At 38.3% G+C, this 132257-nt stretch overlaps 10 protein-coding genes across 31 annotated transcripts in view; all 10 read right to left on the bottom strand.

The window, feature by feature from the left end:
* LOC145659727 (CD48 antigen-like) overlaps positions 1–6548 on the bottom strand; it is an 8272-nt gene extending 1724 nt beyond the window's left edge. Inside the window, exons 1-5 of one of the 2 annotated variants that reach the window (XM_081722786.1) lie at positions 5963–6548; positions 2225–2521; positions 1682–1948; positions 1462–1569; positions 452–498 (exon numbers count right to left, since the gene is read on the bottom strand). In XM_081722786.1, coding sequence (XP_081578912.1) covers positions 452–498; positions 1462–1569; positions 1682–1948; positions 2225–2521; positions 5963–6017 — 774 coding nt within the window. In that variant the 5' untranslated portion in view covers positions 6018–6548. Of the gene's footprint in view, positions 1–51; positions 499–1461; positions 1570–1681; positions 1949–2224; positions 2522–5962 lie in introns of those variants that run through there. The other variant, XM_081722785.1, reaches the window with a different exon arrangement.
* Positions 6549–10593: 4045 nt separating this feature from the next.
* LOC145659948 (SLAM family member 7-like) lies at positions 10594–56328 on the bottom strand. Of its 4 annotated transcripts, XR_014126137.1 has the most exons (9): positions 56219–56328; positions 51617–51907; positions 50917–51165; positions 50701–50816; positions 47505–50110; positions 46936–46996; positions 41672–41959; positions 41012–41260; positions 40818–40918 (listed from the first exon to the last, which is right to left on the bottom strand). XR_014126137.1 is itself a non-coding variant. In XM_081723753.1 (5 exons), exons 1-4 carry the CDS (start codon positions 56268–56270, stop codon positions 50719–50721), a joined length of 690 nt encoding a protein of 229 aa, XP_081579879.1. In that variant the 5' UTR covers positions 56271–56328; the 3' UTR covers positions 10594–10969; positions 50701–50718. The 4 variants fall into 4 exon arrangements, 2 of the variants coding, with proteins under 2 accessions (XP_081579879.1, XP_081579878.1); XR_014126138.1 differs by lacking the exon at positions 46936–46996 and having other exon boundaries at positions 40819–40918; XM_081723753.1 differs by lacking the exons at positions 40818–40918; positions 41012–41260; positions 41672–41959; positions 46936–46996; positions 47505–50110 and adding an exon at positions 10594–10969.
* On the bottom strand, positions 16615–35656 carry LOC118241676 (natural killer cell receptor 2B4-like). 4 transcript variants are annotated; one of them, XM_035527977.2, is made up of 12 exons: positions 35049–35656; positions 33947–34510; positions 33376–33436; positions 26676–26972; positions 26192–26458; positions 25972–26079; positions 25207–25253; positions 24890–25030; positions 24003–24062; positions 23707–23787; positions 22643–22905; positions 16615–16787 (listed from the first exon to the last, which is right to left on the bottom strand). In XM_035527977.2, exons 3-11 carry the CDS (start codon positions 33386–33388, stop codon positions 22780–22782), a joined length of 1140 nt encoding a protein of 379 aa, XP_035383870.1. In that variant the 5' UTR covers positions 33389–33436; positions 33947–34510; positions 35049–35656; the 3' UTR covers positions 16615–16787; positions 22643–22779. The 4 variants fall into 4 exon arrangements, with proteins under 4 accessions (XP_035383870.1, XP_081579926.1, XP_081579927.1 ...); XM_081723800.1 differs by lacking the exon at positions 33376–33436; XM_081723801.1 differs by lacking the exons at positions 33376–33436; positions 33947–34510.
* Positions 56329–59495: 3167 nt separating the features above from the next.
* Positions 59496–69369, bottom strand: LOC118241677 (SLAM family member 5-like). 10 transcript variants are annotated; one of them, XM_035527994.2, is made up of 10 exons: positions 65972–69369; positions 64891–64987; positions 64648–64694; positions 63811–63895; positions 61470–61757; positions 60884–61138; positions 60630–60749; positions 60461–60498; positions 60114–60263; positions 59496–59849 (listed from the first exon to the last, which is right to left on the bottom strand). In XM_035527994.2, the coding sequence occupies exons 4-10, from the start codon at positions 63866–63868 to the stop codon at positions 59727–59729; spliced, it is 1032 nt and encodes a 343-aa protein (XP_035383887.2). In that variant the 5' UTR covers positions 63869–63895; positions 64648–64694; positions 64891–64987; positions 65972–69369; the 3' UTR covers positions 59496–59726. The 10 variants fall into 10 exon arrangements, with proteins under 10 accessions (XP_035383887.2, XP_035383888.2, XP_081579623.1 ...); XM_035527995.2 differs by having other exon boundaries at positions 63811–63892; XM_081723497.1 differs by adding an exon at positions 62595–63543 and having other exon boundaries at positions 63811–64987.
* Positions 69360–74723, bottom strand: LOC113568109 (SLAM family member 7-like). The gene is made up of 7 exons (XM_081723499.1): positions 74416–74723; positions 73657–73953; positions 70498–70755; positions 70275–70297; positions 70105–70142; positions 69755–69904; positions 69360–69496 (listed from the first exon to the last, which is right to left on the bottom strand). The coding sequence occupies exons 1-6, from the start codon at positions 74486–74488 to the stop codon at positions 69766–69768; spliced, it is 828 nt and encodes a 275-aa protein (XP_081579625.1). The 5' UTR covers positions 74489–74723; the 3' UTR covers positions 69360–69496; positions 69755–69765.
* A 1839-nt stretch (positions 74724–76562) lies between these two features.
* On the bottom strand, positions 76563–81760 carry LOC113568108 (CD48 antigen). Its single transcript, XM_026996282.3, has 5 exons — positions 81669–81760; positions 79617–79751; positions 78742–79035; positions 77443–77715; positions 76563–77354 (listed from the first exon to the last, which is right to left on the bottom strand). Exons 2-5 carry the CDS (start codon positions 79726–79728, stop codon positions 77254–77256), a joined length of 780 nt encoding a protein of 259 aa, XP_026852083.2. The 5' UTR covers positions 79729–79751; positions 81669–81760; the 3' UTR covers positions 76563–77253.
* A 2250-nt stretch (positions 81761–84010) lies between these two features.
* Positions 84011–89448, bottom strand: LOC113568111 (uncharacterized). 2 transcript variants are annotated; one of them, XM_026996285.3, is made up of 5 exons: positions 89329–89448; positions 86484–86789; positions 85239–85502; positions 85055–85150; positions 84011–84687 (listed from the first exon to the last, which is right to left on the bottom strand). In XM_026996285.3, exons 1-5 carry the CDS (start codon positions 89384–89386, stop codon positions 84632–84634), a joined length of 780 nt encoding a protein of 259 aa, XP_026852086.2. In that variant the 5' UTR covers positions 89387–89448; the 3' UTR covers positions 84011–84631. The 2 variants fall into 2 exon arrangements, with proteins under 2 accessions (XP_026852086.2, XP_035383894.1); XM_035528001.2 differs by having other exon boundaries at positions 84013–84684.
* A 10497-nt stretch (positions 89449–99945) lies between these two features.
* LOC113569028 (SLAM family member 9) lies at positions 99946–104919 on the bottom strand. Of its 3 annotated transcripts, none has more exons than XM_081723849.1 (6): positions 104799–104919; positions 104461–104702; positions 103790–103962; positions 102334–102630; positions 101716–101988; positions 99946–100937 (listed from the first exon to the last, which is right to left on the bottom strand). In XM_081723849.1, the coding sequence occupies exons 3-6, from the start codon at positions 103836–103838 to the stop codon at positions 100813–100815; spliced, it is 744 nt and encodes a 247-aa protein (XP_081579975.1). In that variant the 5' UTR covers positions 103839–103962; positions 104461–104702; positions 104799–104919; the 3' UTR covers positions 99946–100812. The 3 variants fall into 3 exon arrangements, with proteins under 3 accessions (XP_081579975.1, XP_081579974.1, XP_081579976.1); XM_081723848.1 differs by having other exon boundaries at positions 104795–104915; XM_081723850.1 differs by lacking the exon at positions 103790–103962 and having other exon boundaries at positions 104795–104916.
* A 3295-nt stretch (positions 104920–108214) lies between these two features.
* Positions 108215–112506, bottom strand: LOC113569240 (SLAM family member 9). Of its 2 annotated transcripts, XM_081722394.1 has the most exons (5): positions 112343–112506; positions 111638–111810; positions 110182–110478; positions 109564–109836; positions 108215–108747 (listed from the first exon to the last, which is right to left on the bottom strand). In XM_081722394.1, the coding sequence occupies exons 2-5, from the start codon at positions 111684–111686 to the stop codon at positions 108623–108625; spliced, it is 744 nt and encodes a 247-aa protein (XP_081578520.1). In that variant the 5' UTR covers positions 111687–111810; positions 112343–112506; the 3' UTR covers positions 108215–108622. The 2 variants fall into 2 exon arrangements, with proteins under 2 accessions (XP_081578520.1, XP_035384000.2); XM_035528107.2 differs by lacking the exon at positions 111638–111810.
* Positions 112507–115588: 3082 nt separating this feature from the next.
* On the bottom strand, positions 115589–120283 carry LOC145660021 (SLAM family member 9-like). Of its 2 annotated transcripts, XM_081724046.1 has the most exons (5): positions 120131–120283; positions 119444–119616; positions 117987–118283; positions 117369–117641; positions 115589–116580 (listed from the first exon to the last, which is right to left on the bottom strand). In XM_081724046.1, exons 2-5 carry the CDS (start codon positions 119490–119492, stop codon positions 116456–116458), a joined length of 744 nt encoding a protein of 247 aa, XP_081580172.1. In that variant the 5' UTR covers positions 119493–119616; positions 120131–120283; the 3' UTR covers positions 115589–116455. The 2 variants fall into 2 exon arrangements, with proteins under 2 accessions (XP_081580172.1, XP_081580173.1); XM_081724047.1 differs by lacking the exon at positions 119444–119616 and having other exon boundaries at positions 120131–120281.
* Positions 120284–132257: the final 11974 nt, after the last annotated feature.

Genomic DNA, 132257 nt, shown 5'->3' with positions numbered 1-132257 from the left:
GTTGTAACTTTTTAAGGTTTGTGCTAAAAGACTTGACTAATTAGCCTGCAAACATGATTCAAAATGGCCCAGTAATCATTTCAGAATATAAAATGTGCTTGTCTGTGTACTATTTTGCACTAATAAAAAGCCATATGCTCACATTTCTCGCATGATACAGAGGATTTGGCATAGCGTGAGTAGATCCTTCACTGTGTGAAAGCTGCACTCCTACAACACTGTAAAAACTTGAAGATATCTCCAACCACATGCTATTCCTTGGTCTTTCATTTTCATACTGCAGACATGATTTAGTCAGACTATCATAGACCATGTTGTGGGTTTCATGAAGCCTTCCACAAAAGTGATAAATGCTTTCTTTAAAAAATGATGTAAAGTTTACATTGCAGTAGTAGACAGTATTTATTGGCTTTAAGTACTTCAGGAATAATACTGCAAGTTTAAATATTACCTCAACCTCTGCATACACAGTGTCACACAGTGGGGAACCTATGCCATCTAGAATATCAAATGGAAAATGAACACGTCATTCAACCAGGCAAGATGAGCTGTAGAACACAATCCTTGATTTTAAATGCTATTCTGTTCAAATAATTTACAGCCACACTAAGCATCAGATACCATTACTATAATAACATCAACAGACATTTTAAAGGGAAGGGCAATTTGTTGAGATGCTGGCCATAAAGACAAGTTAACATGTACATTATTGGTATCACCCTATGGGTCCTGTGAAAGCTCTGCTTGAAAAGATATTTTTTAAGCCAAGCTGTGTTTGATGCTATTTGCACTTAGTGTACTTAGTGCAAATAGACAACTTGCAGGTTTATACATTGCTGAATGCAAGTTTGGATTGAGCTTTATGATCATTATTACAAAGTGCTTGCTTACTCCACAGACTCAAGAAATGTGGGAAACAGCCTTTTACTTGGATGGTACAAATGTTTAGAACTCATTACTCTGTAATATTTATTATATAGCTTCTATTACCAGTTTTAAAACCAGCTCAAAATCATCTTTCAACCCTTAACAGAACACTTAATACAATTATGCATATCAATTACAAGTTGCATGATTACTTTTTTTTTTACATCATAATTGTAGTTTATTTGTACTATTTCATAAATACAATTGTTAAAATTCTATTCTATTACAATTCTAATCAACCAAATATTCTGAAATTCTTTTTGTAGAGAAACAAATTTCACTATTTTAAGAGACTTATAATACTAAATGTGATTTCTCAATATAATAAACATTATTTATTAGTAAATTAGTCAGTATTTGAAATTTACTCTTGTAAATACACTCCTGTAAATACAGAAATGGTGTTTAAAAGTCTGTGTCTAATATTATTTAACCAAATCATCTCTTCAAGCAATCAATCTTGCATTATTTGCTTCATTATACAGAATGTGTTTCTCCATGAGATTGTGTATTGGAAAAAACTGAAGGTGATACCTGTTTTCTTCCTTCTAAGTTGTATGACACAACCAATAACAGTCAGAAGGAGGATAAGTGCCACACAGCTCAGTGCTATTACAATATAGAGCAGTTGGTTGGTAGGTCCTAATAGAGAACAAAATGTGTATGTTGGAGTGGAAAAATGTATGAGTACAATAAGATTAAAGAATTGGATGCATGTCTGTGTGTGTTTGGGTTTGTAGACATTTATCTGTACCTATAGAAAAACAGATTTCTTTAATCTCTTTAATTGTACTTTTTTTCCAGCTGACTGGGTTGCTGTGGTTACAGATTATAGTGCTTCCACTGACATACATGGATAGGATGATGCCTCCTGGTGATTCTATTTTGTTCTCCTCACAGACATCATTAGAGCAGTTAGAGTGGATTGTGAGGTTGTGACCACTACAAGTGAGAGTCACATTGCAGGGGTCACTGCTTAACTGGTGAGGGACAGGAGTAAGGATTGGACTCTCCACTGGATCTGGGGAAGACACACACAACCATGATTGCACTGCTGGATCACATACACTGAAAGCTCATCACCAACAAAACACACAGTTACAGAGATCATATAACTGCTGTCCTGTCATTTTAAGGTTTGAATTTTGTTCATTATTGCAACATCCTCTTGTAAATATGATTTTAAATGTAAGCACATTAAAACACGTATGCAGAAAAATATACATTATTAATTGACAAAAATACTGTTGATTCAGGAATGCATTTTTTCCACTGATTACTATACTGAAAGACTTACCTAATACAGAGAGTTTGTACTGAACAATAGGGTTTTCCCCTTCTTCATCAATTGATCTTGCTATATAGACTCCACTGTCATTCTTCTGTAGGCTTTTCAGCGTCAGACTGTAGGTGTCCTTATCAAGCTTCACCCTACCGTTATAAGCACGGCCTGGTTCTACCTTATTCAATTTTTGATCATATGTCAATACAAAATATCTTCCATGCATCCATTTCAGGGTTTTGAATGGTTTTATACTGCCTTTTATGTGCAGCTGAACAGAACTGCCAACCTCCTTAAACTCATGATTGGACACTGTAGAGAAAGAGGAAATATAATCCATTTATGTTCTGAAGACTTGTAAAAAAAAAATTACATTTTTTTTTAATTTACGTAAGTGAATTGTTATATACATTTTGTAAAAAATGCTTTTAAAAATTTTTTCCATCTTCGGTAACCCTCATAAAATTTCAAAATGTTATTTTGCCTTCTGTTTTTAACAACAGAAACCTTTTAATTACATAGCTCTTTTCCCAAGCTCAAGGTTGCTTTACGGATCAAATCAAGAATCATATATAGATGAAAAAAAAAAAAAATCAGAAAAGACATCATAAAAATAGCGAAATACTAAACACAGAAGATAAAACAACAACTGTAAAAGGTACACTAGACAGCAACAGAATTAGATGGACATAACAAAGAGCAGAAGATGATTGAGGGAGGGAGTTTAAATTTGAGGTGCTGCAACATCTGCAAGACTCTGAACTCTTGCACTGCTGCCTACAATGCGGCAATCATCAGCGGGAACATGGACGAGTCCAATCTGCTGCATACGGAGTGCGCAGGGTGATGAGAGAGGCAAAGCATGGATATTGTTTTTAGTGAATAATTTGATTGCTAATAATTTTGGATATCATGGAAAGAAAGAGGCTTATTTTAGCTGAAGTTTATGTGGAGTTGTTTGGGTGTAGTTATGAGCTGGAAGCTGAGAGACAATTCAGCGGCTTCCAGCATGGACTAGCTATGATTTTTTTGCATCGCAAATCACTGGATATTTCCATACACTGCTGGAAAAATTCATAATCCTGCTACAAATTGCAAGTATAAATGAGAAAGCATACTATTTCTTTACAGTATTACAGCATTTACAGAATAACAGTATTTTCCCCAGCATAACCTTTTAGCCTAATATCAATGAAGCTAATATTTTTATCCCTTAACCATGAAGCTATAATGAAGCGAATATTGTATTTAGTAAGTTGTTAAACATGGTTGTAATGTTTAGCAAAAAAGTATTGCACACTGATGACTTTGTGTGCATTTGGAGAGGTTTTTGAGCACCTTGGAGATGTCTGACACCTAGTGGAAAATATTGTGTACCTCCTGATTAATTTCATGTATATACTCAAAATTGTTCATTTTACTGGACAAGACCATGGTGAATCAGGAAATGAAGCACATGACTGAAAATGAATCTCCATCATCCAAATACATATTATAAACCCCCCAAATAAAATACAAGTACACATCATTCACATACAAGAACAAATCATTCAAAAATGTGTTTAAAACTGGAGGTGCACTTAGCAGTTAATTGAGGTAGAACAAATTTTCTTGCAATTAGGTTTTTGTGGATGTGAGATACAATACTGTGGAAGGAAGATGTGGATTTTTGGCGCTGTGCTTTGGCTGTTTGTGGTTGCAGTCAGTATGGAACATGCACAGGCATTTTTAGTTGCACTTTCACATGAATCATCTTTTCAAGCAGTGTTTTTTTTTTTTTTTTTTTTTTTTGTTTTTTTTTTGCAGACTGCTAGGTTCCGGTAGAGTAAAAATAAATGTAGACCCACATCACCTCAAAGCAAAAGGTTTCCATTCTCTGTCACTGCAATAGATGTCAATACTGTCCATGAGTTTTATTTAAAAAAACAAACAAACTAAAAAAACAAAAAAATTGCTAAAATCATACTAAGCATTTTAGGAACTATATCAATTTATACAGTTTGAAAATAATTTATATTTATTTATATTTATTAGTATATGTATATGAAACACTGTTATGCTTTTCCTTATAGTATAGTTTAAAATCTGAGCTCATAGGTCTCCCAGGTAGTGCAGTTTTTGCTATACCATTGAGAGCTTGCTAGTTTAAATATAGAGTATGCTATTGCCTTAGCTCTCGAAGGAAATATTTGTTAACCTTCACTCTACTATATTGATAGCTATCATGTAATAGTACAAGGTATTCCTCAGTTAATGAGTCCTGGTGAAAAAATGTGTCAGATGAATTTTCATTTATTTTCCAGCAGAATCATATTTTATAATGCAAAAATTTAAGAAAAGTATCAAAATAAGACCATTTTATGGCACTACTGAGTAATTTCATCATGTGATTAGATTATAATTCCATTTTAGCAAACATCCCCATAATGACAAAATGCCAGTCAAATGTTTATGGTATAACTTGAAAACAGGTTTGCCATTTATCTATGGTTTAAACCTGTCTCTTATTCTATATTTAATTAGCTATATATTGTGTGTTTAGTGCAAGCATTCTAGCACCAGAGACAAACATCAATAAATACTGAATAATTTTACCAAAATGGCACTTATGAGTACTGGACAAATGATTTCAGATCACAAGTCTGTGAAACAAGCAATTACCCTAAATTGCAAGAACAGCTACTGCTATAAAAGTACCTAGGTGACCGCATAACCTATAATCTGTTATTGATCAAGGTAAAGGCTAAAAGCCAAACTTTTGACTTGGCCTTACCAGGAACCATGTTCATTCCAGCACTGCCATTCCTACCTCTTCCCACCGGCATCTCCGATCTGGTTCGCCAGAGTACTAGTTACACACCTGATGATTATTTTCTCTCTTACTACCTTCCTGTTTAAGCCCTCCTCCCTCACACACTCTTTGCGAAGTATTGCCATTCTCATGTTGCATACCGAGGCTCCCATGTATGTGTTTGTCTGCCTGGTTTCTGAATCCTGCCTGTGCTACAGACCTCATCTACTGCCTGACCTATGAGTCCTACCTGCCCCCGAATACTAGATAAAACCTCTTGCATTGGATACTCTCCCTTGTGTGTGTGTGTGCCTTCATTACACCAGTCTCTTGATCTCAGTATTAGAAAACATATTTGGGACAGAAGTAAAAACAAACAACCCTTACTCACATTTGTCCTGCATACTTTGGAATTCTGGAATACACTTTAGATTATTTTCTGCAAGAAATAACTGACAAAATGCCCTTTGTTTATGAAGACGCTTTAAAGGAACAGATTGACAATCCAATTTACACAAAATTTCAGTCACCCCAAACTTTATTTGTTTTACTAAGTCATTCCTTAAGGCAAAAGATGACTCATTTAGGAATACAACTATTCTGTTAAAATATAAAACATGAAAAGCATATCAAATCATATGTACACATAATATATAGATATGTGACAGGCATGTTCCTGATGTACATACATGGTTGTACTACAGTCATAGTATGGTAGGACGCATTGAACCATTTTGATACAAAGTCAAGTTCAGTAATCATTTCATATCAAACAGTTTATCAATTATGTGGAAAGATCTATTCAGCAGGATGGCATTGCATACTCTTAACATGACCTGTAATTCTGTATGACACAGTGGTTTATCCTATTCTTAATATAAGGACAGAAGCTCAGCTAGTCACACATCACTATTTATATCATAAGACGTATACATAGACAGATGTCGTTTAAAGGACTCTACCTGTTATTGAGGCCAAACTGCAGAGAATGAAAATCAGCTTTGCTACAATCGCCATTGCACTGTGTGTGAGCAAATTTCCTTTCTTGAGGTTTATAAACTTCTGTCAGTTTGGCTCTGAATAACAATGGGGTGCCTCCCCAAAGTGCCTCATTTCCATATTTAAAATGTTTACATTTCAAGATTCATGTAATGTAATGCACAGTAAAAATAATGAAATACCAAATTTAATGTCATGTTTAAGTCTTTACAAGCATGATGAAAATATCATGAATGTACAGTACAGATGAAATTTGAGAGTACAATGACATTTTATGTTAGATGGTGGTGATGATCTTTAATACTTTGTTTTCCAGAAACACTATTTCAGCTATGGATCTGCCTGCATATATGAGTCCAATTTTGATACAAACTGACCTTGTTCATGTAACAAGTCAGAAACAGGCAGGCGTTTGCAGATGCGATAAGACTTTGGCTTTCCAATCCAAAATGTAGTCAGAACACAGGCAGGTATCAAAACCAGCAAAGCAAGAACACCAGGAGAAGTACAATGTACAGATCCAAAAACTGTAGTGAAGAGAGGACAGGGCCAAAACACTATAAGTAACAGGCATCAGAACAAATGCTCAATTTGCAAGGCAATGAACCATGGCAGTACTTTGAATAGACTGCATCATTTAGAAGGCACATAAATACACTGAGTAGAATTGAAAATAGGTGGTAATAATCCAAATCTGGGGATGATGATCGAGGCATTGTAGCCTTTTTTTTGTTTGCTATGTATTTCTGGATTCTCTGTTTTGGCTCATTGACTAACGACTCTGACTGTGGATTTGCCCTTAATAATCTCACATATCTCAGCATATGCGTCCGCATCGTGATCGCTCCACATTACACACAGGTTAATACACCATGGCAAGACTGAGCACAGCAACAAGACACAATGTAGTTATGTTACATCAGCAAGGTCTCTCCCAGGCAAAGATTTCAAAGCAAATTGGGGTTTCAAGATGTGCTGTACGAGCTCTTTGAAGAAGCATAAAGAAATGAGCAACATTGAGGACCGTAGACGCAGTGGTTGACCAAGGAAACTTATATCACTTACCTTTGAAATCAGAAGATCTCCAGCAGTGCCATTAGCTCAGAACTGGCAGAAATCAATGGGAACCAAGGTACACCCATCTATTGTTTGAAGAAGTCTGGCCAGAAGTGGTCTTCATAGAAGAATTGCAGCTAAAAATCCACACCTTTGACATGGAAAGAAGGTCAAGCTGAGGGCAGTGGTAGCTCAGTGGTTAAGATGATTGACTTGTAATTGAATAGTTGCCAGTTTGGCCAAACTGGCCAAATTGCCACTGTTGGGGCTCCTGAGCAAGACCCTTAATCCTCAAGTTGTATTCTAACATAATTGTAAGCTGCTTTGGATAGAAGTGTCAGCTAAATGCTATAACAGATGTCAGCTTTTTTGCTGATGGGCTGGAGAGCAGTACAATAATGAGCATCTGCAGGCAACAGTGAAGCATGGTGGAGGTTCCTTGCAAATTTGGGGTTGCCTTTCAGCAAATGGAATTGGGGATTTGGTCAATATTAATGGTGTCTTCAATGCTGAGAAACACAGACAGATGATTATCCCTTATGCAATACCATCAGGGAGGTGTCAAACTTGGCTGCAGCAGCGCAATGTTCCCAAACATACAGCCAATGTCATTAAGAACTATCTTTAGTGTAAAGAACAACAAGGAGTCCTGGAAGTGATGATCTACCCTAGTTCTGTTTGGAACAACCTCCCTGCCAAGTTCCTTCAAAAACTGTGTGCAAGTGTACCTAGAAGAACTAATGTTGTTTTGAAGGCAAAGTTGGGACACACCAAATATTGATTTGGATTTATCTTCTTTTCATTCAACTTTGAATTTTGTTAACTTACAAAAATAAGCTATGAACACTTCTATTTTTGAATGCATGGGCAGCGAATAAGGGGGCAGGGAGTTTTCTTTTAGAGTTCAATTATTTCATCACTCTATTAAATACAAAATTAAACATTAAGGTTCAGCAATGTACTTCATTTATGGGAATGTATGGACTACTGTTGATTTAGTGAACACAAAATAGTTCACAGTGAATTGAGCATTAAAGAGCAATAATATGTAAACTAAAATTGCATATGAAAACCCACATTCCTCCACTTTGCATTTTCAAATGAATACTCTACTTTCTGTAGAGTATTAGGAATACATTTACAAAAAAACCCATCACTTCTGCAATACTGCAGACTTGGTAGAAGTGTTGCTGAATCTATGAAAACCACAATTTCACAAGTCTTGTTTGGTTCTCAACTGTTGACAGCACTTCCTTTGGAGCACAGCCTTCATTTTGAACAAGACCAAAAACAGGGGTTAATGCAATTACATTAGTCATTTACACAAAAAAAACCCCACAGATAGCAAGACCATACGACGCTGCTCAATACATAAAGGCATTAAAACGGGAGTCTCTTAGAGCACAAACTGGTGACATTTGCTTTGAATTAGCTCAGAACTGGCAGAAACCAATGGGAACCAAGGTACACCCATCTACTGTTTGAAGAAGTCTGGCCAGAAGTGGTCTTCATAGAAGAATTGCAGCTAAAAATCCATACCTTTGACATGGAAAGAAGGTCAAGCTGAGGGCAGTGGTAGCTCAGTGGTTAAGGTGATTGACTTGTAATTGAATAATTGCCAGTTCATGGCCAAATTGCCACTGTTGGGGCCCCTGAGCATTACTCCTTTTAGATCAAGTATTGAGTATAAAGCCGTTAAGCGTAGATCCACGCTTTCTCTTTAGAAATGAGCTTCTAAATGAGTTTAGGCTTCCCATCCTAAGGCTTTTTCCTTTAGGTGCTTCCTGTTAACATTTGGTTTGTGTTGAAGTTCTTGGTTCAATTGTTTTATTTATTTCTTTGGCATTTATCTGTATGCTAATGATTAGTTAGTTTATTTCATATGCCTGAGACATGTCTGTATACATCACATTTTCCCTGCCATATAAAGCTAAAAGCATCAGTCTGCACTACCTGCCCCTGACCATGATGATGGACCATCAAACATTTCACCACAAGTGGAGACACAGAATACAGGTGGTACAGAGCAAGTATCACAACTACTAGAGAATACAACTCAAGCAGAGTTTCTGACACTTGCTGAGAGTTATAATGAACATCCATACTGTTGCTACATAAATAGCTGTAAATTACACACAATGTTTAGTGTTATATAGAGTTAAATATATAAATATAAAACTTTGCTGGACATTAAAATGTTTATATTTGGTATCATACAAACATTGTTGTGGGACTACTTAATGCACTTATCATATTACTAGTGGAAAACACATTTAGAGAACTTAGCTGACACTTTTATTCAAAGCAACTTACAACTATGACTGAGGACAACTTAAGGGCCTTGCTCAGGGACCCAACTTTGAAGTCATGGGGCTTGAACCAGGAACCTTCTAATTACAAGTCAAGTACCTTAACCACCAAGCTACCACTGTCACTTTATTTGACAAGACCCTGGTGACTCATAAACCCCTCAAAATAAAAAAAAAAATTTTGTTGTTGTTGTTTTGACTTTTTTTTCCCTTGTATTAAATGAGCTCAAATGGAACCTTTACAATTAATTGCAATTCATCTGATCACTCTTCACAATCTAGAGTTAATGAAAATTGCAGACAGTGAAAACAAAATATGTGCCAGTGTCAACTTTTGGCCACAACTCTATACGAAAGCGAGAGCACTTTACTTGCACAGCTGATGAAGGACCTCTGTCTAAAACGTTTCTCTGGAAACCGTACTTTACTACAATTTTGAATATCTCTACATCTCTTACCACAGTACACTGCAGTTACTCACCTAGTGTAACGGTGAGCAGTAAGGAGGTGGACGCATGTGCAGAGAAGAGCGAGATTTATCAGGGGCAAATCTAGAGTCGTAGTCGTTGGAGTAGTCCAGGGTCATTGAACCAATACAGAGAGTACGGGGATACATGATAAGAACAATGGCTAGGGTACACTAACAACTAAAACACAAACAGCAACTAGAATGAAACACAAAGGCACAGAGTACAAACTTACATACAGATACGGGCTTCCAAAAACATCCAAAGAACCTACATACATACATACATGCATACAGATGGATATTGGCTTTTAAAAACATCCAAACATACATGTAATGAACAGCCAAGATACAGGGCACAAGACAGGATTTTACATACACTACGTTAACAAGACTAGAAATGAGGAACAGGTGTGGAAAACCAAATGAGGGGTGGAGAAAATCAAAGTACAGAATGGAAGCAAAACAAAATAAGACAGGGAAACCATGGAACATGAAAGCTAGGAGGGACAAACCGTGACACCTAGAAACGTCTTCAGATTTTTACAGGGGTGAGGTCGCAACAGTGATGTACTGAGTAAAGATGTACTGAGTACTGAGTCTTTTAGACAGGGTTGTAATGTTGCACAAGTATTACACAACCAACAGGACAATTCATGTCCGTTGGTGCTGCAGTTTTTTTCTTATGACCTTTAAGTGCTGCTAATGTACATAATTGCACAAACGCTCAAATAACCTGCTTCAAGACATGTCTTGACAACAATTAAGATAATATAAATATTTTTAGTTTATTTATAACAGCTGCCTCTGACAAACATTTACTATATTAGGCCATATTGACTATTAACACAGTTGTCGTAACACAAACATCTTATAAATATATCACCAGACATGATAAGCTGCTGAATTAACTGGTTGCAGGGGAATAACAAAAAACAAAAAGGTAGTAACATCAATTACAGGGAAGTAAAATCCAGTGCAGCATTGGCCACAGATAAAATGGTTTATTGACACATTTGGTTCTTCCTAACTGGCCAAGCACTTTCAGCCTTTTGAGTATTTTGACATCAGTGTCCCTACCACCAGATGGCGATACTTGCAATGGCTTTTTAACTGCAAACGTCACTTGTCACCTGCACCTGAAACAGGAAGAGCAAAAGGAAATTTGGAAGAAGAATATAACATAGGACCTGCTGAACATGAGTTTAGGCCATGGGTCTGCTAAATATTAAATGACTAATTTATACACTACTTTTTATAAAGTTTTATAAACTTTTACAACACCTGTGCCATAGATTTTGTACTTTTAATGATAATGCCACCTTACTTTTTTTTCTATATTCATAATCTACATACTTAGATATAAATATCTGAAATTCCATGTTGAGTCATGTTATCAGTGCTATATTAATGTAAACCTATGACATGTCCAAGCTGGTTTATTCAGATTTCAAGGTTTAGGGTTATGATAACATTTTAGGGTTTATGAAACCTAGAAAATCACAAAGGTATGCTGTGGTACAGTAGCACTTTGTGTCAATGATGCTGTGTGAAAATAGGATTATGTGGACTATGGAGATAGAAGGGAGTGTAGTGACATCAGTCTGCAGTCGAACTTGGAGACCGACTATGTGGAGGATCCGCCAATGGAGGTGGAGGAGGTCCTCTATGGGGACCCTCCCACTGACAATGACGTTCAGTCTGCTGTCTCAAAGAACGACAAGCCTCCGGCACCTAAGATACCGCCCAGGAGGTATCGATTAGGTGCAAAAAAGTCATCTCACAACACATCTTGAGGTGACCTCGTCCGAGGAAGAAACTCCCTTCACTAGGGAACACAGCCCTGGAACTCTTGTGCCTGTACCGAAGCCTAGTAGAGGCAAGAAGGGAACGAGACCGGCGCCAACCCCAGAGACAAGCATAGCAGCTGGTGCGCCTCCTGAATAGAAATCCATTATTTATTTGAAAATATATATTGCTCTCATATGTAAATGCAAATTTGTCTCAGCTAAAACAAACACAAGCAAGAAATATAAATACACACAAACACACAGTACATGAGACTGAAAACAGGTGACTCCTTTAATCTACCATTGTGATATTTCCCCAGAGCAAGGCTCTGCTCCATTAACCTAATCACATTACAATCCCAACAGGAGGAAGACATTTCAATTAAACCCTCTTTACATTAAACACTGGGAAATATATGTAAACTCAAACAACATGCACAATCTCTTTGACTGCCACTAAAGGCATACCAATAAATTCCCAATGCCAATCAATAAAGCTGCACTAACCTACATTACTTTTTCCATTCTTGCACTTCTTCTTGGAATAGAGGTGTGGAGTCAAACTTGTTTATGGGGTATTCTACTGTATGGTCAACTGTATTCAGGGGGTTGAAAAGTTAAGATAAAAATGTGTGTCTTATGCATCTTCCAGTGTTTGCTATGTATGGTACTGTATGTGTTTTAGTAATGTTGACCAGAGCCAGTGGCAGGTGTAATTTGGGTGTTTTGTGGCAGTTAATTGGCTGCTCTCATGCATGGAAATTCCAGGGATAAAATGAAAGTGATAAAACTTCTGATCTTTGTTGGTGATTTAAGTTTTTCTTTGATTCTTTGAAAGGCATTATGAAACCTGAGAGATTTCAGTCAAATCAAACGAATGCTGTACAGCAAGTCTGCACTGGTTGCTCAGGTTGTTTTCTAGGTTACTTTAATACATTGGCCTACATGGAGGAATCCATTATTAAATGATAAAAGTTAAGACAATTTTGTATCTCATGACATTAACAGCTATTTTTGTCCTTAACAAATTAAATGGGATGGATTTTATATGAATTGGAAAGATTTTTGTAACAGATAATGGGCATGAAATTTATATTCAAAAATGATTCCATTGTTTATGTCCAAATGAGCAGTAGTATAACTATTTATTGACTTTATTCACTGTAGCATAAATAATTTCAGAAATGTCTTTCCTGTGTGTCTTGCTTGTACATGATCACAAGGAGGCAGCATAAAAGAATCACCAATAATTACCACTTTCCTAATTATCACATTGTCCCGCCCAGAGTTTAAACAGTAAAAAAGTGACAGCATTAATTGTATTTTTGAAAAGTTTGTAATTTGCAGGTTTTCTCAGGCAGATTGAAGCATCTTGGAAATTAAACATTCTTCCCATACACCAGTGTCAGACGTTTTGTTTCTTCTTATTGTTTGTAAAACCACACTGGTGTCATCAGTGCTGGTCACATGCACTTGAATTTCTAGCTTCTAGAATGATGTAGCAAAGTATACTTTGCATGAAAAATAGAAGCTACAAGAAACTGAAATTCATGGCTGCTACATACATACACTGAAATACAGTAAAAGGCAAATCTGGTTATTTAAAATATAATCATTACAACAAGAGACTAGGGTGGAGACAGAAACGCAACCAAAATAAAAACAAAACCATATAGCACTTATAGTCAGGAGATAATAGTTTGACATATTTAACCTGTTATTGGTATAACAGCACTAACAAAAATACAAACATTACCAATTTGGGGGAAATCAGTGACCTTTAGTGCAAATGTTAATATGTTTAAAAAAACATTAATATGTTTAAAAAAAATATGTTTAGTGCCTGTCCCATTGCATTACGCCTAGAAAAGCAACAGTCCATTCAAATGGCTAATAATGAAAAAAAAAGAATGTCTAATTGCAGTCGATGAAAATACTTGCAGTAGATGGATACTTGCAATAGTGTTTTTAATATGTCTAATTTTTAACGTTTTCCCTTACTACTCTGGTCATTCCACAATACATACAAATGTCATTAAAAAAATAATAAATCAGTATTATATATTTATATATTAAGGTCAGACAACTACAAATGACATCTAATTGCCAATTTCAAATGCCATCTACTGTTCTTATGGAATGTAAAATTAACATGACTGTTAAATTTCTAAATAAATCCAGTTTGTAATTTGTCATCAACATATTCTGTTTAACTCTATAACTGCCAGTTTCAATCAAACCAAACAGCATGTCAACCATACTTCAAGATAATATCTACACTGAAATGAGTTTATAGCTGTTACTGGATTTCTTTAATTTGTGTAACTCAAATGGCAACAGAAACATTCACAAAAGACTCTGGAAATCAAAATCAATTTAAAACAAAATTTTGTTTTTGTATTATTCAACATATTTAACAAATCGCAATGTCGGAATATTCACGTGGTGTAAAGGTATTTGGTGTGGTCCCACTAGATTCTTCACTTCCTGAAGGCTGTGCTGGCTTCACAACCACACTGTACACGGTAGAAGGTGGTCCACGTTTATCCAACCTTGCAGCAGGTTTTCCATTTCCATTCTGTACAAATGAAGCAGACAAACTTTCATATACACCATATGCTGTGTGTTTCACATTACCTTCCACAGAATCGCTTAGAATTTCCACAAACGAACAATAAAATACCTTGGACCAAAGAGTGATAGGTAGTATTTAATTATGTTAATTTCTGCAGGAGTTATATTATTGATTTAAATGATACCTCAACTTCAGCATAGACAGCGTCACCCTGTGAGGAACCTATGAAAATGTGAATAGAAAATTTAACATTATTCCTTCAAATGCCAAATAAATTACTTAAATAACAGAAGATAAAACAAAAGACAAAACCTGTGGAAATATAACAACATAGCCATGAAGAGTGCTGGCATCTCACCCTGCAATCCTCTCACCCTACATGTCACGTCTTCCAAGCCCTACCCTCAGGCAGAAAACTCTGGGCTATGTGTGCCAGCACTACCAAACACAAAACCACTTGCTAATACTTTTAAACAAAAATTAAAGTAGATGTCCATTACTTTTATCCCTAGGCAGAAAAAAAGTGGCAGCCACTCAAAACAGCTGAATTCTCAGACATATCTGATAATTGTTGTAAGGGTTGGCACCAGGCCGAGGCCCCCTCCGGCCACCAGAGGGAGGCCTTGAGTCAGGCACACTACTAATCACACTTGATGCCCAGCAGCTGCGCTAGATCTATAAAAGGCCCAGTGACCCAGTCACTTAGTGCTGGGTCTTTAGCCAAGTGCCTAGCTGGTAACTCTGGGTATTGAGGTCTGTGAGCTTTTGTGCTACACTTCTGTTCTGTGAGGGTGTCTGTGTTTTTACATGTCCCCTCCCTTCTCCAGTTTTCCCTCTCATGTCTGTCTCTCTCACGAGGCTCCCGTTAGCCACTAAAGTTCCTTCCCGTTTTCTACTTTCGTTTGCGAAGTTTCAGGTCGGTTTTCCCCAGTGCATCGGGCCTGCCATTTTTCCCGTGGTGTGCTTCGTTTTCCCTTTTTCCAGGCTTGGCATGGTGTTTAGTTTTTCCTCCTGTTATGTCATCCTCCATTCCTTTGAAAAGCGATATATGCGCAGGTCATTTCATGGTTACTGTAGTCTAGCAGGGGCTCGTTCCCCTTGCAATAAAGCGGCTGGGGTTCGATTACCCCCCTGTTGTTTTTTTACTTCTCTTGTTTTACCTGTTCTAAGATCTAACTGTTTTGCACATGGACCCACCTTCATTAAAGTGTGGTAACTCACCCAGCAGAGTGTCAGGGTCATTGCCTATCTGTCCTGGGTTTGAGCCCCATTACAATTGTACAGCTATGGTCCTGAAAGTGCAGTGAGCATGCATGGCTGATATGACTTTGTCCAAGACTCCCAGTATGCTACAGCAAGTGGGGAGAATCATGACTGTTTAAGCCTACATATAAGAACCTAAAATGATCACAGCTCAGGATTTCTAGATTAGCTGTCTTTCTCCATTTTGGCTTTTTTCACTAGGTTGCTCGCTCTTGAAGAAACAGTTTTTCTAAATCTTTGTAGCTTTAGTTATTCTAGTGTTAAATGTCCAGAAAAGCTTTGTTTTTGTCCAAGCAAGATATCTGGGTTGATAAAGCATTTTTGAAGCTTTAACACTAGTAATACAGACATATTGAAAAACTATTTCAAAATAATTTAAAAACATTCACTACAATAAATAGCAAACACGTGATGAAATTTCAAAGAGGCTGGGTAGATGAAATTTTCATGTTACAGATGAACCTCTACAGAATGCTACCAAATAACCCCTGTATTTATTCATTTCCTAAGTAACCCAGGTGGATATTTTACACTGAGCATTATGTTTGATGCAGGGTTTTACTAGGGTGATTCACACCTGGCCCTTTTCTGTAAAGACTGTAAACGTGTCTGAAATAGTCAATAAGAATTTGAGGGCTGAGAATATTATATTAGACTCTTCTAAAAGACATCACAATTAAGAAATTATTTCCTTTATGCTTTAGATATTGATGAGATAACATCATTAACATCAGTTATTAATTATACTTCTTTTACCTACTTAAGTATAACTGAAAGATTGTGGTGTGACACTGGACCATTAGGAGGCGCTGTGCCTCATTTGACTGGCTACAGCAGCACAGGCAACATCTTCTGGCTGGTCACGAGGCAGACAGGGCACTTAAATTAAGTGACATGAATTAGACATTTGTATGTGTACATTTGGTAATCTCTTTCTCACAACTTGTTATTGTCTTACTGTATGTACACAGCAGGGAACACTTTGATCTTTCACTACATTGTCAACAATCCATACAGCTTTGATTATCACTTTAAATTATTTGTCCTCCAAATTCCCAAGTCACTTTAGATTTCAGTGGATTAACTGTATGTACAAGGGTAAACAAAGAAAATATAGCATCTGTGGAGGAAAAATCAATTGGACTCAAGTCAGATGTGCAGATGAGTGGGTTTTATTAGTTCTGTCCCTTATACACAGAGAGAGAGAAGCCCCAAACTTCTCCCTCACATGAGTTCATATACCCCCACCATTCCCCGCTGTTTTCTCATGTGCCAATCTTGTGACTCCAGGTGCCAGGCCTCTCAACCATCCTTGAACATTCTTTCCTGCTAAAAACAAGAGAGAAAAACAAAAAAGACAAAAAGACAGGAGGAGGTGAGAGGCACTGTCATTAAAGAACAGTTACAGGACCCCAGAAGTGCTGATACCGATCCAATACCAGGCAGTATATCAGGGTTGCAGAAGCAGGGTGATATGCTAAAAGCCCTGTCTAACAAAGTCATTAACGATGCAGAAATAAGTGGTAAGTTTTTGTTTGTTTTTTTGTCAGGGAGAATAGACTTTACACAAACAGGTGACCAATTGGTAGTTCCTTAACTTAAGAGACAAGGTTTTAGAGATGGGACACACTAATCCATGCAGGTCAGCAGAGGACAGTGGCAAGGATTGCTAATAGGTTCTACACTGGAACATTCAAGCTACTAGATGCAAAACATCTGTTAAATGTGAATTGAATGATAATATCATAGATTCACATTAATTGAACAGCCAGTGAATTGCTGTTATCTAGTATATGAATAAATTCTTTAATGTTGTTAAAATTCCTCTCTCTTGCTGCAGAAACCCATGTGTGCACAGGACTTCCTCTTTTCTGTATGTTTCCATGTTTGCTTTTAACTATATACAGTCTACTATTACTGTCCAGTTTTTGATCATTCTTTTTTTTGTTCCTTTTAAAGGTTCTGTTGCTGGAAAGGAGAACTGTATTAATTAGATTCCAAGAATATGCTAGATTCTGAGAATATGTTAATAAGGATTCTGGTGATATGTTGTTTTTATAGTTGCTGCCTGTTCTTATCACATACACCGCATTACTTCTTTTTCACACACACACACACTGGCTATAAATAACTGATGACACTCCACAATAGCACATCTGACTGCATAAAGATTCTGTATCTCCTGTTCTGCTCAGAATTTCTCTCCACATGCCTGAGGGTAACAAAGTGTTGTCAATAATGGCCACCCTCCTAGCATTCCTGTCTGTTGTCTTTGTTTTGCTTTACCTCCTTGTTGTGGTTCCGTTTCTTAGTAAAATTTTCCCCACCCCTCATGAGTTGCAACTGTGTCTTGTTTAGTGCTCATCAGACCATGTATTTAATCCCTGTGTTTGTGCAGTCTTGTGGCTGGTTATTGTAATCCATGCCTTGTTTGTGATTCCTATCCTGTGTGTTAATCCTAGCTGCTGTTCGTGTTTTCTCTGCATGTTTTGTTATTTACTAGTGTTAGTTTAGTGTAATTATTGTTTGCTTGTGTTTTTGTTATAGCTTGCTTCCTTTTTTGTTATCGTGTGTTTCGTTCCTTTTAGTTAATCATGTATTCCCAGACTCTACACATTGGCTCTATGACCCTGGACTGTTTATCATGGATTTGTCCATAATAAAACTCGCTTTTCTCAGCATATGCATCCACTTCCTAACCACACACCGAGCAATTGATAGATTATAGTATATAATACAGTACTTTATTAAATACTTCAATAAAGTGACAGTTTAAAGACCCAAAGAGACAGAATTATTTGTATTACCATCATTGTAATACTGAGTATAAACTATTTCCCCTATAAAGCCAAGACTATAAAAAACTAGAAACTATAAGAAAACTGTTTCATTCTGTAGACCACTAGATAACACCATTGTATTTAACCTATAAAAGTCTGAAATTATTCACTATATATATTTAAGTTTAGAGGACTCTACCTGCAAATGAGACAAAATCAGAGAGAACAAGAATCCATTGCACTACCATTGTTGTTAAACTGTTACTTCCTCTTTCAAACTGTTGAAAGAATATGGTGATTATGGGACAGTAACAGGCTCCACTGAAGAGTTGTTCACTGGAGACAATTAGGTACATTTAATACAGTATTTCTGAGAAAGACTTTTGCTGATGCATACCTCTTGTGTCAGGAATGTATTCGTTTTCCATTTATGGACAATCGACATATGAAATACCAGTTTTGAACTATGATTGTCAGGCTGTCTGTTGTAATGAACTGAGACTCTGGAAGCAGGATTGTTTGAGTTCAGTTTCATTAGCACCTGTCACTTCCATTTCCAGTAAATCCAGCTTCTCTGTGCTGTATGATTATACATTAAAACCCTTTGAGGTTTAATGTCATTGCTGATTTGAAAAAGCATGCTGTAATGCTACAGTAATTAAAACAGGACATACAGTAATATATACAAGTAACTATATATTTCTTACACCAACAAATAAAAATGTCTGAAATATTTAAAGCCAACATTCTGTTTCTTACAGAACCTCTACCACTCCAGCATGAATATGAAGGCACTTCTATAAACACTGATAGAACTACCAGATATAATAAGACCCTTTATAGACTATTCAGTATGTTAGGGTTCTAAAGCAAGGAGACCAAATTTATACCTTTTCAGAGGACAGTCTCTGGTATAAAGACCCTTTTACTAACTGAAGATTACATATATTATGAGTTGGAAGAGGTTAGAGGCACCAATGTTCTGGACATGTGGCAGGGCCAAACCCCCTGAGGGGCCACACAGACACTCTTCTAGAATTAACCCAGAACATTAGAATACTCATAAATATCTCATGTATAGGTAGAACCTCAATAGTAATTCACCTAATATACTATAGTAGTCAATTCTCCACACATTTCTAACACAAATCAAGCAGAACAAGTGAAAAATATTTCAGAAAATAAGAGCAAATATTGTGTGACTATGAGGCCATTTTTCCAGAAACTGCAACACAGGGAGGATGCCATATCAGCAGTAAAATCGCTTTTCTGTCACACACACACGTACGCACATGAAAAGTGCTATACAAAAAAATCTTTACTTGCCTTGAAATACATCAATGGCTATACTTAGAAGTGCATACTTCAGATTTCTGCCAGGAATCCTGGGATAACGACCCAAAACACAACTAAAACTTATAACCTGACTTGTCCAGTGTTATTCAGTTAATCTTTAAGGTTTGGTGCCAGGCCATAGTCAGTCATAGCACTAATCAGGCTTAACACCCAACTAATCAGGCTTAACACCAAACAGCTGGGCTAGACCTTATATAAGCCCTGTGACCCAGCCATTCAGTGCTGGGTCTTTGCCAAAGTTCTGAGCCAAGCTCCTAGCTGGTAACGTCAAGTCTGTGAGCCCTCGTGCTACACCTCACTTCTTGTCTGCGAGGGTGTTCATGTTTTAACTCCTCCCCTTCCTTCTCCAGTTTTCCCTCTCAAGTCTGTCTCTCTCCTGAGGCTTCCCTTAGCCATTCAAGTTCCTCCCTGTTTTCTGATTTTGTTTGAAAAGTTTTAGTTTGGTTTTCCCCAATGCATCAGGGTTGCTATTTAATCTGGCATCCTTTGTTCTCCCTTTTTCCACACTCGGCGTGGTGTTTAGTTTTTTCCTTTTGTTTTACCTGATCCAAGATCTAACTGTTCTGCACACGGGCCCACCATTGTTAGAGCATGGTTGCTCACCCAGTGGGCTGTTGGCGTCATCACCTAGCTGACCTGGGTTCAAGCTCTCCTTACCTAAAGATTTTTTCAATAACTGAAGAGTAACTATATTACGAGCTGGAAGAGGTGAGAGACACCAGTGTGTTCTGTACCTGTGGCAGTGCCAGGGGCCTCCCAGGCACTCTTCTAGAGATGATACAAAATTAATACTCTAAAAGTCCATTCACTATGTATTATCAAACACAAAGTGGAAAAATATTTTACAAGATATAATAAGAGTAAATATTGTACGAGACTATATGAAGCCATTTTCCAGATCCTGCATCATAGGAGAAAACCATAGCAACAGTAACGTTGATTTATTTGTTTTGTTTTTACACACACACACACACACACACACACACACACACACACACACACACACACGTTGTAACACTGCTTTTTTAACCCCACAGTTTGATAGAACATGCAAGAGTTGATACCATCCTCTGTGTCTTTCTGTTTTCTAAATCCAAACCGTCTCTATTTAGTCATATTACTGATATTAATCATATGAGTCACAAGGCTTGTGGCAGGAATAAAACTAATATACAATTAATGTAATGAGATTTTTTAATAATGGGGATTCTTTTATTTTGGTCTTGAATGAACTTAATTCACTTGTCCTTCTCTTTAATCATTTATAGTTTTGTTAAGTGTGAATCTCATGTCACTGTTGAACAATGATAGTTTTGCTATCTAGAAAAACATGCTGTAGGGAAACAAAACTTTGAGCTCATACAAAAAATTTTTCCCCACTGTGTCTGTAATATTTTTAAATGCCTAGAAAAAAAAAACAATTTCTGGTTCCTGTTTTCAAATGTAGGGACTGTCAGACTGTAATAATGCAGAGTCTTGAAAAAGCGTTAACCAAAACCCACATCCTTCCTACAAGTGTACTGTGAGAGCTTACAGAGATCCTCATGACCTTCATGTCTTTACAGCACTAGTATAATTATGAGATCAGAGTGAGAAATACAGACAAACCCAGTCACAACTTTATTAATTCACAAAACTATTAGATATAATATAGAACTATATAAGGTAGCTAAATGTGTTTCAGGAGAAAAGGATAGTGAGCAGGTATCTGCTTTTCTAAGTGGCAGTTCCAGTTTTAAGAGTTGATATTCGTGTTGAATTGTTGGAGACTGAACCTGGCTGTCTGTTCATCTGTTTCTGATAGTTTTTCTGGGTGGTAAAATATACAGTAGTGACTCATGAGCCATATGTTCTATTTGCTTCAGTAAATTTCCAGATGCATTTACAAATGCATGGTGTTTCAGCTGGCTTCTTGGGTACTCGAATTTAGGTAATGTGGTACAGTGTCTACCTTCATTTCTCAGTTCTTAGTTGACAGAAGAAAACTCCCAGAAATGTTACTCCCTGAACTGCAACAGGAAATTTCCCTCTGGGATTAATAAAATAATCTATATGCAGAAATGAAATATGAAGAAACTGGGGCAATGGTGCTGGGAGTGACCCAGGTCAACACAACAAACATAACCCTGATAGAAACAAAAGGATGGGAAAAAAATACAATGACTACCCCAACTACACTGACATAAACAGACAAAAACCCACACCCAAACAAATTGGCAGGCACTTCCAAGTACAACTACAACTACTATATACAGGGATATATACAATTTATACAATCTAGCATCCAAACAAACAAAGGATAAAGTGAATCTTAAATCAGGAGAGAAAACTAAGGTCATAAACATGAATCTAAGCAAAGAAGTAGCAAGCAATAAAATCACACTCTGAGCTACAAAGCTAAGCACTTCTACTCTTCCTCTACAGTCCTCTGTTTTGCTGGAAAACCTGGTTCCGAGTGGAACAGGAAACACACTGGAGTCAGAGGCAAAACTTAGAATGAACCCAGAATATAAACACACACACATACCCAGGCATACATAAAACTCAGAAAACCATAGTCGAATTAAAGCACTCAGACTTGACATGCCACTTTTCCCTGCACCCTTACGTTTTAGCATCATAATGAAGACTGGACAGAAATGAAGAGTGACAGAAACAATATGTGTAAGCATTTCCCCAAAAGTCTTCAATCCCAACCAAGTTAAATTCAAGACAGCAGAATACTAGTCAGACATCAATAAAAAGTAAAAGTATTTATTTTGTATTGGAAATAAGGGCTTCTGGAATTATCACAGCTAAATATAAAAGAAAACATCACCCCAATAAAACCCAAACAACAGAGAAAAAATGGATAAACGTCAAGGTCTACTATTGATCTTTTTAATCCTTTAGTTCACAAACAAAAAGCTACTTGTCATGGTGCACTGGCCACCCAGCAGGAGGTACACACACACACACACACACACACACACACACACACATACACACACACACACACACACACACACACACACACACACACACACACACACACACAAACCAACCTACCTTTTCCTTGTTTGACCTCTTTTATTTCTCCTGTTGTACCTGCCATCAGTGCCGCACATTGTCAGTCGTCCTGTGCCAAGGAGCCATTGCCAATGCCTGCTCTTAAGTACTCTCCACTGATGCGTTTGTTGAAGACTTTAAGTTTTTTCAGGTGCATTATCGGGTTTTTGTTTTTGAGTACGCTTGAATCGAGTAGTTATGGACAATAAAGATTCTATTAACCTTCCCCAGCCTCTTGGTCCCTCTGTGCCACCATCATCACACTATTAATGTAACACAGAAAGAACAATGAAGTTTAAGAATGCCCACACACAGATAACCATGTCTATACTCTGTTCTGGTCAGTCTGGTCAGGAATTGAAGATTAAATAATAACAAATAAATACTACATGAAAATTGCATACATCCCTGATCATTGCTGAATGTGACTTGAGTAAGTAAAAGTAAGTAAAACTATTTAAGCCTTTAAGCTCTCATTATTGTATTTTATTTCATAAAAGAGAAACCTACAAAATATACAAAGTAAATGTAAATACACTAGCAAAATAGATAAAAATTCATAAAACCCAATAATTTACATTTGTATTTTACAGAACTACAAGTTAAATATATTTAATAAACATTATAGCAAGTTATAATGAATGTGTTTAAAATGTTTGCTGAATCTTGGCTGAATCTTCCACTTTACATTTTATAATAGAGGCAAACATTTAACATAAATATAACAAACTCTACTGCATTCTATTGCTGCATTATTCTATCCCCCCCCCCCCCCCCCCCCCCACACACACACACACACAGGCACACATCTATCAGTTAAATAATTTGAATTTTTTTAAAATGTTTTGCATCTCAAAGCAACACCTATTTTTATCCTTGGTAATGAGCAAACAAGGTGAAAAGAACTAGACGTAATGCTACACTCATTGTAAAGTTTCATGCAAAAGTCTCGAAAGAGCATGAGGATGGAATGATGTATGTTCAGGATGCTTAATTCAAATTGGTAACAATGTAAAAGTTTTAGTATATCATTTGTGATGGGGCTCCGCTGTAGCTTTATTGACCTTTTTCACTACCCCATAAATGGTTTCAGGCTTAGAAAGATCCACAGTACTGTAGATGGTTGATGGGATGATGTTGGATCTCTAGGTGATCATAAAGAAACAGAGTAAAAAACCTTATTAATATTAAAAATATCAGATTCTCTGAGTAAGTTTGATAAGTCATAATGAAACTGCAGCACTACATGATTCATTTCAGAAAATAAAGTATGGACAAAAAATTCTTATCAATATGGAACAAATTTTATATGAACATAACATTCTTTAAAAAAGAGTTTGTATCAGAAAGCTTTTCTTACTGTATCTACAGCTGTGCCATAGCTGTTGGGCAGGCTTTGGTCCACATAAGCTTTTTGTTGCTGATTATATTCAATAAAATGTGTTAGGAACAAAATATAAAATATTATTATTATTATTATTATTATTAGTAGTAGTAGTAGTAGTAGTAGTAGTAGTAGTAGTAGTAGTAGTATAAACCACAGAATTTGTGACACAGGCCAGATTTTCATTCTGCACAAAACATTCTACACAAGGCATAAAACATGCTGCAATGTAGCAAAAGCATATGCAAAAGGTTGGTAAATTCCCTATTATTGTTCTGTCAGAGAAGTGATCAGAGTATATCTTTTAAACTCCAAACTACAAAAAAAAAAGTTGGGTTGTATTATTAGTAAAAGGGCTGTAAATTATGTGACAAAATGAAATTGGGCAAACGTATAATAAGAAGTATTAATCTGGCCTCAAAGATGCTGTAGTCAATAATTTTGAAGCCCTTGCTAAATTCTGCCAAACAGTCAATAAGAAAGTACACTTCCTCCATTCAACCCCACACCCTCCATCCAAACACGTTTTCTTGGTGTTCTGCCTGCCCTTCTATGGGCAGGTGCAAAATAACTGACCAGCAGGGAGAGCTGCCTCCTCGTAAAGACGTTCCCTGATTGGTTAATAGTCTTTCAGTGGTCTTTTTGTCTTTCTTAGAACAACAGTTTTAGTAATATCAGGATGTAGACATTTTGAGCAAAGAACAAAACCTTTTACATCAGATTTTAAATTTGAAATTCAAATATCAGTTTCATAAACAGTCCTAACTACATGCAAAATAGACATTAAATCTCTTAATAATCAATTCAGAATATAAACATTGTTTGTGTACTATTTTTGCACTAATAAAAAACCATATGCTCACATTTCTCTCATGATACAGAGGATTTGGCATAGCGTGAGTAGATCCTTCACTGTGTGGAAGCTGCACTCCTACAACACTGTACAAACTTGAAGGTCCAGATATCTCCAACCTCATGCCATTCCTTGGTCTTTCATTTTCATTCTGCAGACATGATTTAGTCAGACTATCATAGACCATGTTGTGGGTTTCATGAAGCCTTCCACAAAAGTGATAAATGCTTTCTTTAAAAAATGATGTAAAGTTTACATTGCAGTAGTAGACGGTATTTATTGGCTTTAAGTACTTCAGGAATAATACTGCAAGTTTTTAAATATTACCTCAACCTCTGCATACACAGTGTCACACACTGGGGAATCTATGCCATCTAGAATATCAAATGGAAAATGAACACGTCATTCAACCAGGCAAGATGAGCTGTAGAACACAATCCTTGATTTTAAATGCTATTTTGTTCAAATAATTTACAGCCACATTACGCATCAGATACCATTACTATAATAAGTGCTTGCTTACTCCACAGACTCAAGAAATGTGGGAAACAGCCTTTTACTTGGATGGTACAAATATTTGGAACTCATTACTCTGTAATATTTGTTATATAGCTTCTATTACCAGTTTTAAAACCAGCTCAAAATCATCTTTCAACCCTTAACAGAACACTTAATACAATTATGCATATCAATTACAAGTTGCATGATTACTTTTTTTTTACATCATAATTGTAGTTTATTTGTACTATTTCATAAATACAGTTGTTAAAATTCTATTCTATTACAATTCTAATCAACCAAATATTCTGAAATTCTTTTTGTAGAGAAACAAATTTCACTATTTTAAGAGACTTATAATACTAAATGTGATTTCTCAATATAATAAACATTATTTATTAGTAAATTAGTCAGTATTTGAAATTTACTCTTGTAAATACACTCCTGTAAATACAGAAATGTTGTTAAAAAGTCTGTGTCTAATATTATTTAACCAAATCATCTCTTCAAGCAATCAATTTTGCATTATTTGCTTCATTATGCAGAATGGGTTTCTCCATGAAATTGTGTATTGGAAAAAACTGAAGGTGATACCTGTTTTCTTCCTCCTAAGTTGTATGACACAACCAATAACAGTCAGAAGGAGGATAAGTGCCACACAGCTCAGTGCTATTACAATATAGAGCAGTTGGTTGGTAGGTCCTAATAGAGAACAAAATGTGTATGTTAAAGTGGAAAAATGTATGAGTACAATAAGATTAAAGAATTGGATGCAGGTCTGTGTGTGTTTGGGTTTGTAGACATTTATCTGTACCTATAGAAAAACAGATTTCTTTAATCTCTTTAATTGCACTTTTTTTCCAGCTGACTGGGTTGCTGTGGTTACAGATTATAGTGCTTCCACTGACATACATGGATAGGATGTTGCCTCCTGGTGATTCTATTTTCTTCTCCTCACAGACATCATTAGAACAGTTAGAGTGGATTGTGAGGTTGTGACCACTACAAGTCAGAGTCACATTACAGGGGTCACTGCTTAGCTGGTGAGGGACAGGAGTAAGGATTGGACTCTCCACTGGATCTGGGAAGACACACACACAACCATGATTGCACTGCTGGATCACATACACTGAAAGCTCATCACCAACAAAACACACAGTTACAGAGATCATATAACTGCTGTCCTGTCATTTTAAGGTTAAAACACATATGCAGAAAAATATACATTATTAATTGACAAAAATACTGTTGATTCAGGAATGCATTTTTTCCACTGATTACTATACTGAAAGACTTACCTAATACAGAGAGTTTGTACTGAACAATAGAGTTTTCCCCTTCTTCATCAATTGATTTTGCTATATAGAATCCACTGTCATTCTTCTGTAGGCTTTTCATCGTCAGACTGTAGGTGTCCTTATCAAGCTTCACCCTACCGTTATAAGCACGGCCTGGTTCTACCGTATTCAATTTTTTATCATATGTCAATACAAAATATCTTCCATGCATCCATTTCAGGGTTTTGAATGGTTTTATACTGACTTTTATGTGCAGCTGAACAGAACTGCCAACCTCCTTAAACTCATGATTGGACACTGTAGAGAAAGAGGAAATATAATCCATTTATGTTCTGAAGACTTGTAAAAAAAAAAAAATGTAATTACATTTTTTTTTAATTTACGTAAGTGAATTGTTATATACATTTTGTAAAAAAGAAAGCCTGTTGCTTTTTTAAAATTTTTCCATCTTCGGTAACCCTCATAAAATGTCTAAATGTTATTTTGCCTTCTGTTTTTAACAACAGAAACCTTTTAATTACATAGCTCTTTTCCCAAGCTCAAGGTTGCTTTACGGATCAAATCAAGAATCATATATAGATGAAAAAAAAAAAAATCAGAAAAGACATCATAAAAATAGCGAAATACTAAACACAGAAGATAAAACAACAACTGTAAAAGGAACACTAGACAGCAACAGAATTAGATGGACATAACAAAGAGCAGAAGGTGATTGAGGGAGGGAGTTTAAAGTTGAGGTGCTGCAACATTGAGAGATGAATCTTGGGAATGGTGAGCAAATCCCAATTAAAAGTTTTCCAGATGTTGGAATGAACTCCAACTACTTGACTGTAGATCAGTCTCTTGCTGTCCTCAAATGTAGAATAAAGTACCCCCTTTTCCAGGAGTACTTGAATGAGCCATACCCACTTCAAGGCACTTGACTATATTCATCAACAATCCTTTACTTACTTCCCAAACATACACTCAAACAAAGGAACCTGAACTTTACTTGTGTGTATTGCTTTTGATAGGGTCTAATGGTATCCTAACAATCAAACCTAGTACACTAGTATAAGGATTTCTTTCATGGAGTTAATTATTGTTCACACTGGACATGAGCATCTGCTAAATGCTGTAAATGTACAAATAAGAAATGAGAATACTGGCTGAAACATAAGGGTTGAGTAACTCAGACACACTACAGAGGAACATGAGGATCATGGTGATGTAGAAATATAAAAGTTATGAGTATTTTATATTGAATGCGAACAGCGACCAGTGCAAATTATAGAGGATGATGACTTATAGAGGATCTCTAACCCTGGATCCAAGATGGCCAACGGAGATCCTGAGGGAGAACAAAGAACGCAACGCGAGGAAATGACCTCGAGGAAAGTGAGCCGGCGTCAGGAACAGGCTGAGGATTCAGGCACACCGAGCTCCCTTACCTAGCATCCTGCTAGCCAATGTCCATTCTCTGGACAACAAGCTCGATGACCTGCAGGCTAGGATAAAGTTCCAAAGGGACATTCGGGACTACAACCTCCTCTGCTTCACCAAATTGTGGCTGAACCCAGTGGTACCAAGCTATGCCATCCAGCCGGCCAATTTCTTCGCAGTTGACAGCATGGACAGGACGGCAGATTCGGGGAAGTTGAGAGGTGGTGGAGTGTGTGTGATGGTAAACAACAGCTGGTGCAATGATGCCAATGTTGTTACTCTCGCCCGCTCCTGCTCACCCAACCTGGAGCTGCTCACCCTCAAGTTTCGTCCTTTCTACCTTCCTCGGGAGTTCACTTCGGTCATCCTCAACACCATGTACAGTCCACCTGAGGCCAACATGGACACTGCACTGTGGGAACTTCATGAGGCTCTCACACAGTTTCAGGCACGACACCGGGACGCTGCACTTATCGTCATTGCAGATTTCTATAGCGCTAACCTCAAGCATGCAGTGCCCAACTTTTACCAGCACATAACCTTCCCCACCAGGGGAAATAGGACACTAGACCACTGCTACACCCCATACAAGGACAGCTACAATGCGCTAGCTCATCAACCATTTGGTAAGTCAAACCATACCACCATCTTCCTCCTTCCAAAATATAAACATAGGCTGAAACGGGAAACATTTCCCAACCATAAGCCCTGGGTGGACAAAACCATCCGCAAAACTCTGAACTCTTGCACTGCTGCCTACAACGTGGCAATCATCAGCGGGAACATGGACGAGTACAAGTCTGTGGAATACGGAGTGCGCAGGGTGGTGAGAGAGATGAACCAGCACTACGGGAAGAAACTAGAATCACATTTCCAGCAGAGTGGCTGTAGATCCCTGTGGCAGGGACTATGGACGATCACGGACTACAGGAGCCCACCTTCTGGACTGATGAGTGCGGATGAGTCTCTGGCGAATGAGCGAAACACATTCTTTGCTCGCTTCAAGGCCACATCTAGCAGCGCTAATGCTAAGAGCACTAGTGCTAACAATGCTAATGGTGCTATCGGTGCCGCCAACGGCGCATGTGCAAAGCCCACCGTAGGCCAGCGCCCTCTCATCAACACGGAGAGTGACATGAGGAGAGCGAATACCTGGAAGGCAACGGGACCAGACGGCATCTGGGGTAGAGTCCTCAAAGCCTGCACAAACTAGCTAGCTCCGGTATTCACCAACATTTTCAACCTCTCCCTGAAGCTCAGTATCGTCCCATCTGGCTTTAACTGATCCACCATCGTCCCCGTCCCAAAGAGACCTCGGCTTTCCGGCCTCAATGACTAGTGCCCTGTTGCCTCACATCGGTTGTGATGAAGTCCTTTAAAAAGCTAGTCAGAGACTTCATCACCTCTTCACTGCCAGCCTCCATGGACCCACTGCAGTTTGCATACTGCCACAACTGCTTCACTGATGATACAATTGCACATCTGCTTCACACCACACTGACCCAACTGGACAAAGGGAGGGGTAATTATGTTAAAATGCTGTTTGTTGACTACAGTTCAGCACTTAACACTATCATCCCCTCCAGACTCACTACTAAGTTGGAGGATCTAGAACTACATCCATCCCTGGGTGAATGGATCTCCAACTTCCTAACAGACAGACCACAAACAGTACGGGTGGGCAACTGCGTCTCATCCACCCTCACCCTCAGCACTGGAGCTCCTCAGGGTTGTGTCCTAAGCCCCCTGCTCTACTCACTGTACACCTACGACTGTGTGGCCACTTCCAGCTCTACCACCATTATCAAGTTAGCTGACGATCCCGTCGTCATGGGCCTGATTTCAGGCAACGACAAGAGGGCCTACCTGGAGGAGATGAAACACTTGGAGAACTGGTGCCAGAAAAATTATCTCTTCCTGAACATCAGCAAGACAAAGGAGCTGATTATGGACTGCAGCAAGAAGCAGGAGTGGCACTACCAACCTGTGAGGATCAACAGAACCACGGTGGAGAGAGTAGACAGTTTCATGTACCTTGGAGTTCACATTTAGCAGCACCTGTCCTGGTCCCACCACACCAACTCCCCGGCAAAGAAGGCTCGTCAGCGTCTTTACCACCTCAGATGCCTAAGAGACTTCAGACTGCCCTCCAAGCTGCTGTGGAACTTCTACACCTGCACTATTGAGAGCATCCTCATGGGGAACATCACAGCCTGGTTTGGGAACAGCACCCAGCAGGACAGACAAGCACTCCAGAGGGTGGTGTGTTCAGCAGAGGGCATCATTCAAACGGAACTTCCTGACCGGCAGACTATCTATCAAAAGCGGTGTCAGACCAAAGCCAGGCAGATTGTGAAGGACCCCACCCCATCCCAACAATAGGCTATTCCCTTTGTTGAGGTCAGGGAAGTGCTTTCGCTCCCTGAAGACCAACACAGAGAGACTGAAGAGGAGCGTCTTCCCGCAGGCCATTCGGGCCCTGAATTAGGGCAGCTGATGAACTGTGGGGACCACTCAGTGCACTGTGTATGATGTCAATAACATCATAAAAGACTGCAATAAGTGTAAATTGTAAACTGTAAATTGCAACTGGTAATTGTACTTTTTGTATATACACATATATACATATACATATAAATATACATTGTACATTGTGTATATATATACATATTATATTATACATATATTGTATCCCTGTACCTCCTCAGCTTGGACAGAGCAGTCACAAAAGCATTTCACTGCGAGTTATACCATGTATGACTATGTACGTGACAAATGAAACTTTGAAACTAATTTGATATGTTGCGCATGTGTGTGAGGCTGTTTGGCAAAACTGATGCAGACATGGATATTGTTTTTAGTGAATAATTTGATTGCTAATAATTTTGGATATCATGGAAAGAAAGAGGCTTATTTTAGCTGAAGTTTATGTGGAGTTGTTTGGGTGTAGTTATGAGCTGGAAGCTGAGAGACAATTCAGCGGCTTCCAGCATGGACTAGCTATGATTTTTTGCATCGCAAATCACTGGATATTTCCATACACTGCTGGAAAAATTCATAATCCTGCTACAAATTGTAAGTATAAATGAGAAAGCATACTATTTCTTTACAGTATTACAGCATTTACGGAATAACAGTATTTTCCCCAGCATAACCTTTTAGCCTAATATCAATGAAGCTAATATTTTTATCCCTTAACCATGAAGCTATAATGAAGCTAATATTGTATTTAGTAAGTTGTTAAACATGGTTGTAATGTTTAGCAAAAAAGTATTGCACACTGATGACTTTGTGTGCATTTGGAGAGGTTATTGAGCACCTTGGAGATGTCTGACACCTAGTGGAAAATACTGTGTACCTCCTGAGTAATTTCATGTATATGCTCAAAATTGTTCATTTTACTGGACAAGACCATGGTGAATCAGGAAATGAAGCACATGACTGAAAATGAATCTCCATCATCCAAATACATATTATAAACCCCCAAAATAAAATACAAGTACACATCATTCACATACAAGATCAAATCATTCAAAAATGTGTTTAAAACTGGAGGTGCACTTAGCAGTTAATTGAGGTAGAACAAATTTTCTTGCAATTAGGTTTTTGTGGATGTGAGATACAATGCTGTGGAAGGAAGATGTGGCTTTTTGGTGCTGTGCTTTGGCAGTTTGTGGTTGCAGTCATCATTGAACATTTTCATGCACAGGCATTTTTAGTTGCACTTTCACATGAATCATCTTTTCAAGCAGTGTTTTTTTTTTTTTTTTTTGCAGACTGCTAGGTTCCGGTAGAGTAAAAATAAATGTAGACCCACATCACCTCAAAGCAAAAGGTTTCCATTCTCTGTCACTGCAATAGATATCAATACTGTCCATGAGTTTTATTAAAAAAAACAAACAAACTAAAAAAACAAAAAAATATTTTGCTAAAATCTTACTAAGCATTTTAGGAACTATATTAATTTTTACAGTTTGAAAATAATATATATTTATTTATATTTATTAGTATATGTATATGTAAGACTGTTATGCTTTTCCTTATAGTATAGTTTAAAATCTGAGCTCATAGGTCTCCCAGGTAGTGCAGTTTTTGCTATACCATTGAGAGCTTGCTAGTTTAAATATAGAGTATGCTATTGCCTTAGCTCTCGAAGAAAATATTTGTTAACCTTCATTCTACTATATTGATAGCTACCATGTAATAGTGCAACGTATTCCTCAGTTAATGAGTCCTGGTGAAAAAATTTGTCAGATGAATTTTCATTTATTTTCCAGCAGAATCATATTTTATAATACAAAAATTTAAGAAAAGTATCAAAATAAAACCATTTTATGGCACTACTGAGTAATTTCATTATGTGATTAGATTATAATTCCATTTTAGCAAACATCCCCATAATGACAAAATGCCAGTCAAATGTTTATGGTATAACTTGAAAACAGGTTTGCCATTTATTTATGGTTTAAACCTGTCTCTTAGTCTATATTTAATTAGCTATATATTGTGTGTTTAGTACAAGCAGTCTAGCACCAGAGACAAACATCAATAAATACTGAATAATTGTACCAAAATGGCACTTATGAGTACTGGACAAATGATTTCAGATCACAAGTCTGTGAAACAAGCAATTACCCTAAATTGCAAGAACAGCTACTGCTATAAAAGTACCTAGGTGACCGCATAACCTATAATCTGTTATTGATCAAGGTAAAGGCTAAAAGCCAAACTTTTGACTTGGCCTTACCAGGAACCATGTTCATTCCAGCACTGCTATGCCTACCTCTTCCCACCGGCATCTCCGATCCAGTTCGCCAGAGTACTAGTTACACACCTGATGATTATTTTCTCCATTACTACCTCCCTATTTAAACCCTCCTCCTTCACACACCACACACTCTTTGCGAAGTATTGCCATTCTCATGTTGCATACCGAGGCTCCCATGTACGTGTTTGTCTGCCTGGTTTCTGAATCCTGCCTGTGCTACAGAGCTCATCTACTGCCTGACCTCTGGACACCTTCCAGCCTCTGCCTCACGTTTTCGACCTCGGACTGACCTGAGCATGACCACCTGTCTAATTCCTTTTACCTATCTTGAAAAGCTCCAAGCCCTACCAACTCTCCCTATGAGTCCTACCTGCCCCGAAAACTAGATAAAACCTCTTGCATTGGACACTCTCCCTTGTGTGTGTGTGTGCCTTCATTACACCAGTCTCTTGATCTCAGTATTAGAAAACATATATGGGACAGAAGTAAAAATAAACAACCCTTACTCACATTTGTCCTGCATACTTTGGAATTCTGGAATACACTTTAGATTATTTTCTGCAAGAAATAACTGACAAAATGCCCTTTGTTTATGAAGACGCTTTAAAGGAACAGATTGACAATCCAATTTACACAAAATTTCAGTCACCCCAAACTTTACTTGTTTTACTAAGTCATTCCTTAAGGCAAAAGATGACTCATTTAGGAATACAACTATTTTGTTAAAATATAAAACATGAAAAGCATATCAAATCATATGTACACATAATATATAGATATGTGACAGGCATGTTCCTGATGTACATACATGGTTGTACTACAGTCATAGTATGGTAGGACGCATTGAACCATTTTGATACAAAGTCAAGTTCAGTAATCATTTCATATCAAACAGTTTATCAATTATGTGGAAAGATCTATTCAGCAGGATGGCGTTGCATACTCTTAACATGACCTGTAATTCTGTATGACACAGTGGTTTATCCTATTCATAATATAAGGACAGAAGCTCAGCTAGTCACACATCACTATTTATATCATAAGACGCATAAATAGACAGATGTCGTTTAAAGGACTCTACCTGTTATTGAGGCCAAACTGCAGAGAATGAAAATCAGCTTTGCTACAATCGCCATTGCACTGGGTGTGAGCAAATTTCCTTTCTTGAGGTTTATAAACTTCTGTCAGTTTGGCTCTGAATAACAATGGGGTGCCTCCCCAAAGTGCCTCATTTCCATATTTAAAATGTTTACATTTCAAGATTCATGTAATGTAATGCACAGTAAAAATAATGAAATACCAAATTTAATGTCATGTTTAAGTCTTTACAAGCATGATAAAAATATCATGAATGTACAGTACAGATGAAATTTGAGAGTACAATGACATTTTAAGTTAGATGGTGGTGATGATCTTTAATACTTTGTTTTCCAGAAACACTATTTCAGCTATGGATCTGCCTGCATATATGAGTCCAATTTTGATACAAACTGACCTTGTTCATGTAACAAGTCAGAAACAGGCAGGCGTTTGCGGATGCGATAAGACTTTGGCTTTCCAATCCAAAATGTAGTCAGAACACAGGCAGGTATCAAAACCAGCAAAGCAAGAACACCAGGAGAAGTACAATGTACAGATCCAAAAACTGTAGTGAAGAGAGGACAGGGCCAAAACACTATAAGTAACAGGCATCAGAACAAATGCTCAATGTGCAAGGCAATGAACCATGGCAGTACTTTGAATAGACTGCATCATTTAGAAGGCACATAAATACACTGAGTAGAATTGAAAACAGGTGGTAATAATGCAAATCTGGGGATGATGATCGAGGCATTGTAGCCTTTTTTTTGTTTGCTATGTATTTCTGGATTCTCTGAGTTGGCTCTTTGACTAACGACTCTGACTGTGGATTTGCCCTTAATAATCTCACCTATCTCAGCATATGCATCCGCATCGTGATCGCTCCACATTACACACAGGTTAATACACCATGGCAAGACTGAGCACAGCAACAAGACACAATGTAGTTATGTTACATCAGCAAGGTCTCTCCCAGGCAAAGATTTCAAAGCAAATTGGGGTTTCAAGATGTGCTGTACGAGCTCTTTGAAGAAGCACAAAGAAATGAGCAACATTGAGGACCGTAGACGCAGTGGTTGACCAAGGAAACTTATATCACTTACCTTTGAAATCAGACGATCTCCAGCAGTGCCATTAGCTCAGAACTGGCCGAAACCAATGGGAACCAAGGTACACCCATCTATTGTTTGAAGAAGTCTGGCCAGAAGTGGTCTTCATAGAAGAATTGCGGCTAAAAATCCACACCTTTGACATAGAAAGAAAGTCAAGCTGAGGGCAGTGGTAGCTCAGTGGTTAAGGTGATTGACTTGTAATTGAATAGTTGCCAGTTCATGGCCAAATTGCCACTGTTGAGGCCCCTGAGCAAGACCCTTAATTCTCAAGCTGTATTCTTACATAATTATAAGCTGCTTTGGATAGAAGTGTCAGCTAAATGCTATAACAGATGTCAGCTTTTTTGCTGATGGGCTGGAGAGCAGTACAATAATGAGCATCTGCAGGCAACAGTGAATCATGGTGGAGGTTTCTTGCAAATTTGGGGTTGCATTTCAGCAAATGGAATTGAGGATTTGGTCAATATTAATGGTGTCTTCAATGCTGAGAAACACAGACCGATAATTATCCCTTATGCAATACCATCAGGGAGGTGTCAAACTTGGCTGCAGCAGGGCAATGTCCCCAAACATACAGCCAATGTCATTAAGAACTATCTTTAGTGTAAAGAACAACAAGGAGTCCTGGAAGTAATGATCTACCCTAGTTCTGTTTGGAACAACCTCCCTGCCAAGTTCCTTCAAAAACTGTGTGCAAGTGTACCTAGAAGAACTAATGTTGTTTTGAAGGCAAAGTCGGGACACACCAAATATTGATTTGGATTTATCTTCTTTTCATTCAACTTTGCATTTTAACTTACAAAAATAAACTATGAACACTTCTATTTTTGAATGCATGGCCAGCGAATAAGGGGGCAGGGAGTTTTCTTTTAGAGTTCAGTTATTTCATCACTCTATTAAATACAAAATTAAACATTAAGGTTCAGCAATGTTATTCATTTGTGGGAATGTATGGACTACTGTTGATTTAGTGAACACAAAATAGTTCACAGTGAATTGAGCATTAGAGCAATAATATGTAAACTAAAATCGCATATGAAAACCCACATTCCTCCAGCTTGCATTTTCAAATGAATACCTGTAGGCTATCTTTCTGTAGAGTATTAGGAATATATTTACAAAAAAACCCATCACTTCTGCAACACGGCAGACTTGGTAGAAGTGTTGCTGAATCTATGAAAACCACAATTTCACAAGTCTTGTTTGGTTCTCAACTGTTTACAGCACTTCCTTTGCAGCACAACCTTCATTTTGAACAAGACCAAAAACAGGGGTTAATGCAATTACATTAGTCATTTACACACAAAAAACCCCCACAGATAGCCAGACCATACGAAGCTGCTCAATACATAAAGGCATGAAAACGGGAGCCTCTTAGAGCACAAACTGGTGACATTTGCTTTGAATCTGGACTGCCAGGCAAATCAGTTTGGCAGGTTGCATGCCACTCCATTAATTGACATTGTGGCATCATGGTGCAACACTGAAATTCAAATGTTTAGTGCAACTGAATACAATGGACATGCATTTCTGGTAAATTATCATTGTTTGAAATGCAAACAGTAGGCTGCAGAGTGTGGCAAAATGTAAACCCAACTGCAACAAGTGAGGAATATGAGAAGTAAGTCTAAAATAAAATGAAAAAAAAGAATAAAAGAATATGAGGGACTGTGACCCCCAAAAATGGCTCCAATAAATCCCAGAAACAACATCCTAGGTCTTTGTCCAGAAGTGTGCAGTCCTGGGAAGAGCAGGAGTGTGCTATTATCCTGAGTCAGAGTGGGCGTGGCCCTCCTGTTGGATGAACTGTGACAATAACATTTACATTTGGTTTTGCAGAACTACCCAGTGTGCCGATTAGCTGACTCACTGACTCTCATTGGTTCAATCTATACATATTCAACAGGGAGCACAGAGCATCCATACTGTTGCTACGTAAATTAGCTGTAAATTACAAACAATGGTTAGTGTTTTCCAGTTGTATTTATAAATAGACATAAAGGTGGATTACATCTAAGAATTATCATTACTCATTGGATAGTGGGGAGTGCATTTAAATGTTGAAGTCCTTAATCAATGACTGTTTAGAAAAGGTGACATTTTATGTTGCATGTCTCATTCTGTTATGCTATTATACAAATGTTGCAAGATCATTACCAATGATTTTTTCTCCAATAGGACAAAAAGACAAGCCACATCTGATGGATTATCTTGATCAATCTCCTTGTTACTTATCATAGTTATTGTTTTTTGTTTGTTTGTTTCTTTATTGTGGTCAAAAAGTAATGGAAGACAAATTTGAATACATGGGGACTTAAATCAATGTATGCTCAGTATGAATGTTTAGGCCTCAAACATGATAATCTTTTTTAATGATAAAATTGATTTTATGATTATAAGAAGCAGAATTCATAGCTGGATCATAATGAAAACGATTATACAAATGAACACATGAATGAATCTAGAACCAAATGCTATCTATTTCAAATTTGCAATAGTCAATGTGGCAGTACAGCCTGAAGATAAAAGTATCAAAGTATTCAGTATCAAAGTAATCAAAGTATTAGCAAGTAGAATTGTGTCTGGTAGTGCTGACCTTTATGGCCCTGAGTCTTCTATCTGAGGGTAGGGCTTGGGTCAGATGCACATTGAGAGAGGATTGCAGGGTGAGAGGATTGCAGGGTGAAAGGATTGCAGAATGACAGGATTACAGGGTGAGATGCAGGATGAGAGGATTACGGGGGAAAGGATTACAGTGTGAGATGTGGGATGAGAGGATTACAGGGTGATAGGATTACAGGGTGAGATACACAATGAGAGAATTGTAGGGTGAGATGCAGGATGAGAGAATTGTAGGGTGAGAGGATTGCAGGGTGAGCACAATTTGTCTGTGATCTTGCCAGCACTCTTCATAGCTCTGTTGTCTTATATATCCTCAGGTTTTGTCTTGTGATTTATAAGTAATTGATCTGGTATTTGATGGGATAATGTTACATTCTATTCCATTCACATTTTCCATAGGTTGCCCAATGTTTGACAGTGGCAAAACTGAATATGAGGGTGACCATTGCAATCCTGAATACAAGTGTTGCAATGGCAATATAAACAAGGGTGACAATGGGAATACTGAATACAAGAGTGGCAATATCTATCCTACATTTTCCAATGAGGATGATGATGGTAAGGCTGAATATAAGGAGGGTGAAGCTGGCAATACTGTGTAGTGGAGAACACAGCACCCCTCGCCCCCATTCTCTCTGGACTCTAAACATTAATTGACCATAACAACTCCCATCAGGGGTTCCACTTATCAGGAAAGAGAACCCTTCACAGTTATAGCAAGTTTGAACTCCACCATCATTCAGGTTTTAACTTTCGATCAAAGAAAGGTTTAAGACTTCTGCCTGGAAACAATTTTATGACCCTCTAACCTAGCCTGGCGCTCTCAGGAGCCATAAAACCCTCTTTTAGAATTTGGGGATACTGTATATACTACATTCTGGACAGTTCAGATTTGCAATGCTTTATAAACTCGACATTATTGGATAGCTATCAGATTATAATCCTCCCTTAAGGGTGCAGCTCTTCATGGACATTCAACTGAAAACAAATTTGACTATTTTCCACTAAAGAAACTTTAATTACATATCTGACTCACTCTTTTAAGATGTGGACCCACAGTGCCATCCAGTGACTGTAACGAGATTCTCAACATGTGCAAATAGACTGCAATACCTTATTATAAATAACGTGCGATGCACAACAATTTAGAATTGTGTTTAATAGTGAGTAAGATCCAACTAATCTACAGTATACTAGTTCCTTCTCTGTCACCTTATACTGATTTTTACTTTCACGTCTTATTATTCCACAGAATTATAGAAATTATGATACCCATGCCTTCCAATATCGTTGTAGAATGTGCATAGTAATGTTTGTAACTGTTATTAATACATTGATTGTATATTCATTACCTACATGGGCTAGCCGAGTCCACTGCCTTTTTGCGACGGCCGCAAATGTTTCTAAAAAAACTTCTCTGGGATTTCATGGAAGGCGGTGTAAGGAACGGTGGAAATCTAAATAAGTTTTAATCAAGAAGCTCTCACGAGTACAAACAAGTGCTTAGAACTGCATTTTGTGTGTATGTCATCTGCCCAGTTTAACATTAGTTTTTCTGAAATTGTTTAATTTGCTCGTCACCGCGCCATTACTTTAGTTATTTTACCTTTATCATTCATAGAGTTAAAATTAGTTCTGTTTGCCTGGCAGCAATTAATATTAATCTACTGCAAGGTCATTATCAGAATAGCCTTCATTCACAGCTAGTCAGAAAGCTGAACACCTGCAAGCACCGAGCAGGCTCGTTTTGTCTTCTTTAAATAAATCCGGACAGCTCAGAATAGCCAGGTCATTCTTTGAGCTTTGGAATTACGTATGGTTTGCTTGGGTATAAATCAGTATCATTTTCCTAAGACACAGACAGGTGATTAACTGAGCTGAACAGCTAGGACCAGCCACGTAAGACATTCCCTTTGTATTCATGTGCTCTGCTTTTGATGTCAGCCTATAGCTGCTATTCCCATAATTATTCCCATAATTCATTACATTTAATTTGGTCATTAGAAATAGGTTTCCATTATCCCCATAACTGTTTTCAGAACAAAATTAGATTCATTACTCCTTTTAGATCAAGTATTGAGTATAAAGCTGTTAAGCGTAGATCCACGCTTTCTCTTTAGAAATGAGCTTCTAAATGAGTTTAGGCTTCCCACCCTAAGGCTTTTTTCTTTATGTGCTTTCTGTTAACATTTTGTTTGTGTTGAAGTTCTTGGTTCAATTGTTTTATTTATTTCTTTGGCATTTGTATGCTAATGATTAGTTAGTTTATTTCATATGCCTGAGACATGTCTGTATACATCACATTTTCCCTGCCATATAAAGCTAAAAGCATCAGCCTGCACTACGTGCCCCTGACCATGATGATGGACCATCAAACATTTCACCACAAGTGGAGACACAGAATACAGGTGGTACAGAGCAAGTATCACAATTACTCAGAGTTTCTGACACTTGCTGAGAGTTATAATGAACATCCATGCTGTTGCTACATAAATAGCTGTAAATTACACACAATGTTTAGTGTTATATATAGTTAAATAAATAAAAAACTTTGCTAGACATTAAAATGTTTATAATTGGTATCATGCAAACATTGTTGTGGGACTGCCTAATGTACTTATCATATTACTAGTGGAAAACACATTTAGAGAACTTAGCTGACACTTTTATTCAAAGCAACTTACAACTGAGTACAAGTTAAGGGCCTTGCTCAGGGACCCAACTTTGAAGTCAAGGGGCTTGAACCAGGAATCTTCCAGTCATGTTATCAGTTCTATATTAATGTAAACCTATGACATGTCCAAGCCGGTTTATTCAGATTTCAAGGTTTAGGGTTATGATAATGTTTTAGGGTTTATGATAAGGTTTATGAAACCTAGAAAATCACAAAGGTATGCTGTGGAACAGTAGTACTTTGTGTCAGAGATGCTATGTGAAAATAACAGTTAAAAGTACTAGTATTGATTTACAATCAGATGCTTGTAAATAAAGTACAAGTGAATTATACCTCAATTTATTTCCATTTATCTCATTAAAATCTGTCCTAAAGTGAGCATTTCCAAATACACAATTACTGAAAGGTTCAGAATCCACACTTACACATTTAGTTAAATATGAATAGATAACCCATTTTCTGCTTCAGTTTCATGACACAGTAACCAAGACGAGCAGTACAGTGAATACCACTGCACAGCTTTGTCTAGAATGTCTGCCATCTGCACTGGAGCTGTTGCTCTTCCCTGCAGACAGAAATTGGTAGGGATTCTGTTACACAGAACAAAATCTAAAAACATCTTTATCGTGGCATGCAGTGAGTGTGTGCAAGTGCGAACCTTTATGAAAACAGAAGGTAATGTTCTGAGTAGTGTGCTTTGAGATGGCTTTGATGTGAACAGTACAGCTGACAGTTGTGCCATTTCCATGCAGGGAAAGGGTGAGATCTGATGACGTCTTATTTTTCGCCTCGCAGATTTCATTATAACAGCTAGTGGAGACCGAGACCCCCTGACTTTCACAGGTCACATTACAGGTGCCTTTGTTTTGCTGAGGAAGAAAATCAAGCTTCGGAGCCACTACAGGATCTGGGTACAAAAACACAAAAATAAAGTCACAAGTATGAGGTGCATGTTACACAAACAATGCCAGATGATTATAGTATATAATAGGGAAAGACAATTATCAGCTAGTGGATCTGTCAAAGCCCATAAACAGTCTTGCTCTGTGTTGGTTCAGGTAGCATTGGTGTTCTGCACAACTTCAGGGTGACAATATAATTACCAACCTATACTGCATCATTTTAGACATGCATAACTGTTTACATTTTAGTTAATTTCCAGTGACATTTTAAACCATTTTATGGCACATTACTCAAATTCTTAATGTCCTTGTACTCTGGTGTAAATTCACAATTGGAGAAAAATGCCATTTTAATTGATAAAAATGCTGTTGATTCAGGAATGTGTTTCCAGTGAGTACCATACACCAAGACTTACCCAACACAGTGAGTGTGTGCACAACAATAATGTTTTCCCCCTCTTCATCATCTCCTTTTACTGTATACGTGCCAGCATCATTCTTAGTTAAGTTCTTCAGTGTCAGACTGAAGGTGGTCTTATTAAACTCCACTCTGCCATTATAAGCAGGAAAGTGCACCACTTCCCCAGAATTACATTTCAACATAAATTTGGAATTAAACATCCATGTAAGCTTTGCAAAATGTACATTTTTTGGCATATCCAGTTGAAATGAACTTCCAACCTCCTTAAACTCATATTTGGACACTGTAGAGAAAGCAAACAAGGCATTTAGTTTGGTTTAAAAGTAGCAATAGGACAAGTATTAATACACATTCAAACCTGCAGGTACAATGAGCCACCTGCTAAGGTGCAAAATTATTTGTAGGTCTGCATCACTTAACATGCTCTGTCTCACTGAGTTTATAAAGATACTGTAGATTAATGGCATGAAGAGGAATAGTAAGAGAGCAAGTTAAATAAATATATTTATAAATATTTAGACAAATATCTGTAAAAGCACTACTGTATCTTTTACCCTCAATAACACCACCCTAAACAAACAAAAACACACACAATAATCTCAGTTGTCAATATGCAGAATATTGCAGAAACACAAGCCAGCTGAATTTGTATAATAGTGGTTTGCAGCAATTTCACCTATAATTGAAAACTTCAAAGCATTACACATTCTCTATATTCAAGTTCAAGTTCAAGTTTGGTTTATTTGTCACATACATAGTCATACACAGTACAACACGCAGTGAAATGGTGGAGAGTGCTCTGTCCAAACTGAGGAAGAGAACCAGGGGTGCATAGAGAAAAAAAAAAATATATATATACAGATAAATATATATTCTATGTATGTACAAAAATATATTAACAATGTATGTACAATATATGTATATTATGATTATATACACAATGTACAATGTATATGGTTGAGTATATATGTACACAATCTACAGAATGTACAGATCCATTGTATAGTACCATCTAAATCTATATATACAGATGTAGATATACAGTCATGTTACGTGGTGGTACAGATATACAGATATACAGTCATGTTACGTAACAGTCATGTTACGTGGTGGTGGTGGTGGTCCCCACAGTTTATCAGTTTCCCTGATTCAGGGCCCGAATGGCCTGTGGGAAGAAGCTCCTCTTCAGCCTCTCTGTCTTGGCCTTCAGGGAGCGGAAGCGCCTCCCTGACCTCAACAGAGAGAAGAGTCTATTGTTGGGATGGGTGGGGTCCTTCACAATTTTCCTGGCCTTGGTTTGGCACCGCTTGTAGTAGGTGGTCTGCAGGTCAGGAAGTTCCGAGTGAGTGATGCGCTCTGCTGAACGCACTACCCTTTGGAGTGCTTGTCTGTCCTGCTTGGTGCTATTTCCAAACCAGACTGTGATGCTCCCCGTGAGGATGCTCTCGATAGTGCAGGTGTAGAAGTTCCGCAGTACCTTGGAGGGCAGTCTGAAGTCCCTTAGGCGTCTGAGGTGGTAAAGACGCTGACGAGCCTTCTTTGCCAGGGAGCTGGTATGGCAGGACCAGGACAGGTCCTGCGAGATGTGAACACCAAGGTACCTGAAACTATCTACTCTCTCCACCGTGGTTCCACTGATCCTCACAGGTTGGTAGTGCCGCTCCTGCTTCTTGCTGCAATCCACGATCAGCTCCTTTGTCTTACTGACGTTTAGGAGGAGATTATTTTCCTGGCACCAGTTTTCCAGGTGTTTAATCTCCTCCAGGTAGGCCCTCTCGTCGTTGTCCGAGATCAGACCCACGACAACGGTGTCATCAGCAAACTTGACAATGGTGTTAGAGCTGGAAGTGGCTGTGCAGTCGTAGGTGTACAGTGAGTAGAGCAGGGGGCTTAGGACACAACCCTGAGGAGCTCCAGTGCTGAGGGTGAGGGTGGATGAGGCGCAGTTGCCCACCCGTACTGATTGTGGTCTGTCTGTTAGGAAGTTGGAGATCCAGTCACACAGGGATGTATGCAGTCCTAGATCTCCCAACTTAGTAGTGAGTAGGGAGGGAATGATAGTGTTAAATGCTGAACTGTAGTCGACAAATAGCATTTTAACATAATTTCCCCTCCCTTCGTCCAGGTGAGTCAGTGTAGTGTGGAGCAGATGTGCAATCGCATCGTCAGTGGAGCGGTTGTGGCGGTATGCAAACTGCAGTGGGTCCGTGGAGGCTGGCAGTGAAGATGTGATGAAGTCTCTAACTAGCTTTTCAAAGCACTTCATCACGACTGATGTGAGGGCGACAGGGCGGTAGTCATTGAGGTCGGAGGGTCGAGGTTTCTTCGTGACGGGGACGATGGTGGACCGCTTGAAGCTGGACGGGACAATACCGAGCGTCAGGGAGAGATTGAAGATGTCGGTGAATACCGGGGCTAGCTGATCTGCGCAGGCTTTGAGGACCCTCCCGCAGATACCGTCTGGTCCCATCGCCTTCCTGGTATTCACCCTTTTAAACACTCTCCTCACGTCACTCTCCGTGATGATGAGAGGGCGCTGCTCTATGGTGGGCCCCGCGCATGTGCCACCGGCTGCGCCGATAGTGCCACTTGCACCAGCACCGTTAGCATTGGCGCTGTTAGCACTAGCGCCGTTAGCATTTGTGCTGCTAGCATTAGCGCTGCTAGATGTAGCCTCGAAGCGAGCAAAGAATGTATTCAGCTCGTTCGCCAGAGACTCATCCGCACTCATCAGCCCAGAGGGTGGGCTCCTGTAGTCCGTGATCATCCGTAGTCCCTGCCACAGGGATCTAGAGCCACTCTGCTGGAACTGTGTCTCTAGTTTCCTCCCGTAGCGCCGCTTCGCCTCCCTCACCGCCCTGCGCACTCCGTATGCTGCAGACTTGTACTCGTCCATGTTCCCGCTGATGATCCCCGCATTGTAGGCAGCAGTTCGAGAGTTCAGAGCCTCGCGGATGGTTCTGTCCACCCAGGGCTTCTGGTTGGAAAACTTCTTGATGGTGATTCTTGGGATCGTGTCGTCCACCAGTTTCCCAATAAATCCTACTACTGCCTCCGTAAACTCGCTGACATCATCAGTGCTGCGCCGGAACATGTCCCAGTCCGCGTCATCCAGAGCGTCCTGCAGAGCGGCCACCGATTGGTCTGTCCAGCGCGCGACCTCCCTCTGAACCGGAGCTTCCCGTTTCAGCCGTTGTTTATATTTTGGTAGGAGGAAGATGGCGGCGTGGTCCGACTTACCAAACGGTGGATGAGCTAGTGCCTTGTAGCTGTCCTTGTATGGGGTGTAGCAGTGATCTAGTGTCCTATTTCCCCTGGTGGGGAAGGTTACGTGCTGGTAAAGGTTGGGCACCGCACGCTTGAGGTTAGCGCTCATAAACACATCACCTTTCCAAAGAAAGGACAAAAGCCAGATAAACACGGTGATCTAGTATGTGAAACTGGTTAACATTCACATGATTACAGACAGAGGAAACATGTTCAAGTTCGGTTTATTCGTCACATACATAGTCATACACAGTATAACGCGCAGTGAAATGGTGGAGAGTGCTCTGTCCAAACTGAGGAAGAGAAACAGGGGTGCATAGAGAAAAATATATATATGCAAGATAAATATATATACTCTATGTATGTACAAAAATATATTAACAATGTATGTACAATATATGTATATTATGATTATATGCACAATGTACAATGTATATGGTTGGGTATATATGTACACAATCTACAAAATGTACAAATCCATTTTGTATAATACCATAGCTACAGTTGTTGTGTAACAGGGTTGTTGTGTAACATGTGAACATTTCCTTCATTCTAATGTGTCCGCATAGCATTAGACTCACCAACCTCACAGTTTAAAGTCAAAGGAAGGAATATCAAAGGTTCTACAGAGAGTCTACATTAACAAGTGAAAAGTCAATAAAAACATGGGTCACGTGTTTGTAATTATGTCTCATTTACGCATGTATATAAACCCCTATTGTCTGTTTGATGTTACATTACAAAATTTGATGTTACAAAATTTGCTAAAATCTTACTAAGCATTTTAGGAACTATATCAATTTATACAGTTTGAAAATAATTTATATTTATTTATATTTATTAGTATATGTATATGTAAGACTGTTATGCTTTTCCTTATAGTATAGTTTAAAATCTGAGCTCATAGGTCTCCCAGGTAGTGCAGTTTTTGCTATACCATTGAGAGCTTGCTAGTTTAAATATAGAGTATGCTATTGCCTTAGCTCTCGAAGGAAATATTTGTTAACCTTCACTCTACTATATTGATAGCTATCATGTAATAGTACAAGGTATTCCTCAGTTAATGAGTCCTGGTGAAAAAATGTGTCAGATGAATTTTCATTTATTTTCCAGCAGAATCATATTTTATAATGCAAAAATTTAAGAAAAGTATCAAAATAAAACCATTTTATGGCACTACTGAGTAATTTCATTATGTGATTAGATTATAATTCCATTTTAGCAAACATCCCCATAATGACAAAATGCCAGTCAAATGTTTATGGTATAACTTGAAAACAGGTTTGCCATTTATCTATGGTTTAAACCTGTCTCTTATTCTATATTTAATTAGCTATATATTGTGTGTTTAGTGTAAGCATTCTAGCACCAGAGACAAACATCAATAAATACTGAATAATTTTACCAAAATGGCACTTATGAGTACTGGACAAATGATTTCAGATCACAAGTCTGTGAAACAAGCAATTACCCTAAATTGCAAGAACAGCTACTGCTATAAAAGTACCTAGGTGACCGCATAACCTATAATCTGTTATTGATCAAGGTAAAGGCTAAAAGCCAAACTTTTGACTTGGCCTTACCAGTAACCATGTTCATTCCAGCACTGCCATTCCTACCTCTTCCCACCGGCATCTCCGATCCGGTTCGCCAGAGTACTAGTTACACACCTGATGATTATTTTCTCTATTACTACCTCCCTATTTAAGCCCTCCTCCCTCACACACTCTTTGCGAAGTATTGCCATTCTCATGTTGCATACCGAGGCTCCCATGTACGTGTTTGTCTGCCGGGTTTCTGAATCCTGCCTGTGCTACAGACCTCATCTACTGCCTGACCTATGAGTCCTACCTGCCCCCGAATACTAGATAAAACCTCTTGCATTGGATACTCTCCCTTGTGTGTGTGTGTGCCTTCATTACACCAGTCTCTTGATCTCAGTATTAGAAAACATATATGGGACAGAAGTAAAAACAAACAACCCTTACTCACATTTGTCCTGCATACTTTGGAATTCTGGAATACACTTTAGATTATTTTCTGCAAGAAATAACTGACAAAATGCCCTTTGTTTATGAAGACGCTTTAAAGGAACAGATTGACAATCCAATTTACACAAAATTTCAGTCACCCCAAACTTTATTTGTTTTACTAAGTCATTCCTTAAGGCAAAAGATGACTCATTTAGGAATACAACTATTTTGTTAAAATATAAAACATGAAAAGCATATCAAATCATATGTACACATAATATATAGATATGTGACAGGCATGTTCCTGATGTACATACATGGTTGTACTACAGTCATAGTATGGTATGACGCATTGAACCATTTTGATACAAAGTCAAGTTCAGTAATCATTTCATATCAAACAGTTTATCAATTATGTGGAAAGATCTATTCAGCAGGATGGCGTTGCATACTCTTAACATGACCTGTAATTCTGTATGACAGTGGTTTATCCTATTCATAATATAAGGACAGAAGCTCAGCTAGTCACACATCACTATTTATATCATAAGACGCATACATAGACAGATGTCGTTTAAAGGACTCTACCTGTTATTGAGGCCAAACTGCAGAGAATGAAAATCAGCTTTGCTACAATCGCCATTGCACTGTGTGTGAGCAAATTTCCTTTCTTGAGGTTTATAAACTTCTGTCAGTTTGGCTCTGAATAACAATGGGGTGCCTCCCCAAAGTGCCTCATTTCCATATTTAAAATGTTTACATTTCAAGATTCATGTAATGTAATGCACAGTAAAAATAATGAAATACCAAATTTAATGTCATGTTTAAGTCTTTCCAAGCATGATAAAAATATCATGAATGTACAGTACAGATGAAATTTGAAAGTACAATGACATTTTAAGTTAGATGGTGGTGATGATCTTTAATACTTTGTTTTCCAGAAACACTATTTCAGCTATGGATCTGCCTGCATATATGAGTCCAATTTTGATACAAACTGACCTTGTTCATGTAACAAGTCAGAAACAGGCAGGCATTTGCGGATGCGATAAGACTTTGTCTTTCCAATCCAGAATGTAACAGGCATCAGAACAAATGGTCAGTGTGCAAGGCAATGAAACATGGAGGTACTTTGAATAGACTGCATCATTTAGAAGGCACATAAATACACTGAGTAGAATTGAAAACAGGTGGTAATAATCCAAATCTGGGGATGATCATCGAGGCATTGTAGCCTTTTTTTTGTTTGCTATGTATTTCTGGATTCTCTGTGTTGGCTCATTGACTAACGACTCTGACTGTGGATTTGCCCTTAATAATCTCGCATATCTCAGCATATGCATCCGCATCGTGATCGCTCCACATTACACACAGGTCAATACACCATGGCAAGACTGAGCACAGCAACAAGACACAATGTAGTTATGTTACATCAGCAAGGTCTCCACTATACAGGGTAATGAATAACTTCTCTGGGATTTCTTGGAAGGCGGTGTAAGGAATGGTGGAAATCTAAATAAGTTTTAATCAAGAAGCTCTCACGAGTACAAACAAGTGCTTAGAACTGCATTTTGTGTGCATGTCATCTGCCCAATTTAATATTAGTCTTTCTGAAATTGTTTAATTTGCTCGTCACCATGCCATTACTTTAGTTATTTTACCTTTATCATTCATAGAGTTAAAATTAGTTCTGTTTGCCTGGCAGCAATTAATATTAATCTACTGCATGGTCATTATCAGAATAGCCTTCATTCACAGCTAGTTAGAAAGCTAAACACCTGCAAGCACCGAGCAGGCTCGTTTTGTCTTCTTTAAATAAATCTGGACAGCTCAGAATAGCCAGGTCATTCTTTGACCTTTGGAATTACGTATGGTTTGCTTGAGTATAAATCAGTATCATTTTCCCAAGACACAGACAGGTGATTAACTGAGCTGAACAGCTACGCCCAGCCAAGTAAGACATTCCCTTTGTATTCATGTGCTCTGCTTTTGATGTCAGCCTATAGCTGCTATTCCCATAATTCATTATATTTAATTTGGTCATTAGAAATAGGTTTCCATTATCCCCATAATTGTTTTCAGAACAAAATTAGATTCATTACTCCTTTTAGATCAAGTATTGAGTATAAAGCCGTTAAGCGTAGATCCACGCTTTCTCTTTAGAAATGAGCTTCTAAATGTGTTTAGGCTTCGCATCCTAAGGCTTTTTCCTTTAGGTGCTTCCTGTTAACATTTGGCTTGTGTTGAAGTTCTTGGTTCAATTGTTTTATTTATTTGGCATTTATCTGTATGCTAATGATTAGTTAGTTTATTTCATATACCTGAGACATGTCTGTATACAATCACATTTTCCCTGCCCTATAAAGCTAAAAGCATCAGCCTGCACTACCTGCCCCTGACCATGATGGACCATCAAACATTTCACCACAAGTGTGGAGACAGAATACAGGTGGTACAGAGCAAGTATCACAACTACTAGAGAATACAACTCAAGCAGAGAAAATGAAAGTACAGAATGGAAGCAAAACAAAATAAGACAGGGAAACCATGGAACATGAAAGCTAGGAGGGACAAACCGTGACACCTAGAAACGTCTTCAGATTTTTACAGGGGTGAGGTCGCAACAGTGATGTACTGAGTACTGAGTCTTTTAGACAGGGTTGTAATAATGCACAAGTATTACACAACCAACCGGACAATTCATGTCCATTGGTGCTGCAGTTTCTTATGACCTTTAAGTGGTGCTATTGTACATAATTGCACAAACACCCAAATAACCTGCTTCAAGACATGTCTCGACAACATTTAAGATAATATACATATTTTTTTAGTTGGAAGACAGGGGGCTTAGCCCCATATTTATAACAGCTGCCTGTGACAAACATTTACTATATTAGGCCATATTGACTATTAACGGAGTTGTAACAAACATCGTATAAACATACCAGACATAAGCTGCTGAATTAACTGGTTGCAGGGGAATAAAAAAACAAAACAAAAAAGGTAGCAACGTTACCAATTACAGGGAAGTAAAATCCAATGCAGCATTGGCCACAGAAAATGGTTTATTGACATTTGATTCTTCCTAACTGGCCAAGCACTTTCAGCCTTTTGAGTATTTTGACCTGTCCCTACCACCAGATGGCGATACTTGCAATGGCTTTTTAACTGCAAACATCAGTTGTTACCTGCACCTGAAACAGAGAAGCAAAAGGAAATTTGGAAGAAGAGCATAACATAGGACCTGCTGAACATGAGTTTAGGCCATGGGTCTGCTAAATATTAAATGACTACACTACTTTTTATAAAGTTTTATAAGCCTTTACAACACCTGTGCTATAGATCTTGCACTTTTAACAATACTGCCACCTTACTTTTTTCTATATTCATAATCTATATACTTGGATACAATTATCTGAAATTCCATGGTGAGTCATGTTATCAGTGCTATATTAATGTAAACCTATGACATGTCCAAGCCGGTTTATTCAGATTTCAAGGTTTAGGGTTATGATATCGTTTTAGGGTTTATAAAACCTAGAAAATCACAAAGGTATGCTGTGGAACAGTAGTACTTTGTGTCAGAGATGCTATGTGAAAATAAGTTAAGTACTAGTATTGATTCACAATCAGATGCTTGTAAATAAAGTACAAGTGAATTATACCTCAGTTTATTTCTATTTATGTCATTAAAATCTGTCCTAAAGTGAGCATTTCCAATTACACAATTACTGAAAGGTTCAGAATCCACACATACATTTAGTTAAATATATGAATAGATAACCTGTTTTCTGCTTCAGTTTCATGACACAGTAGCCAAGATGAGCAATACAGTGAATACTACCACTGCACAGCTTTGTCCAGAATGTCTGGCATTTGCACTGGAGTTGTTGCTCTTCCCTGCAGACAGAAATTGGAAGGGATTCTGTTACACATATAGAACGAATAATCTAAAAACATCTTTGTGGCATGCAGTGAGTGTGCAAGTGCATGTGTGAACCTTTATGAAAACAGAAGGTAATGTTCTGAGTAGTGTGCTTTGAGATGGCTTTGATGTGGACAGTACAGCTGACAGTTGTGCCATTTCCATGCAGGGAAAGGTTGAGGTCTGATGACGTCTTATTTTTCGCCTCGCAGATTTCATTATAACAGCTAGTGGAGACCGAGAGACCCTGACTTTCACAGGTCACATTACAGGTGCCTTTGTTTTGCTGAGGAAGAAAATCAAGCTTCGGAGCCACTACAGGATCTGGGTACAAAAAACACAAAAATATCAAAGTGACAAGTATGAGGTGCATGTTACACAAACAATGCCAGATGATTATAGTATATAATAGTGAAATAGACAATTATCAGCTAGTGGATCTGTCAAAGGCCCATAAACAGTCTTGCTCTGTGTTGGTTCAGGTAGCATTGGTGTTCTGCACAGCTTCAGGGTGATACCACATAATGCTAAGTTATAATGACAATCTAATTTGTTACCAACCTATACTGCATCATTAGACATGCATAACTGTTTACATTTTAGTTAATTTCCAGTGACATTTTAAACCATGTATTTTATGGCACATTACTCAAATTCTTAATGTCCTTGTACACTGGTGTAAATTCACAATTGGGGGAAAAATGCCATTTTAATTGATAAAAGTGCTGTTGATTCAGGAATGTGTTTCCAGTGAGTACCATACACCAAGACTTACCCAACACAGTGAGTGTGTGCACAACAATAATGTTTTCCCCCTCGTCGTCATCATCATCTTTTACTGTATAGTTTCCAGCATCATTCTTAGTTAAGTTCTTCAATGTCAGACTGAAGGTGGTCTTATTAAACTCCACTCTGCCATTATAAGCAGGAAAGTGCACTACTTCCCCAGATTTACATTTCAACATAAATTTGGAATTAAACATCCATGTAAGCTTTGTGCAATTTAATTTTTTTGGCATATCCAGTTGAAATGAACTTCCAACCTCCTTAAACTCATCTTTGGACACTGTAGAGAAAGCAAACACAAGGCATTTAGTTTGGTTTAAAAGTAGCATTAGGACAAGTATTAATACACATTCAAACCTGCAGGTACAATGAGCAAGGTGCAAAATTATTTGTAGGTCTGCATCACTTAACATGCTCTATATGTCTCACTGAGTTTATAAAGATACTGTAGATTAATGGCATGAAGAGGAATAGTAAAAGAGAGCAAATTCAATTTAAAATATATTTAAATATTTAGACAAATATTTGTAAAAGCACTACCGTATCTTTTACCCTCAATAACACCACCCTAAACAAATAATTCTCAGTTGTCAATATGCAGAATATTGCAGAAACACAAGCCAGCTGAATTTACATAATACAGTGGTTTGCAGCAATTTCACCTATAATTGAAAACTTCAAAGCATTGCACTTTTTCTATATTCATAAACATATCACCTTTCCAAATAAATGACAAAAGCCAGATAAACACGGTGATCTAGTATGTGAGGGTTTAGTTAACATTCACATGATCACAGACAGAGGAAACATGTGATCATTTACTTCATTCTAATGTGTCTGCATAGTATGAGTAGACTCACCAACCACAGTTTAAAGTCAAAGGAAGGAATATCATAAAGGTGCTACAGAGAGTCTACATTAACAAGTGAAACAAGTCAATAAAATATGAAATTTCAGTTATATATATAGAAAATTAATTCCTAAAAAACATACAACTGTCACGGTATGGCCCCTCCCCCCAAATGTCTCCCCATGTGTTTGTATGTTTGTCCATGTGGCCACACCCCCCCCCGGGGCACCTGTTTGTAATTATGTTTCTCATTTACATGTGCACATAAACGTCTATTGTCCTGTTGTCTGATGTTACGGTAGCTTAAGTGCTACGTAGTCTTTGTTCTCTGCGTGAATAAATGTGTGTTCTACGTGACTCATCGCCGCATCCTGCTAAACCCCCTCCGGTTAAAGAAACAACCACCAAAGGATGCCTGGGAAGAAAAGCAAAAGGAGGATGAGGGTAAGAATGGGCTTCCCTGCGAGGGCTGTGGGAGAGCGTTTATGCCCTCTGTACTCATAGGCATGCTCCACACTCCCACAACAGGCGAGAGTGCCACTGGAGGATTTTAGGGGGGGTCCCGATTGCAATCCAGGTACAGACTCATACGGACTTCCGGGACTGGTACACTGAGGTCCAGTACTTGAGTCGGACTCCGCAGGGTGCTACTACCCCAAGAGACCTTGTCATCCTGGCCTCACTCCACACTCCCACAACAGGGGAGGAGGCCACTGGACGACTTGGGGGGGGCCCTGAGTATAGGCCAGGGTCAGATTCTGGAGTCCCACAGCCTCCAGCCGGACTACGAGGATCGGCACTCGGAGGTGGACTCCGCTGGGTCCTACGACCTCAACAGGGACTGCTACAAGGGTTACACGGACCATGGAAATAGAGGGGAGTGTAGTGACAGTCTGCGGTCAAAATTGGAGTCCGACTATGTGGAGGATCCGCCAATGGAGGTGGAGGAGGTCCTCTATGGGGACCCTCCCACTGACAATGACGTTCAGTCCGCCGTGTCAAAGAACGACAAGCCTCCGACACCCAAGATACCACCCAGGAGGTATCGATTAGGTGCAAGAAAGTCATCTCACGGCGACCTCGTCCGAGGAGGAAACTCCCTTCACTAGGGCACACAGCCCCGGAACTCTTGCGCCTGTACTGAAGCCTCGTAGAGGCAAGAAGGGAACGAGACCAGTGCCAACCCCAGAGATGAGCATAGCAGCTGGTGCGCCTCCTGAAACAGGGCATCAAAAATTACTGTCCCCGAAATCGGCGAGGGCCAATTCCCCACAGGCAGGTTGGACTTCTGCCCAGCTGATGACTGGGGGACAGCCTGGGGCTCTTGCCGGCTTACCTGGACTCTAATTGTCCTTTGTGTAGTTTTGTACTTGTCCCTGTGTCTGTCCATCACATTGCCTGTCCCAGTTGCTTTGTCCCCCCTTGTGGCCCATTTGGCGTTGGGGCCGTAGCCCAATAGAGCCCCTCCCCAACAGTGCAACTCCCGGCGTGCCAGTCCATCACGTTACAGCCCCGCCCCCCAATGTCTCCTTGTGTGTGATGATTACAAACAGGTGTGGCCACGTGGACATGTTTCTCATTTACGCATGTATATAAACCCCTATTGTCTGTGATGTTACATTAGCTTAAGTGCTATGTAGTCTTTGTTCTGTGAATAAAAATTATTTTTCTGTTTTATGTGACTTGTCCCCGCATCCTGCTTAGCCTCCTCCCGTTACTTTAAGAATCAATGGTACTTGCAGGAGAAAAAAAAAAGTTGGGGTTTTTACTGGGTAGTTGAATCTCAAAAAATGGAATACTTAAAACAGATACTTGGGGGGGGGGGGGGGGGGGAACTTTAATAATCAATTGCATGTCATTACTATTCACATTCACATCTGCCCCAGAAACTCCTTTATCCAAAGAGAACAGTGAGCAGCACCTCTTTTTGCATCAGTCATAATGGCAAGTAAAAGCACCTGAATTATGGTATTTGTCATTTGTGTAAAGAACAAAAAAGTGAGCTATAATGTTAATTGTTTCCCTCCATTGTGCATACTCTGCTCACATCATGACATCCTGTTCATGACTGAACAAGGTACTGTTGATTATAAAAATTCATAAGTCAAACAAGTGTAAAGGAAATGCTAAATGCTTCGGTGATTCATACAGTCAGTAGCATCATGTTCTCTAGGGAAAATGCTTGTGTAAGCAAAGAACGTTAAGGGAGTGTGACAATAGATCAGATAAGCAGGAAAGACCGTTACCAGCTGGCCTGAAGAGAAGCAACGCTTAAAGCTGATTGGTGTATGAGCCATAGCAACAAGAGGCAGGAAGTCCGTGATTGGTCAAAGCATACAGTTAGAATTGTATATTAACAACGCTCTGTACGACTCGGAGCTTCTCTTTGTAGTGAGCCCCACACTCTGGAATCTCCCTTTTCTATTAACCTTTACTTATCCACATCTGACTCCATTTTATTGAATTTCCACCACACAAGTAAACAGGTTAATTGAACAATTACCATAATATATTAACTCAGTGATCAGAATATTGTATGCAGAAAGTTGACAACTTTTAAGACATCCAGATGCTAGTGGTAACACTGAATGATATTCGTACATCAGCACTGACCATCTCTGGTAGGCAGACTGAGCTACAGATTACAGGTAATCATGCAGATTCACTTCTATGATGGGGTATGATTAGACAACATGCCTGTGAGAAATCCACATTCCTACTACAAGTTAAAACCAAACCAATAGCCTACTGGGTGAGCAACCACGCGCCAAGCATGGTGGGCCTGTGTGCAGAACAGTTAGCTCTTGGATCAGGCAAAACAAAAGGAAAAAAACTAAACACCACGCCGAGTGTGGAAAAAGGGAGACTAAAAGGACGTGACAGGAAGAAATGGCAATCCCAATGCACTGGGGAAAACCAAACTAAAACAGAATAGGATTAATGCTTGAATTAATAAAATTGCTGTATGTCCAGACATAACAGGAAATGCCTTATCTGTGCATATATGCGATCGTGCAAGAAGACGTGTACGTGACAGAAAGAGGCGACGACTGAGATGGAAGAGTGGCACAAACTGAGAAAACAGACTTAGAAAACCAAGTCCGTGTTGCAAAGTTATGCTTCAGATCTCACTCGCACTGTGACGTGACATCTCCAGAGCTCTGCATTAAAAGGCCAGAAGGTAACGCACTGTTTCCATGTGCCAGTTGTGAAATTTGCCAGTCTCTACATTTGGAAACTTGTTACTTTTAAAAGGAACCACAAACATTATTAAATTTGAAGCAAACATATCTAGACACTTGTTTCTGTTCTCTTTAGACATTTTTCTGTTTTGTTTTTTAATCTTTGTTCTAAAAATGCACGTCAAATCAAATGTGTCAAGATGGCGGCACCCTGTTTAGCTGGGCTATTCCTGTTCACTAGTAATGTGCATTCTATATCAAATGTACTCCATTTCGACACCTCGAATAAGAGATCGTGTTGAGGCATAGTACTTTGCTTGGACTGCACGAGTCTGACTCAAGCAATTTTTCGAGCAGTTTAATGGATTCCGGAACCAAAACGCTACATGAACTAGGGACAAGACCCAGAGGCCTGCACCATCGAAACATCCAGACGCTATTGGTAACACCGAATGATATTCGTACATCAGAATATGCCATCTCCGGTAGGCAGACAGCTACAGATTACAGGTAATCATGCAGATTCACTTCTATGATGTCTAATCATGCCCCAACATACCTGTAGTAGAAATCCACATTGAGAGAAAGACAATCAACTGCACTGTCACCATGTTGAGTGCGATCTCAACAGGAAGTTCAAACCATCACCCAAGTGCTACGGGTCGTGGAGCAGGACACACTTGTGTGAAACACTTAATGACAAGACTACGGTGGCACTCAACATTAATAATAAACACTAATGATCAAGATTAACATTAACAGGTTAGACAAACATGGATCCCAACATTACAATTCAGATATTAACAATGACCAAAGGTGAGGCACGCACTCATGGGGATTTAAATAGACAGACATGCTAACACTTAACCCCATACAGGTGCATGCCTTCATGGGGGTGTGGCTACAAACATAAGTGAACCCCCCCTACATGCTCAGGCCGTACCACGTGACTCATGGCGGGGAGCGTCCGGTGACAGAACCCCCTCCAAAGGGGCACAGCTCCCAACATGTCCACTCCAGGACTGCGAGCCCCTGCCCGCCATGTACACAGAGGGTACGGCTTTGCCTGGTGCCCACCCAACATGCAGCAGGCTAGGAACCAGTGTCCCAGGAGACCTCTCAACAGGAGGGAGAAAGGCAGGCAGGATCTCTGCCTCCTTCAGGGCAATCCAGCACGCCCTTCGTAACATGCGAGGGGGAGACACTCCCTGATGACCCCTCCCCTAGGGAGGCATTTCCCCATCACTTCTCTCTTCCGGGATGGTGAACTCCAGGCTGCCGTACACAGTACGACCATGCCCAGTGCCCACCCAGCACAAGGCAGGCTAGGAACCTCCCACCTGGGAGACCCTCACCAGACAGGGAGAGAGGCAGCGTGCCTGCCTCTCTTGGGTCAGTCCTACAGTTTCCCTGCAGAGTGATGCGCCGACAAACACAGACAGACAACGGGTGCATACTTGCAGAGACACAAGCGCCTTCACAAAAACTTCCAGCACTGTGCTCCAGCACAGGCACTGTAACCATGTACCCTGCCTTGAGGGCCACACGGGGGTGCACATCCCCCCCCAGTTCCAGCCGTGCTCCTCTCCTGAACGGTCCTCCTTCTCCCAGCCGCTCTAGGAGCACCCCAGAGGCGGTTTCCTTCGAGGCTTTGGGTGGACCTCCAGTCTTGCTGGCGAGTCCACTGACAGAAAGGGACTCAGGCTTCAGCCCTGCCCTCCGGAGATCCCACTGGCTCCACCCAAACACCCACTTTGCAGTCATTGCAGGCCACATCAGTCCTCCTCAGCCTGGGCTCAATAGCCCCAGAACTGCCCTATGCCAAGAAATTCCTGTAGGAAAAGTAGGATCCAGTGTAGTCAAGTATGAATGCTGGGAAACATTCATAAAGTATGTATCAGTATGGCCCTTTGTAGGAAAGATTATCTGTAAAGCAATTCAAGAATGTATCTGTAAGGTGGGCTCAAACCCAGGTCAGCCAAGTGATGACACCAATAGCCTACTGGGTGAGCAACCACGCTCCAAGCATGGTGGGCCTGTGTGCAGAACAGTTAGCTCTTGGATCAGGCAAAACAAAAGGAAAAAAACTAAACACCACGCCGAGTGTGGAAAAAGGGAGACTAAAAGGACGTGACAGGAAGAAATGGCAATCCCAATGCACTGGGGAAAACCAAACTAAAACAGAATAGGATTAATGCTTGAATTAATAAAATTGCTGTATGTCCAGACATAACAGGAAATGCCTTATCTGTGCATATATGCGATCGTGCAAGAAGACGTGTACGTGACAGAAAGAGGCGACGACTGAGATGGAAGAGTGGCACAAACTGAGAAAACAGACTTAGAAAACCAAGTCCGTGTTGCAAAGTTATGCTTCAGATCTCACTCGCACTGTGACGTGACATCTCCAGAGCTCTGCATTAATAGAAGGCCACTGTTTCCGGAATCAACTGACACGACAATGGCTAAGGGAAGCCTTGGGAGAGAGACAGACTGGAGAGAAAAACTGGAGAGGGGACATGTAAAAACACAAACACCCTCACAGACAAGAAGTAAGGTGTAGCACGAGGGCTCACATACCTCAATTTGCCAGCTAAGAGCTTGGTCCAGAACTTCAGCAAAGACACAGCACTGAATGACTGGCTCACAGGGCTTATATAAGGTCTAGCTCAGCTGTTGGGTGTTAAGCCTGATTAGTGGTGTGCCTGACTTGAGGCCTCCCTCTGGTGGCCGGAGAGGGCCTCGGCCTGGCACCAACCCTTACACATACACATTACATATTAAAAACTCATATGTATATGATTATACATAGACACAATAATTGTAATACATTGTAATTGTAATAAATGGCTTTAATATAACAAAACTCACTTGTATTCCTTGGGGTCATGGAGTGGATTTTTATTCTAGAAATCGCAAGAAAAAGGGAATACGATTCATTTAACACAAGACATTATAAAAGGAATCGTTGCTATCACGTGACCACGTGCTATCGGTTCTGCTTTAGTTGGGCGAAGATGTACATAAGACGAAGGTTTTTTGTTGACGATAGCACTGTCAGCTGTTCATCACGTTCATCATAGAGACACAGATGTTTCTTGTTAGTGATAGAAAGAGGTGTTTTATGTGGCTGGGAAGAGACAGGTATTTCATGTATGTGAAATAGATATATGTGTTTCAGTATGTTGGCTCATGCAATGGTCTTGTGGCATGAACCCATCAAAAAAAGTTACAACTCTACAACTGGGGAACTACTGCTCAATTGACTACCAATTCTGATTACTTGACGGTCGTGTCATAATGATCTAGAAGAATGAATATCAAAATGATACATTCAGCAAAAGTAATCTTACATCCATTCAGTGGTGGTCTACTGAATAAAGTACTGCTGTTGGCTGGATATGTTTGGTTGTGGGTAACTTTCACGTCATCAGTGAGAGTGACGTGTGCCAAAATTCTAGCAGTGCTCCAGACAGACCTGAACCAGCACAGCATCCACTAGCATATGAGTGTCAAAGGGCTACAGTCTGTAACTGCATCTATAAAGTGATTCAGTCAGGAAGAAGTGCCTAATAAAAGTGCCAGTCAAATTTTACCAAACAATGTTTGTTTATTTCAGCTGAGAATGTATTTCTGTAAAATGTTGATTTATTTTTGAGCTGATTTTAGTGTCAAATACATCAGAGAAACATTACAAACTATACAAAAATCTTTTCTGCTCCATAAACCAGCTTCAATTTTTCTTCATATGTGTGTATCGCAGTATGGGCTTGTGTGTATTATAGCATGCAGTGCCTGAATATTTTATGTTAACTAAAAATTGTGCTCAAAATAACAGCTAATCCTGTCTCACACTTCAAGCATCTACATTTACTACTTGATATGAAGTAGTCAAAGAGTACTTGTTTTCCAAATACATACTAAAAATGTCACGCAGAATTACAGGGGCAGCTACAGAAGCCATAATGGGTTGAACACCATGTTTACGTCAGCTGTAATAGGCAGGCTGCCTATGGATTCTCCAAGCTACATGAGACAGAGCAGTAGTTTCATTCCAGGATTTTCATTCATTCCAGACTAGGATTCCTGGTCTTCTTCACCGTGGCATAGACGGTCTCAGGTTTGGAACATCCTGCAGTACTGTAGATAGTTATTGGATGTGTGCCAGCTCTTTCCAGATTCACTTGACTCTAGGTAATCAGGACACAAATTGGAAGAAATATGCAAAAATTGTCTCAAAATAGTAATATAGTTGCAGAACTCCCTTGCAGTCAGGGATGTTTCTACAGTGTTAAGTTTAATAAAGAATCAAGATAAAATAAATCTGAACAAATTGGTTGAAAATTACTAAAACAGGATGTCTCGAGTTTGCTAATCCCATACAAATGGCACTGGCCAAACATACACATTCTTTCTTTATTTTTACTGAACTTTAATTGTATGGAGATTCTCACCTGTCCAGTAATCAGATCAGGATTTGGAGGGTTCTGGCTGTTTTCACTACAACTGGGAGGTCGTGATGACTTCTGCACAGTACTGTACACGGTAGAAGGAGGGTCTGGTTTCCGTAAAATCCTGAATGCTCTTGGTGATTCATCTTTGTTCTGCAGCAAGGGTCAGTCAAACGGTCATATACACTAAATACTATTAACATATACTAACACGTCTGTGAATGTGTGGGGGAGGGGGGGCACACTGCACTACTGTTCTACTATTCTACTCAAAAGAATACTAGATAGTTTTATTGACAATGTCTGCATGAATATTAATGTCAACTATTATATGACTTACTGCTAGTTACCTGAAGTGTAGTGACAGGGGCAGGGAACTGTAGGAAATCTAGACAAACAACAAAAACAAAAAAAAATTTCAATTCAAAATATGTTTTAAAGGACACATGTTAAGCTTCATCTTATAAAAAAATAGGTTTTACATGAAAGAACTTTATTGCATTTATGACGGAATAATACCTGTTTTATTTTTCTTGTATAGCATTATAGACAGGGCTATCACAATGATGGCAGCTACCACACTACCAAGGACAAGCTCAATCCAAGGAAAATGAAAGTGCTTTGCTTGGATTTTATTGTCTAATGGAGGAAAGGTAATTGTGCAATAGTGGTTATGTATATAAAAACATCAAAGGATGAGAATACATAGAATAAATCTAACAATATATTTATCATGGCATGCAGTGAGTATATTTGTAATAGTATATGTGAACCTTCAGGAAAGCAGAGTTTAATCTCCATGGTAGTCTGGTTCCACATGGCTTTGTTGCTGACGTTACAGATGACGGTAGTGCCACTGGCATGCAGGAAAAGGCTGAGGTTTGGTGATGTCACATTATTCACATCACAAGTTTCATTGTAACAGTTAGTGGAGACCGAGAGAGCCCGAGAACTTTTACAGGTCACTTTACAGGTGCCATTGCTTTGCTGAGGAAGACTATAAGTAAGATGTGGAGCCTCCAGTGAATCTGGGTACAAAAATCATACACAAATATCAAATCACACAAGTATGTAGAGCTGGTTACACAAACTAAATGCCAAATGATTATAAACAGTTTGTAGTGAAACAGATTAAAAGATTAAAACAATACTGCATAATTTTAGACATACATTACCAATTACATTTTGTTAAAATATTTGTAACATGTTAAAAAATTAGAATTTTAAGGTACAATAGGTCTTGTTCTCTAGTGTAAATTCACAATTATAGAGAGAATAGAGAAAAATGCCATTTTAATTGATAAAAATGCTGTTGATTCAGGAATGTGTTTCCAGTGAGTACCATACACCAAGACTTACCCAACACAGTGAGTGTGTGCACAACAATAATGTTTTCCCCCTCGTCATCATCTCCTTTTACTGTATACGTGCCAGCATCATTCTTAGTTAAGTTCTTCAGTGTCAGACTGAAGGTTATCTTATTAAACTCCACTCTGCCATTATAAGCAGGAAAGTGCACCACTTCCCCAGAATTACATTTCAACATAAATTTGGAATTAAACATCCATTTAAGTTCTTTGAAATGCACAGTTTTTGGCATATCCAGTTGAAATGAACTTCCAACCACCTTAAACACATCAGTGGATACTGTAGAAAAAGTAAAGACAAGCCATTTAGTTTGGTTTAATAGTAGCAGTAGGACAAGTATTAATACACATCCAACCTGCAGGTACGATGAGCCATGTACTAAGGTGCTCAATTATTTGTAGGTCTGCATCAGTTTTAACATGCACTATGTCTCACTGTTGAGTTTATAAAGATATTGTAGATTAATAGCATGAAGACGAATAGCAAGAAAAAGAGCAAATTACATTTAACATATATTTACAAAAATTTTAATATATTTTAAGATAATGTTTTAATATATTTACAAATATTTTAGTATATTTACAAATTAGATTTTGTGAAAGTGCTAAGTTTTAAATGCCCTTTACCATAAATAAACAAAAACATGTTCATGACCATTAAGGTGTCATATGTCAATATTCAGAAAATAAAAAAAGAACATTTAAATGGTAGAAACAACCCAAACCAGTGGAATTTGTAAAAACAAATTTCATCTATAATTTATAATTTATAATCACACACTCTCTAAATTCATAAACATATCACCTGTCAAAAGAAATGACAAAAGCCAGATAAACACGGTGATCCAATATGTGAAAGTGGTTAACATTCACATGATTACAGACAGAGGAAACACATGGTGGATACTCTAGGTGGGCAGGACCTCCTAGATGGACACACTCGACTATAACCACTACATGACGGAATATGTATATGTGGTAAACTCAGGGTACTCCTCGTGTCTCTCCCAAAATACAATGGGTGCAGTACAAAAATCATCTAACAAACAACTATTAGACAGACAAGAGATATACAAACGATTATAAGACAGATGACCCACACAGGGACAGTGCCTACCACAACTGATAGAGATGGGATCTCTCCCTGAAGAAAGACCAAGTCACAAGAGAAGATTGTCCCTCAGAGAACAGGTAAGAAAACCAGAGGGAGCTTCTCATTGAGATCGTTCACTAAGATTACAGATTACCAGCATGCTTACCACATGTGTTACACACAATGCCATTAACAAGTGATTTTATGTGCAACAAGTCAATAAAATGTGAAATTTCAGTTCTACAGGTAATTTAATACGCGCACACACACACACACACACACACACACACACACACACACACAAAATAGAAGCATGATTCAGCCAGAGGATAAAAAACTCCCCCTATGTGTGTTCACAGTTGTCTTTCCTTTCCACTCGAGAAAGGAAACTAAATGGGGCCCTTTTTTACAACATTTAGACGACACTTTTAGCCAAAGCAACTTACAATTATGTCTTTTCTTACAGTGGTGTATTGTTTTAATTACTTTCTAGGTGATCATTGTTTCTGAAAGCATTGGTTAAATTGTTTCTACATCCTGAGAGCTATCAATAAAATAGTTCCTCTGAGGAAATAATCTGCTATTCTGTAAACAGCATCTGAGAGTTTCAATACAGTCATGAAGTGTTTTGCACATGTATGCAGCACATAGAAGGGTCACCTAAACACTACACTGTGTTTAGAGAGAGAAGAATTTTGATTATTAAAAATAGGCAGATCTCCTTTTTTAATTAAAATATGACCTTAATAAGAAACAAGCTGCATTTTCACAAACACCTCCACAGGCAGTTCAACATTAGACATGTCTGACATTTTCCTGACACTTAAAGTTGTAGCTGTATGACAGCAGCTGCTCTTTGGCTATTGGCATTGGGCTATGATTGGTTTGCTTTAATTTGAAATGACTTCATATTCCTTTGGATATTTTAAACAAAGCACTCCCACTTCAGAGTAACAAGTATCAACGCTTCACACTACAGAGAGGAGCAAAAAAGACAGTTTTTTACTTTGTAGTAGAATCTCAAAAATGGAAATACTTCAATAAATTACAGACACTGGAAAAAGAACTTAAGTACTTATGTTTTTTAAAGTCAATAACTTTTAAAACATCGACATGGTACTAGTAACAGTGAATGATATTCATACATCAGCACTGACTGCATCTCTGGTAGGCAGAGCGAGCTACAGATTACAGGTTATCATACAGATTCACAGCTATGGGACATGATTAGACAACATACCTGTGACAGAAATCAAAACGGAGAGAAAGACAATCAGCTGCACCACTACTGCCATCATGTCAGGTGTGATCAACGTTCTCTGCTACTACAGGAAGTTAAAGTCAGTACTTAGAAATGAATGTTTCATTCTATTAACCATGAGAGACGACTGCAAAGAGTGAACTCAAAAGAATAAAGCAGTAAATTGACTGCTTTAAGATATATGCCACCTCTTCTAGTATATCTTATTGGTAACAAAGTATAGTTAGCTATGAGACCAGAAGTCTAAACCCTTGTGTGGAAGACAGCTCAGAAATGTTATAGCAATGGGATTTCCCATAAGCAAATCATCTGTAAAAGCTCTGTTATGAATAAATGTGGTGTATAACTTTCCATACCAAAGCTATATGTGTTTCCACACATTGCTATTCTGTGACTGTAAGTAATGTGAAACTAAAATCAGAAGAGAAAAGCAGTATAAACATAGTTAAAGTAGAAAATAAATACCTAAACTAGATATATACAAAGACCAAATGTGAATAGGTTACTACATTGTACATGCTTCAAAAATATGAAATAGACAAATTTTCTGTTACTACTCATTTCACTGCTTCGACACAAACAATACTTTTTTTTCTTTAAATATATTCAATAATATACATTTGTAAAATTAGCACAAGTTAAAACTTCTTATGTTTTTATTCAGTTACACTGCCCTTATACAAACTATTAAATAGACACATGTGGTAAGCATAGAGCCACTAGCCACTTAAATACAAGATGGTCTTAAACCCAACATTCACTAATAATAAAGCACAAACAATGTTTACTGTGTTCCAATAAAGAGTATATACTCACAGATAATGCTTTATCAAAAGGAAAGAAGAGGCAGACGAAAAGCAATGCTTGGATTTCACGATGTATTCAAAAGAGTAAATAGAAGTGTGTTACAGAATCCATAGTGCTTCATATTAAAGGCAAATGTATAAGATATGTATGGATCAAAAGTAAAGTTTGGAAAATACATATATGAAAAACGTATATGAACGTCTGATAATATAGGATTCTTGGGGACTTTCTGGGTGCAAGTTTCAAAAATACCATCTTCAACTGCTACTCTGGAACTGTCGCCACCTTTTTCTTTCTTTGTCACGCTATTTACGTCACTCTTCTCACACGTCTGTCCATCTTCCTCTCTCTGTTTCTCATAATAAATAAATAAATAAACAAACATTATAAATAAATCAAACTTTACATTTTCAAAAGGAGGCAGAAACATTGGAAAATCTGAAACCTGAAGCAAATACATATGTACACCCTGCTTGTGGTTATTCTGAGTTACGTTGCTTTAGCAACACAGCAACATTACCTCCTTTAGCCCGTTCTCTCGCTTTCTGTTTTGTGTTTCCTCTCCACCAAGCTCTGCCTCACTTCTATTTTACTACTATATGAAGTTATTTTTGAAATATGAGGCTCGGAGCATGTATACAACTTTATATATGTATGTCAAATAATTTTTAAAAGGGCTATGGCAATTAATAGACAAAATATTCACACACATTACATATTAAACTCTCGCATGTATACAATTATACACAGACACATAATAACTAAAAGATAGACCACTGTCACCACTAACACAGGAATACAGAAAAAACACCTGTAACAGATAAAAACAACAAAAACGTGTGTATTTTAGACTTAAAACATAGATGTTTAATTAGAAGTAGGATAAGTGCGTTGGAAAGCCCCCGTTGCCAAGTCACATTGTAGGTACCATGCCAATCCAGCAGGCGGCAGCACCATCAGCAACGCATAGAGCAAGCTTGCGTCAACAGAAGACAGTGGGTGTGTAAAAGCGCGAGGAATTCAGGTTTTTTAAATCCTTGATCAACAGAACTTTGTTCTCTATCTGGGTTTTGCTGCATCAAGGTCAGACGTAAAAGAGGGGCTCCGTTATTGCTATCAGGTTTTTTCTTCTTCACACAACACCACGTGGACAGTTCATTGCAAACAAGTGAAATTCGTATTTCTTCATTTAATTCAAGTAACGGTGCAATCTAAACTAAGGTCTGATCAATTTTACCGTGGCAACTAAATTATTGATAACATCGAATATTCTTAAAGTACAGTACATTTATCAACATAACATTTCTTAGGACTAATACAAGTACCTGCTTACCGATTTTCAGCCGTCTACATGCATCCGCTCGCCAGAAATCCCACGCTGAAGACACCGTGTTTTTCGGATAAATCTCCACAGCAGCGTGCCTGTCTTTTTAAGTGGCATTTTAAAACATTCTTCCGGTATAAGAGAACTTCAGATTTTGTCATAGAAAATTCAATTACCATCAAAACAACTGCGTGAAATGTTTAAATGGTATATAGAGTGTTAGTAAAGTTCTTTATTTGCGTGCTAACTGTTTTGCGTAAAAACCCAAACTACGCAGCCTTTGGTTATCTCAAAATGCATGTTACTGTAGTAAAAGTGCTCTTGAATAGAGCGTTAGACACCCCCCCCCCTTTTTATATTTTATATTGATTTCTATTGGCCATTGCAGCGCCGTTGTCTTTGAGTGACAGCAATTCTCACCTATGGGGGAAGGTGGGGGTGACTAGAATTTACTTCCCAAGTGTTTCCAGGGCAAGCGGCGTGATTAGCAGCTCTTTCATCAAATAGAGGACGCTTAGACGAAAACGTTGACCCCCTACTTGACTTATTTAGTCATCCCTTTAATGTTTAAATCATTATGGTTGTACGAGTTTCGCCAAACGGCGTCAAACCCATGCGCTAGGCCATCTACTAACACTGAGGCACTGACAGTACACAGTAGGCAGACCTTTAAGAGTGAGAGATATCCATAGAGCTTAAGCAACGGTATACTACCAATTCAGTTAAATTCAAACTTGGATATATGACACTTTTAACAATAGCTTTAATGTAACAAATCTCAGTTGTCGTCTTTGAGTGATGGAGCACTTATCCTTGGATTCACAATTCATTCAAATTAATTCAGATCAAGGCATTTTTTAAAAAAAAAAGGAATTTTGTGCCATCATTACCACGTGCTATCTTTTCTGCTTTAGCTGGGCCAAGATGTACACAAAACAAAATGTTTTTTTTTTCTTATCACATTATAATGGGAACAAAAATGTTTTTTTTAAAAAGGTACATTCAGCAATTGTTCAAGAAGACATGCCTTAAAAGATGTCAAATAAAAATGGGGTTAGGTATATTTCTCTCATGGGAAGCCAGTATATTGCCAAAAAATATATTGTCTGGTAATCCCACCACTAATATCCTTCAAGTATAATAAATGTTGAGTTAATGGAAATGAAACAACAGTAGCTGTGAAATCTGGCTGTCTGTCTTTTATTCACTTTCTCAACATGATCATGTAGACTACAGCTGCAAAATGATGCGTACTTAAGTTACTATGAATTTGTTGTTGTTGACATAGGTGACTTGTGCAAAAACCTCTCGATGTGGGCATGCATTCTGTTTCAGAGACCAGATGTGTTGACATTACAGATACAGGCTGCTTGCAGTTATGTTACTGTCATGATCAGTCCCTCCCAATTTCCGTGTTCCATGTTTTCCCTGTGTTTTTTTTTTGTTTGTTTTTGTTTTTTTTCTTCTCTCTGTAACGGTGAGCGGTAAGGAGGCAGATGTGTGTGTGGAGAAGAGCGAGATTTATTATGGGTAAATCCAAAATCAGAGTTGTTATAACAGTCCAGGGTCATATTACCAACACAGAAAATATGTGAATACATGATAACAAAACAAACACACAAAGGCAAACAGAGGAATCAGGCTATAACAAGATGCTAGGAAAAACTCGGGGCTAAGAAATATAAAAGCTTGGATAAACACAAAGGCACAAAGGAAGTACAAAGGAACATAACCATATGAAATACACATTCAATGAACAGCCAAGACCAGTTCACATGACAGGGTTTAAATATGAACTTAATTAGGTATCATCCCTGTAGTCTACAGTATTCTAGTTCATTGGTATGTTTAATTCTAACCTACTATACTGTACTTGGATATATTCTATGAGTAAATGACAAAGCACTTTTAGCAGACACTCTGGATAAGAGTGTCTGCTAAATGCCGTAAATGTAACAAGGTAGAAATGAGGGACAGGTATAAGCAATCAAATGAGGGATGGAGAAATGAAACTAAGGCATGGAGCCAAAAAAACACAAGTCAGGGAAAACATGGAAACTGGGAGGGACTGCTCGTGACAGTGCTCCACCCTAAAGCGTGCAACACCAGGGTGCGCAAAAACAGGACTGCGACGAGACACCAACAGGAACAGAACGGGCAAGATGCGGATCAGGGACAGGACTTAGATGAGACACGGGAGCAGAAACGGGCACGATGAGGAACAGGCAGTGGAATAGAAGCAGGCATGGAAACCGGGTGCAGGGGCGCGGCCTTCAGCAGCAGCAGGTCCGGAGGGTCTCTCACGTTGGGACCAGGATCAGGACGGGCAGCATCTCAGGATCCCAGGATCAGGATCAGAGATGCCGCCCATCCCGATCCTGGTCCCGGCATGAGAGACGCCGTCCGTCCCGATCCTGGTCCCAGCATGAGAGACACCGCCTGTCCTGAGTTACCCATCAAGATCTGACCTCAGCAAAAAAATCTCCATCAAACAATGTAATTTACAGTGTAAATGTAGCCCAAATGACAAATCTGTTACATATGGAGGAAAAGATGGGATTTGGATCACATACACCTGCTGTGTGAACATAACCTAAAGCTCAAATGTAACCATGTACAGATTGGGTTAGTCATCTTCTACCCATTCAAGAGTAGTCTATTTCTGATCAACCTTCTGCTGTTGGCTGTTTAGTTGAGGGTATCTTTCAAGTCGACCATGACGTGTGCCAAAATTCTAGCAGTGCTCCAGACAGACCTGAACAAGCACAGCGTCCACTAGCATATGAGTGGCAAAGGGCTACAGTCTGTAACTGCATCTATAAAGTGATTCAGTCAGGAAGGGGTGCCTAATAAAAGTGCCAGTCAGTGTAGGAACGTTTATAAAGATTTGACTGTTGGATTTATGGACCAAAGAATGTTTATTGGTTATTTCAGCTGAGAATGTATTTCTTTAAACATTTTTGTTTGATTATAAAGGAGAACTCAATTTGTATTTATTTTCAAGCTGATTGTGTAATACTACAGAGGAACATTAAAAATAAATGATAACTTCGGCATAAACTAGTTTTTCTTATGTATCATAGTGTGGACTCACTGGTCTTAACTGGAAATTGCAGTTCCTGAATATTTTATACCATAAACATATAGTAGGCATATAGTTAACTTTACAAATTGTGCTCAAAATAACAACTTCATCTTGTTTCACATTTCAAACGTCTTCATTTACTACTTAATAAATCAAGTAGTCCTCATTTTCCAAGTACATGCTAAAAATGTCACGCACAATTACAGGAGCAGCTACAGAAGCCATAATGGGTTGAACACCATGTTTATGTCAGCTGTAGTAGACAGTCTGCAGTATATGTGGATTCTCCAAGCCATATGAGGCAGAGCAGTAGTTTCATTCATTTAGGTGTTGTGTGCAGGATTCCTGGTCTTCTTCACCGTGGCATAGATGGTTTCAGGTTTGGAACATCCTACAGCACTGTAGATAGTTATTGGAAGTGTGCCAGGTCTTTCCAGACTCACTTGTCTCTGGGTAATCAGGACACAAAATGTCAAAGTATAACCATAATTGAATAAAGCTTGTACAGTCAAGGATGATTCTACAGTGTTAAGTTTATTAAAGAAACAAGATGAAAAAAAAATCTGAACAAATTGGGGCCATTGCTGAACTTTGGAAATTACTAAACCAGGACATCTCTAGTTTGCTACTCCAGAACAAATGGTACTGGCCAAGCATATATATTCTTTCTTTATTTTCTCTGAACTTTATTGTATGGAGATTCCCACCTGTCCAGTAATCAGTTCAGGATTTGGAGGGTTCTGGCTGTTTTCACTACTACTGGGAGGTCGTGATGACTTCTGCACAGTACTGTACACGGTAGAAGGAGGGTCTGGTTTCTGTAAAATCCTGAATGCTGTTGGTGATTCATCTTTGTTCTGCAGCAAGGGTCAGTCAAACGGTCATATACACTATATATTATTGATATATGCTAACGTGTGTTTGTGTGTGTGTGGCTTTGGGTGGGGTCAATGATTTACTCTTCTACTATTATACTCAAAACAATAATAGATAGTGTTATTTACATGACATCTGAATGAATATTAATGTAAATATTATATGACTTGTTACTAGTTACCTGAACTGTAGTGGTCGTGTTATAAAATTGTAGGGAACCTAGACAAACAATAAAAAGGGGGGTGCACTTTAAATTTCAATGTAAAATATGTTTTAAATGCTAAATTAAATTTTATTAAAAATAGATTCTACGTGAAAGAACGTCATTACATTTTTTAGAAGAAATAATACCTGTTTTATTTTTCTTGCGTAGCCTTTCATAAACAATAAACAGGGCTATCAGAATGATGGCAGCAATGACACTTCCAAGAACAAGCCCAAACCAATCCAAATGAAAGTGCTTAGCTTGCTTTTTATCTTCTAATGGAGGAACAATAATTGTACAATAGCGGTTATGTATATAAAATACCGTCAATGGATGAGGATAAATGTGCACATGCACATCCAAAAGTACCTTCAAGATAGCAGAATAGTTTAAGTTGATTCATCGCCACAGAAGTGTTTTTCCAACTGACGGGGTTGCTATGGTTACAGATGGCCAAACTGCCACTGACTGACAGGGAAAGGGCAAAATCAACCCATGAGATCACTTCCTTTTCCTCACAGCTAGAGGTGATTGAGTGGTCACGGCCTTTACAGATAAGAGTGACATTACAGGTGTCATTGTTCTGCTGCTGAGGACCTAGAATAAAAACTGGAGTCTCCACTGGATCTGGAGAGCACAAACACAAACATCACCATGCTGCTAGTTAACACACACTGAAAGCTGAACAACATTCCTGTAGCAAATAAGCAGCATATATATATATATATATATATATATATATATATATATATATATATATATATATATATATATATATATATGTAACATCAGTATTTTTCAAATTACACAAGACTGAAATCCTAAGGCCAGTGAAAATGCATTACATTCATTTTTTTAATCTGTACATAATTCTGATCCACTCCATCTCTGTGCTCACACCTGTTCTCTCCTTTTCTCTCTCACCTTATTGCTACTATGTAGTGTACAAGATTCATTTTAAATGATATTTTTATGGTATGTTTGAAATTTCATTTTTAGAGAAATGTAATTTCTCTAAAACCTTTGTGCTACGTTGTATCCAGATGGTTTACATTGTTTTATAGCTATTCATATAGTTTTCATGACTAACTTAAAAGGTGCAATTATTGTTACTGATGGTGGTATTACTTTTGACAACATGTGAAATTCATTTATCACTGTACTATTTATTATGTATATATGTAATGTTTGTGTGCATACACTGTTCATTTAAACTTGTGGTTATAATAAAATAAAAATTCTAATAAAATTATTTGCTTGAGTTGTTGCTGCATTACGTTTGTTTGAAAGGAATATAAAAAATAAATAATATGCATCCTACATCCTAAAACATCTTTGGAGGTTATTATGCTCAAGACATCTATGGACAGGCCTTAAATACATGTCTTCATGTATTTAGAACATTTTGCATGGTTAGCATGAGGTTAGCTTGTTTGCCTGTCAGCGATAGTGTCTTGGGTTCATGTCCCTATATAGGTGGAGTTTCCATGTTCTCCCTGTGTCTGCATGGGTTTCCTCTGGAGTCTCCTCCCACAGGCCAAAAACATAGAGGTTAGGTTGATTGGATGCTCTAAATTGGTTCTCTGTCCTGGTCTTAACCTCCTCCCCTTCCATCAGGGGGCTGTGATTTCTGACGGAGTAAACTGTGCGCAAATTGGCTGCTGCTTCTCATCAGTGTGTGAGTGATTGTAAATGCTGGTATTTCTCTGTAAAGCATCCTCAAGTTTGAGAAAGGCACTATATAAATGTAACTAATAATAATAATAATAATAATAATAATAATAATAATGTAAATGCAACTCAGCAGAGCTTTTAAGATGAGAACCTCTGCCTGCATGGCCTGATCACAGTGTTCCCCAACTTCAACAACGTTCACTGAGAATAGTATTTATCTGTGTGCATAAGCAGTGGGAAATATGAGTCCTCCTCGGATAATGTAAATATGCACAGACCAGGAGCATCAACTGGATACCTGCCCTATCCAGCATGTCTAAAGTTTCATCCTATTCCATTCTACTCCAAATTTATTCCATTCCATTCCCTGACTGATCATTCTGTCAGTCACTTTCCACTGTCATGGTTGCTCCAGTTGTTCTAGATGTCATTTCAGAACATATAGCTACCAGCCTCCATGTCACTATGCATCCACTGGACTCACCACTCTGTGTGATGCCCTAGACAATTGACAGTATCTTGAAACAAGCTATAAATAACCACTTCCCTGCCTGCCATACATTTCAGCTCTGAAATCTTGCTGCCCTAGAATAAAAGGTAATTAAATTCTGCTTGGATACCCAGGTACTGTACGGATCACTTGGAAGTGTAAAATTGTCAAAATGCATGATCATGGATATGATAATCACAAATCACGTCACTGACTAGTGGAAAAACATGTTAAGATATTCTTTAAACAGTTTTCCACCACTAGGCCCTTCCAGAGGACATCATGATAGTTCATTCTTGGAAAAGTTGGCAGTGACTTAATTATCTCAAGTTATTATTTAACAAGCAGATGGAGGTCACCAACAAGAAACCACAGAAATTTCTTCATAACCTCTATCAGGAAAGCTGAGTAGACCAGCTTTCTGTCCTCAGTGGAATAGCCCCAAAATCTCTTGCATTACTCATGCACAGTCTTGGCACCTTTCCAGAGTATTAGGCTTTAAATTAGGCTTTAATCTTCCCTTGTTCCCTATATATGTTTATCAGGCTGAGTTGCTATGGAAGAAAGCCCATACCCAGCTTGTGTATTGTCAGAAACATTAGTCAGTCTGTCCTTGAAGTGGTCCACCCAAGTTCAAACAAGGAGAAAGAGTCTCTCCACCTGAAAGCTTGATCTCAGTTTCCACTTGTCTCCACCTGTCCTCTGGTTCTTGAGTAACATTACTGAATGTCAGTAATTGTATACTGTATTTCACATTTAAGACTCATCCATTACATTTACATTTAGACAGAATATCAAAAGTTACTCAAAAGCGACACATTAACCCTCCAGTATGGCCATACTGTTCAATGCTCATCTTAGCCTTGTCTCTTTCAACCATGTTATACTCTGTGGAACAGTTTCCATAGCACATTTCTGTAAATGACCAATACTGACAAATAAAAGGTTCAGATTCTATGGTGCCAAGAGTCATTTGAAAAATAAAGCACTCTTCCGATCTGGCATCCATAAATCTGATGCAAGGAAACTACAGGAAGTACTGTTTTGTTTTTTTTGGAAAGATCTTTGCCCTCCATATTTAATCTCAGGTCCCTCAACTGACATATTTCAGATATGTCTGTAATAGTTTGTTTGAATAAAGCTTCTGATTTTCTCAAAATTAACTAGCTTGACATGAAAAAATCTAGCCCAGAGTCTCAGAAAGTGATTTTTTCTGAAATAAGTATAGTTCAGATTGGGGTTGGAAGAAGTTGCACAGATAGGAATTTTGGACTGTTTACATAATCAAGTAGTTCTGTCTAATGAAAAAAAAAAAAAAAATCCAAAATGAGCACTGTTGTATAAAAACTAGCACACTGACTTACCCACAACAGATAATCTGAATTCAGCGACTTCCTTCTGTTGTTCACCAGTTGCTGTTGCTTTGTAGAGTCCACTGTCATTCTTCTGCAGGTTCTTCAGTATTAGACTGTGGATTTCCTTGTTGAATTCAACTCTGCCTTCATAAGCAGAGTACAGCTTAGTTTTTCTGTTTTCCTCATAATATATTATTATGGTATTATTCTCATTAAATGTCCAGAACAATTCCTCAAACTGATGTCCCTGATTGCGTATGTCAAACTGAACAAAACTGCCAGTTAGCTTAGACACATCACAGGACACTAGAAGAAGAAGAAAAACATTTTGTTGATTTTTGTTATTTCTAAAACCTAAATCAGAAATATACAATAAAGAAACAATATTTTAATGGTCTTGTGATTAGAAACTGACCATTGATGAAAAGTTGGAGGATGGTTAACACAAATTGTATATAGCAACCCATGAGCTATAGACTCCAATTTTACACCTATAAAATGTTTCTAATAAACCGGGGTTCTTATAAGTATAGTTTGTTGAGTATAGATACGTAGAACTACGTATACTGAGTTTTGAATTGACTAATGGCATGAAAAGTACATAAAAGGAAATATACATTTAAGAGGCACTGAACACTTGTAATGCTGTCAAACAATTAACCATCTTGTTCAAATCAAACATACAACCATTTGCATCAATCACTTTTTTGCCAGCTCACAGACATGCAGAATAACAGCTACTGTAAAATGACATACAAAGGACTTTACCTGCTACTGAGACCAAAAAGAAGAGAATGAAAATCAATGGCAGACCTATAACAGCCATGCTACATAAGAGCATCGCCCCTACTTAGGTATGACCAAATGTTTCCAGCAGCCCCAACAGGCCCAAAATGAGATTTTATGATCTCAGAGGCAAGACGAAGAAAATAGGAAGTACGTTCACCTGCCTCAAATATTTGCTTAGCGTGAATGTGATCATCTGAGTTCTGTTAGAATTGTTGTACAAAGAGGCATCTATCTAAGAACATATTATGATAAAATGTATTTTAAATATGCCTGTTGTCCTCTGTAAAGTTCAGGACTTGCAATGCATAAAGTAAAGGGACGCATGTTTATTTTATGTTCATTTCCTGTTACAGGTAGTGTTTTATCACGTCATTGCTGAATCCCACATCCTTCCTTTCTTCATGGAACAGAGCTCATAACCACATCACAGGGCATTTACTCTCCTCCACCTTCAGTTTTATGTTAGTCAGATTAGTGTTAAATATGCATTTTCTCATGCGGATTTAAATGTTGCCATGTAGGCAAGAGTGGGGTAACACACAGTGGTTCAGTTGAACCATACCCTCTGTCTCTGTGTCTTTGTCCTGTGATATGTCTGCCAAGACAAATACCATATACAAGACAAATCATGCCTAGAAATCGAAAATCATCTATAAATTAAATGTAGGAAAATATGTAATATAAAATTAGCCTGAATGTATGTTACTGAGACAACATGAGGGCATTAATATCCACTTCAAAGGTTTAAATTTGACCTTCCACATATATTCACTAGCCACTTTATTAGGTACACCTGTTCAACCACTCATTAACATAAATATCTAATTAACCAATTACATGGCAGCAAATCAATGTGTTTCGGCATGTAGACTTGGTCACGGCAACCTGGTAAAGTTTGAAATGAGCATCAGAAGATGGAAAACATGCGATTTAAGTGACTTTGAACTTAATATGGTTGTTGGTGCTAGACAGGCTGTTTTGATTATTTTAGAAACTGCTGATCTACTTGGATTTTCACATACAAACATTTCTAGGGTTTATAGAGAATGGTCCGAAAAAGAGAAAATATCCAGTGTGTTACGAACCCCGGGAACCACACTCAGCCCCGCACTGCCACGCCCACCCCCCTGATCTGATTTACAAGAGTACTAGCACAGACCTGATCCTCATCCTCCTCATTACTGCCCCCTTACTTAAGCTTCCCTCCCTTGCTTTCACATCCTGAAGTATTGCCAATTCCATGTTGCGTACTGAGCATTCCAGATCAGCGTTTGTCTTCCTGGTTTTTGACTTCTGCCTGTGTTTCAGACCTTGTCTCCTGCTTGACCCCTGTACACCATCCGGACTCTGCTCCGTGTTACTGACCTTAGAACTACCTGACTACGAATACCTGCCTGACCCCTCTGATCTGTTTGATTTTAAAAAGTGAATAAAACCTTTTGCAATTGGAACCTCCTGTGTGTGTGCAGTTGTTGCACAGTGAATCTTAAAGTAGATGGGTTACAGCAGCAAAAGACCGCACTGAGTGCCAGTCAGCTAAGTACATAGGCTCACTAAAATTGGACAATACAAGATTGGAAAAATGTTGTGTGGTTTGATGAGTCTCAATTTGAATGGTGGGGTCAGAGCTTGGCATAAACATGAAAGCATGAATCCATCCTACCTTGTTTCAATGGTTTAAGCTGCTGGTGTTGGTGCAATGGTGTGGGGTATGTTTTCTTGGCACATTTTGGGCCCTTTAATACCAATGGACAGTATCCATCCATTTATGACTACAGCGTATCAATCTTCTGATGGCTACTTCCAGAAGGATAACACACCATTTCACAATGCTCCAATAGAGCACCTTTGGAATGGCGGTTTCAAGTCATGGACATGCAGTTGATAAACTGCAGCAACTGTGTGATGTTATCACATCCATATGGACCAAAATCAGTTTGTTGAACCTATGCCACAGAGAATTAAAGCAGTGCTAAGGGAAAAAGGGGTTCAACCATGTACTAGCAACCTGTATCTCATGAAGTGACCAGTAAGTGTATATATCTAAAAATTATATGTGAGGAAGTTGTTCCTGAAGGTGAGATTAAAGAAAAATGTAAAAAAAAAAAAAAAAAAAAAAAGAAATATTCAAGGCACACAAATCAGTCTTTATTAATGCAGTTTAAGAAGCACAGGAAATGCACACAAGTTATGTCACCTCTCAGTCAGATGTTTCAAAACAGGAAAAGGCACCAAATGTCTCATACAGTCTAATAATTTAGAGAAGTGATCTGTTGCTAAACATGATATTTGCAATGAACTGGTCAAACTTTCCATAGCACACAGAGGATATACTATGCAATAAAGAGCTTTTCTTAGGAACATAGAGTCTCTCATGAGACCAAGTACTTCAGTTTTATATGTCCTTAACACGTCATTTATTCTTAGTGGATTGTTACTTTTCCCTCTTTCTTAAGACACAGTGACTTGAGAGTGTTTGCTGAAGTTTATGCATGAAGTAAGGTTTGTTTGCAGTTTAGAAGCCTAGGCTCTGCACTTTATTTATTTTTTGAAAACTCAAAACTTGCAAACGTCTTCCTTCAGCTTGAATTACTATGGTAATGTGATGTGGGTTTGGGGGGTTGCAGTTGTAAGAGTGTTTGACTTCCTCACAAAGTAACATAACTGGTAGGATACATGCAGAGAAACAGGCAGTGGAGACCGCTGACCTCATGAATCATTAACGCCATCGTTTAAACTTTCAGATGCTGCATCTCTTTTGTTTATTTAAAATCGCATGGTCATTGAATTTATCCCTGTATGCTTTGGACTATTGTGCTATTTCGTAATACACAGGACACTCAGAATGATGACAAGCATGCTGCCTTTGAAAGGCCCAAGGTGAGCCGAGTTACTGGATCCAGGATGATGCACTTTTCCTAAAAGAGAAATAAACACTGTCAATGACTTTGGGACATGATTTATGAGCAGTGTGATGAAAGAACTTGTGTATGTGACTGTACAAACCATGAGATGTGCAGTGCTGGGTGAGCGGTGTTATTTCAATGTCAGTTGCCTTCCAACCGACTGGGTTGCTGAGGTTACAGTTGACGACTCTGCCGCTGACAGTCAGGGTAAGGGTCACGCTACCAGGTAATGTCAATTCCATCTCATCACAGATTTCATTATAACAGCTAGAGATTACTGAGTAGTCATGACCTCTACAGATGAGTGTCATATTACAGGCTTCACTGCTTTGCATATGAGGGGTAGTAGTAAGCACTGGAGTCTCCACTGGATCTGCAGTACACAAATGTACAAACCTCACTGTAGTTGATGGTGACTTGATCTAGAAGTCTTAGGCCTAGTCTATATCACCATGGGTAAATTGGAAAAGACATTTGTTTTCTTTTTTCCCATTCATCCACAATAAAATAGCATTTTCCACCACTAAAAACACCTCTTTTCAAATCTGTTCTCCAAAGTGGGCAATTCTAAAAACACTTTGGTGTTGTAGTGTGGGAAAATATAGCTTTAGAAAACACTGTCCTAAGGTCCATAGTTGCAAAATAGCAGAATCTATTGTAATGCTGTTTACTCCAGTAGGTATTTTAATTTCATGTTTAGTCGTTTGACTTAATTAAATGTCCAGGCAAAGTACATGTCTTTTTTTTCTTGCCATGTTCCCTTTGTGTTGGATGCTACATGATAAGCAGCTGCAGCACGTAAACAAAGTACCATGGCGGAAATGACATAGGAGTCGTAAGTCAGACACTTGCGCATTCTCACCATTCACCTTTTCCACCATTTTATTGTGGATGAGTAACGTCTTGAAAATTAACAGAAAATGTTAATGAAGTTAAAACTCAAATACAGCATTTTCCAATTTACCTGTCTTAGTTTAGACAATACTTTGGGTCAGGTGAACCTGAACTTGTTGTGAATGACTGCCATGAAATTAATGGTGACATTCAAGTTTTATTTGCATTTTTATTGTGTTGAAAAATGCTATTAAAACAGACTAATTCAGTAAAACAGAGTTCTAACATTGTTTTGGTTGTGTTATGTCTAATAGTGCAGTTTATGATGTCATTCTTTCATTCATACACTTACATATGATGTCCTATTCGTTAAAACATTTGTTTAGTTTACATTAACATTAAAACTGCTCTTGAAAGCAGCTGGACCCTAGATTTATGTTCATGTTTTTTACCAAATGTTTTTTATTTACTTATGTTGTTAAATAATGACATGAAAGATCATTTAAATTGATTAAAACACTATGGAACAAGAATTGTATTTCTTGTGCAATTCTGTAGGACTTACCCAACACAGTTAGTCTGTACTTAGCAACAACTTTGTTAGTTTCTCCAATTGTTTTTGCTTCATAGAATCCAGTATCATTCCTTTGCAAGTTCTTAAGTATCAGGCTGTGGGCTTCCTCATTGAACTCTACTCTACCTTCATAAGGTGAGTAGAGTTTTAATTTTGAAATATCCTTGTAATACTTCCCAATTGTATTATTGTGAAATAACCAGAGGAATACTTCAAAGTCTTGTCCAGGATAGACTGGGTTCAGTTGAACAGAAGTACCAACTTGCATAAACATGTCACTGGACACTGCAGATAGAGAGCAAAAATATTTAAAAGATATTTTACTTTTTGTATAGCTCAAAACACATGCATATTTTAACACCTTTAAATGGCAACATTTAAACTAGCTATTTAATGTAATTTGTCTTTAAACACATTTTCTGAAAGGTTAGGAACTGTTTGTGAAATATATGGCCAGTGACTGCTATTTTCATAAACATATCATTCAGGCAAAAAAATCCAAGGCGGCACAAGACATGTTGTGTTTGTGTTCAGTCAGCTAGGCTATAAGTGCGACCAATCCAAAAATAGCTACATTAGAATCTACAGTTGGTCACGCTTGACATGGTAACCTATTAGATATGCAGGTATGGACTAATGATTAGTCTAATTTGTGCATACATATAGTATAACATGTTGACAAATGACAACAGGTTCATGGTGTACGTTTTTGGGTGTGAATGTACTAACTACTGGTAGTATTCTAACCCAACTGGCCATACTAATCATATTTTAGCACTGTAACAGCCAACACATACCCCCTCACAATCAACATTTTTGCATTCTACTATAATACATCAATATGGAGGTTTAGAAGACTTTATTACCTGCAAATGAGACCAAAATGGATACGACAAAAATCAGCAGCGTTAATGTCATTCTAGTAAAGCTTGTGAAAATCCCCAATTCAGATAAAGGAAGAACTTCAGACACTTCCATGAAGCACACTTCTTTCTGTGAGTCTTGGGAAAAAAATGCTCATATGAGAAGCTGCACTTTTCATTTGGTATTTCACTTCTCTGTGATACTGCAAATAGTTAACCCCATAGATACAATGAAAATGTATTTGGGATTACGTGGGATTACTAAAGAACTTCACTAGCAGACCAAAATGGGTTAACACTTTATTCTGATATCTTTTTGATGTCTTTACAGTCATTTATAGAAAAGTAGTGAACATTCAACAGAGTATCTATAACACTGTCATGAATGAATCAGGAGAATTTGGATACATTTGCAGTCTACTTTATTTATTCACAAATGTTACAGTTGAAGGGTCAGACACCAGCGATCTAACCCTATTTCCTAACCCCAACCTTAACCTCAACCCAAAACTTAGTTTAAATGTCACCCTGGCCCTAACCAAAATCTATTTAAAGTCTAGTTACAGAATGTTGTCAACAGCATGTGTATAACATTTTGAGTATGATAAGATAGTATGTGTTATAGCTGTCCAGTGACTTCTCAGGTTAACATCTACAGAACTTGGACACTTTATAAAGTGAAAAACAACTGAATTAATCAGATTATAGACAAGTCTTAGTTACAAAGTTGATGAAACATCTCTTGATTTGTCTGCTGAATGCAACAAATACTGTTACAAATGTTACTGAGCCTGTTTTATCTAAAAAGAACCACTCAAAATAAAGTGTCACCCAAAGTGGTGGCATATGAAGAGGCAGGAACTAGGGAAGAATACTTGAGTTTGAAAGAGGACTGTAGTGTATTTTATGTTGGAAGACTTGAAACAAGTAAAGGATTTATTAACCAGGTTATAATCCAAAAGCAGAAACCAATTAACAGTCCAAACAGAACCAGAACACAGACAATGTGACAATAGACAGAAGTGTTAAGAGCTGAATAATGAAAGAAACAGGTAACACCATTCAATATGGGCAGTCCACAATAAACAAAAGCCTCAGAACTGCAATCAAACAATGAGCTGTCAAGATATGATACTCATGGCAGTGCTTAAATAGATCATATATATAAACAATGCAGGACAGGCGCCTCATTACAAAAACAATGGCGCTCGCATCCCGGAGCGTCCCCCATTTCCCTGGATATCTGAAGCACTTCCTTGTTTTCTTGCTATCATCTGTTTCTATGTTTCCCTGTTTCCTCTCTGTTAGCTCCAGCTGTTCCTTGCTTGTCCTTCATTAGTGTTTCTATTTAAACCTTGTTCCCTCGTCTCTCGTTTGCTGGACATTCTCTCCTTCTTAGTCTGTTGTGCTTTGACAATTGCGCTTTGACAATTGTACTTTCGCCCTTCGCTTCCGTGTAGTTCACGCTCTTCCAATTCCTGTACACAGGTATTGTCCGGTTTTCCCTTCGTCTTTCTTAAATCTATCTTATCTGTAACTCTGGTTTTCCCTTTAGTCTTGTTTCTTGTTATTATTATCTTCTGTTTTAGTCTAGTTGTCTCTGTTCTAGCCAAGAATCTCACTTCTGCGTATTCCCCATCCTATGTCTTGTCTTGATTTCTTGTCTTAATTTTATGCATCGCCTTTACTCTTCCGTTTAGTCATTCCTTTGTATTTAGTTTCCTTTAGTTTCCTAGCTTTAATCATCCCATTCCCTTTAGCCTGTTAGTCTGTGTGTTTTGTTTTTCTGTTCTAGTCTAGATATTTTATCTGTTTTATTATTATTATTATTATTATTATTATTATTATTAATAAACTTGCTAATCGTTTGCTTTGTTATATCTGTTTCCTCATTGTTAAAATGGCTTCCGCTGTCTCCGGTTACAATCATTCACACATCCAAAGTGAAGTTACTTCGTGCATGTGTCCGCCCTCAACCCCCCTAACGTTACAAACAAACAAAAAAGATTTACTATAAAGAATCCTGAGTGATTAATCCTATGTGTCAAATCTTACCTTAGGCTTCAAAGATAGCAGAAATCCTATTTTGCTCTTACAGAAGCAAATCCTGAAGCCAAGAATATCTGTAGTCTTCATATTACTTACTATGTCTTGCCTATTGTTCATTCTAAGCACAAAGAGATCAGTAAGAAGAGAAGTCTAAGTGTTCAGCACAACTTGGGGAGAAAGGTTCTAGCAAATAATTGCTGATGCCCAGAACATCAGACCTGGTTAAAAACAAAATGGCATTTGTAACTTGAAGTACAACAGACAGAGCCCTATGTCTCATTCTAGGCCTCTCCAAATGCCAACCCTGGTCGCAGGGTTCAAACTGAGTCCAAAAGGAGTTGCTGCAGCAATCTGTAAATACCAATCAATACATAATCAAGGTGTAGTGAAGGATATTAGGTTTATTTCCTGTAGATCCAGTCTGGCTGCCATCTAGACATCTAGAACATGTTTTACATTTACAGCATTTGGTAGATGTCCTTATCCAGGGTAACATACACATGTTTATTAGTAGACAACATGTCTACTAATGACAACATGTGAAGCGTTTGACTTCAGCTATACTGGGGCAAAGCCTGTGCTAGTCAATGTTTCCAGTGACTCCATCTTTATTTCAACTGATGTGACTTTAACGCAATGGCTAGTTGGCCAGTTTATATTTGTTAAGCAAATGTTTATATTTAGTTTAAAACTGATTTTTAAAAATTGCGTGGAGGCTTTGCGTGAAAGTAATCAAGGAATTTCTTTAGCTCATTACTAATTTTCTTCAGTGTGCTAACCAATGGAAATCCCATTACTACAGAAAATTTAGTAATGTGAAATGCGTCAGTCAAAGGGGAAGTGAGTAATGGAACAGGGCCTTAGGCATGCCTTTGCTCAGCGAAAAAAAAAAAAAAAGAATGTTTCATTAATGTTATAGGTAATGATATTTTTTCCTGCAAAAGATAGCAGTTAGATCCTTATCTTCAAGGACTCCTTCAAGGTGTTGTTGTTTTTTTCAGTGTGTCACGAATGGCCACCCTTCTGGCGTCCCTGTTTCCATGGTTTCCCTGTTGTCTCTGTCGTGTTTCCTTTTCTTCCTAGTTGTTCCGTTCCTTGGTGTCGTTTCTTCCAGCCCCTCATCTTTTTCTCCACACCTGTTATTCCTTTCACCTGTGTCTGGTTTTCAGTTCATTAGTTCATGCATTTAAACCCTGTCTGGTGGCCTGTATCTCTGTTATTCACCGTATGTCTGACTCTCTGTAAACCTGCATCTGAATATATGTAAGTTGTGTCTATTTTCCCAAGCCTGTATGTTAATTCTCGCCTTCGTTTACTCAAGTCTCCGTGTGTTTCGTCCTTCATGTATCCTAGCCCTTGTCTTGTTTATCGTGTATTCTACGACTCTCCATGTTGGTAATATGACCTTGGACCACCCTAACGACCATGACTTTGGACTTGCCTCCTCTTCTCCGCACTTGCGTCCACCTCCTTACCGCTCATCGTTAAGGTGTTGGATACTATCTGTTATGTACTATAAAGGCTGTTGTTGTTGTTGTTTCTTTCCATTTCCTTTCTCTTTATTTGCCTGCAGTTATTGGTGGACTGGGAATGGTGTAGAATCCAGCCAATCATCATTAACAACCTTAATACCCTCTGCCAATCAGAGCTTAAAGCCACTAATCAAAAGCGATCTAGTTTGCCTGCCTAGGGAAATTCTTATGCAGGGAGAATTGTTTATTCTAAGTTACAACCTCTCAATTTCAACATTTTCAGCTACTGGTTTGCATAGACTGGGACCAGCTGATGGGTCCACAGGACAACATTGCAGTTATATGGGGTGAAGTGCCCTGAATACTGATTCATGAATTAGTTCACCAGACTTGTATTTAGAGCTCATATTTAAAATCAAATAAGAACATTTAAGTTTAATAAAATGAACAGTTCAAATGTATTTTTGTGGTTACTCAAATGTAAACGTGGGGGATCGGGGGCCACTGGACTATGGGGTAGGGACAGACTGACAACTCACACTGGTGTCACCAGGGGGCAATAGCCATCAGAGATGCGCCCCAGGAGGGTCTCTGGGCATTGGTCCGTTTTATGGGCTTTGGTGTGTTTTTTCTGTTGGATTTGTTCGATACCATGAACCTCAAGTTCTGTTACTAATTCCTGTTATTTTCATTCAGTCATCTTTGTATATAATAACACTTAAGTTAATTTCATATACACCATGCTGGCTGACTTCAGCATAGTTTTTATTTTATATATATATATATATATATATATATATATATATATATATATATATATATATATATATATTGGGGGGGGGGGGGGGGTGTAAAACGCTCACATTATTGGCAGCATGTAGGGCCACATGGATGCCTAATACAAGCAAAAGAAGCTTATGACCAGAAAGAATTGTGCAGACTGCTTGTCATTTGCCTAAATGTGGTTTGAGGTAAGTGTGTAATGATTCTGGCTCTTTATAACACTATAACACTATTTTGTGATGGTCTTCCAATACTTTAGTTCAAACAACCTCTTTAGTTACATTGTAAATTAGCATAGGCACAGCAGAATATTAGGACAATGCACAGACATTTCTCAGATAGGTCTGGTCAGCGAAAGTAGCTAATTGTCATATTTCTGTAATGCCTTTCATTTTTGTTCAATATTACATTCAAGTTTGTTCAATATTACATTCAAGTCCATGCCCTTTTCATGTTGTACTCTGACAGACAACATTTATAACATCTATAGGTTTATTATCCAAAAAGAAGCTTCCAGTTTTGGGCTAAGGTGTGAAACAGAAACACTAGTTCACAAAGCATTGCATGACTCTCTGAATGTTACAAATGTTTAGAAATCTCTCCTTCACTAGACAATGATTTAAACAATATTGTTGATATAAACCAGTTAACAGTAGTTATCAAGATGTTATTAGTTGGTGTAGGCTATTTGTAGAATCAGAACTGGCCCAAGAATTAGCCAGATGAACCGGGCTGTGCAGGTAAGGTGCCAATCGATTTTTCCTCATCTGCTTAAGAGACAGTAAGAGACAGATGCGTTAGGCTTAGACTTTGGCTCCCTCTGGTGACCAAAATGGCCAATTGGTGTAAAAGGAAAAAACAGGCTGGCTCTTCAGATGAGCAGTGTAAAGTTAGTAAAGTTGTTCACATTAACAGTTTAAAGTCAATCAGCTGTTCCGTTTAAGGTTAGTCAACTGACAACAAAAGAGTGATAACTAGTAGTCTGCATGCACATGCACACAACAAAAATGGATTTAATAACAATATATTGCGGTATGATCAGCTATTATTTAAGGGCTCAGTACCAACTAGCAAAGTTCTTAGCTCTTAGTGTTTCATTCATCTTTTCACTTTGCTAAAGAAAGACAATGCAAATACCTGTTTTCCCCCACTTGCAAAGTGCAAAAAAACCAATAACGAGGAGTAGGAGGATGACGGTTGCCGCCACACTGGCTATGACTGGCCATAGCCACACTGGGAAAGGAATCATTGATAGATCAGTAGAGGTTTTGCAATGTGTATGATCAGAGAGTGAAAAGTGTGCATGGGAGAGTGATTGTACCTTCAGATGAGCAAAGTTCATTCATCTCAATAATACTCTCATTCCAGCTGACAGCATTGCTATGGTTACAGATGATAGATTTGTCTTGGAAATACAGCTCAATGGTGTTGTCTCCGTGAGATCTGACTTTGCTCTCCTCGCATGTGTAATTATAACAACCAAAGCTGACTGAAAGGTCATGACCTCTACAGAAGACAGTCACGTTACACGGGTCCTTGCTTTGCTGGTGAGGGACGGGAGTAAGGACTGGAGTCTCCACTGGTTCTGGGGAACACAAACACAAACCTCACTGTGGTGCTGGTCAGTACACACTCATAGACACATAATGATTAATTACAATATCTAGGTCTCAGGATCAATTAAGATCCAATTAAGGTCCAGTTTACCAAAACAGTGTAGTTCTATATATTTTTTCATATCATATTGTCATTGTACTTGGCCTTTATGTATGATAAAATGAAGATTAACATATCAGAACTATTAAAGGATGGATATTATGTCTTTTTTAAGCAATTCAATTTATTTTGAAACTTTCAATGGCAGTTGTTGGGTCTGCTTATATGATTATGCCTACAAGCATCTAATGCAGATCCCAAAGACTAAAACCAAGGTTTCACAGCTCTGTAATATATAGGCAATGCAACTGGAAGCATGTCAAAAATTTAAACTGGCAAACTGTCCCAGATGATGTCCTCTTAATTCTCAGTATTTCTACCTGTGGCTCAAATTTGGGCCAAATTAGTTTTAGCAGACAAAGGAAACCAAAACAGCCATCTAAATCTCTTAGCTAAACCCTGCCATCTGTTCAACCTGTGAACAGCATATCATTTTTTTTTTTTTGTTCAATATTAATAATTTTCTTGCTAGGCTTGATCTTCTCAAGTTGATATCCACACACATGCCAGATGGTTCATTTTTAAAAATTTCAATTAAAAAAAAACAGTTATAGGGAAAGTATATTCCATGCTATTTCTTAAATGATAGCCTTTTGGGGATCAATGATTGAGGTTTTACCTGTTACTTTTGGTTTCTGTCAATTTAACACCTGAATTACGTTTGCATTTTACCAGGGCCATGGTTGCTATAGACCATAGAAATAAAAATACATTTGACATTATGCAAAAGGAACAGCAGACTTTGTGAATTGGTCAATGAAGAGTTGTAACAATGACAACTCATCTGATGATAACAGCATTATTGCTTAATGTTTCCTTTTTTATTCTAACGGTTGTCATGCTGTCTTACCTAACACATAGAGCATGTATTCAGAAACAATCATGTCACGAGCTCCACTTATCCTGGCTGAATACGATCCACTGTCATTTCTGTGCAGGTCCTTCAGTATCAGGCCATGGGTTACTTCATTGTACTCTGCTCGGCGTTCGTAAGGAGGGTACAGCTTGGTTTTATTTGTTTCTCTGTGATATTTCATCACAATGGTATTTTTATCAAATATCCAGGACAAGTCATCAAACTGCTCAGTGGACTCCTTAGGACTCCATATGTCCAGCTGAACAGAACTGTCAACTTGCCTAAACATATCCTTGTGCGCTATAGAGAAAGAATAATGTTGAATTATATTACAGATTAACAACTCATCTTATTTACTCATAGTTTGACAGACAAAAACAAAAACATTAAACACATTATTTTAGATTCAGGATAAAAGCATGGTGGTTATGTCACTGAGAACATTAAGTTTTGACATTTCATATCAATTGTATCCATTAATACCCATCATCACCTAGAATCCTTCAGGCATAGTTTTAAAAAAATTGCAGAAGAACAGGACAGGATGCTATCGAACCAGAGTTTACTATGAAAGCCATATTCATTGGTATCATACAAAAAATTGAATGTGCGATGCATGAAGTAATTCCAAAAGTATAGTTTCATGATTTAAATATCATTTAACTATGTCACACTGATGTACATCAGAGAGCATGGATGTGTGGGTATGACCTACTTAGGTTTGTATGTGACGGATTGCTTAGGAAGAACCTTTCAGTGCCAATAAGTGCCCTCCTATCTCAGCTGTATACTTGGCATTGACACATAACTGTTAGCACAGGGCAACTAATAAAGGAACTAAAACTATGAAGCAACAACAGGGAACTCATTTAAGGTGTGAGAGCTGGGGCCAAGGCAGAGGACTCAAAAGACCAGATCAGGCCAGACCAGATCCACAAAATCTAAGACCAGAGCCACAAAATCATTTTACTACAGTACAACCATCAGGCTTTGGGAACAGGAGCAGGGACTTGTTCTCTCTCTATACGCCATTTTTCCAAAACAAAATTCTGAGAAGTTTCCCAAACACTGTCCAGTCCTTCTGTTTGCAGTTAGCAGTGTTCCCTTGGGGTCATTTCTTTATGATTGACAACTCGTTAGGATCACTTTGAGCCTAAGCTAACATTTTCCTGATGAACATATTTAAAGAAATACAAGCTTGGCTCAGGTGTGCACAGCTAGCCGTGGTAACCTGTGCATGATTGTTATGTATGCCCATGCTTATCAACAGAGATCAAAAGAGGGGAGGCAAGACTTATTTCCATATTAGTAGACCAGAGACAACAATGGACATGTTCATTTTGACATGTTCTGTTTCACTGACAATCTTTGATTAGGTGTTGGGATTTTAGAAAAAAAAAAAAAAAAAAAAAAGTTGGGTGCCCCTATGATGTCACACTGTGTAGTGACAGTGGGGAAACAAGATGGAAAGACAGAAGGAAGATCAAAGGAAAGGTGCTGGCCTGCAGCACCTAGCTTGAACTTCCCCTGTGCTGTGCACATGTTTCTGTGCGAAGGCATGTGGTTTCGTTTTGGTGCTCTTCACTCTGTACGCTTAGTTGTACTACAGACACCACAAATGCTAATTATTTGATGCTCAGTGGCTCATCTATTAAACACAGTTACTGGGCAAGATATTTTTCCCATTTTCTGAAGTAGTTCTTTGTACATCAACCATTTTTCAATTAATGCTTTACACTAAAGGAAACAGTTAGCTGAGTACATATGCTGCCTATATGAACAAATCAAGTGTTATCCTAGTGCCCTAAAGAATTATGGTAGCAATATTTACACCTCCATTTGCTTTAAATGTATACTGTAATTTCAGCTTTTGTTCACAATAAAAGATTTACTTGCTACATAAATACCACTGGCCTATTTTTTGTGTATTTATATATATATATATATATATATATTCAAACGGTTTAAGTACCTTCTTGCTAACAGTATCAACAATGAGTACATTGTTGCTTTTTGAAGTCTAAATTTACAATCATATAGATATATCCAGAGAATTCTTCCACATCTGAAACCTTGCGCAACAAACAGGGTATAGTCCATTTTTATGTTGTTACTCAACCTGCTAAATAGAATTTTTTGCTGCTATTGCCAGAGTGTGTAAGTACATAAGAGTTTGATTGATGAACTTGGAAAACAGCTCATTTCAAAGATGTCCAGATGTTAGATGGCTAGATACCATTTTGGCTATATTGCTAGTTATTACTATTAATCGTACATGACTATTCCTTCCTGTATGTATAAATTAATTCTTCTTCAAGTAATGAATTCACTATAAAATCTTTTGAATTTAAATGTGATTAAGATTTTTTAAGATAACTTAAAATGCTGTTTTTTTTAACAATGAAGCAAAAAGCAGTTTACATATTATCAGTTTTCATTTATACAGATTTGACATCTTTGGGCTTGAAAATTAAAATTGTTTAATATCTAGTCTATGAAGCTGAAAAAAAAGATGTTTGAAAGGTTTTAACAGGATACTTGGCTGTTAGACTCTACTTCCTGAATCCTGATACCCATAAAACATATTGAGGAGCAAGATACAGATAGCTATAACAAGATGATATTGTTGTATCTCCAATAATCCGAAAAGTTTTCTAAATATCCAGACTGGGTAAATTTAACAGTACAAGAAATGCAATTGATTTCTCAGTACTGTCACTCACAGTAGGCCTATACAAACCAATCTGTGACCATCTCCTAGATTCTCTAGCTACTGAACTCCATTCATAGACTGTACTATAGCAATGTATAATGTATAAAAAATATTTAGTCTCTTTACCTGCGATTGAGATAGCAGGGAGAAACAGCATGAAGATCAGCTGTCTTAGCATTGTCATTATTGTACATCTTCATGACAAACAGTTGAATAAAAGTATGAAAAACAGGAAGGAGGTAGAAGAAGATTCTTATCACTTTCTACTGTTATTACGTGTGATGTTCATCCACATAAGATGTGCTGGTACAGTAAAAACCAAGGTCTTTAAGAGCACAGTGCCCAAAACAGTGTTAAAACCCCTGAATGAACCATGAATGATTTAAATAATTAAAGAAAAATAATTAATGAATGACTGAAAGAAATATTAGGATGAGGATTAAGATTAGAATTAGGATTTTGGTTACTTCAGGTCTTCAAAAGAGGGCCTTTTTCTTTCTCTAAACAGTGCCTTAACATTAATGGCACTGTTTCAATTTTTGTTGTGTTCACTTAAATGTAAATGCTAAAGCATGGTTTGTGAAAAACTAGGCATAACTGTCATTGTGTAGACACAGTTCTCTTTTGATTGTGGCATATGACACTGACATTCAATGCGCAAATCACCACCACATGTAAAATACCATGTACAAAGTGTTTGTGCATGTGTTGGTACTATAAAATAAAAGTCCAATGTGATATGCACGGTGCCAATGAGTCAGTTTTCAGCAGCTAAACAAATAGTAGAAGAGGTTTTACAAACACAAGTCTTGTCAGGGAATGGATTACTGGTTTACCTCCAACAAATATCAAAGGAATCTCTGCCACCCTAATCTGTTTTCCTTAACCCAGATTAAGATAATTTGTCAGCATAGGAGGAACTGCCAGCCCTGGACTCAGATGTGACTCCTGGAGGCAGCTGATGGTGGTAGTGAGGGCATCAGATTGAAGCATGCTGAAGCCACAATATGGGTGTTTTCAGTAAGCATGAAGGGGGTTTCCTACTTCTTACATTGACGTGGGGTAGAGACTCCACATAGAAAGGTCTGACAAGCACACAAATGTAAATGAAAATATTTTGTTAAATTCATATGTTAGAAATATGCTAATAATTATTTATACCACAATAAACATTAATGAGCATTTCAGGTGAATTGGTGTTAAACAGTTAGTGAGCTAAAAGCTAACTTCATTATTATACTCCATAAATAAACTATTTGTGAACAAAATGAAAAACCCCAGCATTGATTTAGAAATGGGTTGAGCATGTTCGATACTCCCCTAGGTAACATGGAACATGTATTACAAAATGGACTTCAACCCTCCTTCTCAACCATCCCTCTTTCCACCTAGTTTATCTCTCCTCTCACCCTCCTTCTCCACAAAGCTGCGTTCAGTTAAGAGCACCAGGGCTGTTGTGATGCCAGGGCAGGGTTCCTGGCATTACAGTGAGCCAAGTGTGCATCAGAAACTCCATTTACTAGGACACTGAACACAGGATAATTTACTGCAGGCTCAAGAATTCCAAAACTTTGTGTTTTGGAACAAGTTGGCTACATGTTGTTCTAATTCCACTACAGTAAATCTGAAACCTTTTACTGTAGTGTGGTTATGTTGGTTGACACTGTAATGTACAGAGTGATTTATTCATTCTCTCAAACAGCCTACAACACACTTGTTTTTAACTTTATTTTGTTTTTAACAAATACACCAGTGGGTGTCATTATTTTATGCTTGTTTACAGTTTTTTTTCACAGTTGTCTAGCTGCATGTCCCAAAATGCTAACACCTCAAAATACCATGGTGCCATTTCACTTCCCACTGTTTTCACACGTTTGCAAAACAGTAAATTTAGCTGTCATTGCAGGTTTCTAATTTAACCCCATTAACCACATCACTAGCAATGTGAAGAAGCATGTTCTATCTAATAATTAAAGTTGAGCATATAATACTACAGATAGAGCTTTTCACAATTAAAATGTAAATTCTTGTATCTTGTAGCCATAACCCCTTAGATGTGGATTTCTACATGACGCTAGTTGTTTTGCTTGCTGCAGTAGAATAGAAATGTTTGCCAGTATCACATTCAAACTGAATATGATCCCCCTCCTCCTTGTTTTCTGATTGTTCACCTGAAATAACCACACACATTGCACACAATGTTGCCCATAGAAGGAATTTCAACAAATATAAGTTCTATGATCTCATGGCTCATGAGATTTATTTATTTGAAAAGCATAACAATAATTAACTGACAATATTAATAATCATATAACCTTCTGTGTCATGTTAGTTGAAATTTGCTTCCAAATAAACATTAACACAACATGCATTAATCAAATACACACATGTTTTAGCATTATAGTTAGTTTCAAATGGGTGAGAATAAGATGCAGGAAAGTTTTCATCATAAGGCCTAAACAACAAAGTCAAAACTTCAGCGCAAATTTTTTTTTTAAATATAGGAAAAGGAATGTTGTACTTTCTCAATAACGTAACTAAAGCTTAGTGTGCATGCACTGACATTCACCAACACACCAGTTTATTTCTCTTTAATGACTATTACATTTAGAATAAATAAATAAATAATGTAATAATAAATACATTATGTAGCATTATATGTATATTTATTATTATTGGTCCAGCTTCTCTTTGATGTGGACTGTTATGATTGCAGACATCATAAGGATCATAAGACATCATAAGGATCAAAACACAGAGTACACGACTGTCTTCAGAAGCATCAAAACACAGACACACCAGCAGCGAAAGACTGCATCTGAAACACAGCTTAAAATCCACTGTGGCAACTTTTTTACACTTATGTTCTCTGACTAATGACACACCAATGTTCTCACCAAATGGAGTAGTTATTGAGTTGTTTAGCTGTTGGGATAATAATTGGCTGAGGGATAGTTCAGGCTGAAGGGTTATTTAGCATTTATGGTAGCTGTGTGAGGAAATGTTGAGGACAGTTTAGCCAGTTATGTAGCTGTTGAGGGACAGTGGGGTAGTTGAGGCTAAGGGGTAAATTTAGCTGTTGGGGTAATTGTGTTTGCGAGGTTTAGCTTTATGTTGGCTTGACAAAGCAGCTGAAAAAAACCAAGGTCTTTGAGAGCACAGTGCCCAAAACAGTGTTAAAACCCCTGAATGAACCATGAATGATTTAAAAAATTAAAGAAAAAATAATTAATAAATGACTGAAAGAAAGATTAGGATGAGGATTAAGATTAGAATTAGGATTTTGGTTACTAATAAAAGGCTGTTCAGATGTTGCAACACTGATAACCCAATAAATACTTTTTCATGTTAAACACTGTTTAAATGTAAAATGTAATTTGCTATGGGGCAGTTGAGGCTGTGGGGTTATTTAGGTGTTGTGGACATTTTTTTGACAAAACAGTTTCTCTCATAGAACCATCAAAGTTGACACAAATGTAGTTGCCATTCAGGAATAGTGTACTTGTGCTTTTGGAAACGTTCAGAATTACAGTTTTCATATGACAGCCCGGAAAAGTGGAATACCCCTCAATCCCCATCATCCCCACAGTCCATCAACAAGTAACCTATCATCTTAACTGCCCACAATAAATACCCTTTTTAGCTTTTAGAGCTTTTGGTGGCAGAGTGTTTTATAACTCTGTGTATCTGGATGTGTACCTTCAGAAGGACAGATGTACTCTTCCAAATGACATCAATTATTATTTATTCTTCAAACTTTTACCTGTTTAAGTGTAACTAAAAGATTGTGGTGCGACACTGCACCGTTAGGAGTCGCTGTGCTTCATTTAATTGGCTACAGCGTCACAGGCAGCATCTTCAGGATGGTCACCACCAGGACAGGGTACATAAGGCACTGGGCACTTGATTACATAAATTGTGCAACATAATTTAAAACATATATATATATATATGTGTGTGTGTGTGTGTGTGTGTGTGTGTGTGTGTGTATGCTTGCACCTATGGGATGACAGAGTTGTTTAAGGTCTTTCATCTCCATGGCACTCATGTTCCAGTTGACTGTGTTGCTTTTGTTGCAGATGACTGACCTGTCTCTCTCTGACAGACAGGAAAATGGGGATACCTTCTTTCTCCACAGTTTTCATTAAAACAGCTAGAGATGATTGAGAGGCCATGACCTTTACAGGTGAGTTATATTACAGGGATCACTGCTTTGCTAGTCAGGAACAGTAGTAAGGACAGGAGTCTCCACTGGATCTGTGGTGGAGAACCATACACACACCCACATACACATGACTTGTTATTGTCTGGCTTCATGTATATATCTCAGGTAGCACTGACCTCTGACCTCAAAAATGACTACACTGTCAACAATCCATACAACTTTCATAATCATTTTAAATGATCTGTGGTCTCTACATTCCTTTAAAGTACAAGTCGCTTTAGATCTCAGTGGATTTAATGTATGTACATGATTAAATAATGAAGAGAGAAACATATTGCATCATAACTGATGACAATAACAGTGTTGTATCAGTAATTGTATTTCTAATGCTGTTTGCCATGTTGTAAAACTTACCCAACGCAGAGAGAGTGTACACAGCAACTTGACACAAGACCCACTACTGCAGTTAACCCTTAATTTCTCCAGTTGTAGTCAGTCATAATTATAAGTCACTTTGAATAAAAGTGTCAGATAAATGTAAGTAAAAGGCTGTTCAGCAGTGTTAACCTTATTAATACATTTAAATGATGTTAAACACTGTTTAAATATGAAATGTAATTTGTTGTGGGGTAGTTTGAGGTTATTTAGTGGACATATTCTAAATAGCTAAATAACCCCACAATCCATATTGTCCCCACAGTCCTGACCAACTACCCCATCAGCTTAACTGCCCCCAATAACTCCTCCATAATTGTCTTTTAAATCACAACTACTCCAACACTAAATACCCCTCAAACGCAAATACCCTATAGCCAATCAGCCCTCAGTCCCACAACACTACCCCATCAGCCAAGTTGCCCTCAACAACTACCCCCACAGCTAAATAACCTCTCAACAACTACCCCATCAGCCTAAAAGCCTTCAACCATAACTACCTCACAGCAAATTAGGCCTAAACTAAAATGACCTCCATAGCCAAATGCCCCTCAACGATAATAACATTTTATGGGTCAATTACATTTTATGGATGGGAGAGTGTTTTGTATCTGTTTTGTATCTGTGTGTGTGCCTTCAGAAGGACAGATTTTTTCTTCTTTTTTTTAATTTTTATAAATGTACTCTTTCAAATGACATCAATTATTAAATATTCTTCAAACATTTACCTACTTAAGTGTTACAAAGATTGTGGTGTCACACTGCACCATTAGGAGGCACTGTGCCTCATCTGACTGAGGCACAGCATCACAGGCAGCGTCTTCAGTCTGATCACCACACGGAGAGGGTACGTAAGGGACTGATACTTGATTACTTAAATTGTGTGACAATTAAAATTGAATTATATAATTTCAAACAGATAATTGTGTGTGTGTGTGTGTGTGTGTGTGTGTGTCTGTGTCTGTGTCTGTGTGTGTGTGTGTGCATGTTTATGCTTGCACCTTCAGGATGACAGATGTCTTTCATCTCCATGACACTCATGTTCCAGCTGACTGGGTTTCTAATGTTGCAGATGATTGAGCTGCTGTCTATGACAGACAGGAAAAGGGTGATACCTTCGGGTGATGTCATTTCTTTCTCCTCACAGTTTTCATTAAAACAGCTAGAGGAGACTGAGAGGCCATGACCTTTACAGGTGAGATTTATATTACAGGGATCACCAATTTGTTGGTCAGGAACAATAGTAAGGACAGGAGAGTCCACTGGATCTGTGGTAGAAACACACAGAGACAGACGTTTTTGCATCATGTAGTGCTAGTCTAAATATTTACACAAGACACTACTAAATCTGTTAGATTTATTATTATTATTTATTATTGTTAGATTGGTAAGTTAATTACCAATGTGCATAAGTGGAGCAAATTGCCTAGTAGTTATAATATGAAAATAAAATGCCAATCAGCATCTGTTTCCACATGTTGCAAAATGCCTTAATGACAAAGTAAAGCTGATGCTATAAGCGAAAGCTAACTATATGGAGCAGTGGGAAAGAGATGAATCTTCATTACATTCAGAAAATTAATTAAAGAACACAGCTACACCTATTCAGATAAAAGAAAAAGGAACATCCAGTGAGCAACATCTTAAAAGTTTACATAAAGAAGAAAAGTGTATTCTCTTTTATTTTAAAGTACTAGAACTAGCCAAAACTTTACTCTCAGTATAAACTACTGTTAAAATATTTTTACTGGTGTTACTTTTCAAAGAAAACAAATTAAAGCAAATAGTACAACCATGAAGCAGTAGAATACTTTAATACTTTCTAATGACCAAATAACTGAGAGTGAGACTGGTGTTATGAGATCTGAATTCTGGAAAGTGCAGGTACGCTTTAAGAGTTTCTGAAGGTTTGCTATGGTTTCAGATCTGTTGACATGTACAATCCATTAGCCATCATCTATCACAGTAATGACTGTCCAGGTACTGACCACAGAATCCTTGCTTAACCCGATATTATTACATTTGTGGACCATCCAAAAGCATTTATCACTGACGTGGTGGTATCATGGTTGTGGGTGTTGTGCTCATACATGTTTACCAGACATCAGTTGATTGTGATTTATGGTTTTTGGTGTTTTTATCAATATCATTGCTGTGTTTAGAGAGGTTCAGTCATGACCCATCAATAACAGAGGATGGCCAACATTAATTGTTCCTGCCTATAGTGAATAATCTGCCTATAATCTCAAACTACACGCCTACATGATGCTTCTAATAAATCAAGTGTTCCTAATAAAGTGTGTGATGAATGTATTATAGTATTCTGCCACTGTTCCTTATGATAAATGCTAAACTCACAATCTTTGCCATGTGTTTACAACAATGCCTTCAATACTCATCTAGCAAGTAGAAAATACATTTATTTTAAAATTTTGTTCAAACCATTAATAACAGCACACAGACTACTGTTTCATGTTTCATAACACACACAAGCACACTAGCAATATTCACTTCAGTCGATGCTTGCTAATTCCAACTTCTAAAATGACAGATTATCAAACATTCTAACCCTGTAAGGCCAAAGGTTTTTTTTTTGCCTGTATTTGAGACCAAAATGGAGAGAGCAAAGATGCACTTTAGTACCATCGCAGAGTGTAGAGCACCTTCCTTCTCTGAACTATCCGTTCTTTGACTTCTATCAGTATTTTGTTCTGCAGCACCTCAGAAGAAGTGAACATTCCAGGCTTAAAGAGCAACGCTGGCTTGTTTACTATTAAGGGGATACAGGATGTCATCAGTTAATCTCACCATCTTTTAGCAATAGTAATACGCCTTTTTTCTTAACAATTGAACACTACTGTTAAATTCTCTCTCTCTGTCTCTCTCTCTCTCTCTTTCTGTGAAATGATCAGTCTCTTACAGGCTACATCTCATTAAAGTTGTTCTAAGTAAATGAATAAATAAGTGAATACATTTAAAAAGTGTATTGAACTAATCAAGTGAATTAGCAACACATTTGTAACAATCATTTCTGCACAGGCCATCACCTGAAAAAAATGCATTATAGATAAAAATCTAACTTGTTAAAACTTATTCACTTAAATTGCTTGTTATGTGCAGCCACTAATGTGTACAGCCACCAATGATGTACAACATTACTTACTTACTATGCTGTGGCCATGTCTCCAACAGCTCAGTGGTTGTGACCTTGTGGTTTGTGTAACATACATTCTGCTCCTCTTCTTCTCTATAACTACCTGCCTTCACTTCACACCACCATTTTAGTTTTACTGTGTCCAGCTAAATTCAGGAAATAGCAAATTCTTCATTTTTATTAAAATGTTTTTTTCAACAAAAAGCTCCCCTCCCCTCACACATTCCCAGAAAGAGAAGGAAATTAATAGAATGGAAAGAGGATGTGACCTGAAAAGCATAAATGACTCAGAAATCAAACAAAAATGGAAGATTATCTGCTGAGATATTTATAAGTGAAACAATATGTAAAATAGTTTAATCCATATCAAATGTAAGACAAAATTGTTGATAAAAACATACAATAGCCAAACATATTTTGCATTAGTATTTCAGCAGTTCAGGGGCAGACATTGCACCTGAAACACAAGGGTCATTTGTTGTGTGTCATGCTGACCAAAGGTACAAGCCCCATTGGGGCTTGTGTAACAGTAGCTCAGTGGTTAAGGTATTTGACTTATAATCAGAAGGCTGCCAACACTGCCGAGTTGCCACATTCAACTGCTGAGCAAGACCCTTAACCCTCGATTGTTCCAGTTGTACTGCCATAATTGTAAGTCAGTTTGGGTAAAAGCATCAGATAAATGTACAAATAAGTAATTTGTAATGTTTTGGCTGATCAACATGGTTGTATTTTGTGAATTTAAAAATATTTTCAATTTGATGCCTGCAACACAGCCAAAAGAAGCTGGTACATAATACAAAATAACACACTTAGAGCGGAATTCGTTAAATTGGGTGTCTCTTTCCAGCTGAAATGGATACAACTAAGGACTTGACCACTAAGAAAACAGTCAGAGCTCTGAATTCAATAGTTAAAACCCAGTAGCACAAAGGATAGTTTATTTACTTAAATTAAAAAGTACTTTATAAACAATTACAAAATTACAGAAGCTAGCTCCATAGCCCTGAATGCCTCTTCAAGATGATTCGATCTGTGTTTTTCTACTGTGAACACTGGGGACGTGCAGAGTACACGAGGATCAGAGCTACAGAGTACAGTGCTACCAGAACCAGCAGGGGGAGACATTGTTCTGAGAAAAAAACAGCGCAAGCCCCATTGTTTATTGTAAAGTCCTGAGTTGCAGTAATAAAATTATCATTTTATATTATATAACAAACAAACATACAAATAAATAAATTATTCAAATCATCTATATATTTCACTGAAAAATACTAAATAGATGAAGTTATGGGATTCAGTAAAAGACCATAGATCCAGAAGAGCATGTACTTAATACTGCAGCATACGTTTTGGAGTCCTTATTCCTATTTGAGCTAACTGATAGCTAGCTATGCTTAGACAGCTAGCTAAGTGTTTTTCGTTTTGGAACTTTTGAAATAGGCTTTAAAGAATTATTTAATCTTAAAATTCGCCTAAACACTTTTAGCTTTTTATAGCTGATTAATGGATATGTGACAGTGGCGTCACAGAGGGAGCGAGAGGCGATGGTGAGATAAAGGAGTCTTTATTCTCCATAACTCAAAGCAGTTTAACAAGCTGCAAAGCAGCGCCAAAGGAAATAAAACTAGCCGACGCAGCTGCTTCGCGTTGAAGCTGGTGAGCGGTAAGTTGCTCCAAGGTCCGCCGACTTTAGGGACCAGTGTGCTTAAATAGTGGCAGAGGAAAGAAGGAACAGGTGAATGAGATCAATAAACTGGTGACTGGGACCGGGGTAAATGTTTAGTGTGGTTCTGTGCAGCAGTGGGCATGTTCCCCCTGCAAGATGACCGGCCTACCGTGACAGGATATAAACATAAGGCATTTTAAAAAGCCTTTAAAAAAACTTTTGTGATACAGATGAATAGTAAATAAAATTTATACAAACAATTTTTAAATGACCTAGCTTCTGTTTGACATGCCATAATTTTATATTAATTAATTTACCATTCATGTTGATTCCTTTCCACATGAACACAGACCACATAAGCATTCTATCTATCTATCTATCTATCTATCTATCTATCTATCTATCTATCTATCTATCTATCTATCTATCTATCTAGAGAGAGAGTGAGAGTGAGGGGGGGGGCACTTTGGTTACACAGCAGATGAAGGACTTCTGTCTGAAATATTCCATTTCTCTAGAAACTCTGTGTGCTTTACTACGATTCTGAATATCTCTACATCTCTTACTACAGTAGACTGCAATTATTCATCTAGAATCTTTATATATATATATATATATATATATATATATATATATATATATATATATATATATATATATATATATATATTCATCCTCTCAACATTTAGTCCAAAAATGTATATTTCTGAGCTAACATACATCTTGCTGTTCTAAAAAGGCCTCTTTAACATAGCATGCATTGTTTGTAATAGGCTGCATGGTTTTTATGCTAAGCATGCATGATTGTGTAATTAGCCACTTCACCATTTTGACAATCAACAAATTTAGCTTCACACAAAACCTTTCCTACCACTAGAAAATGCTCAAAAAGTATCTACAAGGATAACTCAATTCTGACAAGAAGATTCCAATTTTGCATGTAATCAGAGTAATCTGTTGGACATAAATGTAATCTGTAGAAAATAAATGCCCAAACCAGTTTGATAATTTCCCCATCAGAGGAAACAATATTTTAGACCATTTACAGTGTTATAAGGAATTGACTGATTCTTTTATTGCCACACAATATGTCGGTGGTAATTGTATACGGTGCAACAAGATGTAACTCAACTGTGTTGTAATAATACACATAAAATAGTGCATATAAGATATATATGCAGTAACAATATACAGTACACAATAGTCAACAATTGAAACATTTGAAAGGAGTATCATAGAAAGTTGCACGGCGAATCTCAGTTCGTTCTTACAAAGGATGAAATTGTGACGTACAAGTGCCGCAGGGCGGCAGACTCCCTCGACTTTGATGGAGGTTTATTGACATATAACGCATACAACAATGACACTGATACATAGCGTAAACGGTTACAATGAAGGCACGTAACACTGGCATGGAGGTTCTGTACATTAGTGACAATAGTAACCCTCTGTGTTCACACATTCACAGGAAACATTCCTGTCATTGCAGGTTTCTGATCTATCCCTATCAACCGCATTATTAGTGATGCGAAGAAGCAGGTTCTATGTAGTACTCAAAGTTGAACATATAACATTACATTTATCTGATGCTTTTATCCAAAAGTCCTTACAATTACGAGTTGAGGAACCTCTCAGGGGACCAACTTGGCAATGGTGGGGTTTGAACCAGCAACCTTCCAGTATCACTTTCAAAGTGAATATGAACCTCTTCCTCCTTGTTTTCTGATTGTTTATCTCAATTAACCACACACATTGCAGATCTTACATTGAATTTCAATATAAGTTGTATAATCTCATGCCTCATGAGATTTATTTATTTAAAAAGCATTATTTAATTATCTGACAAGATTAATAATCACATTACCTTCTGTGTCACATTAGTCTAAATAAACATTAATACAACATGCATTAATCAAATACAATAATGTTTTTAGCATTTTAGCATAGTTGATGGGTGAGAAATGGGTGAGAATAAGATGCAGGCAGGTTTTCATCATAAGGCCTCAATATACAACAAAGTTAATGTTTTTTAAATATAGGAAAGGAATGTTGACCTTTCTAAATAACATAGTTAAGGCTTAGTGTGTATGCACTGATATTCACAACACACCAGTTTATTTATGTTTGATGACTATTAAAGTTAGAATAGCATATATAAACTATGTAGCATTGTATGCATCTTTAAGATTATGGGGCCAGCCTCGCTTTTATGTGGACGGTGATGACTGCAGACGTCATAAGGATCAAAACTACAGAGTACACGACCGTCTTCAGAAGACACACAGACACACCAGCAGCGGAAGGCACTGCATCTGAAACACAGCATAAAGTCCACAATTGTAACATTTTCACACTAATGTTCTTGGACTAATGACACACCAATGTTCTCACAAAATTGGGTAGTTATTGAGTTGTTTAGCTGTTGGGGTAATAATTGGCTGAGGGGTAGTTCAGGCTGAAGGGTTATTTAGCATTTGCGGTATTTAGCTGTGTGGGGAAATGTTGACCTTCAGAAGGACAGATTTCTTTTTAGATGTACTCGTCCAAATGACATCAACTATTAATTATTCTTCAAACGTTTACCTGTTTAAGTATAATTAAAAGAGTGTGGCGTCACATTGGACCATTAGGAGGTGCTGTGCCTCAATTTATTGGCTACAGCTGTCACAGAACGCGCCACTTCCACCGGTCACGTGGTATGGCCCGCCGCGTGCAGCGGGAGTTCTGCATTGACTGCGTGTCGCGTGTAACCACGCCCAAGTCGTTAAGCACACACCTGCATCGCTTTAGTCTCGCCATGTTTGTAGGTATTTAAACCCTTGTTAGTGTGTGCCTGATTGTCAATCGTTGTTCCTGTTTGTGCCTCTGTCCACTGGCTCAATGCTCGTGTTAGCTGTGAGTGCCGATGTCGTCAATGTTCATCAAGAAACGTCTGTCCCTGTCAAGCGATTCTGTACGTCCTGCGGCACTTGGGCCGTTACGACAGCATCACAGGCAGGGTACGTAAGGGACTGGATGCTTTAATTAAATTGTGCAACATAATTTAAAGCAGATATATATATATGTGTGTGTGTGTGTGTGTGCTTGCACCTTTGGGATGACAGACTTGTTTAAGGTCTTTCATCTCGATGGCACTCATGTTCCAGCTGACTGGGTTGCTTATGTTGCAGATGACTGAGCTGCTGTTTATGACAGACAGGTAAAGGGTGATGCCTTCACGTGATATTTCATTCTCCTTGCAGTTTTTATTAAAACAGCTAGAGATGACTGAGAGGCCATGACCTTTACAGGTGAGATTTATATTACAGGGATCACCAATTTGCTCATCAGGAACAAAAGTTAGGACAGGAGTCTCCACTGGGTCTGTGGTAGAAACACACACACAGATAATTGTACATCATTAGTCAGGTAGAGCTAGCCTAAATATTTACACAAGACACTACTAAATCTGTTAGAATGATCCTGATTTTTGGTCACCTCTTTCTCGTGACTTGTTGTCTTCCTGTCTACCACAGTAATGACATTGTCAACAATCCATACAGCTTTTAATAATTTTGTGGCCTCAATTCCTTAAATTCAAGTTGCTTTGTCTTGGTGGATTTGCTGTATGTGCATGGTTAAAGAAAATATATGTAGCATCATAACACAACAATGTTGTTGCATCAGTAATTGCACCTCTCCTGCTGTTTACCATGCTGTAAAACTTACCCAACACGGAGAGAGAGTACATAGCAACTATCTTGTCCTTGAAATGAGATACTTGTGCTTCATACAGTCCACTGTCCTTCTTCTGCAAGTTCTTCAGTGTCAGACTGTAGGTTTCAATATTGAACTCTACTCTCTCTTCATAAGAGGGGTTTACTTTCATTTTTTTTGTCTCACTATAATATTTTATCAGATTTATTGTATTGTTAAATCTCCAAATGAACTCCTCAAATGTAGATTCATGGTCCTGTGCATCCATTTGAACTGAAGTGCCAATAAGCCTTAACTCCTCATGGGACACTAAAGAATTGCAAAGATAAGCAGATTGGTTAGGATGTGGTGACTTTTTGGTAAGCTTGTTGAAGCAGAAATATGGTATGATTTTCTGTAACTTAATTAGCAATGTGCACCATAAGTGCAGCAAATTGTCAAGTAGTATAATGTGAAAATAAAATGCCACAGTTTCCACATGTTGCAAAATGCTTTAGTGACTGAAGCTGATGCTATAAGTGAAGGCTAACTGTATGGAGCAGTGGGGAAGACATGAATCTTCATTACATTTAGAAAATTAAAGAACACAGCTACACCTATTCAGAAAAGTAAAAGGAACATCCAGTGAGCAACATCTTAAAAGTTTACATAAAGAAGTGTATTCTCTTTTATTTTAAAGTACTAGAACTAGCCAGTATAAACTACTGTTAAAATATTTTTACTGGTGTTTACTTTTCAAAGAAAACAAATTTAAAGCAAATAGTACAACCATGAAGCAGTAGAATACTTTCTAATGACCAAGTAACAGAGTGAGACTGGTGTTGAGAGATCTGAATTCTGGAAAGTGCAGGTACGCTTTAGGAGTTTCTGAAGACTTGCTATGGTTTCAGATCTGTTGACATGTACAATCCATTAGCTATCAACTACCACAGTAATGACTGACCAGCTTCTGACCATAGAATCCTTGTTTAATCCTGTATTACATTTGTGGACCATCCTAAAGCATTTTGCTGAAAATGGTGGTGGGTGTTTGTGCTGGTACAAGTTTACCAGACATCAGTTAAGTGTGTTTTTGTTTTTTGGTGTTTTTAATCAATCACTGCTGTGTTTAGGTCATGACTGAGCCTATCAATAACAGAGGATGGCCAACATTAATTGTTCCTGCCTATAGTCTCAAACTATAGGCAGTGAATGTATTAGTGTTCTTCCACTGTTCCTTATGAAAAATGCTAAACTCAATCTTTGCCATGTGTTTACAACAATGCCTTCAATACTCTTCTAGCAAGTAGAAAAGAATTGTCTTAATTTTGTTCAAACCATTAATAATGGCACACAAACTGTTTCATAACACACAAGCACACTAGCAATATTCACTTCAGTCGATGCTTGCTAAGTCCAACTTCTAAAATATCAGATTATCAAACATTCTAACCCTGTAAGGCTGAAGATTTTTACTTTTTTTTTTTACCTGTATTTGAGACCAAAATGGAGAGAGCAAAGATACACTTTAGTACCATCGCAGAGTGTAGAGCACCTTCCTTCTCTGAACTATCCGTTCTTTGACTTCTATCAGTATTTTGTTCTGCAGCACCTCAGAAGAAGTGAACATTCCAGGCTTAAAGAGCACCACTGGCTTGTTTACTATTAAGGGGATACAGGATGTCATCAGTTAATCTCACCATCTTTTAGCAATAATATGCCATTTTTTTCTTAACAATTGAACACTGTGTTACGACCCCGTCTAGGCTGAGGCCGTAACAAGGAAAAGGAAGTACAAATGGCCGATGTAGTGGAAGTTGTGAAAAAGTGAGCAGAAACAAAACGAACAGAAGCACAAATGGAAGGTATTTTCAGTATATTTTACAGAGGTTATGGTTCATAAACAAAATCATACTGGTGCAAGTGTGTTCAGGAGTGACCCAAGCCAAAATAACAAACATAAGCCACATTTAAGTAAAACTACACACTCACTAATCCTAACACAAGAAACATACAACAAACTTTCTTAACTCACCAACACAAAAACAGAGACAAAACCCACACCCAACAAAAATGGCAGTCACTCCCTACCACCAGTGTCCAGCACCAAAATACCAAACAAACAATATTTACACTGTATATATGAATATATATAGCTACCGGAGCAGGAGGGGCGAAGCCAAAGACTAGGTCCAAAAATGGGGGAAAAACAAGGTCATACACAAAACCTCATACAAATTTTCAGTCACAGTAAAACAATTCCAAACCAACACACCATCTCCTTCCTTCCTCTCTCCTCTTCTCTTCTGCAATGGGCCTTTAAATAGCCGACACAGTTGGCTGGGAAACCCGGCAAGAAACGTGGCGGAGTCTCGATCAGGGTGGAAATCCTGGCAGTGGATCTGGAACACATATACACACACACACAAGAAATTATTCACTTAAATTGCTCATGTACAGCCACCAATGATATACAACATTCAACATTACTTACTTACTATGCTGTGGCCATGTCTCCAACAGCTCAGTGGTTGTGACCTTGTGGTTTGTGTAACATACATTCTGCTCCTCTTCTTCTCTATAACTACCTGCTTCCACTTCACCACCACCATTTTAGTTTTACTGTGTCCAGTTAAATTCAGGAAATAGCAAATTCTTCATTTTTATTAAAATGTATTTTACAACAAATAAAAAGTATAAATATTTTAAGTTCAGACATACAAAAAGCTCCCCTCCCCTCACCCACCCCCAGACAGAGAAGGACATTAATAGAATGGAAAGAGAATGTGACCTGCAAGCATAAATGACTCAGAAATCAAACAAAAATGGAAGATTAGCTGCTGAGGTATTTATAAGTGAAACAATACGTAAAATAGTTTAATCCATGTCAAATATCAGACAAAATTGTTGATAAAAACATACAATAGCCAAACATATTTTGCATTAGTGTTTCAGCAGTTCAGGGGCAGACATTGCACCTGAAACACAAGGGCCATTTGTTGTATGTCATGCTGACCACAGGTACAAGCCCCATTGGGGCTTGGGTAACGGTAGCTCAGTGGTTAAGGTATTTGACTTATAATCAGAAGGCTGCCAACACTGCCGAGTTGCCACATTCAACTGCTAAGCAAGACCCTTAACCCTCGATTGTTCCAGTTGTACTGTCATAATTGTAACTCACTTTGGGTAAAAGCATCAGATAAATGTACAAATAAGTTATTTGTAATGTTTTGGCTGATCAACATGGTTGTATTTTGTGAATTTAAAAATGTTTTTAATTTGATGCCTGCAACACAGCCAAAAGAAGCTGGTACATAATACAAAATAACACACTTAGAGCAGAATTCATTAAATTGGGTGTCTCTTTCCAGCTGAAATGGATACAACTAAGGACTTGACCACTAAGAAAACCGTCAGAGCTCTGAATTCAATAGTTAAAACCCAGTAGCACAAAGGATAGTTTATTTACTTAAATTAAAAAGTACTTTATAAACAATTACAAAATTACAGAAGCTAGATCCATAGCCCTGAATGCCTCTTCAAGATGATTCGATGTGTGTTTTTCTACTGTGAACACTGGGGACGTGCAGAGTACACGAGGATCAGAGCTACAGAGTACAGTGCTACCAGAACCAGCAGGGGGAGACATTGTTCTGAGAAAAAAACAGCGCAAGCCCCATTGTTTATTGTAAAGTCCTGAGTTGCAGTAATAAAATTATCATTTTATATTATATAACAAACAAACATACAAATAAATAAATTATTCAAATCATCTCTATATTTAATTGACAAATACTAAATAAATTAAGTTATGGGATTCAGTAAAAGACCATAAAGCCAGAAGAGCATGTACTTAATACTGCAGCATACGTTTTGGAGTCCTTATTCCTATTTGAGCTAACTGATAGCTAGCTAAGCTTAGACAGCTAGCTAAGTGTTTCGTTTTGGAACTTTTGAAATAGGCTTTAAAGAATTGTTTAATCTTAAAATTAGCCTCAACACTTTTAGCTTTTTATAGCTGATTAATGGATATGTGACAGTGGCGTCACAGAGGGAGCGAGAGGCGATGGTGAGATAAAGGAGTCTTTATTCTCCATAACTCAAAGCAGTTTAACAAGCTGCAAAGCAGCGCCAAAGGAAATAAAACTAGCCGACGCAGCTGCTTCGCGTTGAAGCTGGTGAGCGGTAAGTTGCTCCAAGGTCCGCCGACTTTAGGGACCAGTGTGCTTAAATAGTGGCAGAGGAAAGAAGGAACAGGTGAATGAGATCAATAAACTGGTGACTGGGACCGGGGTAAATGTTTAGTGTGGTTCTGTGCAGCAGTGGGCATGTTCCCCCTGCAAGATGACCGGCCTACCGTGACAGGATATAAACATAAGGCATTTTAAAAAGCCTTTAAAAAAACTTTTGTGATACAGATGAATAGTAAATAAAATTTATACAAACAATTTTTAAATGACCTAGCTTCTGTTTGACATGCCATAATTTTATATTAATTAATTTACCATTCATGTTGATTCCTTTCCACATGAACACAGACCACATAAGCATTCTATCTATCTATCTATCTATCTATCTATCTAGAGAGAGAGTGAGAGTGGGGGGGGGGCACTTTGGTTACACAGCAGATGAAGGACTTCTGTCTGAAATATTCCATTTCTCTAGAAACTGCTTTACTACAATTCTGAATATCTCTACATCTCTTACTACAGTACACTGCAATTATTCATCTAGAATCTTTATATATATATATATATATATATATATATATATATATATATATATATATATATATATATATATATTCATCCTCTCAACATTTAGTCCAAAAATGTATATTTCTGAGCTAACATACATCTTGCTGTTCTAAAAAGGCCTCTTTAACATAGCATGCATTGTTTGTAATAGGCTGCATGGTTTTTATGCTAAGCATGCATGATTGTGTAATTAGCCACTTCACCATTTTGACAATCAACAAATTTAGCTTCACACAAAACCTTTCCTACCACTAGAAAATGCTCAAAAAGTATCTACAAGGATAACTCAATTCTGACAAGAAGATTCCAATTTTGCATGTAATCAGAGTAATCTGTTGGACATAAATGTAATCTGTAGAAAATAAATGCCCAAACCAGTTTGATAATTTCCCCATCAGAGGAAACAATATTTTAGACCATTTACAGTGTTATAAGGAATTGACTGATTCTTTTATTGCCACACAATATGTCGGTGGTAATTGTATACGGTGCAACAAGATGTAACTCAACTGTGTTGTAATAATACACATAAAATAGTGCATATAAGATATATATGCAGTAACAATATACAGTACACAATAGTCAACAATTGAAACATTTGAAAGGAGTATCATAGAAAGTTGCACGGCGAATCTCAGTTCGTTCTTACAAAGGATGAAATTGTGACGTACAAGTGCCGCAGGGCGGCAGACTCCCTCGACTTTGATGGAGGTTTATTGACATATAACGCATACAACAATGACACTGATACATAGCGTAAACGGTTACAATGAAGGCACGTACCACTGGCATGGAGGTTCTGTACATTAGTGACAATAGTAACCCTCTGTGTTCACACATTCACAGGAAACATTCCTGTCATTGCAGGTTTCTGATCTATCCCTATCAACCGCATTATTAGTGATGCGAAGAAGCAGGTTCTATGTAGTACTCAAAGTTGAACATATAACATTACATTTATCTGATGCTTTTATCCAAAAGTCCTTACAATTACGAGTTGAGGAACCTCTCAGGGGACCAACTTGGCAATGGTGGGGTTTGAACCAGCAACCTTCCAGTATCACTTTCAAAGTGAATATGAACCTCTTCCTCCTTGTTTTCTGATTGTTTATCTCAATTAACCACACACATTGCAGATCTTACATTGAATTTCAATATAAGTTGTATAATCTCATGCCTCATGAGATTTATTTATTTAAAAAGCATTATTTAATTATCTGACAAGATTAATAATCACATTACCTTCTGTGTCACATTAGTCTAAATAAACATTAATACAACATGCATTAATCAAATACAATAATGTTTTTAGCATTTTAGCATAGTTGATGGGTGAGAAATGGGTGAGAATAAGATGCAGGCAGGTTTTCATCATAAGGCCTCAATATACAACAAAGTTAATGTTTTTTAAATATAGGAAAGGAATGTTGACCTTTCTAAATAACATAGTTAAGGCTTAGTGTGTATGCACTGATATTCACAACACACCAGTTTATTTATGTTTGATGACTATTAAAGTTAGAATAGCATATATAAACTATGTAGCATTGTATGCATCTTTAAGATTATGGGGCCAGCCTCGCTTTTATGTGGACGGTGATGACTGCAGACGTCATAAGGATCAAAACTACAGAGTACACGACCGTCTTCAGAAGACACACAGACACACCAGCAGCGGAAGGCACTGCATCTGAAACACAGCATAAAGTCCACAATTGTAACATTTTCACACTAATGTTCTTGGACTAATGACACACCAATGTTCTCACAAAATTGGGTAGTTATTGAGTTGTTTAGCTGTTGGGGTAATAATTGGCTGAGGGGTAGTTCAGGCTGAAGGGTTATTTAGCATTTGCGGTATTTAGCTGTGTGGGGAAATGTTGACCTTCAGAAGGACAGATTTCTTTTTAGATGTACTCGTCCAAATGACATCAACTATTAATTATTCTTCAAACGTTTACCTGTTTAAGTATAATTAAAAGAGTGTGGCGTCACATTGGACCATTAGGAGGTGCTGTGCCTCAATTTATTGGCTACAGCTGTCACAGAACGCGCCACTTCCACCGGTCACGTGGTATGGCCCGCCGCGTGCAGCGGGAGTTCTGCATTGACTGCGTGTCGCGTGTAACCACGCCCAAGTCGTTAAGCACACACCTGCATCGCTTTAGTCTCGCCATGTTTGTAGGTATTTAAACCCTTGTTAGTGTGTGCCTGATTGTCAATCGTTGTTCCTGTTTGTGCCTCTGTCCACTGGCTCAATGCTCGTGTTAGCTGTGAGTGCCGATGTCGTCAATGTTCATCAAGAAACGTCTGTCCCTGTCAAGCGATTCTGTACGTCCTGCGGCACTTGGGCCGTTACGACAGCATCACAGGCAGGGTACGTAAGGGACTGGATGCTTTAATTAAATTGTGCAACATAATTTAAAGCAGATATATATATATGTGTGTGTGTGTGTGTGTGTGTGTGTGTGTGTGTGTGTGTGTGTGTGTGTGTGTGTGCTTGCACCTTTGGGATGACAGACTTGTTTAAGGTCTTTCATCTCGATGGCACTCATGTTCCAGCTGACTGGGTTGCTTATGTTGCAGATGACTGAGCTGCTGTTTATGACAGACAGGTAAAGGGTGATGCCTTCACGTGATATTTCATTCTCCTTGCAGTTTTTATTAAAACAGCTAGAGATGACTGAGAGGCCATGACCTTTACAGGTGAGATTTATATTACAGGGATCACCAATTTGCTCATCAGGAACAAAAGTTAGGACAGGAGTCTCCACTGGGTCTGTGGTAGAAACACACACACAGATAATTGTACATCATTAGTCAGGTAGAGCTAGCCTAAATATTTACACAAGACACTACTAAATCTGTTAGAATGATCCTGATTTTTGGTCACCTCTTTCTCGTGACTTGTTGTCTTCCTGTCTACCACAGTAATGACATTGTCAACAATCCATACAGCTTTTAATAATTTTGTGGCCTCAATTCCTTAAATTCAAGTTGCTTTGTCTTGGTGGATTTGCTGTATGTGCATGGTTAAAGAAAATATATGTAGCATCATAACACAACAATGTTGTTGCATCAGTAATTGCACCTCTCCTGCTGTTTACCATGCTGTAAAACTTACCCAACACGGAGAGAGAGTACATAGCAACTATCTTGTCCTTGAAATGAGATACTTGTGCTTCATACAGTCCACTGTCCTTCTTCTGCAAGTTCTTCAGTGTCAGACTGTAGGTTTCAATATTGAACTCTACTCTCTCTTCATAAGAGGGGTTTACTTTCATTTTTTTTGTCTCACTATAATATTTTATCAGATTTATTGTATTGTTAAATCTCCAAATGAACTCCTCAAATGTAGATTCATGGTCCTGTGCATCCATTTGAACTGAAGTGCCAATAAGCCTTAACTCCTCATGGGACACTAAAGAATTGCAAAGATAAGCAGATTGGTTAGGATGTGGTGACTTTTTGGTAAGCTTGTTGAAGCAGAAATATGGTATGATTTTCTGTAACTTAATTAGCAATGTGCACCATAAGTGCAGCAAATTGTCAAGTAGTATAATGTGAAAATAAAATGCCACAGTTTCCACATGTTGCAAAATGCTTTAGTGACTGAAGCTGATGCTATAAGTGAAGGCTAACTGTATGGAGCAGTGGGGAAGACATGAATCTTCATTACATTTAGAAAATTAAAGAACACAGCTACACCTATTCAGAAAAGTAAAAGGAACATCCAGTGAGCAACATCTTAAAAGTTTACATAAAGAAGTGTATTCTCTTTTATTTTAAAGTACTAGAACTAGCCAGTATAAACTACTGTTAAAATATTTTTACTGGTGTTTACTTTTCAAAGAAAACAAATTTAAAGCAAATAGTACAACCATGAAGCAGTAGAATACTTTCTAATGACCAAGTAACAGAGTGAGACTGGTGTTGAGAGATCTGAATTCTGGAAAGTGCAGGTACGCTTTAGGAGTTTCTGAAGACTTGCTATGGTTTCAGATCTGTTGACATGTACAATCCATTAGCTATCAACTACCACAGTAATGACTGACCAGCTTCTGACCATAGAATCCTTGTTTAATCCTGTATTACATTTGTGGACCATCCTAAAGCATTTTGCTGAAAATGGTGGTGGGTGTTTGTGCTGGTACAAGTTTACCAGACATCAGTTAAGTGTGTTTTTGTTTTTTGGTGTTTTTAATCAATCACTGCTGTGTTTAGGTCATGACTGAGCCTATCAATAACAGAGGATGGCCAACATTAATTGTTCCTGCCTATAGTCTCAAACTATAGGCAGTGAATGTATTAGTGTTCTTCCACTGTTCCTTATGAAAAATGCTAAACTCAATCTTTGCCATGTGTTTACAACAATGCCTTCAATACTCTTCTAGCAAGTAGAAAAGAATTGTCTTAATTTTGTTCAAACCATTAATAATGGCACACAAACTGTTTCATAACACACAAGCACACTAGCAATATTCACTTCAGTCGATGCTTGCTAAGTCCAACTTCTAAAATATCAGATTATCAAACATTCTAACCCTGTAAGGCTGAAGATTTTTACTTTTTTTTTTTACCTGTATTTGAGACCAAAATGGAGAGAGCAAAGATACACTTTAGTACCATCGCAGAGTGTAGAGCACCTTCCTTCTCTGAACTATCCGTTCTTTGACTTCTATCAGTATTTTGTTCTGCAGCACCTCAGAAGAAGTGAACATTCCAGGCTTAAAGAGCACCACTGGCTTGTTTACTATTAAGGGGATACAGGATGTCATCAGTTAATCTCACCATCTTTTAGCAATAATATGCCATTTTTTTCTTAACAATTGAACACTGTGTTACGACCCCGTCTAGGCTGAGGCCGTAACAAGGAAAAGGAAGTACAAATGGCCGATGTAGTGGAAGTTGTGAAAAAGTGAGCAGAAACAAAACGAACAGAAGCACAAATGGAAGGTATTTTCAGTATATTTTACAGAGGTTATGGTTCATAAACAAAATCATACTGGTGCAAGTGTGTTCAGGAGTGACCCAAGCCAAAATAACAAACATAAGCCACATTTAAGTAAAACTACACACTCACTAATCCTAACACAAGAAACATACAACAAACTTTCTTAACTCACCAACACAAAAACAGAGACAAAACCCACACAACAAAAATGGCAGTCACTCCCTACCACCAGTGTCCAGCACCAAAATAGCAAACAAACGATATTTACACTGTATATATGAATATAAATATATATATATATATATATATATATATATATATCTATCTCTACCGGAGCAGGAGGGGCGAAGCCAAAGACTAGGTCCAAAAATGGGGGAAAAACAAGGTCATACACAAAACATCATACAAATTTTCAGTCACAGTAAAACAATTCCAAACCAACACACCATTTCCTTCCTTCCTCTTCTCTTCTGCAATGGGCCTTTAAATAGCCGACACAGTTGGCTGGGAAACCCGGCAAGAAACGTTGCGGAGTCTCGATCAGGGTGGAAATCCTGGCAGTGGATCTGGAACACACATACACACACACAAGAAATTATTCACTTAAATTGCTCATGTACAGCCACCAATGATATACAACATTACTTACTATGCTGTGGCCATGTCTCCAACAGCTCAGTGGTTGTGACCTTGTGGTTTGTGTAACATACATTCTGCTCCTCTTCTCTATAACTACCTGCCTTCACTTCACACCACCATTTTAGTTTTACTGTGTCCAGTTAAATTCAGGAAATAGCAAATTCTTCAATTTTATTAAAATGTATTTTACAACAAATAAAAAGAGTATAAATATTTTAAGTTCAGACATACAAAAAGCTCCCCTCCCCTCACCCACCCCCAGACACAGAAGGACATTAATAGAATGGAAAGAGAATGTGACCTGCAAGCATAAATGACTCAGAAATCAAACAAAAATGGAAGATTAGCTGCTGAGGTATTTATAAGTGAAACAATACGTAAAATAGTTTAATCCATGTCAAATATCAGACAAAATTGTTGATAAAAACATACAATAGCCAAACATATTTTGTATTAGTATTTCAGCAGTTCAGGGGCAGACATTGCACCTGAAACACAAGGGCCATTTGTTGTATGTCATGCTGACCACAGGTACAAGCCCCATTGGGGCTTGGGTAACGGTAGCTCAGTGGTTAAGGTATTTGACTTATAATCAGAAGGCTGCCAACACTGCCGAGTTGCCACATTCAACTGCTAAGCAAGACCCTTAACCCTCGATTGTTCCAGTTGTACTGTCATAATTGTAACTCACTTTGGGTAAAAGCATCAGATAAATGTACAAATAAGTTATTTGTAATGTTTTGGCTGATCAACATGGTTGTATTTTGTGAATTTAAAAATGTTTTTAATTTGATGCCTGCAACACAGCCAAAAGAAGCTGGTACATAATACAAAATAACACACTTGGAGCAGAATTCATTAAATTGGGTGTCTCTTTCCAGCTGAAATGGATACAACTAAGGACTTGACCACTAAGAAAACCGTCAGAGCTCTGAATTCAATAGTTAAAACCCAGTAGCACAAAGGATAGTTTATTTACTTAAATTAAAAAGTACTTTATAAACAATTACAAAATTACAGAAGCTAGATCCATAGCCCTGAATGCCTCTTCAAGATGATTCGATGTGTGTTTTTCTACTGTGAACACTGGGGACGTGCAGAGTACACGAGGATCAGAGCTACAGAGTACAGTGCTACCAGAACCAGCAGGGGGAGACATTGTTCTGAGAAAAAAACAGCGCAAGCCCCATTGTTTATTGTAAAGTCCTGAGTTGCAGTAATAAAATTATCATTTTATATTATATAACAAACAAACATACAAATAAATAAATTATTCAAATCATCTCTATATTTAATTGACAAATACTAAATAAATTAAGTTATGGGATTCAGTAAAAGACCATAAAGCCAGAAGAGCATGTACTTAATACTGCAGCATACGTTTTGGAGTCCTTATTCCTATTTGAGCTAACTGATAGCTAGCTAAGCTTAGACAGCTAGCTAAGTGTTTCGTTTTGGAACTTTTGAAATAGGCTTTAAAGAATTGTTTAATCTTAAAATTAGCCTCAACACTTTTAGCTTTTTATAGCTGATTAATGGATATGTGACAGTGGCGTCACAGAGGGAGCGAGAGGCGATGGTGAGATAAAGGAGTCTTTATTCTCCATAACTCAAAGCAGTTTAACAAGCTGCAAAGCAGCGCCAAAGGAAATAAAACTAGCCGACGCAGCTGCTTCGCGTTGAAGCTGGTGAGCGGTAAGTTGCTCCAAGGTCCGCCGACTTTAGGGACCAGTGTGCTTAAATAGTGGCAGAGGAAAGAAGGAACAGGTGAATGAGATCAATAAACTGGTGACTGGGACCGGGGTAAATGTTTAGTGTGGTTCTGTGCAGCAGTGGGCATGTTCCCCCTGCAAGATGACCGGCCTACCGTGACAGGATATAAACATAAGGCATTTTAAAAAGCCTTTAAAAAAACTTTTGTGATACAGATGAATAGTAAATAAAATTTATACAAACAATTTTTAAATGACCTAGCTTCTGTTTGACATGCCATAATTTTATATTAATTAATTTACCATTCATGTTGATTCCTTTCCACATGAACACAGACCACATAAGCATTCTATCTATCTATCTATCTATCTATCTAGAGAGAGAGTGAGAGTGAGGGGGGGGGCACTTTGGTTACACAGCAGATGAAGGACTTCTGTCTGAAATATTCCATTTCTCTAGAAACTGCTTTACTACAATTCTGAATATCTCTACATCTCTTACTACAGTACACTGCAATTATTCATCTAGAATCTTTATATATATATATATATATATATATATATATATATATATATTCATCCTCTCAACATTTAGTCCAAAAATGTATATTTCTGAGCTAACATACATCTTGCTGTTCTAAAAAGGCCTCTTTAACATAGCATGCATTGTTTGTAATAGGCTGCATGGTTTTTATGCTAAGCATGCATGATTGTGTAATTAGCTACTTCACCATTTTGACAATCAACAAATTTAGCTTCACACAAAACCTTTCCTACCACTAGAAAATGCTCAAAAAGTATCTACAAGGATAACTCAATTCTGACAAGAAGATTCCAATTTTGCATGTAATCAGAGTAATCTGTTGGACATAAATGTAATCTGTAGAAAATAAATGCCCAAACCAGTTTGATAATTTCCCCATCAGAGGAAACAATATTTTAGACCATTTACAGTGTTATAAGGAATTGACTGATTCTTTTATTGCCACACAATATGTCGGTGGTAATTGTATACGGTGCAACAAGATGTAACTCAACTGTGTTGTAATAATACACATAAAATAGTGCATATAAGATATATATGCAGTAACAATATACAGTACACAATAGTCAACAATTGAAACATTTGAAAGGAGTATCATAGAAAGTTGCACGGCGAATCTCAGTTCGTTCTTACAAAGGATGAAATTGTGACGTACAAGTGCCGCAGGGCGGCAGACTCCCTCGACTTTGATGGAGGTTTATTGACATATAACGCATACAACAATGACACTGATACATAGCGTAAACGGTTACAATGAAGGCACGTAACACTGGCATGGAGGTTCTGTACATTAGTGACAATAGTAACCCTCTGTGTTCACACATTCACAGGAAACATTCCTGTCATTGCAGGTTTCTGATCTATCCCTATCAACCGCATTATTAGTGATGCGAAGAAGCAGGTTCTATGTAGTACTCAAAGTTGAACATATAACATTACATTTATCTGATGCTTTTATCCAAAAGTCCTTACAATTACGAGTTGAGGAACCTCTCAGGGGACCAACTTGGCAATGGTGGGGTTTGAACCAGCAACCTTCCAGTATCACTTTCAAAGTGAATATGAACCTCTTCCTCCTTGTTTTCTGATTGTTTATCTCAATTAACCACACACATTGCAGATCTTACATTGAATTTCAATATAAGTTGTATAATCTCATGCCTCATGAGATTTATTTATTTAAAAAGCATTATTTAATTATCTGACAAGATTAATAATCACATTACCTTCTGTGTCACATTAGTCTAAATAAACATTAATACAACATGCATTAATCAAATACAATAATGTTTTTAGCATTTTAGCATAGTTGATGGGTGAGAAATGGGTGAGAATAAGATGCAGGCAGGTTTTCATCATAAGGCCTCAATATACAACAAAGTTAATGTTTTTTAAATATAGGAAAGGAATGTTGACCTTTCTAAATAACATAGTTAAGGCTTAGTGTGTATGCACTGATATTCACAACACACCAGTTTATTTATGTTTGATGACTATTAAAGTTAGAATAGCATATATAAACTATGTAGCATTGTATGCATCTTTAAGATTATGGGGCCAGCCTCGCTTTTATGTGGACGGTGATGACTGCAGACGTCATAAGGATCAAAACTACAGAGTACACGACCGTCTTCAGAAGACACACAGACACACCAGCAGCGGAAGGCACTGCATCTGAAACACAGCATAAAGTCCACAATTGTAACATTTTCACACTAATGTTCTTGGACTAATGACACACCAATGTTCTCACAAAATTGGGTAGTTATTGAGTTGTTTAGCTGTTGGGGTAATAATTGGCTGAGGGGTAGTTCAGGCTGAAGGGTTATTTAGCATTTGCGGTATTTAGCTGTGTGGGGAAATGTTGACCTTCAGAAGGACAGATTTCTTTTTAGATGTACTCGTCCAAATGACATCAACTATTAATTATTCTTCAAACGTTTACCTGTTTAAGTATAATTAAAAGAGTGTGGCGTCACATTGGACCATTAGGAGGTGCTGTGCCTCAATTTATTGGCTACAGCTGTCACAGAACGCGCCACTTCCACCGGTCACGTGGTATGGCCCGCCGCGTGCAGCGGGAGTTCTGCATTGACTGCGTGTCGCGTGTAACCACGCCCAAGTCGTTAAGCACACACCTGCATCGCTTTAGTCTCGCCATGTTTGTAGGTATTTAAACCCTTGTTAGTGTGTGCCTGATTGTCAATCGTTGTTCCTGTTTGTGCCTCTGTCCACTGGCTCAATGCTCGTGTTAGCTGTGAGTGCCGATGTCGTCAATGTTCATCAAGAAACGTCTGTCCCTGTCAAGCGATTCTGTACGTCCTGCGGCACTTGGGCCGTTACGACAGCATCACAGGCAGGGTACGTAAGGGACTGGATGCTTTAATTAAATTGTGCAACATAATTTAAAGCAGATATATATATGTGTGTGTGTGTGTGTGTGTGTGTGTGTGTGCTTGCACCTTTGGGATGACAGACTTGTTTAAGGTCTTTCATCTCGATGGCACTCATGTTCCAGCTGACTGGGTTGCTTATGTTGCAGATGACTGAGCTGCTGTTTATGACAGACAGGTAAAGGGTGATGCCTTCACGTGATATTTCATTCTCCTTGCAGTTTTTATTAAAACAGCTAGAGATGACTGAGAGGCCATGACCTTTACAGGTGAGATTTATATTACAGGGATCACCAATTTGCTCATCAGGAACAAAAGTTAGGACAGGAGTCTCCACTGGGTCTGTGGTAGAAACACACACACAGATAATTGTACATCATTAGTCAGGTAGAGCTAGCCTAAATATTTACACAAGACACTACTAAATCTGTTAGAATGATCCTGATTTTTGGTCACCTCTTTCTCGTGACTTGTTGTCTTCCTGTCTACCACAGTAATGACATTGTCAACAATCCATACAGCTTTTAATAATTTTGTGGCCTCAATTCCTTAAATTCAAGTTGCTTTGTCTTGGTGGATTTGCTGTATGTGCATGGTTAAAGAAAATATATGTAGCATCATAACACAACAATGTTGTTGCATCAGTAATTGCACCTCTCCTGCTGTTTACCATGCTGTAAAACTTACCCAACACGGAGAGAGAGTACATAGCAACTATCTTGTCCTTGAAATGAGATACTTGTGCTTCATACAGTCCACTGTCCTTCTTCTGCAAGTTCTTCAGTGTCAGACTGTAGGTTTCAATATTGAACTCTACTCTCTCTTCATAAGAGGGGTTTACTTTCATTTTTTTTGTCTCACTATAATATTTTATCAGATTTATTGTATTGTTAAATCTCCAAATGAACTCCTCAAATGTAGATTCATGGTCCTGTGCATCCATTTGAACTGAAGTGCCAATAAGCCTTAACTCCTCATGGGACACTAAAGAATTGCAAAGATAAGCAGATTGGTTAGGATGTGGTGACTTTTTGGTAAGCTTGTTGAAGCAGAAATATGGTATGATTTTCTGTAACTTAATTAGCAATGTGCACCATAAGTGCAGCAAATTGTCAAGTAGTATAATGTGAAAATAAAATGCCACAGTTTCCACATGTTGCAAAATGCTTTAGTGACTGAAGCTGATGCTATAAGTGAAGGCTAACTGTATGGAGCAGTGGGGAAGACATGAATCTTCATTACATTTAGAAAATTAAAGAACACAGCTACACCTATTCAGAAAAGTAAAAGGAACATCCAGTGAGCAACATCTTAAAAGTTTACATAAAGAAGTGTATTCTCTTTTATTTTAAAGTACTAGAACTAGCCAGTATAAACTACTGTTAAAATATTTTTACTGGTGTTTACTTTTCAAAGAAAACAAATTTAAAGCAAATAGTACAACCATGAAGCAGTAGAATACTTTCTAATGACCAAGTAACAGAGTGAGACTGGTGTTGAGAGATCTGAATTCTGGAAAGTGCAGGTACGCTTTAGGAGTTTCTGAAGACTTGCTATGGTTTCAGATCTGTTGACATGTACAATCCATTAGCTATCAACTACCACAGTAATGACTGACCAGCTTCTGACCATAGAATCCTTGTTTAATCCTGTATTACATTTGTGGACCATCCTAAAGCATTTTGCTGAAAATGGTGGTGGGTGTTTGTGCTGGTACAAGTTTACCAGACATCAGTTAAGTGTGTTTTTGTTTTTTTGGTGTTTTTAATCAATCACTGCTGTGTTTAGGTCATGACTGAGCCTATCAATAACAGAGGATGGCCAACATTAATTGTTCCTGCCTATAGTCTCAAACTATAGGCAGTGAATGTATTAGTGTTCTTCCACTGTTCCTTATGAAAAATGCTAAACTCAATCTTTGCCATGTGTTTACAACAATGCCTTCAGTACTCTTCTAGCAAGTAGAAAAGAATTGTCTTAATTTTGTTCAAACCATTAATAATGGCACACAAACTGTTTCATAACACACAAGCACACTAGCAATATTCACTTCAGTCGATGCTTGCTAAGTCCAACTTCTAAAATATCAGATTATCAAACATTCTAACCCTGTAAGGCTGAAGATTTTTACTTTTTTTTTTTACCTGTATTTGAGACCAAAATGGAGAGAGCAAAGATACACTTTAGTACCATCGCAGAGTGTAGAGCACCTTCCTTCTCTGAACTATCCGTTCTTTGACTTCTATCAGTATTTTGTTCTGCAGCACCTCAGAAGAAGTGAACATTCCAGGCTTAAAGAGCACCACTGGCTTGTTTACTATTAAGGGGATACAGGATGTCATCAGTTAATCTCACCATCTTTTAGCAATAATATGCCATTTTTTTCTTAACAATTGAACACTGTGTTACGACCCCGTCTAGGCTGAGGCCGTAACAAGGAAAAGGAAGTACAAATGGCCGATGTAGTGGAAGTTGTGAAAAAGTGAGCAGAAACAAAACGAACAGAAGCACAAATGGAAGGTATTTTCAGTATATTTTACAGAGGTTATGGTTCATAAACAAAATCATACTGGTGCAAGTGTGTTCAGGAGTGACCCAAGCCAAAATAACAAACATAAGCCACATTTAAGTAAAACTACACACTCACTAATCCTAACACAAGAAACATACAACAAACTTTCTTAACTCACCAACACAAAAACAGAGACAAAACCCACACAACAAAAATGGCAGTCACTCCCTACCACCAGTGTCCAGCACCAAAATAGCAAACAAACGATATTTACACTGTATATATGAATATAAATATATATATATATATCTCTCTCTACCGGAGCAGGAGGGGCGAAGCCAAAGACTAGGTCCAAAAATGGGGGAAAAACAAGGTCATACACAAAACATCATACAAATTTTCAGTCACAGTAAAACAATTCCAAACCAACACACCATTTCCTTCCTTCCTCTTCTCTTCTGCAATGGGCCTTTAAATAGCCGACACAGTTGGCTGGGAAACCCGGCAAGAAACGTTGCGGAGTCTCGATCAGGGTGGAAATCCTGGCAGTGGATCTGGAACACACATACACACACACAAGAAATTATTCACTTAAATTGCTCATGTACAGCCACCAATGATATACAACATTACTTACTATGCTGTGGCCATGTCTCCAACAGCTCAGTGGTTGTGACCTTGTGGTTTGTGTAACATACATTCTGCTCCTCTTCTCTATAACTACCTGCCTTCACTTCACACCACCATTTTAGTTTTACTGTGTCCAGTTAAATTCAGGAAATAGCAAATTCTTCAATTTTATTAAAATGTATTTTACAACAAATAAAAAGAGTATAAATATTTTAAGTTCAGACATACAAAAAGCTCCCCTCCCCTCACCCACCCCCAGACACAGAAGGACATTAATAGAATGGAAAGAGAATGTGACCTGCAAGCATAAATGACTCAGAAATCAAACAAAAATGGAAGATTAGCTGCTGAGGTATTTATAAGTGAAACAATACGTAAAATAGTTTAATCCATGTCAAATATCAGACAAAATTGTTGATAAAAACATACAATAGCCAAACATATTTTGTATTAGTATTTCAGCAGTTCAGGGGCAGACATTGCACCTGAAACACAAGGGCCATTTGTTGTATGTCATGCTGACCACAGGTACAAGCCCCATTGGGGCTTGGGTAACGGTAGCTCAGTGGTTAAGGTATTTGACTTATAATCAGAAGGCTGCCAACACTGCCGAGTTGCCACATTCAACTGCTAAGCAAGACCCTTAACCCTCGATTGTTCCAGTTGTACTGTCATAATTGTAACTCACTTTGGGTAAAAGCATCAGATAAATGTACAAATAAGTTATTTGTAATGTTTTGGCTGATCAACATGGTTGTATTTTGTGAATTTAAAAATGTTTTTAATTTGATGCCTGCAACACAGCCAAAAGAAGCTGGTACATAATACAAAATAACACACTTAGAGCAGAATTCATTAAATTGGGTGTCTCTTTCCAGCTGAAATGGATACAACTAAGGACTTGACCACTAAGAAAACCGTCAGAGCTCTGAATTCAATAGTTAAAACCCAGTAGCACAAAGGATAGTTTATTTACTTAAATTAAAAAGTACTTTATAAACAATTACAAAATTACAGAAGCTAGATCCATAGCCCTGAATGCCTCTTCAAGATGATTCGATGTGTGTTTTTCTACTGTGAACACTGGGGACGTGCAGAGTACACGAGGATCAGAGCTACAGAGTACAGTGCTACCAGAACCAGCAGGGGGAGACATTGTTCTGAGAAAAAAACAGCGCAAGCCCCATTGTTTATTGTAAAGTCCTGAGTTGCAGTAATAAAATTATCATTTTATATTATATAACAAACAAACATACAAATAAATAAATTATTCAAATCATCTATATATTTAATTGACAAATACTAAATAAATTAAGTTATGGGATTCAGTAAAAGACCATAAAGCCAGAAGAGCATGTACTTAATACTGCAGCATACGTTTTGGAGTCCTTATTCCTATTTGAGCTAACTGATAGCTAGCTAAGCTTAGACAGCTAGCTAAGTGTTTCGTTTTGGAACTTTTGAAATAGGCTTTAAAGAATTGTTTAATCTTAAAATTAGCCTCAACACTTTTAGCTTTTTATAGCTGATTAATGGATATGTGACAGTGGCGTCACAGAGGGAGCGAGAGGCGATGGTGAGATAAAGGAGTGTTTATTCTCCATAACTCAAAGCAGTTTAACAAGCTGCAAAGCAGCGCCAAAGGAAATAAAACTAGCCGACGCAGCTGCTTCGCGTTGAAGCTGGTGAGCGGTAAGTTGCTCCAAGGTCCGCCGACTTTAGGGACCAGTGTGCTTAAATAGTGGCAGAGGAAAGAAGGAACAGGTGAATGAGATCAATAAACTGGTGACTGGGACCGGGGTAAATGTTTAGTGTGGTTCTGTGCAGCAGTGGGCATGTTCCCCCTGCAAGATGACCGGCCTACCGTGACAGGATATAAACATAAGGCATTTTAAAAAGCCTTTAAAAAAACCTTTATGATAGATATGAATATAAATAGTAAATAAAATGTATACAAATTTTATTTCAAATGACCTAGCTTCTGTTTGACATGGCATAATTTCACATTAATTAATTTATTATTCATGTTGTTTCCTTTCCACATGAACAAGGACAACATAAGCATATATATATATATAGAGAGAGAGAGAGAGAGAGAGAGAGAGAGAGAGAGAGAGAGAGAGAGAGAGAGAGAGAGAGAGAGACCTCTGTCCAAAACATTCCATTTATCTGGAAACTCTGTGCTTTACTACAATTTTGAATATCTCTGCATCTCTTAATACACTACACTGCGGTTACCTAGAATCTTCTTCGGATATATATATACACACACACACACACACACACACACACACTGCCTAGCCAAAAAAAAAAGTCACCACCTGGATTTAACTAAGCAAATAGTTATCCCATTGGATAATTACTGCATGGGTGATTATGTTCCAGCTGGCAGCAAGTTATTTAACCCTAACTGATGCAGTGAGTAGCTTTTCATTTGTTAAACAACCATGTCGAAAGACACATCTTGCAGTCGAGGAAAAGATGTTAATCTGTTTCAGAAGGGTCAAATTATTGGCATGCATCAAGCAGAGAAAACATCTAAGGAGATTGCTGAAACTATTAAAATCGGGTTAAGAACTGTCTATCGTGTTGTTAAAAAGTGGAAGGACAGTGGGGAAACATCATCTTCGAGGAAGGAATGTGGTCGGAAAAAAATCTTGAATGATCGTGATCGGCAATCACTTAAACATGTGGTGAAATCAAATTGTAGAAAAACAACAGTAGAACTCAGGGATATGTTTAGTAGTGAAAGTAAGAGCATTTCCACATGCACAATGGGAAGGGAACTCAAGGGATTGGGACTAAACAGCTGTGTAGCCTTAAGAAAACCACTTGTCAGTGAGGCTAACCGGCAAAAACGGCTTCAATTTGCTAAGGAGCATAAACATTGGACTCTGGAGCAATGGAAGAAGGTCATGTGGTCTGATGTGTCCAGATTTACCCTGTTCCAGAGTGATGGGCCCATCAGGGTAAGAAGAGAGGCGGCTGAAGTGATGCACCCATCATGCCTAGTGCCTACCGTACAAGCCTGTGGGGGCAGTGCTATGATCTGGGGTTGCTGCAGTTGGACAGGTCTAGGTTCAGCAACGTTATGTGCGCAAAGAATAAGGTCAGCTGACTACCTGAATATACTCAACGACCAGGTTATTCCATCAATGGATTTTTTTCTTCCTAGATGGCACGGGTATATTCCAAGATGACAATGCCAGGATTCATCGGGCTCAAATTATCAAAGAATTGTTCAGGGAGCATAACACATCATTTTCACACATGGATTGGCCACCACAGAGTCCAGACCCGAACCCCATTGGGAATCTTTGGGATGTTCTGGAGAAGACTTTGCACAGGTGTACAAATCTCCCATCATCAACAAAAGATCTTGGGGAAAAATTAATGCAACTCTGGACAGAAATAAATGTGACATTGCAGAAGCTTGTGGAAACGATGTTACAGCGAATGCGTGCTGTAATCAAAGCTAAAAGCGGTCCAACGAAATATTAGAGTGTGTGACCTTGTTTTGGCCAGGCGTTTTGTGTGTGTGTGTGTGGATAGATAGATAGATAGATAGATAGATTGATAGATTGATAGATAGATAGATTGATAGATTGATAGATTGATAGATAGATAGATAGATAGATTGATTGATTGATTGATTCTCACAAAATATAGTCCACAAATGTATATTTCTGAGCTAACATGCCTCTTGCTGTTCTAACAAGCCCTCTTCAACATAGCATGTGTTGTTTGTAACAGGCTGCATGGTTTTTATGCTTAATATGAATGATTACGTGATTTGCCACTTCACATATTTTGACAACCAACACATTTAGCTTCGCACAAACCTTTTCTATACATAGAAAATGCTCAAAATGTATTTATAAGGATAATTCATTTCTGAAAGGAACACTCTAATTTTGCATGTAATCACAATAATCTGTAGAAAATAAATGCCCAAACTCTAAAAGTTTGATAATTTCCCCACCAAAGGATCAATATTTTAGACCATTTATACGGAGACATAAGGAATTGATTGATTGATTGATTGATTGACTGATTGACTGATTCTTTTACTGCCAAGCGAGATGTCGGTGGTAATTGTACCTGGTGCAAGAAGATGTAACTCAACTGTGCTGTAACAAAATACACATACAAAATAGTGCATATAAAATGCATATGCAGTAACAATACACAGTACACAATATAAAACATTTGAAAGGGGGATCACTGAAAATTATGTAGTGATTCTATCAGTTTGTTCTTACAAAGGCTGAAATCTTACAGACAGACTGTGATGATGCAATATCTTCTCATGGTTTCTCCTACCACTGCTATGCTGATGACATTCAATTATTTCTTTCTTTTCCACCCTATGACACGCAGATCTCCAGACGCAGGATCTCAGGTCTCGGCATACTTGACTGACATTGCATCATGGATAACAGCCCACCACTTGAAGGTCAACCACAGTAAAACCAAGCTTCTGTTCATTCCAGGTACTCCCAACCCTTACCACGATCTCACACTTTCCTTCAAGAACTCCCTTGTATCACCATCTGAAGCTACCTGTAGCCTGGGCATAACTTTGAACAACCAGTATCATTCTCAACTCATGTTTCAAATCTAACCCGGTTTTACAGATTTCTCCTTTGTAACATACGAAGTATTCGTCCATTTCTCTCGCAGGACGCTACCCATGTGCTTGTGCAGTCTCTTGTGATCTCAAAGCTAGACTACTGCAAATTGCTACTTGCTGGTCTTCCTCTAAGAGCCATCAGACCTCTACAACTTGTCCAGCATGCAGCAGCATGACTGGTCTTCAGTCATCAAAGTTCACACATGTTACTCCACTGCTGCACTCCCATTGGCTTCCAGTAGCTGCACGCATCAGATTTAAAACCTTGATGCTTGCCTACAAAGCCAAAAATTGGACCAGCCCCTCCATACGAGGTCAATGGTCAAAACCCAATCCGTACATCGAGTACTTCAAACCTCAATTACAGATCAGCTTGAAACACCATGCTTCAAGTCTCATTAAAGACAAGCATCGAGACTATTCTCTGTCCTGGCTCCTAGATGGTGCAATGAACTTCCCTTGTAGTCCTCAAATCCAGACTGAAGACCCATCTATTCTTGGAATATTTAAATGACCACTGACCCTGCTCCTATGTTGACTAACTGAAACTAGTACTTACTGTAGGGTATTGTTTATTACACTGATGTTGTCTAACAAACTCTAGTACTTATTGTTTATTGCACTTATCATTGTCTAAGATAGACCGTATGTATTTTGTACTTATAGGCATCAGTATTGATCCCTGTATTTCTACAATATTCTAGATCATTGATATATTGGACTCTAACCTACTCTACTGGCTAGAATGTATTCTATGAGTAAATGCCAAAGCACTTTTGTAAGTCGCTCTGGATAAGAGCGTCTGCTAAATGCCGTAAATTTGAATGTAAATGTACGCTACTCTGAAGATGTATATACTACTGTCCCCAAATCTCATTTTTGTAAGTCTGCCCTTCACCCAGGCCTACAGAGGACTCAGACATCAGTCTCTCACCCAGGCCTACACAGACTCAGCCCCTCACCAAGGACAACACAGTTTCATCACCTCTCCCAAGCCTACACAGACTCAACCATTCACCAAAGACTAAACAGACTCATCCCCTCAGCCAGGAATACACAGTGTAATCACCTCACCCAGGCCTACAAAGACTAAGCCCTTCACCCAGGACTACAGGGGACTCAGATAGCCCCTCACCAAGGTGTACAGGGGACTCAGACAGCCCCTCACCAAGGTGTACAGGGGACTCAGACAGCCCCTCACCAAGGTGTACAGGGGACTCAGACAGCCCCTCACCAAGGTGTACAGGGGACTCAGACAGCCCCTCACCAAGGTGTACAGGGGACTCAGACAGCCCCTCACCCAGGTGTACAGGGGACTCAGACAGCCCCTCACCAAGGTGTACAGGGGACTCAGACAGCCCCTCACCCAGGTGTACAGGGGACTCAGACAGCCCCTCACCCAGGTGTACAGGGGACTCAGACAGCCCCTCACCCAGGACTACAGGGGACTCAGACAGCCCCTCACCCAGGACTACAGGGGACTCAGACAGCCCCTCACCCAGGACTACAGGGGACTCAGACAGCCCCTCACCCGGGTGTACAGGGGACTCAGACAGCCCCTCACCCGGGTGTACAGGGGACTCAGACAGCCCCTCACCCGGGTGTACAGGGGACTCAGACAGCCCCTCACCCGGGTGTACAGGGGACTCAGACAGCCCCTCACCCGGGTGTACAGGGGACTCAGACAGCCCCTCACCCGGGTGTACAGGGGACTCAGACAGCCCCTCACCCGGGTGTACAGGGGACTCAGACAGCCCCTCACCCGGGTGTACAGGGGACTCAGACAGCCCCTCACCCGGGTGTACAGGGGACTCAGACAGCCCCTCACCCGGGTGTACAGGGGACTCAGACAGCCCCTCACCCGGGTGTACAGGGGACTCAGACAGCCCCTCACCCGGGTGTACAGGGGACTCAGACAGCCCCTCACCCGGGTGTACAGGGGACTCAGACAGCCCCTCACCCGGGTGTACAGGGGACTCAGACAGCCCCTCACCCGGGTGTACAGGGGACTCAGACAGCCCCTCACCTGGGTGTACAGGGGACTCAGACAGCCCCTCACCCGGGTGTACTGGGGACTCAGACAGCCCCTCACCCGGGTGTACTGGGGACTCAGACAGCCCCTCACCCAGGACTACAGGGGACTCAGACAGCCCCTCACCCAGGTGTACAGGGGACTCAGACAGCCCCTCACCCAGGACTACAGGGGACTCAGACAGCCCCTCACCCGGGTGTACAGGGGACTCACTGAGTGCCTTCTCACAAGCAGCGTTACTGTGTGCTTTGGAAACATCACCCAGGCTGAGAGAAAATCTTTTCAGTGAGTCAGAACTGCAGAGAGAATCCTCAGTTCTGACCTGCACTCTATGGACACACTCTGCACACTGCACTGCAGAGGAAAAGCACAGAGTATCCTCAGTGAGCAACACCACCCAGTTCATTCTCTGTTCAGGTGAAAGAACTCAGGATGCAAGCTGAGACACAACAGGCCAGAGAGCATCGCTACTCGAAAAGCACAAGAGCTTTTTTCCATCCACCATCAGATGGACTGCTACGAACATTAAGGCTTGAAGGAAATATCAAATCTCTACACCTCACTCACACCATGGACACTCAGACAACTTATGCACTGGGGGCGTAACTACCTTACCCTCTCACTTTCCGAGCCTCTGTCATACAGAGAATTACCCCCCGTCCATAGTGATTATTGTTTCTTGTTTTGTTCTGTAAAAAAAAATTATAGTGTTAATAACTTGCCATACTTTACTTGTAAAAAGGATATTTTTAGTAAATACCCTCACAATGGCATGTGGCAAAACCTAGCCTAACTAGCCAAGTCTTTAGCCATGGACCATTTGTGATAGGATTTAATACACTGTTTTGTTTTTGCTATCTGACAGATAATTGAAGGGTATAAACATAACGCTCTAGATTTAGAGTTCAGTGCATGTAAAGCTGACTATTCCACTTCTTACTCCCTTGGTGTGCAGTCTTCCCTCTGACCGGTCTATCAATCTTTTCTTCAAATCCTGCTGTTTTATGTATAGCTGTCATTCTTCTGCTTGTCTCTACTTGTCATCACTGATGTGTTTGAAAGAGAAGGCAACACTCCTAGTTTTCCAGGCAGAAATAAGACAACCTTAACAGGTAATGCACAAGTGTTTAATATGCCATTGCTAATAGTAGGCCTGTTTTATGTCTGAGATCTTGCATGTTTTGCCTTTGTCTGTGTTTGATGTTATTGCCCCCTATTGGAAGATTTTAGTCAGTACTATCAAAACCATAATGCATAATGTATAATAAATGATACTGGTGACAAATAGATCACTAACAATGGAAAAGTGCCACTCTATTCTATTGTATTCTGTTCTGTTCTATTCACATTGTGTATTTGTTTGTCGCTTGTTAAATGAGACGATTTGTTCTTGGTGTTCCCCTTGTTCCTTACTCGTTTTTTCAGTAGATCTTGAAAATCTTTGAAACAGTAACGAGCAAACACTAGGAATGAAGAAGTCTTTTCCTTTGTTCAGTTGATCTGAGCTTGTCAATGTGGAAAATTATGCAAATTTGTATTTCAAAATCTTTTTCTGTAATCATATTAGAGATGCCACAACATGTGAAATCTTTGTTGCATGGTGTTGTGCATATAATATAATATCGACAAAGTTTTAGAGATTGTCCTTTGTGTTTTTTCTGCCATATCCTCTTAAAAGCTGTGAGGCAGCACTTTATGCCTTTATCTGCTCAGTCATGTTGCATGAAGGAGACTCAGCTGACACCAGTCCATGTAGTGCATCCTTAATGCCCTCTTCATGTTATCACTGTATATTGTAAAGCTTTGCTTTTGTTGTTAATGGTTTTAGGCCTGCGGTGTGGGTATAATTAGACTCACTTTTGGTCCACCTACATGTAAAAGGAATTAGTTTTGGTGAAACCAATGCACACAGAGGGACAATGCAGAGCCTAAGAATGTAAACCAAAGAAATACAGCAGACAGCACAATGTGGCTAAACAAGTAGAGAAAATATTTACTCAAAGAGATGAAAAACAGATCTGGAGTGGGAAAGATTTTTGTGGTTTTAAAACTATGAATCTTCATTTCATTATCTAATTATTTTTTAAACTAGATTTTAAAGGTTTCCTTAACTAGAGTTTAAATACAAATGGTTGCTTTACAGTGGGGGGGTTTCACTTTTCTCTGTTGGTTGCATTTTTGTCCTCTATAAATGCTAATGAACAAAGACAAAAAAAAAACAACAACCAGAAACAAGACTGAGGTCAAGCCACTTCGCCCTGACGCTGGACGAGTTACAGAAACATGCATTGTTATGCCCTCATGGAATCTGTAATTTGCTTTTTTTCTGTATGTCCAGGATGACCAAAGCTGTCCCATTCCTATGCATAGGATGAGTGCTTTTCAGATACTCACATCTTTGCTTTGTTCTACATTTTAATGGTTTTTATTTAAAAAACAAACAAACAAAAAAAAAACTTTCTTTGTTCAGTAATCACATTTCGATAGGAATACTGATTACCATGAAGCCATTCCTGATTAAGTGGAATGGTGCTGTATGATGTATTGTTGATTGCCGATTGTGAGAGCATCTGCGTCACAATTCCATGTGTTTATGACCAGCAATACAAATCAAACCGCAAAAACACTGGCGGAGTGGGTACAGCTGGCCCTCCTGCAGAATAGTAGCAAGCACCACTAAAAATACATGGGTCACTGATCATTCAGCCCACAATAAGTTTACAGTGGAACTGAACAGTCTGCATGAGTCTAACTGTAGATGGTATTAGTGTGCTGTGGAAATTGGTGATCTTTTTATACCAGACGATAAGGCTTATTTTTACCTCAAATGTCTTTGTGTAATACACAACCTGTTCACTGTGTGTTAAGGCTTAAGGTTTGATGTCCATTGTACATTGAGATGTCACATATAATGCAAAACATGTTGACATAATTTATTTCCTATCTATCTATCTATCTATCTATCTATCTATCTATCTATCTATCTATCTATCTATCTATCTATCTATCTATCTATCTATCTATCTATCTATCTATCTATCTATCTATCTATCGTGCTAAACACAGAGTGGTTTTAGTTCATTATTTTATTTTGAGAAGACCTTTGATCCTCAGTACATTTCTGTTTTCACTTTACTTCCCACCCCGTACAGATCTGGAAGGAATCAAAAGTTCGGATGAAAGAAACAGCAAGTGCTGAGCCACAGTTTCACCTTACTAACACATAGCCAACGTCTTCACACAGAATAGTGTGGGAAGCAGGCAACTGCACTGTGTATGCTGCACATATCCACTCGTACTATAAAAGCAATTAGGCTTAAATAGGCTCATAAATTTTATGAGGTCACCTTTACAACCCATAAAACTGCACCATGCTTTAGATTGCTTTTCTTTTTGCTCTTATAACAATTTAAACCTAGAATGATTTTGAGTTGACTACTATGGACCAAAGGTAGTGCTTCCTGAATACATGTAGCTCCAGTCAATGTGATCATCATATAACTCCATCACACACTTCAGGGGAAGAAAAAAAAAGATAGCTACTACTTTTTTTTGTTTTATAATTTGCAGAGAGGGTGCATGTATAAAGAAAACTCACGAACAGCAAACCCTGTCTGACTACTACCGTCCCACCACCATCTTGGCATTCCCCACCATCCCTGGGCTTCTGCCTCTTCTCACAGGGGTTGGTTTGGTCATCTGGAAGCTTAAACAAGAACGCAGTGAACACACCGATCTCACGTTCTCCAAAACCCCTTGCCAAGACTTTTGAGTTGTGTACTTGACACATTGATCTTCTTCCATTCAAGCATGTGGTAGCCAATCATGGTTCTTTGCTTTTTTATCCTTAGTCCCAAAGGAAGGCTGTAGTGGCGGTTTGGTATGTGTTACATCACAATTTTTGCTTTATCATGTAACACACAGCACTGAGTGAGGTCAATGTTGGCAAAAGGTCTGTCATTCTGTCATAAGGGCGATGTGGTGTGGTGCACGAGCCTGCTGTCTTCAGTAGAGAACTGAGCGATCCAAAGCAGGTCTGAAAACAAACATTTCTACATCTATGAAATGGAACTTTCAACACATTTCTATGTAAAAACAAATATATCAGCATTACATTTCTAAATAAAAACAAAATTAATCTTCACATCTCTAAATAAAAGTGGAGGTGTGAATATGTGTGTGTGTGTGCGTGTGTGTGTGTGTGTGTGTACTTCCATGCTGTACACATGAGGTAATACATGAACAGCTGAGGCAATGTAGAAAGGAGATGCATAGTTTCCAATTAGTGAGTCATTTTGTGATTTTATTGATTTACCTTTGCAGCTTTTTCCAACCAAGCATGATGGCATCATCTATAGTGAAATCATCTCAGGGAAACATTAGTAATGAGCAAGCATAAGAGCCACATCCACCCTTGCTCCACCCTTCTAATGTCCCTTTTTCACTAAAGCTCCTGGATACCCTCACAATATTTTTACATATTGGTTTTACATATCACAATTGTATTAGCTTTTATATTAACTAAAAATCTAAAAAACAAATAAATATCACTTAGCTTTCCTAAAGTTTTAAAGAAACCTGTTAATATATTTATTGCCTAGTGAGATATCACACAGGAACAGAATATAGAGGACAAAGAACAAACAGAGGTTCACAGATTTTTGTAATTAAAAAAAAAAAAGAGAAAGAAAGTGAGAGCTGACCATGCATGAGTTTCAAAATGATGTTCTCAAATTATGCACAAAAAGGCTGTTTCTTAGCACAGGACTTTTAGTTTACTTCATCCACTGAGCTCCACGCATAGAACTATTTCATAAGTGCATGCAGGTGAAAGGATGCCAAGACCAGCTAGCATTTGACATTTCATGCTAATACAAGTTGGCACCTACTAACAGTCCTTAATGAAGTAAGCATGACCAGCCTTCATAACATTTGTGATACTCCGATCTGGCCCTTCAAATCTGAAACCTGTTTTTCCTGATTGAAAATTATTATGAGTGTAACTACCTTCCCCATATATCCTGAGCTGGGCAGTCAAATGTACAACTTCATCTGTTTTTTTAGACCTACCATATACACTCCATGAGACCTACACATGTGCATTCTGTCATGTGCCACTGGGTCATTAGTATCAGTGCAGTTGCATTACCA

The sequence above is a fragment of the Electrophorus electricus genome, chromosome 11 (genome assembly GCF_041902795.1).
Source record: "Electrophorus electricus isolate QZ-2024a chromosome 11, ASM4190279v1, whole genome shotgun sequence".
NCBI lineage: Eukaryota > Metazoa > Chordata > Actinopteri > Gymnotiformes > Gymnotidae > Electrophorus > Electrophorus electricus.
Note: the sequence above shows the minus strand (reverse complement) of the source record. Positions and strands in the feature narration are given on the sequence as shown.

Coding starts and splice junctions, on each gene's coding strand:
- LOC118241676 (XM_081723800.1), bottom strand. CDS start 34,001: ATGGCGATTGTAGCAAAGCTGATTTTCATTCTCTGCAGTTTGGCCTCA. Junction 25,254..25,971: donor ACTTAGGAGGAAGAAAACAG/GTATCACCTTCA, acceptor TTGATATTCTAG/ATGGCATAGATTCCCCAGTG. Junction 25,031..25,206: donor CTGTGTATGCAGAGGTTGAG/GTAATATTTAAA, acceptor TCATGTCTGCAG/AATGAAAATGAAAGACCAAG.
- LOC145659948 (XM_081723753.1), bottom strand. CDS start 56,270: ATGGTGACAGTGCAGTTGATTGTCTTTCTCTCAATGTGGATTTCTACT. Junction 51,908..56,218: donor AATGTGGATTTCTACTACAG/GTATGTTGGGGC, acceptor CTTTCTCTACAG/TGTCCAAAGATGAGTTTAAG. Junction 50,817..50,916: donor TACCTTCTGTTTTCATAAAG/GTTCACACATGC, acceptor TTCTGTCTGCAG/GGAAGAGCAACAACTCCAGT.
- LOC118241677 (XM_081723495.1), bottom strand. CDS start 63,868: ATGATGGCAGTAGTGGTGCAGCTGATTGTCTTTCTCTCCGTTTTGATT. Junction 61,139..61,469: donor GCACACACTCACTGTGTTGG/GTAAGTCTTGGT, acceptor TTTTGTACCCAG/ATTCACTGGAGGCTCCACAT. Junction 60,499..60,629: donor ATACAAGAAAAATAAAACAG/GTATTATTCCGT, acceptor TTGTTTGTCTAG/ATTTCCTACAGTTCCCTGCC.
- LOC113568109 (XM_081723499.1), bottom strand. CDS start 74,488: ATGCTCTTATGTAGCATGGCTGTTATAGGTCTGCCATTGATTTTCATT. Junction 70,756..73,656: donor ATTCAGATTATCTGTTGTGG/GTAAGTCAGTGT, acceptor TGTGCTCTCCAG/ATCCAGTGGAGACTCCAGTT. Junction 70,143..70,274: donor ACGCAAGAAAAATAAAACAG/GTATTATTTCTT, acceptor TTGTTTGTCTAG/GTTCCCTACAATTTTATAAC.
- LOC113568108 (XM_026996282.3), bottom strand. CDS start 79,728: ATGGAAGTGTCTGAAGTTCTTCCTTTATCTGAATTGGGGATTTTCACA. Junction 79,036..79,616: donor CATTTTGGTCTCATTTGCAG/GTAATAAAGTCT, acceptor CTCTATCTGCAG/TGTCCAGTGACATGTTTATG. Junction 77,355..77,442: donor CCAGCACTGCACATCTCATG/GTTTGTACAGTC, acceptor TTTCTCTTTTAG/GAAAAGTGCATCATCCTGGA.
- LOC113568111 (XM_026996285.3), bottom strand. CDS start 89,386: ATGACAATGCTAAGACAGCTGATCTTCATGCTGTTTCTCCCTGCTATC. Junction 85,503..86,483: donor ATACATGCTCTATGTGTTAG/GTAAGACAGCAT, acceptor TGTGTTCCCCAG/AACCAGTGGAGACTCCAGTC. Junction 84,688..85,054: donor TTGCAAGTGGGGGAAAACAG/GTATTTGCATTG, acceptor CTGTCTCTTAAG/CAGATGAGGAAAAATCGATT.
- LOC113569028 (XM_081723849.1), bottom strand. CDS start 103,838: ATGGTACTAAAGTGTATCTTTGCTCTCTCCATTTTGGTCTCAAATACA. Junction 102,631..103,789: donor CATTTTGGTCTCAAATACAG/GTAAAAAAAAAA, acceptor GCAATTCTTTAG/TGTCCCATGAGGAGTTAAGG. Junction 100,938..101,715: donor ACAAGTCTGTCATCCCAAAG/GTGCAAGCACAC, acceptor GCTGTGTTTCAG/ATGCAGTGCCTTCCGCTGCT.
- LOC113569240 (XM_081722394.1), bottom strand. CDS start 111,686: ATGGTACTAAAGTGTATCTTTGCTCTCTCCATTTTGGTCTCAAATACA. Junction 110,479..111,637: donor CATTTTGGTCTCAAATACAG/GTAAAAAAAAAA, acceptor GCAATTCTTTAG/TGTCCCATGAGGAGTTAAGG. Junction 108,748..109,563: donor ACAAGTCTGTCATCCCAAAG/GTGCAAGCACAC, acceptor GCTGTGTTTCAG/ATGCAGTGCCTTCCGCTGCT.
- LOC145660021 (XM_081724046.1), bottom strand. CDS start 119,492: ATGGTACTAAAGTGTATCTTTGCTCTCTCCATTTTGGTCTCAAATACA. Junction 117,642..117,986: donor GTACTCTCTCTCCGTGTTGG/GTAAGTTTTACA, acceptor TTTCTACCACAG/ACCCAGTGGAGACTCCTGTC. Junction 116,581..117,368: donor ACAAGTCTGTCATCCCAAAG/GTGCAAGCACAC, acceptor GCTGTGTTTCAG/ATGCAGTGCCTTCCGCTGCT.